The sequence below is a fragment of the Arvicanthis niloticus genome, chromosome 1 (genome assembly GCF_011762505.2).
Source record: "Arvicanthis niloticus isolate mArvNil1 chromosome 1, mArvNil1.pat.X, whole genome shotgun sequence".
NCBI classification, from domain to species: Eukaryota; Metazoa; Chordata; class Mammalia; order Rodentia; family Muridae; genus Arvicanthis; species Arvicanthis niloticus.
The window spans coordinates 86,906,572-87,029,324 of record NC_047658.1 but is presented as its reverse complement, the minus strand read 5'-3'; the positions used below and the strand labels follow the sequence as shown (position 1 = coordinate 87,029,324).

Genomic DNA, 122,753 nt, shown 5'->3' with positions numbered 1-122,753 from the left:
ACAAGAGCCATTCTGGGTTAAAATTTTGAGACGAATGAGTGGCCTCATCCTTCAACTGGGGACTGTGCCTAACCTCTGGACATGGTCTCTACAGGTTCTCTCACCCCCTTTTGGGTATTTCAGCTAATGTCATCCCCATTGGGTCCTGAGAGCCTCTTGCTTTCCTGGCATCTGGCACTTTCTGTTGGCTACCCCCAGTTCCCCATCCCCCATTGCTACACACCTCTTTTCAATTTCCTGACCCACTCACTGTACATCTCCCCATCTCCTCTCACACCTGATCTTGCCACCTTTTTTCCTCTCCCCCCTCCTCTATTTCCCCCAAGTCCCGCCCACCCTCTACCTCTTGTGATTATCTTGTCCCTCCTTCTAAGTAGGACTGAGGCATCCACACTTTGGTCTTCCTTCTTCTTGACCTATTAATTATCTTGACCTATTATTATCTGTAAGTTGTATCATGGGTATCCTGAGCTTTTTTCCTAATATGCAAGTATCAGTGAGTACATACCATGTGTGTTCTTTTGTGATTGTGTTACCTCACTCAGGAGAGAACTTCTGAGGCAACACCATCCCTGACCTCAAGCTCTACTAAAGAGCAGTAGTGATAAAACCACATGGTATTGGTACAGAGACAAGCATGTAGATCAATGGAATAGAATTGAAGACCCAGAAATGAACCCACACACCTATGGTCACTTGATCTTTGACAAAGAAGCTAAAACCATACAGTGGGGAAAAGACAGCATATTCAACAAATGGTGCTGGCTTAAGTGGAGGTCGGCATGTAGAAGAATGCAAATTGACCCATTCTTATTTACTTGGACACATGCTTTTAATCTAGACTGACACTTTTAATCCTTATCTCGAGGCACATCTTTAATCTGGGCCATACCTCCGGTAGTTCTATATGAGGGCATTGCTCTTTCTTCACCTGCTCACACTCACTTAGCCAGCACATCCATTCGAACCAGGATTCCAGTTTATACAGAAGACTGGCTGAGACACCTAGCCTCATAGGACTGAGAAACTACCAGATTCTTAGACTTTCCATTCACAGCTGGCCATTGTTGGATTAGTTGGACTGTATCTTGCAAGTCATTCCCTAATTTCTGTGACTCTCAAGAACCCTGACTAATTCATTGCCTCACAACATGGGGGTGCTACTTAAGGATTACAGCATTAGTAGTATTATGAAGTGACTCTTTGACTCACTTCCCATGAAGAATTAGAATTTCTGTTCCTTCTTCTAGAATCTAGGACAATGTTAGTGCCAAGGTGCTTATGTAGCACTTGAGGGTAGGTTTTAAATGGTGTTTTAGACTTGTGCATGTTTGTGTAGAAGCCAGAGCAGAACCTCTAGTGTTGTCAGGGCTAGCTACCATTTTAAAGGGAGACAAGGAATCTCATGGAAGTTGCCAAGTACAGTAGGCTGACTTCCAATCAAACCTAAGGGTTTGCCTATCTCTGCCTCTTTCAGTGCTAGGCTTATTAACATGTTGAGTTTTTATTTTATGAGGTGTCTGGGAATTAAACTCAGATCTTGTAATGCAGACTCTTTGTCAATTGAACAATAATACAACCATGATTTAATCTTAATTACCTATTGCCTTAGTTAAGGTAATTATTGCTGTGACGAAACACCCTGACCAAAAAATAAGTTGGGGAGAAAAGGGTTTATTCAGCTTATACTTCAATATTGCTGTTCATTATTGAAAGAAGTTAGGATAGGAACTCAAGCAGGACCTCCTGCTGGAGGTAGGAGCAGATGCAGGCCATGGATGGGTGCTGCTTACTGGCTTGCTCCCATGACTTGCTTAGACTGCTTTTTATAGAAACTGAGAACCACTAGCCCAGTGATAGCCCCAACCACAATGGTCTGGGCCCTCCCCAGTTGATCACTAATTGAGAAAATGCCTTACAGTTGGATTTCATGTAGGCATTTCCTCAGCTGAGGCCCCTTCTCTGATGACTCTAGCTTGTGTCAAGTTGACAAAATCAGCCAGTATATACCGATATAGGCATGGAATCCAAAATTAGCATGTTGTGAGGAATTCCAGCCATATAAAAAGGCCTCTCTTTCTTATTCCAGCCCAATCAGGTTCCATGTGAGTGAAGGTCCTCTAGGTGACTCCTGAATGTATCAGTCAGCTCAGACCACTGTACACAATATCAGAGAACTTGAATACCAGACATTCATTCACACTTGTGGAGTCTGGGAAGTCCAAGATCAAGGTGGTGACTAGTTGGTTTCCTGTGATGGGGAGAGAATAATTTGGAAGACAACTTTGATATGACAGGTAAACTGAGTTGGGGTATGGAGTTAGTGATTGATTACCTATTAGACTTTTTTCTGAGGGAACAAAAACTTGATTCTCTTGGGTGGGAAAAAGATTCCCTGGGGACCGTGAAAAGTTCTCTGGGGCCAGCAAAAACTCTCTGGGGCTGGTGAAAAAGGTAGAAACACACACACACACACACACACACACACACACACACACACACACACACACTTGCTGAATGAAGCAAGCTCCAAAAACTTTATTTTTCTCCCCTAGCTTATATATCTACCGAAAATCTTTCAAGCAGTATAAAAACTACAGTGCGTTTACATTCTATTTTTCTTTAAGTGAATAAGTACAACGAGAATACATTTTTAAAAAGAGAGAGAAAAAAAGAAAAACACATGTTCTTCAATATCCTCACATAATCAAATGTTTTACATATTATGGACAAAAACCAAATTATTCCCAAGAATCCACATACATTCATAGCCAAGCAACTTGTTATAAATGAACAAAATGTAAGCAAACAAGGTAATTTCCTCAGCTAGTTTGTCTTACTGGCAAGCTTCAATTTGTGGTTACAAAGACAGGATCAATTATTTTATTATTTATCTTAACAAGTAATCATATAAAATCTTCAAAGAATCACAAATCTAAACTTTTATATAAAAACAATCAGTCATTTCTACATTAAATCCTCAGGGTACACATCTACACATTAACATTTTTTTATTAAATCATATCAGAAAGCTGAGGGCAAAAATGGGTACAAGAAAATAATCACCACTTTGATTACCAGCCCAGCTTTAGCAAGAGAGACACTCCAGCTAGTACTAGTACTAGGCTGATATTATCTTTGATCCCTGACCTCAAAAAGTCTTTCACTTGGTTATCAAACTTTCTAATGCCTTTCTAAACTTGGCATTGTTCACCAAAATTTTCTATGTCAAAACCACTAGCAAAAATAACTTAACTTTACTAACATGTAAACATCTCCAAATTCTTTCTAAGGATGGTAATTGAATTATTAATCTTTCCAGCAGCGATGCTTGAAAAAAGATCAAGAACAATTATTGTAAATGCCAATGACACTGCCCAGTAAGGGTCTGGAAACCCCCTTAGAGTTTTGATACAACTCATAGATTAGGGGGTGACATGATGACCACAAGGGTAACAAGTATCGTATTGCTCTATAACAGCATGAAGTCCTCAGGACACATAGTGCCTCTCCAAGGCACACCCTTTGAGATTGTGCTAACCATTGGGCAACATTCCATGAGTTCTAAAGCCATTTGCTATTCCTCTTGCATAGGCCTCATCAGAATAACATGGCTGCCTGCATCCTTGACTTCCCTGTTGCTGGCTATCCCCCCATAAGTTCTGATTGACAGTCCATGAAATGCCTCAGATTTTGAAACAGAGTATCTTTTCAAGTCTAATATACTTATAAACCTTGAGACCCAATGAGGTTTAATTAAAATATTAGTTCTGGAAGACCCAGACCAGGATTTATTTCCAAATCTCAGTGACTAATTTATGGGTTATTATTCTTGCTAATGCTGTCTTCACGACCACCTTTCAGGATATGCCAACCAGTGTGTAATATGAGCCTGTGCTGTCTAAAATGTGCACAATGTGACATGTTCACACCTTGTAGATGAACTCTCTAAAACTTAACAACTTTTCTTAACACAAACATCTGGAGTTTAATCAAATGGCATAGTATTGGGTTTTCATACTTTAGGGGGAGGGAAGGAGAGAGGGAGGGAGGGAGGGAGGGAGAGAGGGAGAGGTGTCAGGTAGAGACCTTTTTTGCCTGAAAATTCTGACTGATACAGATTGTAGTAGCCAAAGTAAACACACTGTTGAAGCAAGAGAAGCTACTCAAAGCACAGGTGTTATCCAGACAGATATTGTCTCTGGGATTTGTCTATTGTGTAACTGCATTATCGTCTGATCTGATTTCCTCCTCTGTAAAACTGAGGACAATGGTTGGAGAGAGAGAGAGAGAGAGAGAGAGAGAGAGAGAGAGAGAGAGAGAGAGAGACAGACAGACAGACAGACAGACAGACTAGCTCCTGGCAAGTGTTCTGTTAATTTCTGTCTAGTGCTCTGTTATTTTCTCTGGATGTCCTCCAAGAAGACTCACTGGTTCTTAAGAACCTTTGCTTTCACTTCCTGATTGCCCAGTTCTACCAAGAAGATTCATTAACTCTTTGTCTCTAGGTTATAGGTGAGGCTCTGTCCCCTTAGCAGCAATCCTTGACCCATAGATCTGCTGATCAGGTTGCCCTGGTAATTGAGCCCAAGGTTTATCATCAACAGAATCATCCATCAGACCTCTGAGGGTTCCCTAGTTCAAAAGCTGCTGCAGACATCCCTCCTTTGTCTTGCCCAAAGAGTGCCTTCAGAGTTTTGATTTTGAAATCATTTTAATATTGATTCAAGGAAGTAAAGATATGACAAAAATGTGAGCTACAGGAAGTGGTATGCTTTGGGGTGCAGAAGTTGAGCCTGCAGGTGCCACACAGATGAAACAAGATAGCTCATGACAAGTATAGAACAGTGCCTTGGGAATGCTTTGTAAGTGGTATTTTCTCCTCCTTTAAATATGATGTCCCTAAGGATTAAGGCAACTTGGGGAAGACACTAGTGTCCTTCCACACATTGCTCCTTTTCTACTTTTCTCTAATTCCTTCTCTTCTCTCCCTCTCCTCATTCTGCTTCCCCCTTCTTTCTCCCCCATCCTGTCCACTTAAATTGGCAATTTCTTTCCCTTGTTGGTTTAGTCTTTTCTGGCTTTATTCCCCCCTGCAAATCTCTTATTCCCTCTTTCTTTCTTCTTCTAGCATCAAATGTGTCATTGTTCTATGTCAATAACCAAGCAGAGACCAAAATCACATACATGCCTCTGCATGAATAATCTTATGTCTCCATAGGAAGACTAAGAAGTCACAGGAAAGGATTGGAGAAGACAGAACCCCAGCGGGAGCCTTGGAAGTCTTACTGGGCCTGGGCTTGTCCTGATGTTTGCCATTCCTTGGCTCGAAGCTTTGCTCGCTCAATTTTTCCTGTGACAGTCTTGGGCAGGTCTAAGACAAACTCCACCTGTTGTGAAAATCAGATTAACATAGGTCATTGGTGACCACAGTGGCATTAGATTTTTAAGAGGAGCTGATGTGAGCACTTAAGACTGGAGAGACCAGGTGAATGAAGATGGAGGATGGAGATGCTCTAGATTGGCTCAGAAACTGGGGCAGGAAGAAGTTGGCTAGAACATGACAGGGAGGTGAAGAACCCTGGCTTTTATACATAGTCATGAAGAGAAGAGAAGCAGCAAAATGAACATGACATGGCCCAGAGGCAGATACTTGAGCTCCTACATAGAATTGTATGCTCCAGTTCCCACTCTAGCCAACTTAGAAAGGTCCTTTGGCTTTGTTTTGAGACTCAGCTTAATGATTAAGTATGTTAAAGAATAATAATAGTGTCTTTAGGTTGGTGTGGTAAAAGGGCAATACCTTCAAAGTGCCTTGACATTTGAAAGGTGATCTTTGCTAAATAACTGCAGCAAAGATCAACTGCCCAAACATGTTTACCATGTAGCCTCTGAGGACACCTGAGGAATGGAAAGAAGCTACAAGGAAGAGCTCAGTTTGTTGCTAAGAAGAAACCAACTCTGCTTACGGTGAAAAAGAGGCAGAGGAGTTGGGCATGGTTGTAGGGAGGGCACGGCAAGGAAAAAGAACCTGTGGCCTTAGGGATTCTAGAGGGAAGAACAGGGCCAATACTTGAATGATGCACTCAATATGTATATGGTATGCCTGGGCCCTCTCACTTGATCTTAGAAATGTCCAGTTGCAATTAAAAGCCCATCATATCTGGAATGACTGGATGTCTTGCTTCTTTTTTAAAAACTAAAAACTATTATTATTATAGGCACATGGGTGTTTTGCTTCATGTGTGTCTACCATGTGCATGCAGTGCCTGCAGGGATCAGAAAAGTGCATTGCGACTTCCTGGAACTGGAGTTACAGAGGGTTGTAAACTGCCTTGTGGATTTGGGGAACCCAATTAAGATCCCCTGGAAGGGCAGCTAGTGGTTTGTCTGCTGAGGCGTCTCTCCATCCTCATCCGACTTCTTTAAAACATTCATTAAATATTTACTCTGTTTTCAGCCACTCTTCTAAATGTCAGATGCTTTTACTTACCTCACCCCAACCCCCCTCCCTGCTCTCCAGTCTCCAGAGAGGACATCTAGTTCTCTATTAACTCAAACAAGCCTGCAACAGATCAGATTCCCATGCTAGTTTCAGGCTGTCCCAGCTAACTTGCCCTTCTCCTGTTGCAGCATAACCCCCTATAACCAGCAGGACTCTCCCACCAATTTTGCTATCTTCTTTGCTTTCATTGCCCTAGTAATGATCAGTCTGCTCTTCTCTTGGTCTCTTCTTTCTGTCCCTCTCTCTGACCCAGAGAGGTAGCCATGGCAGTCTACCCAACATGCCTCTTGCTATTCTCTCTTTGCTATCTATAATTAAAAAAAAAACCTGCCTGATTAATCATGGAGCTGCCATGGCAGTGGTTTCTTTACTGCAGCCTTTGCACACAGAAGGGAACATCAATATTCTCTATCCCCATTTTACAGATGAGGAAACTCAGGAGCACAGCAAATGCTGGGTAATTAGTAGAAGTGGATTTTGACCCGTGCGGTGACTCCTAAGACTGTGCTGTGCTGCATTTCTTTCAATTTGAGCATAAAAGTCTGGCTGTTCTGATTAAAGTCTGATGTTCAGTTGCATTCCTCTGCAGGGAGGAAGAATGTAACACCCACTCACCTTTCTAGAGTACCTTTGCTAAGGATTGATGTCTTGCCAGGGTCATGTCCCTCCCCACAGCAACCTGATTTCATGCCTGTTCTACAAGGGGCTACAACCGCCCTTTCCCTCTCCTCACTCCAACTCAGGAAATTCTGAACTGTCTTCAGAGCTTCCCATGGCCTGTCTAGGTTCCTGCTGAGATCAAAACACAGTCTATGTTCACTCTGCTCAATGTTCCCTCTCCATTCCTTGCCATTCTTTCTTTTTCCAGAGATGCATGTCAGAACTCTCTTAAAACCCCTGGATGTGAGTGTCAGTCTCTGGGGTCTACTCTCAGGGTGCCTACCAATAACAATTAGGCTGTACTAAGACACTACGAGAAGAACTTTCTTCCATCATTCTTGTACTTTCTGCAACGACAACTGTATGACTCAGAAATGACCAATCAAGGCACCCTACTGTCTTGGTTGCATAAAATGGTTTAATATTGGGTACCTAAATTAGCCCAGCAAGAAGCAATTCTAAGGCCATCATTGGTCTTTGGGGGATATGCATACGGTTCCTTTACTGCAGTTTGCCAAACTGCTAAGAATATGTATTTGGAGTGTATGGGATTCAGAGGGAGAATATTTCGACAAATGAAAGCCAATACAGAAGAAGGAAAGTGGTGAAATGAAACAGCATTCTCTATCAACGTTATACACATGTCTGGAACTAACCATGAAGAAGCTTGTGCCAACTTGTGGACTTGTCAGTTATGCAGGCAGCAGATTTTAAGTTGTATTTCTATCATTGCAACTGAACCCTGTATAGTTCTGAATATTTTTGCAAAACCCTACTGTACAGACTTCAAGTAGAGATTAGAAATTACTAGAGCTTCCATGAAATCATTTGACTTTTAATTCAGAAGAAGTCAAACAGGCACTGAGATAGTTGTTGGATTGTCTTTGGAGATATTTTGGTCACTTCAGGGAGGACATGTAAATTAGAGGCCTTATCCTCATGCCAAAGAAGAGAAGTATAACAAATGTTCTTCTGCAAGCACAGGGGACGTGGGTGGTGACAGCCTCACCTTCCTGGGGTACTTGTAGGGTGCTGTCACTGACTTCACATGCTCCTGAAGCATCTTGGTAAGCTGGTCTCGGTCATGGGACAGAAACTCAGCAGCTAGGACCACAAATGCCTTCACCACCTACAGCAAAAATGGGAACCAAGAGGGATCAGTGTACTTATTCATCTCTCAAGACAAAGCAAAATCATCATCAAAATACTCACCATGGCTATCACAACTGAATGCCTATGTTCATCCAAATGTCAGAACCAAAGGAAAGGAAAACATGGGTAGTGGGTAAGAACAGCCAACATTCTCAAGTGACTGATTTGTTCGAATGAGAGTTGAGGATAAGAGATCCCAGGTTCATCTCAGACACTAGGGGCAGTAAAGATTGCTGGGAGGAAAACCAAGACTGGAGACTCTAACTTTAAAGGGTTTGTTTAATCTCTTCAAAAGTTTTCTCATCTGTAGGATGAGTAAAATTTTCATATTTAATTCACAGGAAGGGAAATAAAACCACCTGTAACTCTAGGTCTAAGGTCTAAGGTCCTCTTTTACTCTCCCAGTGGCTCTCAGTATCTTACTTGCCATATGTCCTGTATCTGCCAGACATATGACATCACCAAGCTTGTGACATGCAGAAGTACACTGGGACACATTGTCTGCTTTAAGCCCTCTCCACAAACATACTAAGCTCTGCACAATCCTGTAACCCTGGTACCTTCCTTATTCACTGCATGGTTCAAGGGCTGCATCTTCTAGACCAAATTCCCCTTCCTTTACTCTTGTTAAGAAACAGATCCTTCCGGTCTGGGCCTGAGCACTAAGCATATCCCGGACAGCAGTTCTGCCCCCAATCGCACAGAACCCAAAGGAAGCAGGCCTCCCAAAAGCTCTAACCCAGGCAGTATCTTAGGTAAGGATACAGCAACACCCACCTCAAACAGGGAGTAACTGGGACCCACTAGGACCCAGGAAGTCACTCCTGGCCTGGAGCACTGGTCTGGGCCTGAGCACTGAGCAGGTCCTGGGTGGCAGCTCTGCCCACTATCTCACAGAACCCAGAGGAAGTGGGCCTACCAGAAGCTCTAACCCAGGCAGTATCTTAGGGAAGGAGACAGCACCACTCACCCTAAACAGGGAGTAACTAGGACCCACTAGGACCAAGGAGGAAGTCACTCCTGGCCTGGAGCACTGGTACCTTTCTGTCTGCGCCTGAACACTGAGCAGATCTTGGGCCCCAGCTCTAACCCCAGTAGTAATACCCACCCCACACAGTTCTGATACAACCAAGATAATAGGAAAGACAGGCTCTAGTCAGAGACAGGGCAGGTAGCACTAAGGAGATCCAGATGGTGAAAGGCAAGCACAAGAACATAAGTACTTGACATCATTAGAACCTAGTTCTCCCACACAAGAAAGTCCTAAATTCCCCATATCAGTAGGAAAGCAAGATGCAGATTTAAAACCATGTCTAATGATAATGATAGAGGACTTAAGAAGGACATAAATAACACTCTCAAAGAATTTGAGGAGAACACAGGTAGAAGCCCTTAAAGAGGAAACACAAAAATCCCTTAAAGAATTACAAGAGAACACAACCAAACAGGTGAAGAAATTGAACAAAACCATCCAGGACATAAAAATGAAAGTAGAAACAATCAAGAAATCACAAAGGGAGACTACCCTGGAGATAGAAAACCTAGGAAAAAAATCAGGAGTCATAGATGCAACAGAATACAAGAGATAGAAGAAAGAATCTCAGGTGCAGAAGATACCATAGAAAATATTGACACAACTGTCAAAGAAAATGCAAAATGCAAAAAGTTCTTAACACAAAATATCCAGAAAATCCAGGACACAATGAGAAGACCAAACCTAAGGATAATAGGTATAAATGAGAGTGAAGATTCCCAACTTAAAGGGCCAATAAATATCTTCAACAAAATTATAGAAGAAAACTTCCCTAATCTAAAGAACGAGATGCCCATAAACGTACAAGAAGCCTATAGAATGCCAAATAGACTAGACCAGAACAGAAATACCTCCTGTCACATAATAATCAAAACACCAAATGCACAAAACAAAGAAAGAATATTAAATGCAGTAAAGGAAAAAGGCCAAGTAACATATAAAGGCAGACCTATCAGAATTACACCAGACTTCTCACCAGATACTATAAAAGCTAGAAGATGCTGGACAGATGTCATACAGACCCTAAGAGAACACAAATGCCAGCCCAGGCTACTATACCCAGCAAAACTCTCAATTACCATAGATGAAGAAACCAAGATATTCCACGACAAAACCAAATTTACACAACACCTTTCCACAAACCCAGCATTACAAAGGATAATAGCAGGAAAGCTCCAATACAAGGAGGGAAATTATACCCTAGAAGAGCAAGAAAGTAATCCTCTCCTAACATATCCATAAGAAGATAGCCAAACAAGGATAATTCCACCTCTAATAACAAAAATAACAGGACGCAACAATCACTGTTCCTTAATATCGCCTAACATCAATGGACTCAGTTCCCCAATTAAAAGACATAGGCTAATTGACTGGATACATAAACAGGACCAAGCATTTTGTTGCATACAGGAAACCCACCTCAGTGACAAAGACAGACTACCTTAGAGTAAAAGGTTGGAAAACATTTTTTTCAAGCAAATGGTCCTAAAAAACAAGCTGGAGTAGCCATTCTAAAATCTTCAGCCCAAGAACGCAAAGGGAGGGACTCATGGCTCCACCTGTATAAGTAGTTGAGGGTGTCCTAGGCAGGCATCAGTGGAAGTGGAGGGCCTTGGTGCCTGAAAGTTTGGATTCCCTAGTGTTGGAGAATTAGAGAGCAGGGAGGCAGGAATGGGAGGATGGTGGTGAGCACACCCTCATAGAAACTCCCAGAATTATATGGATTAGACATGACAGAGGCAGGCCGCCAGAAGACTAGACTCTAGAATTCAAACAAAAAATTATCTTGATACTAAAACCAAGATAATTGTTTTGAGAATTGTGTATTGCAGAATACACTGCATTGGTGTATCTACTCATCAAGCAAGCTGAGCAGACCTGCTTGAACCTCTGAGGTCCTGGAATGCTATGGAGACACAGCATCAGAGATTTATCAATGTACTCTTCCCCCTGCCCGTCTTCTAATATCTCAATGCCCATAATCAACTTGAAGAAGTTAATGAAGAGTTGGTGCCCCTATTCCCTGGGCTTGGGGACTGAGGTGGTTAATATTGAGCTGTCTTTCTAGGGAAAAGTAGTGGTTTTGTTGGAACAGGGAGGTTTAGCTAGGATTTATTTCATATATGTATAATTGTTATTAAGATAAAGTTATAATTTCTTAAATGGTACAAAATTTACTTTGATTTCAAATTTAAGGTTTTCATTGGTATGAGCTTCTTATTGATATAAAAGTGAGATTAATATTGTTACTCTCATAGGCATTATGCCTATATAACACATTTAGGAATAGAAGGCTTAGATCCAGTCCTTCTTTAACTTTTCTAACTTATTTGAGATGGTTAGCCTGTGAGTTAAGAGCCTATAGCAAATTCATGGCTCTGAGTTTATTGTTGGGGTGTTTTCTTTATATTATTTAGAAATAGCTGAGAGGAGTTAACAGACAATAGTCCAGACTGCCTTTTCAAAATGTCAGAAGTCCACAGAATTGACATTACAAACATTTCTGTATTAATGTTTATTTTGATTAGAGACCTGTCTGCTCCTGACAGCTTCCTGTCTTGGATTCTAAGAAGAAATTGAGCATCTTTGGAGTTACTCCAGTTGTGGTGAAACAGCCACTAGGCAAGAATTGCCTCTTTTCATCTACAGACAAATCACTGTCCAGAAAAGGACACACTTGCAGAATAGTTGATTGATTATATCTGCCAAGACAGAGTAATCAGCCCTTAATAATTCTGCATCACTAGGTCTGTCAGATGATCCTGGGCCAGAAGGCTGAAGATCGGATGCTCCAAAGTTTTGTAGTATAGGGACTGTCCAGGTGTTCAGCGGTATCTATAAATTGGCTAAGTTTTAGAAGCTATGCTTTGTGCTTCCCATAATTTCAGTTAACTCAGTCATTCTGGATTTCTGATGGGGTTGAAGACTTATAGTCTCATAGCCAATCCCAGCTATTTGTTGTGAGAAAAAAGATCTGAGTAGATGGTTTTTCAGCTGACATTCATTCTAAAGCCAAGAGAAAAGCCAGGTTCAGAATTAAGTCTTTTAGTTAAGAGAGATGCAGAGGTTCAGGTGAGTCAACAAAGTGATGGACTGGGTCTTGGGTCTATCTTGTACCTCACTGGTACAAATTGGTCTAGTTATGCTCTAATTGTATTTTGAGAGAAAAGTTTTATTTTAACAGGAAGGGTGATATGTAGGAGGAGTTAATGTGGGAGGAGTAAGAAGAGGAAGAGGAGGAGTAAGGAGAGGAGGAGGAGGAGAGGAGAAGCTAGGTGAGAAAAGAGGGGCAGGGGGGGAACGCGGGGGGGGGGGGGGAACATGGAGGCGGATGTTCACGTGTCTCCACCAGTCAAAGATAGTTGATATATTTAGGTTGGGTTACACTTCTGATTGTATGGGCATCTTGTTATTACCAAACTTATAAAACCTTTGATTAACATTTTAAAAATTGTATAAAAGCAAAAAGGAGAAGGAGGAATGGGATAGGGGATTTCTAGGGAGGAGAAATGGGGAAAGGGGATGGCATCTGAAATGTAAATAAAATATCCAATTTAAAAAAAAAAGAAACAGATCCTTACAGATACTGCTAAGCCTTGTCCCTAGCATCTTGAAACTATATAGAACATTTAAAGCTCACAACAGTCCATTGCCTCACAAATGGAAAAATTGAAGAAAATAGTGATTAAGCAGCTTGGTGTTTCCATACAGCTAATTGGCAATATGGCCAATATTTGAACCCAAGCTATCTGGCCTGTGAATCTGTCTTACAACACTGTTCCCATGTTTGACAACTACTCCATCACCTCTCCTCTGGTAGGGTCTGGGCTGCTGATCACAGCTGTTTCAACCACAGCAGGATGCTCCATTAGTGCATTCTCCACTTCTGATGGTCCAATCCGGTACCTGCAAAAGTATGTTCTTCAGGGAAGATGGAACACCCAGCCTCTAGGAATGAGAACCAGCAGAGCAAAAACCTAGAATATCCGTTTTGGTCCAGAAACTGTGCTCACCCACTGGCATTAATGATATCGTCTGTTCGTCCAATGAAGTGGAAATACCCTTCTGGATCCTTGATTCCCCGGTCTCCCAGAAGCCAAAAGTCTCCTCGAATATTAGCCTGTGTCTTCTTGGGATTGTCCTAGTGAGCATAGAAACAGAGAGCTACTGTGTGTGCAAAGTCTAAGTCCCTGGCCTTAGAACTTCTATGATTTTAGAACTTTAGTTTACCACCTGAGCAGCTGTACACTCTATGGTAGAGCTGTCACAAATCTACCAACCTTAGATTCCCTAGCCAACCTGGATTCTCTCCATTTGTTTCAGTCATTCTACTAAGGGTCTCCTACCTACTCCTCTACATTGAAATCTTATAGATGACATTAACATATTCACTGATCCATTTATATTCTAAGGTGATTCCCCCTCCGTATTCCATTATCTCTTCCACAGACAGTTTAACCTCCCTTCATCTACATCACCACCAACAGTTACTGAGTCCAATTGGCATCTCCACACTGTTCTTCCATTGTACTTGAAAGGTCTAGAGACTGGCCAATAGAATTCCAAAGCCTCACCCGATGTTCATACTTGTAACATGGCTGGACCTCTCTATTTAACTGAGCCTCTGGCATATGAGTTTTAAGAAGGCTTGAGGGTTACTGACTGGACATTTTTATGTCTTACTCAGGGTTTAAGTTTATGTTCAGGCATAAGGTTAGAATCTTCCACTTAGTTCCATCATTTGGGATGCCAAAGGAAGTTCAAGGGGCTTCTCTGAAGCCAAACCAATATTGTAGGTTGTAGAACTGAGAGCAGAAATCAAATTTCTTAATCAGTGGCTCAGATTTTGTAGTCACCATGCAGATTCTGCTGGCATTACCATTGTGGCCTTAAATAGATCTGCCAACATCACTGCATCAGTTTCTTGGTGTATTTGATGGGGACACCCATGTCTTCCCTGCTAGCATCTGGGAACACATGGAGAAAGTGTGCAGGCAATGTTTGGAGAAACATGCAATGTAGCTGCATCCTGGTTGCAGAGCTTCAGTTCCCCTGTACAGTGGGAATGTTAATTTGGATCTGTCATAGTTACTTTATTTGGCACACTTATATGTAGTGAAATTAAAAGGGCTTCGTAAATACCATTGTCATGACATTCCATATGTAATATAACCTGATACTAACTTACCAAAGAGGACGTGAGACAGGGATATGAATAACTTGCTCCTGATCATGCAGCAAATACTGAGTAGCATTTGAACTTAAGCAAGCTAGCTCTAAAATTTTTACATGATGTTTAGGAGCATTAAATGTGTTTAAGGTGTATTAGGAGTCTTAGGACAATGCTTGCCTCATAGTCATTCAATAAACCAATGGTTCTCAACCTTCCTGATGCTGCAGCCCTCGTGTTCCTCCTACAGTTCCCCATGTTGTGGTGACCCCCAATTATAAAATTATTTTTGTTGCTACTTCACAACTGTAATTTTGCAACCGAAAGGTTGGACTGTGATAAATGATAAGAAGAACATTATCATTAGACTTGCTCCTTTACTATCTTTGGCATAAGCTTTTGCCACATACCCAGACATTGTGTAGTTGATCTTGTCGCTACCCGTTTCCAACAGCTGTAGATTTGACTGGGCTTATAAGCTCTGGCTTCACCATCAGTTCCTGGTGAAAGAGCTGTCCCTACTCATGTATTATCTGTGAGTGCCTTCCACAGGTCTAGATGCTGGATACTGTCAGACTACTGTGATTCCCTCTGGGAAGTACCCAACATGTCTTCAAAGCTCCACAATAAAACACGGCCCAGGTCCATGCTTTGTGGAGAGAACAGGGAGAATGCTGCTGCGTGTAGCTCAGAGCAATAAGAACATTGGCACGATGTAGGAAGGTTTGCTGTTGCAAAGGCTCATGAGGAAATATGAGCTCTTTAGTGATTTCTTAGAACTTGGCTAAGGATGGCAAGAGTGAATGGGCTGATTTCTTTCTGTACAAAGTACCCATTTTTCTTTGGGTGGTGTTCTAATTTTATATTATTGTTGGCTTACACAGAATTAGGTATCATTATGGAAAAGTGTCCTTTTTGAACCCTGGTAACTCTGTGAATCTCACCAATACCTCCTGAGAGTGTTTATAACATTAGGCATCCCTTGTCCTATGTGGTCCATCTCATCCTTGCAGAGAACAGAGGGAGAACATGGGTCCTTACCACATATCCAGAGAACATGCCTATAGGCCAGATGGGCTTCACCCTGATAGCCATGTCGCCTTCCTTGCCAGGGGGCAGGACATTGCCCTGCTCATCTATGACCTGAAGGAAGAGGAAGATTGGATAGATGACCCATAGAAGAGGAGTTAATGCAAACAGTGGTGCGATATTAGAGTTGGTCTAGTTTAGATCGTTTTGTTCTTGACAGGTACCAGAAGTCAAGGGAAGCCAAGAGGCTTAAGCTTGGATTCCTTGTCCACCTGCCAGGTTTTGTGCCAGTAAAATTCTCAGTATGTAGGACCAGAGGAACCTGGCAGGTTGTTCTGGATCTAAGAGTTCATGAGAAACATGTGCCTCCCTTTATCTTTGTGAGCCTCCTCACTTGTAGACTTAGAGACTAAAAATCAAATGTTGTTCTGCTACCTGGACCACTGGCCTTCAGCTATGAGACATTATGCTTGGACACTGACTTCTGTAAAACAGAAGCACTTATGGTGAACAAAGCTGAATACTAAAAGGCATTTCTGTTCAGTTGTCATAATTAAGACATTACTGTAGTAAATGACAAATCATCACACATGAATTAGACATAAGTTGTCATTTCTCTGATAAACAGAAGTCCACATGTAACCCCAGACATATAAATACCAGTTATTAGAATTCAGCTCAAATCAATAAAAAGAGAAAAAAACTTTTATTACAGTACAGTCACTACAATCTAATAAAAACAGAGCATCACCCATTGACAAACAACACAGAGAGTGGTGAAGCTACTTACTTATCATAAGTCAATGGAATTGTGCTGCAATTGGTACCTGCTGACATGGAAGGAAGGGTGCCTAATTGTTAAATTTTAAGCCTAAGTTACAAAACGTTGTGCCAAGTCACTTCTATTTTTCTTTCAAAATCACATTTAATTTTGTAATTATCCAGGCAATTTGTTAGATAAGCAAAATGGCTCCTATTTTCTCTCTTTCTTCCTCCTTTCCCTCCCTTTCTTTCTATTCTCTACCTTTTCAAAAAATAAAAATATTACATTCATTCATTTATTCATTCATTCATCTTATATGTGTGTGTGTGTGTGTGTGTGTGTGTGTGTGCTTGTAGGTTGGAGTTTGTTCTCTCTGTCTACCATGTGAGTCTCAGGAACTAAACATTTATGCATCAAGCCACCACACTGCCCTCCCAAATTTAAAATATTATTTTAATATATCAGTATTGTTTTTTTAAGTTTAAATTTGTTATTTGGAGAATTTCATACACTAAATTTTATTTATGTTATTTCCATCCCTTTCCCCAACTCCTTATCTGTTCCTCTTTATTCCTCTCAAATCATGACCTTTTCTTCTTTAACTACTGTTACATAATACATACATACATACATATACATATACATACAACACACACACATACATACATACATACAACACACACATACATACATACATACATACAACACACACACATACAACACACACACACATACATACATACATACAACACACACACATACATACATACATACAACACACACACACACACATACATACATATATACAACACACACACACGTACAACACACACACATACATACATACATACATACAACACACACACATACACACACACATACATACATACATACAACACACACACACACACATACAACACACACATACATACATACATACATACATACATACAACACACACACACACACACACACACACATACACACACACCATGCTGAATCCATTTAGTATCGCTCAAATATGCTTGTGCTTAGGGTTGAGTTTGGGGGATTGGATAACCAGTTGAGAGACTTGTCCCTGGAGAAAACTGCTCACTTCTGTAGCCACTGATTGCTTCTACTTCCTCACATAGGAGTGGAGCCTCGTGAGATCTTCCCCATTCATGCCGAATAAGGTCATTATGAAGACTTTCTCTTGGTGACTGTAACTGTTAAGATTTCATGGGTGCAGCTCCTTCTGTCACTTCTAGAAGATACTACCTCAGAGGGGGAACCCTGACCCCCTGGCTTTTATAGTTTTCCTGACTCCTCTTCCATGGTGTTTCCCCAGCCTTAGGTGTGTAGGTTTCACTAAAGATGTATCAACTGTGATTGGTTACCCCATGGCCAGTTGTCCTCTGCATGTCAATAACTTGTGTATCTCTGTAGTCGCCTCTATCTATTGCAGAGGGAGGAGAGAGTTATCTGGGGCTTATCTGTGGATATAATGGTAAGTATTTAGAATACAGATAGAAATTATATTGGTTTAGGAAGATGGCAGAAGTAAGTTCTCTAGGATCCACATCCTCTCATATAAACCAGACATAGGTTTATAGTACCAGGCATGAGTTTTTTCCTATTAAGCAGGCTGTAAGTCCAATTACATATCTATTGGTTACCTCTAAGATAAAACTGCCATTATTGAACCACTGGGGATATCTTGCCGGGACAGTACTTGTTTTTAGGTTTTACAGCTGAGTCTGACTATTGATTGCTTTTCTCCCTGGTCAGCTTGCATAGTATCTTCCAATACCATGAGAGCTAGGGCTCAGAAGGAGATTTTTTCAGGTCAGTTTCAGCTTAATTTTTCGAAGTCTGCCCAAAATATATAGTGGCCAAGAAAGAAATTAGGGAAATAACACTCTTTACAATAGTCACGAATAATATAATATATCTTGGTGTAACTCTAACCAAGCAAGTAAAAGGCATGTATGATAAGAACTTCAAGTCTTTGAAGGAAGAAATCAAAGAAGATATCATAAGATGAAATGATCTTCCATGCTCATGGATAGGTAGGACTAACATTGAAAATGGCCACTAAAAGCAATCTACAGATTCAATGCAATCTCCATCAAAATTTCAGAACAATGTTTTTATAGATTTTGAAAGAACAAGTCTCAACATCACATGGAAAAACATCCATTTGATTCCTTGGGACTGATTTAATTATTCTACCTGTGGGTAGCCAGGTCTCCCAGCACCATTTGTTGATGGTCACTGTCTTCCCTCTAGTAAGTCTTTTTGATATCTTTGTCAAACAGAAAATGGCTACAATTATATGCACTTACATTTGGGTCTTCTGTACCATTAATCTCCATGTCTGCTTTTATGCTGGTACTATGTTCTTTACTGCTGTAGCTCTGTAATATAGCCTGAAATTTGGCATGGTAATCCCTCCGGCATTGTTTTTTTTGGCTTAGGGTGTCTTTGACTATCTCGAGTCTTTTTTGCTTCCATATGAGTTTTAAGATTTTTTTCTATTTCTGTGAAGTATGTCACAGAAATTGGGATTGCATCGCATCTATAAAATGAGTTTCATAGCATGGTCATTTTCACAATATTAATGCTACCAATTCATATATATGGGAAATCTTTTCATCTTCTATTGTCTTCCTCAAGTTTTCTCTTCAGAAATTTAAAGTATTTACTGTGGAAAACTTTTACCTCCTTGGTTAGGTTTACTCCTAGGTATATTAAAGGTGGGAATATATGCATGATCTCTTTTTTAGTATGTTGTTGGTGTACAGAAAAATTATTGATCTTTTTAAGTTGATTTTTGGATTCTGACACTTCGCTGAAATGTAGACTATTTCTAGAAGTTCGTTGTTGAAATTTTGGGTATCTTTTATATATAATTTCATATCATATGCAAATAGGGATAATATAACTTCTTTTCCTATTTAATTTTTTTTCTTGTCTTATTACTGCAGTTTATGCTTCTTGTACTCTATGGAAAAGGAGTGGGAAGTGTAAAAAATCATTTTTAAAACTATTTTTCCTTCAGGCCCTTTAGTTCCCAGCAGTAGCAACTCTGAGACTAATTAGTTATTATTAGGTGCCTAAGCTACAGGCTTTGGCTCATTTCCTGACTGCTTGAGACTTATTTAAGTTATTTGATTATTAACTATTCTGTCTACCATGTGATTAGTTACTTCTCTTTCAGTCCTGGCGGGATTCTTCCTTAGGATCTTCTCAGGATCTCCCTGCTGGTCTGTCTCCCATCTTGTCTCTCTTTATGTCTTACTATTTCCTAGAATCCTCTCTCTTCCTGCCAGTGCCCCACCTCCTATTTCCTGCCTCAGCTCATTGGCCATCAGCTTTTTTATTGACAGGTGATACTTATAAGAGATTCTTTCTACAGAGGAGGGTGAACAGCCTTGTCTCATTCCTGATTTTAATCTAATTTCTTCCAACTTTTCTTCATTTAGGGTATTTTGGCCATGGGTTTTTCATATATAATGTTTATTATATTGAGTTTTGTTCCCCCAGTCTTGTTCTCTACAGAACTTTTACCATGAAGTTGGGTTGGATTTTGTCAAAGACTTTTATGCATTATTGAGATCATCATGTGATCTTTAAGTCAAGTTCTTTGATTTATTATATTTATCATTTTAGATATTTTGAACAATGCCTGAGTGTCTAAAATAAAGACAACTTGATCATTGTGGATAATCTTTCTTAAATGAATTTTTGCCCCTATGTTTATCAGCCATATCAATCTGTAGCTTTATTTATTTTGCTGTAGTGCATTTCCCTGGTTTGGGTGTTACAGTTACTATGGATTCACAGGTGTGTGAAAGTGCTCCTTCTGTTTGTATTTTTAAAAGTTTTGGCTACAGTTTTTGTTTGAAAGACTGGTGGAATCCTATCTAGCCCTGGTTTTGTTTGTTTGCTTGTTTTTGTTTTAAGTTGGAAAGTGGGGATTTGGGGCACTCACTTATCTAGGCTAGAATAACAGATACTAATTCAACTCAATGAAAACATAATAAATAAATACAATTCCACACATTAATGCCCACCCCCATCACCCTTAGCAAACCTGTACATCATAATGGGGGAAGGCTGTTCCCAGGTAGCCTGGTTTGACTTTCATTGTCCTAGAAACTCTGCAGGTAAGTCCCTGTGGAGAGACACAGAACAGCAAGCCTCAGGAAGAACCACAAAGTCAGGGAAGGAAAGGTTCAGAAGCAGGTCTCACCTTTGCCCTCAGTTGCTCACATCCCTGTCTTCTCCATTCCCATACCCTGGCTCCCTCCTTTTTCCTGGAACTCAAACTCTAGTGATACTACCAAATGTTTTGTTCAGAAGACAATCTGGTTATTCACCAGGGGAGAGAAATAATTACTCTCCACAAATCCAATTAGATGGGCAGAATGAGTTAGAGTGACTAAAATCAGCAGTAACAGATCACACATTTTAAAATTGGAGGAGAAGCAATGGTCTTAACACAGAGGAATGGTAAATGCTTGAATAAGTGGATGTGCTAAATACTCTAAGTGATCATGACATGTAGCAAACAGACATAGAAATATTATACTGTAGGGGTAGGGTACAGTCTGGTGGTAGAATAATTGCCTAACATGTACAGGCCCCTGGGCTTGGTTCTCAGTTGCAGAGGCAGAGGGGCAGAGGGGCAGAGGGGCAGAGGGGCAGAGGGGCAGAGGGGCAGAGGGGCAGAGAGAGGCAGAGGGGCAGAGGCAGAGGGGCAGAGAGAGAGGCAGAGAAGCAGAGAAAGAGGCAAAGAGGCAGAGATAGAGAGGCAGAGGTAGAAGAGGAGAAGGAAGAGAAGAAGAAGAAGAAGAAGAAGAAGAAGAAGAAGAAGAAGAAGGAGGAGGAGGAGGAGGAGGAGGAGGAGGAGGAGGAGGAGGAGGAGGAGGAAGAGGAGGAAGAGGAGGAAGAGGAGGAAGAGGAAGATGAGGAGGAGGAGGAAGAAGAGGAAGAGGAGGAGGAGGAGGAGGAAGGAAGAAAGATAGAAGAAGAGGAGAGGAAGAGGAAGGGAAAGGAGAAGGAAGAGGAGGAGGTGTCAAAAGAAGAAGAAAAAAGGAAGTGAGGAGGAGGATGAAGGGGAGGGGAAGGAGGAAAAATTTTATGTTCAGTTCTTATGTGTCACGTAATTATTTAAAAATATGAACTCACCCATCTACAATCTGAGAGGACCACACTCATAGTAGGAACAGTTTGCTTGAATTCTAAAATGAACCCTGCCCTCCGAGTGGCTATAGTACAGAGAAGGCCCCTCTGCACATATCCTTGTCTGGATTGACAGCAGCCCTTGCTGGGTGTGCTCTCCTTTCACTGTTGTCCTCACTTGTGTTTGCAAGGTCTTCCTGACTGCTTCATGTCATAGTGTGACAGTGTTACCTTCAGTCTACTGGGGGAACACTACCAAGGGGGACATTAGCCAGAGAAGGAAAGTAGGTGAGAGAGCAGAGTGGAGGAGAGAAAAATAAGAGATGCCTCAAAAAGGAGCAGGTCGAGTTGGGGAACACAATCTCCAGGCTATTCTGATGAGATGGTGCAGATATATGTTGGGTGCATGCTGCCCATCAACTCCAAGATGTATCAGCAGAGCAGAGATGGTAGGATTTTACTGGCTTGTCCCTCCCCCTTGCCTCTGTCTGAGCAGCCTAACATATATGAGGGTATCAGTTTTCTGCTAATGTGTGGTTCCATCACAGAGGACTTCCATGATCATTTTGTCTGAATGAACAGCTGTTGTGCTTTGGTTGCCATGGTGATGGTGTTGAAGATGGAGCCTCTAAGGAACTGTTAGGTCAGTAAGAAGAATTAAGGCTTTTCTGATGGGACTGAGTGGTGACTCCAATCTTAGACTTTCCAGCCTTCAAAACTATGAACCAAAATATCTACTTTTCTTTATAAATCAGCTAGCCTCAGGTATTAGGTTATAGCAATACAGATCAGACTAAGCTGTGCTGACTTTTTCTACTTTGTGAGTCCTTCTTTTTCCCATCCTTTATTCTCACAGTTTCACCTCCTATCTTTAGATAGATGAGAATGAAGGATAGAGGAGAAAGAGAGAGAGAGAGAGAGACAGAGACAGAGAGAGACAGAGAGAGACAGAGAGAGACAGAGATCTGAATCTAATTTCTTCTTTTCTTATAGCGGGTCTTTGCTACTTTGTGGGTTCTTTTTTCCCACCCTTATCTCTATCCCTCTGGTTTCAATCCTATCACTAAATAGGAGAAAAAAGAGAGGTGGTGGGAAAGATATAGAAATCTCTAATTCAATTTCTTTATTCTTTGAGCATGACTAACAAACCACAAATATGTCCCTGCAACACACACCAAATGACCAACAACCACCAACCTCACCTATTGTGTTTATGTACTCTCTGAAAAATTCTCAGAATTCCAAATATTATACAACTGCAGAAACTATCTGCAACTGGCAAAATCATGCCTCTACTGGAGCATGAGGCAAATCATAGTCAGCTTCTATGAAGCAGCCCTATATCCCCACACCCGGGATGAAAATGAAACTGTATGCCTAGAATATTTCTATGTCTTCTAAAGAACCCAAAATTCCAGAATTCCCACTACACTAAGCCTCTAGCTCTTGACTACTCTTTGCCTTTTTAAATAACCCTTTTCATCACCTATCATGACATCTATTGCTTGATTTTCTGTCTTCCTCCCCTGCTAGAATACAATCCCCATGAAATCAAGAACATGATCATTTTGTTCCCATTGTAGATGTTCAATAAATATTTCTCAACCAAAAGAATGATACACTACTTTACAGTAACCCGGGTATCAAATAGAATCTGAAGTCCAGCAGGTGCACTCAGCCCATGGTTCCCTGGGGAGCAGATACCGTTTCTGTCTGGCCATAGAATTCTCGGATTTCCAGTCCTGTCTTGGCTTTCCAGTTCTCCAGAGTCTCCGGGAGAAGGGTCTCTCCTCCACTGAAGCAGCTATGCAGATGTGGGAACTTGTAACTAAAGAAGAGAGTTTATTTACCTTTAGTTTCATCGGAACCGAAGTCTACCCAGGCTTGGAGCTGAGTTCTGGGTGCTGTGATGGTGTTCCTGGCTTTATATAGGCTAAATATGTCCATCTTAATAGGTAGAGGGTTGGGTCTAGAGGCTTCTACCAATCCCCTACAGGTCCATCACCTGGAAAGATCCTCTTGTAGCAACATCCGGTAAATAAGGGGAGCACACACCAGGCTGTTGATGGGATAGCTGGAAAGTACCTATGAAGAGAAAGCCCTCTGAGACACTGCTCATTAGACAAGATGCCAAATTCACCATGTCAGTCATGACTTTTTGAGTTTTAGTGATCCCGACTGAAATCCTAGCTTGTCTGTTGTATTTTAGAATTAACAGGTCTCATAATTCTCACACATTCCTAAAACACATCAGAGGAATGAACACAGATAAAAAAAAAAAAGGTCCAAGATGCGTTTGCAACAGTTTTGTCAAAGCCTGGCTGGTTCTTGCCACTCAGTTTAAGACTTATCCTCATAATCCCCTACTCTTCCCCACCAAAGTCTTAGCAGGGGGAATAGACCAGATGCTGCAGCAAATGAATTATGTGATCTTCACCTAGTGACTTAACCTTCTGGAACCAGGTTTATTATAAGCTATTTCCATGAAAACCACTGTGAAAGACAATTCTTGAAAGGCATGGAACTGAACGCTTCCTCAAGCAGTTCCTACAGTGACCTCATGCAGTATGTACTGTGATCCTGTTTATGGACCCGAGCCTTGCAGGGCTAAGGAGATTGTGAGCAACTGGAGAAGTCAGTATTTGCCATGCATTATGGAATGCTGTCCCCCTCACCATACTTGTTTTGTGCAGAACTGAACAATGATCTAAGCAAATGTCTAGAAAAAAATAAAGAACATGTAAGTATCATACAATCGTGTCCTGCATGTGTAACTGACAACTCTAGCTGTGCTGTCTTATATTTTTGCAATAAAAATGAAAGTGTGTTTATTGTTTGTTAGTATGTGGTAGTAAGCAGCGACAACATGCAGATTTTTTTAATGACTATCTCAGATTATACAGGAAAAGGAATCAATTCTCTCTCTCTCTCTCTCTCTCTCTCTCTCTCTCTCTCTCTCTCTCTCTCTCTCTCTCTCATTCCTCTCATGTAAATTCCCCCAAACTGGACAAAAGCAAATACCCATCTGTAATATGATGGAAAAGAAATGATGGTTCATTTCTAGATACATTCTTAGAATGGAACGCTACACAGCAATTAAAAATAAAACCAAACTTCATATACATGAAAAAATATAGATTAACCTCACAAAGAAATTGGCTGAGGAAAATAAACCAGACACAGAAGATAGTTGCTCCTACAGCTAAGTGAGAGAAAGAGAGAGAGAGAGAGAGAGAGAGAGAGAGAGAGAGAGAGAGAGAGAGAGAGAAAGAGAAATTTAAGCTAGCAGAAGTCAAAAGAGTGAAGACATGGCCATGGGGGGGCATAGGCACCTTCTGCAGCTATGGAAACACTTGAGGTTTGTATCTGGTGATGGTTATATGTGTGTATGATATAAATCATACATCCTATACACTGGATAGAGCAATAGAAACCATAAGAAAGAATGAGACTCTCTGTTCTTCTCACCTCTCACTTTCCCCTCCTCTGCTCTCTCCTCCCTCCTTCCCCACCTCTCCTCCCAAGGAAACAGCAAGAAACATGCCTACAAGCCAGCATGAAGTGCCTTGTTAAGCAGGCTAACCCCTATTTCACCATGATCATCTTCCATCTCATCCTTCAGAAGTGTGGGAAGCATCTGCTCTGTGGCTGTGTGAGCCTCTTAGTCTGAGGCATTTCTGTGCAGTAGTCTAAGCTGACAGAGGCAGTGTCTGACCCATGTAAATGATCTTCCAACTGTACATTAGAATTGTGGCTTTCCATACATTTTAACTATTGTTTTGTGTTATGCCACAAATAAATAAGGAAATATGAAACACACACACATGAATAGACACACTCATGCATGTACATAGACACATACACACACAGAGACACACATGCATACATACATGTGTGTGAGGAGGATGATATTACTTTTCATCTTGTTTTCTGAGATCTGACATCAAGGGAAGTGCTTCTTTCTTGGGAGAACCACCAACTAGTCCCATCTCCTGAATGCAAGTCATTCATTAATGTATGCATTCATCTCTCCCCCTAGACCATGAGCTTTGTTAGATGGGTGCAAGCTTCTGTCTTGCTTCCTGCTGTCTACTGCTCATCCATGTGGCTGGGATTTAGCAAAAGTTTTATCAACTAAAACTAACTGCAATAACCTGGAGTGTGCAAATCTGGAATTTACTCTGACCAACCAATGCAAATGGTCCTCTCTTACCTTTAGAATGGTTTGTGCATCAAACTTTGGCAAAAGATGGACAAATATACACGCTCCCAATACCCAAGGTTCCAGAAATGTGGCTAAAATGTTCAGTATCCAACCCGTGTCTGAGATGGTCCAGACTATTTCAGAAGTACTCAGGCCTGTCCAGCTGCTGAAAATACAGAACGTAGGCATACAGAGATGAGTGTATATCAACAGTAGAGTGCTTGAGGGGCTGGTGGGGGGAGGGTTAGATGTGGGTATGCAGTGTGTGTGAAAGTGTGGGAGTGCTCTACAAACTGTTACCCTAGAAGATACAATTTAGCAGATAATTGGGTTTTACTCTCACCTTCTTCCCAATACTAGGACACTGGTTGACAATCAGAATCACCCAAAAAAAAAAGCTTACTAACAAAAGACATCAAAGGAAACATTCTTGTGTGTGTGTTGATGTGTGCATGTGTGTACATGTCAGATGTTCTTATCTATCACTCTCCACCTTGTTCTTTGAGACAGGGTTTCTCACCAAGCCTGGAGCTCACTGATTGGCTGGGCTGGCTTGCCAATGAGCTCTGGGGAGCTCTTATTGGCCATGTTCTTCTAGTGCTGGGATTACAGACATGCATCACCACATGTAGCTTTTCTGTGGGTGCTAGAGATCTGAGTCCAGGTTCTCACACTTGTACAAGCACTTTGCTCAGTGAGCCCAGGTCCTCAGCTTCCAGGTCAACATATGACAGTCTTGGCAACTTCAAGTTTGTTGAGTAGGCCTTTGGTTCTCTTTGCTCCAAGTACCTTGAACTGTTTGAAAACAGCTGCAGTACTGGAAAAACCTGTCTCCTTTCTTTCACCAGGGCAGAATAAGAGGCCCCAACCCCTTGTCAAAGCAAAGATGTAGGATAGACAGGAAGAACAATCACACACACACACACACACACACACACACACACACACACATACACACACACACAAACACACTGAAGATGCTTGATCTCTTTAGGAAATTAAGCATATTGGAACCTATACAGGATGGTGGTACTGCAAAGTAGTATCTTAGTTTCAAAAGCAATTTATTACATGCCCTTAAAGTTGTATTTTATTTTAGCTCATTTATTAAATTATTTATTTTATGTGCAATTATGTGCATGTATGTGTTCATGAGGAGGGCACACACTCCTGTGTTTACATATGTGTCTGTTTGTTGAGGTCAGAGATGAATATCAGGTATTGTTCTTATATCCTACCTTAATTTTGAGATACTGTCTCTCAATGCCTGCCCTGGAGTTTACAAATTAGGCTAAGCTCACCAGCCTGGGAGTCTCAGGAGGCCACCAATCACCACCTCCAGGATTTAGCATTACAAATGTGGGCAACCAAACTCTTTTTTAAAATGTGAATTCTGGGGTCCATAGTCCTATTACTTGTGTGACAAGAACTTATGAAGCTAGACTCCTCTCTCCTGACTAATTTAGTTTTCTGATGCAGTTGACTCACAGGTAGGACATTTATGCTTTTAAAAAGGTTTTTTTTTTTAAACCTTAAGATACTTTCTGCTCTAATAATAAGGTTACAATTGCAGTAGGAAACGAACACAAAGATCTGTATCCATTAGCTCATGAAGACCTTGGCACTGTACCTTCTGACTCTACAGGTCAAAGTTATCTAGTAATGAAATCAGTGCTGTCATGAGGCCTATGTTCTAGAAACTCCCATAACACAGTTCATCTCCTTTCTCTAACGATCCTTTTCACATGAATGAATTTGCAAAGTAATTTGTTGCTGGCAAACAGATGTCCTCCTGGAATCCGGGTACCATTAAAGCAAATTGTCAGAGAACCCCAAAGACAAGGTAGAGAGCATCTTGGAAGAAGACTTTTGCACCCCATTGCTATCCATTCATCCTATTAGTGTGGCTTGACACAAGGAAGTGGCATTGAGACCTTGTGTTGTCTAAAATAGAAATGTCACACCAAAGAGTCTCCAGTATGTGAAGCCTGGCCTTTTTAGCCTTCCTTCTTGGTTGTCTTTCTAGAAGTCTCCAGGGAAGATCAGACCTGACTTCAGAACAATTGTTATGAATCTACTGAAGGAAAAGGCTCAGCTTACCTAGCATCCATCTTGGCCTTGATGCCCAGGCTGCAATGGGAGTGTTCTGCCATCTTGGGAGGGCCACTGGTCCCACTAGTGAAGTAGATGGCAGCTGATTCTTGGCTTCCTGTCTCCACACACTGATGAATGGTGGATGCATCCCTACAGGAATCAGAAAGTCAATGTCTCAGATCTAGCCTGGATACTGATGACACTGGATACTGTGACCCATCGTCTCTCAGTAGCCCTCAAGCTGACAAGGGCTAATCAGATGGCCTGTCTCTGAAGGGAAGCATTCATGATAACATGGTGGTAACATTCATGGATTCATGCATGATTCAGACTTAGCACGTTGTCAACTATGTGAGTTTGTACAAGTTACTTAACTTCTGTGAGTCTCACTTTCCATATCTGTGAAATGGGGTCAAGAAAACCTGTCTCAGAGAGTTAAGCTAGAAAGGAAACTCTACAACGAAGAAAGCAAGGGCATAAGAAGCAGGGACTTAATGTTAATTCAATTGTTGTTGGGCCTCAGAATGATACCAGGGACACAGAAAGTGGGCAGTTAGTTTTCCAAGTGTTTAAAAAAAACTTATTTATTTGTATTTTATGTGTATGGGTGTTTTGCCTGCCTTTATGTATATGTACAACATGTCTGTGTTACTGTGGAGGCCAGAAGAGGACATTGGATTGCCTGGAACTGGAGTTACAGACAGTTGTTAATCTGCATATAGATGTTGAGAATTAAACCCAGGTCCTTGGGAAGAGCAGAGCTAGTCTCTCCAATACTCCACACGGTTTCTTGACACTCACTTTTATTCTCTGCTGAACCTACAAGTTATTAAGGCAATCTTTCTAGTGTCTTGAATTTGAATCTTTAAAAGCTGGTGTTTCATTGTTTATTTTATGAAAATTATTTCAAAGATCATGACAGTAGAAAGGGAGGAAAACCTTTATGTTCTCCCTAAATGTATCCTAAGGCATGTGTCTCTAATGGACTGATTTCAGACATGTGGCAAGAATCCCATTTATGCAGCCAGTCTTGGTATGAAGTTATGGAAGGACCACTAATCTGAAAAGTGTCTCCTAGGGATACAGAATGTGAGAAGAGCCTGAAAGTCAGTGTACCAGGCATCTCTGAGGTTGGCTTGTATATTGTTGCACCCACCTCACATTTGATCTATGGTTGTGGTGAATAGTTCTAGATGCTTTTCAACCACATTCAGTATGTAGTATGTGTATGTATATCTGTGTATTTGTATGTGCCTGTGTAGTGTGCTTATGTAATATGCATTTTATGTGTCTCTACCACGTGTCTGTCTGTCTGCATGTATGTATGTATGTATGTATGTATGTATGTATGTATATGTGCCTGTATAGTGTGTTTGTGTGCATATGTGTGTTTGTGTGTGTGTCGTATTTATGTATGTGCTAAGCACACACCTGCATGTGAACACTCAAAGGCCACAGGTATCTCCGCTACTGCACTCTGCATATTGCCTTGAGACAGGGTCTCTCAACGAAGTGGAATCTAAGCTTTAGGCAAGGTGAGGCTGGCCTGTGAACTTTTGGGGTCTGCCTGTCTTTACCTCCCAATGCTAGAGTTACAGGCATGCACAACCATACTGGCTTTTTACATGAATGCTGGGGATTTAAATTTGGTCTCATGATCGTACAACAAGTTCTGTTATCCACTGAGTCACATCCTTAGGCCCTTAGTCTCCCTGGGGGATTTTTTTTTTAAATGCTACTGTGGCATGGGATTCTGGACCTGCAAGTATAAAAGCCCAGAAATGTGAGGTAATAATGTCCCTTAAGACCATCAACAAATGAATGTCAGTCCTTTGTTAGAAAATCTGTGCAGGCATTCTATGTGCTTTCTGGGAGGTGTCTGAATGCCTGGCTCCACCCACCTTTGGATAGAGTCCACACTAAACACTTGCTTTTGCTTTTCTTTTTTCACTACCTCACTCCCCTTAGACTTACACTGTTCACAACTCTTACAGTTTCTTGATTGGATTTCTAGTTTGGGTGAAAACCTGGCTAAGGCAAGAGATACTCACTTTAGCAGTGCCTTGAAGTTTAGCCATCCTTCTCGGTTTTTTTCAGACACCAGCAACTTGATTTTCAGAAAAGAGCAGTCAGGGGCCACAGCATCCACTTCCTGAGCCACTTCGTCCCCAGCCACGATGGCCCTGGCCTTGGATGACCGCAGCCTGTAGAGTATGTCCGAGGACTTCATCTGGACGGTTCCAGGCATGAAAACAAGGCCTAAAGAAGCCAAATAGTTTAAAGACAGCTAGGAATGGAATTGTCTTCTTCCCCAGAGAAGGGCTGTGCACAGCCACGGGGGTGGGGGAACAACAGGAAGGGCAGGTGGGAGGACCAATGGAGAATAAGGACAACCGATTCTATGGGGGTTTCTTTGGGGAGAGCAGGCTACAGTTCTCTGCCCTCCATTTCCTTCACAAGGGAGAGTGCCCAGCCTGTGTGGGCAGTTACTAACCAGTCCGCATGCAGCCCAGCGTCACCAGCCACCACTCTGGGACTCGAGCAAGCACTACTGCCACATGGTCCCCACGCTGCAGGCCACAGGCCCCTGAGAGAACATTGGCTGTCTGTTTACTGATTTCACTCAGTTCTCTGAAGCTCCACTTTATTTCTTCTCCACTGCCATTCATCCACCATAGGGCTGGACCTGGAGATCTCTTGCCAGCCTGAAGAAAAAGAAGGCCTGGTGATCAGAAGACTTATGGGGACACGAGAGGTAGGACACTGGAATGTGTTGGGATAATCTTCTTGTACACTGTGTAAAGCTTGTTTCTGTATTATTCAAATGTTGATTTTTGTACCAGCAGAGTGCTGAGTACTGTCTAGACTTTGGTATTGTTATTTTTATGAAGCATCACCTGTTTCGGTGTTTTGTAAAACATCTTCTCCATCACCTGATTGGTTTAATAAAGAGCTGATGGCCTACAGTAGGGCAGGAAAGGAAAGATGGAACATCCAGGCAGAGATAGGAACTCTGGGAAAGGATCGGGCATGGGCACACATGAGGAGGTGGGGGGGGGGGAGTTCTCCATTTCTCCAGCTGGACACGAAGATGGAAGGAACAGGTGCCCAAGACTGTGTGAGAGAGAGAGCTAACGGGCCATGTGGCAGCTGTTGACAAGTATAGATGGTTAACTAAGTTATATAAGCTAGTGGGAACAAGCCCTATAAGGCCTAATCTTTCATTAATAATAAAAGGTTTCCATGTCATTATTGGGAGCTATCAGGTTAAGGCGGTATTAGGGACACAGCAAACAAAACAAATTGCAAGTCTAGGGGTAGGCTTGTCAATCTGAGGACATCCACACACAATTAAAAAGTGTTGAAAACCCTCAAGTTATTTTTTAAATATGGGTTTGGCCTATTGATACTATATTAAAACAGAGACTTTTAATATGCATGTTTAAAAAATAACAACTAAAACACATAATATTTTACTGTGATAGATAACGTGATTGGCAGCTCGATTGGCTTGAAGATGCCTATGAGATGAGTAGAATGCACCTCTCAGGTGTGCCTGTGGGATTCCATGTGAGCAGAGTGTACCTCTCAGGTATGTATATGGGATTACATGCTTGTCATGTAAACTGTAGGACCTGAGTTCCACTCCCCAGAACACGTTACCAAAAAGCAGGTCGTGGTGACACACTCTTGTAATTCATACACTGAGGAGGTGGAGACAGGCAGATCCCTGTGGCTTGCTGTTCGGTCAGTCTAGAGTACTCAGTGAGCTCCTGGTCAGTGAGAGACCCTATGTCAAAACCCAAAGTGATGGAGCTGAGGAAAGGGATATGAGGCTGACCTCTGGCATCCGGTTGCACTCACACATTATAAACACATATACATGTGCGAATATTAGTGCATGCAGTACATACATGCACACGGAGACAAAGAGACTCAGTCCCTTCCTCTGGATTGAAACAGTCCCTTGTAGGACAGGAGAGGCTCAGGAGCTCATGAGACTAACAGACAATGAAGCCCAAGTCTACAAGACGCACAGGCACATGAATCTTCAAGGAGCCAGTTCAGGCTGTTATAGCTAAGTAGTAAATGGCTAGTTGTATAAGGAACACCACTGATACATGCTGAGAGGGCTTCTCAGTGACACATGTCCCCTTGTGTTGCTCATGCTCCTGTAACTCCTTACCCACACTCTAGTAACTAACCCTAAAGGCTTATTGTTTCACTAATCTTGACTTAGATCGGATCAGTTCTTTGGCCTGTCATCACACTGGATGGGATGATCAGCAAGTCTTCCAGGAAGAGTCAGACCATAACCTTGAACCTGTGTTTCAACTTCAACAGAGAGGATGGTGCAATCACCGCTGTGCTAAGGTTGTGTCCCAGAGCCATGACCTCAGAACAACATCATTGTCACAGCTCCCTTTGGGCATCCCTATGGGATTCTCTTGCTGATTAAGTCCAGCCTTTCTCCTGCCTTAGCCTGGATGAGACAGTTCAGCCCCTTGAATTGTATTTCTGGTGAAGGTAGTGGTGAGCTGGTAGGGACTGGAACTAATAGATGGATATGAAACTTGGAGCTTTCTACAGCCCTTCCCCCACACCTACCCCATCTCTGGGCCTGAAGCCCTTTTCTACTCTGTTGAGTGGGCATCTTACTCACACACCTCAATGGCTGGGACATGTGGCCTAGTTTTCTGAGAAGACTGGTTAAGCCTTGGGTTGTTGGTTTCTTTCTGTGATCATGTTAATCAGAAACACCTTGATGTATCTTGTAGCTTGTGCATTCAGAGGATTCTGTAAGTATCCCTTGGCTGTGTTGACTCTGAGCATGTGTAAGGTAAGGCTGTGTCATGGCAGGGGGAGTGTGTGACAGAGGTTACTCACTCTGTGACAGATAGGAAGCAAAAGAGAGAAACAGAGACTATAGACAAAGAAAAACTTCAGTATGTCTTCAGTAGCCTGTTTCCTCTAGTCCCACTACGTAAAACCTCTACCACCTCCCAAACCATCATCACCAGCTAGAGACCAATTTTTTAAAATTTTATTTTATATTTTATTTACATTTAAGATGCCATCCCCTTTCCCCATTTCCCCTCCCTAGAAAACCCCTGTCCCATACCCCCCTTTTCCTTTTGCTTTTATACAATTTTTTAAAAATGTTAATCAAAGGATTTATAAGTTTGGTAATGCTCAATCAGAAGCATAACCCAATACCCAACCTAGATATATAAACTATCTTTGACTGGTGGAGACTTGTGAACATCTGCCTCCATGCCCCCTCTCTCTTTCTCTCTCTCATCACCTAGCTTCTCCTCTCCTTCATCTTCTCTCCTTACTCCATCTTTTCCTCTCAGTACTCCTTCCCACTTAGCTCCTCCTACATATCACTCTTCCTGTTAAAGTAAAACTTTTCTCTCAAAATACAGTTAGAGCATACTTATTCCTAATTGTACCAGTGAGGTACAAGATAGTCCTAATACCCAGTCCATCATTTTGTTGACTAACCAGAACCTCTGTCATCTCTTCTAACTAAAACACTTACTTTTGATCCTGGCTTTTTTTTTTTTTTTTTTTTTTTTTTTTTTTTTTTTTTTTTTTTTTTTGCTTTAGAATGAATGTCAGCTGAAAACCATCTACTCAGATCTTTTCTCTCAAAGTAAATAGCCAGGATTGGCTATGAGACTATAGGTCTTCAACCCCGTCAGAACAGAGACCAAATTTTTAAACTAAGCTTATGGGGTTACTACTGTAACAGGGCCTCAAACCTTAGCACAACTGACTCCATGATGAAAGTTCCATTCTGGCTGTAAAATTCAGCATGTAGAGAGAAACACTTGCCAAAATTAAAACAAAGACATAATCTGTCAAAGTCTATATCATTCTGGGAAAGTCTCAAAATGTCCTAACCTTGCTTTTTAGCTTCTGTAGTTCTCTGTTTTTGGCTAACTGTTCTTATTAACTGAAGTATGTCAACCTAGAGAATGTTTTTTGTGCTTAAAAGCTCACCCTGAGAATGACTCCGGGATACACTGGGATCCCAAACACCCAGTGTAGCTGTGGCTGGCTAATAAAGACTTTCTATTATCTTAGACCCATGTCTGAGCAGTCTTCTCTGGTGAACACCTCAATGTTTCTGAAAGCCCCAGAGAAATCCCAGAGACCATATCTTGAGACACTGGAGTCTCAGAGCCTCTTAGAAAAGGAAAGAGTGCCATTGTCAGGGGACTCATAGGGGGCGTGCAACTTGAGATGTTCCAGGCTCCCCGGAACTCCCTTTGATCATTTGTTGCCTAGCATTTCAGATGACCCTGACACCTCCACCACAATAAGAAACAAACTGGAAAGTCACTTGGTCAGTCACCTCTAGAGGTAAGTCTGGTTAAGGTGCCTTCTATTTGGCTTCTGATCCAGTGTCCAGGATCAGTGTGAGAGTTTTCTTGTCTGCTCAGGTGTATGAATGTGTGATGGCCCCTGATGTTCTCTCTCTCTCTCTCTCTCTCTCTCTCTCTCTCTCTCTCTCTCTCTCTCTCTCTCTCTCTCTCTCTCTCTCTCTCTCTCTTCCCCCCTCTGTGTTTGTGTCTGTGTATCTGTGTGTCTTTCTATGTGAGTGTCTCTGTGTGGACACACTTCTGTTTGTCTTTCTCTATATGTTTCTGTCAGATATCTGTTTCTCTGCATTGACCAGTAGTTATCTCTGGTGTGAGAATCCACTGGCTTAAGAACTATGCCCTCTTGCAAGAGGACCTGAGTCCTTTTGCTTCTGCAAGAGGTCACCAGAGAAACCCCAAAGGCCCCTCCATCTGTTACACTCCAGGAGCAGTCGCTCTTGCATGTTTTGTTGCTGGACTCCTGCTCTTGGTTAGGGTTAACCTAATTCCTGTGTGAAGGTGGAGAGGAGTTGGGTGTCTCATCCAGGGCCCCCTGCCGTCTAAGAAGAAAGCACACAAGGAGGGGAAAGAGTCCCCTAGGTGAGCATTCCCTCTGCTCTGTGCCTGCTCTAAGCAGCCCCAGGGAAGGGGAAAATTCCCCTGAGCTGAGCTGAAAGGAAAAAAGAAAGTTCTACTCCTTTCCCAGTTATGATTTATGTCTCCTTTTAAAGCAGTGATCTGTAAAACCCTTTATTCTCTGGGGAAAAAAAAAGTAAAAATAATTAAATAAATAAACAAAAGGCCCCTGGGCTGGGCAAGGCCATCACTGCTAAACAGCACAGCCTGGATAAGACAAATTTTTCCTTCTGTGTAACTAACACTGACCAAACAGACTTTAAACAACTTTTGATGGGTCCCTTTTTAAAGGATTAAAGATAGCTACTAAAAGGATTTCCTTTGTCACTAACTTGTCCCCAGATGTTAAAAAAAAGTTTAAATTTTTTTAAAGGTATAACTAGGTCCCAGTTGTTGGAAGTACCCTAAAGGGTGTTTAACAACAGAGAGCTGAATGGGACAAGGTCTTTTACATAACTGAAAGCCACTGTCCCATTCCCTCATGACGAAACACAGTGAAACTTACAGAGACCCAGCAAAGTTTGGGTGTTTCACCCTCACATAGGGGATTAAAGAAATCAATACCTCAGGATTGCTTCAACACCAAGCTCCTATAATTGTTCAACTACCCAGTTCAGCTACGTCTTTCCAAATTAAACAATACTCTATGACCCTGGACACATAAGGGAAAGTTGCAATTTTATTGCCTAGCTTAAAGAGACAGACATCTTGGTGCCCAGTCAGTCACCTTGGACTGTATGTACCTCTCCTGCCTGTGAAGAAACCTGGGACCTTTGATTCTCATGAGTCTGGTTCTTCCAGAGAATCAGGTATACATGTTCTTTGACCTGAGATATATATTCTCCAGCCTCTCATTGGAGAGGTGAGTTGACCCATCTTTGCTTTTACATGGACAGGCCCAGAGGGAGGTTACCATGGGCAACTTACCTGGACCAGTTGCCCCAGGAATTAAAGACACTAAATGCAGATTTCCTGGCATTCTGTCAGAAGTTTCCTGGGAAGATAGATTACAAAAGGGCCACCAAGGGACTGCTGCCAGAGTTGTAGACCTTAAGCTATAGAATGTCAGCTAAGAAAATTCAACTTTGTGTATCAGAGGCTACCCATCTTTGCTACCAGCTGAAGGAAGGCAAAAGGAGCCTGTCTCAGAGTAGTATTGCTGCCATCCTTCAAATCCCAACTCCAAAGACTAAGAGACGGGTTCGAGGTTCCTAGGTAGAGTTGGATATTGCTGCCTCTGGACAGCAGAGTTTGTGGAAATAATACGACCTCTATACACAGCATGGAGTAAGGGACTAGTTCTCTAATCTGGACTGAGTCTAAACAAGAGACATTTGAGGCTTTAAAAACAGCTATGACAATGGCTTCATCCCTAAAGGAGTTTTAACAAAAACTTTGGGGCCATGAAATGCCTTTTGTGGTTGAACCCTGTGGCCACAGAATGGCCCAACTGTTTAAGAGCTGTGGCAGTTACTGCTAGTTTAATAAAATAAAGCAAACAAGTTAACACTGGGTCAGGATCTTATCCTCACAACACCTATGACACAATTATGACCCTCCTGAAGAAGTCCAGAATGCTGGCTGTCTAATGATGGTGTGACCCCCATACCAGGTTTTACTCCTGGAACACACTTGAATCCAGTTTGAGAAACCCAGCACCATCAAGTCAGCTGCTCGATTGCCTGATGACAGTGGTACTCATCCATAACTATCAGGAGGTGAAAGATGAAAGCAGGTATGCAGGAACTACAATAGTTACTTTAACTGAAATAATATGGGTACACACCAAGTACCTCAGCTAAGAGAAGAGAACTGATTGCTGTGACCCAGGCTCTCAGATGGGGAAAGGAAAGTTGACCACAGTATACATGGACTGTCAGTGCTATGCTTTTACTACCAGCCATGTCCACAGTATAATCTAGAGAAAAACAAAAGAGTCTCTTATTACTAGAAAGGGGAACATTAAAAAATCTTGGCCCTCCCAGAGGCTGTTTGTCTTCCTTCACCAATTGCTGTCCTCTAATCGCAGGCTGATGTCTTGGCTGCCTGACAAATGGCCCTAAGACCACTAGGACCTATGGATATTCTAATATCATATCATGCTGCCTGAGACACAGCTGGAGGACCGTGATAACTGACCCAGGCTACTCATCTGGGGTCTACAAAACTTTCTGAGTTGCCCAGACTAAGGTATGTTATACAAAATGGACAACTTAGTGCCCTAACAATTGGTGTGGGGGCTGACTCTGACTCTGTTGCCTGGCATTGGACTCCCTACCCCTAACAGGATTGCCTGGTTGGGCCTCAGTGGGAGAGGAGTTGCTTCGTCCTGCTAGGACTAGATGTCCCAAGGTGTGGTGGTACCCAAGGGAGCTTCCCCTTTTCTGAGGAGAGGGGAAGGGGTCAGTGGGGAGAGGAATTTGTAAGGATGGGGCTGGAAGGAGAGGAAGCAATTGGGATGTAATGTGAATACAAAAATAAATTACGGAAAGGAAAAGAGTTGAAAAATTACTCGGTAATTTTTAAAAATAGCTTTTCAGGGTTGGTAGAAGCATTTCTCCTCTGCTCAAATAGTAGCTAAAAGCCTCTCCAGGAACTGGTCCCATGATTTAGCCGCTCCCTAGCAATGGGGTTCAACAATGGCCTAGTTTTCATAGCCAAAACCTCTCAAATTGTTGGGAGCCGACTTTAGCAGAAAGCGGCTAGATCAACTTTGCAGCCATCTGGAACCATATACCCTGACGAAAGATTTGGTTTTCAATAGCCTACAACAGCTGAAGCACACCCTGATATCCCACATATTTTGTGTTGCTGTTTACTGGCCCCAGCTGCAAGGTGCACTTGGTAGTCATGCCTGCAAGGCATTGCAGTTCACGTGCTGTCCACGTGCTATCTACGCCATACATGCTTATAAGGCGCATGTGCTATCCACGCCTGCAAGGCATTGCGGTGCACGTGCTGTCCACGCTATAGACGCCTGTAAGGCTTACGTCATATCAACACCTGCAAGGCACGTGGTATCCACGCGCCTACAAGGCACGTGGCAAAAGCCTATAAATAGCTCAGAATTCCCTTCAATAAACGAGACTTGATCAGAATCTCTGTCTTGTCTCCATTCTTCGCGTCTCTTCCTCTTTATCCCCACTCTCTCTCTCTCTCGCTAGACCCTGACCCTCGGACCGGAACGGGCAGTACGGGCTGCAACATCAAATAATAGCTAAAGCCTTAGACATAGATTAAAATTTCCATTTTCTATATAGACTTCAGAGTTCTGGACATGTTACTAAAACATGACATTAAAAGAAACCTTAACAAAACTCTCATTAGAGTCTACCAAAGGATGGGTAAACCTTCCTTTGCCTTGCATTGCTTTGCTTTGCTTTGCTTTGGCCTGCTGCATGCCTTATGGGAAGAATTTATTTGCCTCTATGAGATTATGGTTGGAAGGCCTCCACAACTGCTTCCCAGGCTCTAAAGCTAGCAGTTGACAGAATTCTTGTAGCATTCCTTTCTCAAGTCACTACAGGCCCTCTAGTCCATAAAGGCTCTTCATTGGACTATCCAAGAGACCCACCTCCAGGTCTCTCACCAGTTTTCCCTTGTTGTAGTCCAGTGGTACTATTTGGGTCAAATAGATAGCCAAAGGGGCCCTGAAACCAACTTGGAAAGGATGCTACAAGATGATTGTCTCCATCTCATGGCTGTGAAGATAACTGGCATTATACCACAGATCCTTCTCACCCAGATCAAGAAAATGGGAGTCTCTAGACTTCACTGGGCCCTACCAGTCCTCTACCTCCTCCCAAGACTTGCATCTGGTATGAATACAGGGTTATGATCCAACCCCCAAGGCTTTAAGGCCTAGACCTGGGAACTGAGGAAGACAGATATAGGAAAGGTTTTATCTAGTGTGACTAAAGACCAGCAACCCATATTTCATCTTGACCTTTACAGTTCTATACATACCCTGTGTCTGGCCCCCTGGTTGCCAAAAAGCAGGGTGTTTAGAAGATTCTGCCCCTTGGAACATAGGAAAAACCTGGGGAATCAGACTCTATGCCACAGGAAAGGACCCTGGGGATAGAGATAATTATTCCTAAACAAAAATCAGCCAGTATTGCTGCTTCTGCTTAGACACCTGGCCCCTGTACTACATAGCAATAGGAACCAACCAGACTGTCAACCCATTGAGTGACAAAATTTCCATGACTATAGGCAGTCCAAATTAATGTTAGAGGACTTATAAGGGGCTAAAACTTGTCTAACATCCCAAACCTATTACCTTGCCACTTTCTCTTATTCTGATGCCTGCTATTATGCCTTATAGGTTAATTCATATGGATAACAACATTTCTGGGCCTTTGAGACTACTTAGTGGGCATGTACTAATGGTTTGACTAAATCTGCCTCTTTTGATACTTCTAAATTAAGTAGATAGTTTGATCAGGACCTAGAGGTATTAAAGAGTTCAGTTTCTGAATTAAAACAACAATTAGATTCCCTTGCAGAAATGGTCCTACAAGATTGGAGAGGCTTAGATGTCTCATGAGATGAAGAAAGTATGTATGGCTTTGGGAGAAACGTTTCTATGATAATTGATCAGGGGTAATTTGAGGAAGTCTTGCTGTGGTTGGAAAAATAACATATCTGTCTCTGTTCCCTTAGTCCCTCTGGCTAACTGCTCTGCTATCAGCACTGGCTGATAATTAATTCTCATTCTGAATGGATTTACAGTGATGCTCTGTGTCTTAAACTAAAACAGGATGAGTCCATGATTTGACTCATTCACTAAAACCAGTGGGGAATGTAACAGGGCCCCAGACCTTAGCACAACTGACTCCATGGTGGCTGTAAAACTATGCAGTCAGAATCATCTGCTGAAACTGAAACAGAGGCCTAATTCATTAGAATCCATATATTTCTGGGAAAGTCTCAAAATGCACTTGGCCTTTACAATTCTATACGTGCCTGATGAGTGGCTCAGCCCTCCTAGTTGCCAAAAAACAAGAGGGTTTTTTAAAAATTTTGGCTTTTAGGAAATAGGAAAAGCCCGGGGAGTCAGACTATGTCACAAGAAGGCTCTTATTTTTAGCTTTTTAGCATTTAGCTTCTGTACTTCTGCTTCTGGCTTACTGTCCTTGTTAATTGAAGAATGTCAACCCAGATCATTGTTTTGTGCTTACAAGCTTACCCAAGAAAGGCGCAGTGTTACACGAGGATCCTGAACACCCAGTGTAGTCATCAGCTGGCTAATAAAGACTTTCTCTTGGCTTAAACTCATGTCTGAGCTGATGAATATCCCATAACACTACACAGTCAGCCCGATACAAGTTCTCCCACCTCGTTTATGCTCCAATATACCTCTCTTTATTTCATGCTAGAGGTCACAATAGAGAGTGTGTTTGGTGTTACTAGGTTACTAGGTCATACCTTGTGCTATGTGCCTCTGACCTTCATTTTAAAAATTTTGTAGTAGCATGTATTAATTCTATGCAATCATATCTTTAATAACAATTGTCTTACATGTACACAATTCATTCCAATCATAGTTACCCTCTCATCATCTTCTTGTGTCTCCTGTGTGTGTGTGTGTGTGTGTGTGTGTGTGTGTTTCCTAGTAAGTTTTATTAAGAGCATAGGGAAAGGTTTGTTTACAGGAGCACAGGCACATTACTAGTGGCTATACTACTGAACAAAATGTCTCTCTATCCTTCTTTAGCCTTTAACTGTGTAAAAATCCTCTGGGAGAGATGGGACCTGTGACCTCCTTCCTATTCCATGAAATCTAGTGCAGGAATTCAAGAGTACAACAGCCATCTCAAGCCCAGAAATCACATTCCACATACCTAATTCTTACATTGTTTTTGTCCCTTCTTCCAAAATATCCCCTGAATCTCCAAGGGTGTGTGAAGTGTCTTATTAATGGATGGATATTCAACAATCACTTATTCTCAGCATAGTGACCAGTTGTGTCTGTAGTTACTGTAAGAAGAAGTTTCTCTGACAGAACCCCATAGTTCTTCTGCCTTTCTTTCTTCCAAGTCACTCTATGATATATCAAGGAAGATGACTGTCCTGTTCACAGTTTCTTATGATGTCTGAGACATAATAAAGTAATACAGTGTTCCATAAGGTTTTATGAATGACTTGATAAATACGTGAAATTATTCAAGCTGTACCAACCTGTCTCCCCTTACCTTCTCCATGCTGGCCCAGTGATCTATCACATCACTAGCAAAGTTGAACTTGGCAGGTGCTTCCTGGTGGCCCCACTGTATGGGCATTAGTTTCTTCATATTAATATGGAAAGTTCGGCAGGACATCTTAGTACCCCAGAGAGTGTAAAGTCTTGGAATTTTCAACTGCCAACACATGGTCAGAGCTGTGAAGAAAGGAATTATAGGTGAGGTCTTTCCTACTGGATTTTGACACTCGCCATAAACTAGTGGAGACAGCTATCTCTTCTCTGTCCTTCAGGGTTGATTGGTTGTATTTGTGAGTGTATTGAATTGAAACTCAGTGCCTGCTTCAGTCTCTCTCTGTGTATTATTCTCCTAAAGAATCATCTCACCAGTTCCCATTCCTCACTAGGCTTGATGACCAGAGAATCCCAGTGATCCTTTTTGTCTCTGATCCCCTAGCACTGGGCTCACACAAACACAGTTTTTTACATGGGTGCTCAGCTTCTGAATGAGCATTCTCATGCTATTTTAGTAAGTGCCCTTACCCAAGGTGCCATCTCCCTATCACTATTTTTGGGGCTTTCTGTGAGAACTACATAGCCTAGATGAGCACAAACCTTTCCTGGGTCCCCGAATAATGGCACTAAGCTAGGCCAAACCTGGTCCCTTCCAACCTACAGTTAGTTTTAAGTAAGTTTTCTAGGCACATTCTAGATCTGTGTTAAGAGGAAACAACTATGAAATGTGGGATGCTTGTTAATTCACGAACTGTGGCTAATACACTAATTCTTTGGAGTCAGTTTTGATTGACATATCTGAAAAACTATCCATGTACAGTGCAGTATCTAACATAAGCAATCACTTACAGAATTATAGCTGTTGTAATTTTGTTCAGATTCATTGGTTCCAGGAAAAGATGTTCCAAGGCTATAAACATTGGTCTTTGATTTCTGTCACATGCTCTTGGATGAGACTGCAGAATTTTAGCCTAATGACCTTTGAGTCAGGGAATCCAGCCAGCCATCTATCCCATTGGCTGGATTCCCAGCCCCCTTGGTTTAGGCAGAAACTGTTGCTTGACTATGGCAATTACAAGTTTTCTCTTGATTTCTCAAAGAAGAAGAGGCAAGAATTTCCTTCCCAGACCCTGGGCAGCAACAGCTAGTGTTTACATGGTTGATGGTCTCTCTCCCTTTCAGAGGCTATTTCTTATCTTCCATCCTCTCCTCTTCAAATAAGCATCACATCTTCACCACCAGCTAACTCTCTGCTTCTTCTGTGTACACTCTTATCCATCTCTCCCATCTTCCACTTTCCGTTGGATGAAGGCTCTCTCCTCTATGCAATGTTGTCCCCTTATTAAGACTTTGTGACACTCCCTTTGTGGCTCCTAGGGTTTTTTTGTTTGTTTGTTTGTTTGTTTTTCGAGACAGGGTTTCTCTGTATAGCCTTGGCTGTCCTGGAACTCACTCTGTAGACCAGCCTGGCCTCGAACTCAGAAATTCGCCTGCTTCTGCCTCCCAAGTGCTGGGATTAAAGGCGTGCACCACCACTGCCCGGCATCCTCCTAGGAGTTTTGAACTATTTTTCTTTTGGGAATTTTCCCTGTTCTTGCTATCCATTACTCCTCATGACTGGTAAGTGTCATCATGATGCATAGCCCCACTTTTTTGCCTCTTGCATAAACACTCACCTGCCGGTCCTCTTCTGGAACTCTTTCTGGCAGTAGCTTGGTCTACTTCTCTCTCAGAAGTAGTTTTAGAGTTTCTGAAGCACCAGTGGAGAGAACATTAATGAAGCTGAGAGTTCCCTGATCAAATCCAAGCAGCCTTCAAGGGCTCAGTTAATCATTAATGCTGCATAACTTTAGGCTGATGTTACTCCTCCTAGTCAAGTTTGTGTGCAACACAGTCTTTGAATCTGTGGTGGGATGTCAACTGAACTAACTGCTCCTTAGCCCAAGGGATCAACGTGTGGGTTATTCCCATGATTGAGAGCAAGCTTTTGCACTGACCAGAGGAAGAGAATGGAGCTTCAGAGTCTCTATGCACTGTCTCACCACCGTTAATCTTTTTATTCATTTTACTTCTACCAAGGGTCTCTTTTCTTGCTCTGTTTGTGACAATCATCCAGAGTCACTGCTTGGATGCAGGCTTCTTGCCAATGGCCCCACAAGTGTATCTCTTGGCTGGATCTCTTTCCTAGGTGTCCATCTCTTTGATGTCTCCCCTTAGATATTTTTTTAAAAGTAGATTCAGATAATGCTAGGCATTCTAGCTCTAAAACAACCCACTGTATCTTAGGCCTTTACCAGCAGATGGACACCCTATTGTTCCAGATTTCCCTGCATGAGATCTCAGGTTTCTACCTGCTTGATGCCTAGATCTGGTCAGTCTGTTGGTTTTACCTTCCAGCTGTGACTGCAATCTGTCCCACTCTCTTCAGTGTTTCACACCATCATTTTCTATCTGTGTTGTTGTTACTGTCACTGTGATGAAGCACCATGACTAAACACAAGTTGATGAGGAACAGGTTGATTTGGCTCACACTTCCACATTGTAGTGCATCATCAAAGAAAGCCAGGAAAGGACCTCAAACAGGACAGGAACCTGGAAGTATGAGCTGATGCAGAGGCCATGAAGGCGTACTGCTTACTGGCTTGTTCTTGTAGAACCCAGGACTGCCAGCTCAGGTATGGCACCAGCTACAATGAGCTGGGTCCTCCCTCACCAGTCACTAATTAGGAAAATGCCCTACAGCTGGATCTTATGGAGATCTCATCTTAATTGAGGCTCCCTCCTTTCAGTTAACTCTAGTGTGTATTAAGATGACATAAAACGAGCCAGCAAACTATCCAGAGGAGCGTTTTGTGCTTTCTTTTCTATTCTTCTCGTCTCTGCCCTTGAACTATGTTCTCAGAATGAGTCTGACTTAACTCAGTCAGACCCTGGAGTCTTCCAAATGAAATACATTGCTGTTGTCTTGTAGGTCACGATCTCAAGGTCTTCCCAGAACTCTTCCTCCCGATTTCCTAGTCCAATCAGTGGGCCTTCTTTGTCAACTTGTCTCCATGCTGGATATATGCTGGCCTCAGAAACTTTGTGCATATTATTCCCTCTGCCTGAAGTCCCTCCCCCGACAGTTGGATGACCAGTTCACCTGCTAGCATCCCATCCTGTCTAAAACTTATCTGTCCTAGTTAGGTTGTTAGTTTGCTTGTTTTTCCTTTTTTTTTTTTTTTTAATTTTGTTTTCTTTGACAGAAGCTAAAACAATCTGGAAAGAGGGAACTTCAGTTGAAAAAATACATTCACTAGATTGGCCTGTGGGCAAGTCTGTGGAAGATTTTCTTAATTAATGATTAATATGGGAGGGTCCAATCCACTATATGTGGTGCTGCCACAGGGTGGGTGGTCCTGGGTTGTATATATTACTTATAATATATTACATATATAAACATATATTATGCATAAATACATAAATAATGTATATAACATGTAACCATACAAATATAAACATATATGTATATAACATTTCCTGAACAAGCCTTGGGGACTGAGCTAGCCAGGGGCATTCTTCTATGGCTTCTGCTTCAGTTTCTGCCTCTGGGTTCTTCCTGTGAGTTCGTGCCCTGATTTCCCTGCAAGGTGGATTGTAAGCTGTAAGATGAAATGAATACTCTATTCCTTGGGTCTTTTGTGGTCATGGTGCTTATCATAGCAATGGAATGCAAATTAGAGTACCATAATTGTTTTTGTTTTTCAGCCAAAGCATTTTTCCCAACCAAATATTTTCTTTAGTGTATGTGATGTGTTTATGTGCAGGTTCCCATGAAGCCCAGAAGGGAATGTCAGATGCATGGAGCTAGAGTTACCTTGTGAATAGGCTGATATGGGTGCTGGGAAGTGAACTCTGGTCCTCTGGAAGAGAACAGTACATGCTCTTAACCACTGAACCATTCCTTCAGCTCCTTAGAGCATTACTGTTGTGAGTCCTTTTGGCACATCTGATCTAACATCACAGCCTCCATTTTCCCTGCTGTGTTTCTTCTCTCTGGTCATATGTACCTCACCACACATGCTTTCTCTTTGTTTGTCTTCCTTTGTATTTTTCACACATGCTTTTGAGGGGAGGGATTTCCATGTTTCATGATTCTTGTTTCCCAAAGTCCTAAAGTAGCTCCAGGTACCCATCCAGTAAATACAGTAAATGTAAGCTGAATAAATCGTCCTTCATCCTTAAAATAACCTTATGAATCAGGGGTTACTTATGTGTATATGCACACACACACACACACACACACACACACACACACACCTATGTTAACATCCTTTTGGCAGTTTATATATACATATACCACATTGTGATCACACTCACCCACTTTCCCTCTCCTCATCTCCCTCCCACTGCTGACTGCCTTTTTTCTTTTGAATTTTTGTTTTTGTTTTTGGTGTGTGTGTGCATGTGTGTGTGTGAAGACTTGGTTTTGACCTACTCGGTTTAATTAGGGTTTCTTACATGTGCATGAACATAGATAGGGCATTAAATTCTGGAGCAGGAACAACTGACCAATACCTACACTAGTAAAGAAAATGTCACCTACCTGGGATTGGTGCCAAGCAACCCTTATCTCAAGTCAAGTGGCCACATTGCCTATGAGCCAGACAGAGGTAAATAGGATGTCAGAAGAAGCTGAGAAAGATCAAATAGGGAGACAGAGGTTCATACACATAGATGGTCACATAGATTCTAGCTCTGTCTTTCATATGCTTTGGGGGGTGAAGGTTACTGTCTTCAAACTCATGTTGATTGCTTATCTATAGGGAATAAAAGTGGCCCCTTTCTACCCTTCCTTTCTTCTCCACAGCTCTCTGGCAATTTTTCAGTAGTCTAAAGTTCATTCTCGTACCATCCTGTTTCCAGTGACCATGAGGAGTTCAGAGTGGCAAAACGTCCCCAGGCATGCTTTCCAGCCTTTGAGGACTACTGATAATTCAAGCTTTAGTTTCTCTTTCTGTTGGATAGGTTAACAGTGACATCTCCAAGTTTTCACGAAAGAATATGTGTTACAAGACATTTGGTCACACTGTCAATCCCAAGATTGTGTTATTTACTAGAAAAACCTGCTTTTAGTTGTGGCGTGGCTCAGCCTTAGCACACACCTTTAATCCAAGAGCTTTCTCCTTGAATAGTATGAACAGGATTAAATAAAGTCAACCATAGGTCAAGAGGCAGAGCAAGCAGCCAGTTGACATAGGATTATTAAGAAAAAACCATGGAGAGTAAGAGGGAATCAGGAGACAGATAGAGAGACACATAGGAAGTAGACAGGCGGGATATTGAGGTTGTTTGAGACAGCACAAGAGAGGGGCAAGCCTGGAAGGATTTAGGCTGAGGAGGAAGGGTGAGCTGGGTACTTTCCCTCTCTGAGATGGAAACTTTCACCCCAGCATCTGGCTCCTGAGTCTTCATTAGTAAAAATCTAACAATTGAGATTTTGTTAAAATACAACAAAGACATGATAAAATGATTCTTACAGAGGTAAGGAAAAAATCTGGCAGCTCTGTTGCTGCTCTGTTTGACTCATTCCTAAGGTCAGAAACACACAGGTGGGGCTGGGGAACTGGATCAGTAGATGAAAGTACTTGTGACACACACCTGAGATACAGGAGTATGCATGTGTAACCCTAGCACTCCTAGGACAAGATGTGAAGCAGAGAAAAGAGAATCATCTGGAAGCTTGCAAGACCAGCCAGCCCTGGAGAATGCTGCACAGCAGCAGAATTGAGAGAGGTCCTGCTCAACGAGGTACAAGCACTGGTGCCTGCAAGCTGTCCTGTGACCTCCATGCCCATTCTGTGGCACATGGGTGCCAATCCTGAAAGTGTCTATCTTCTTTCTTCTACACTTCCATAACAGAAATTCCTGATTGCTTTTGAATCATGCAGCCACAAGCTCTTCTGTACTCTTCTGGAAAGTTCTTTATATTGACTTGGAGCCCCTTTTGTCATTGCTTCTCAGGGCCATTCATATCTGCCCATAGTAAGTGTTCAGAACATCAAGAATACGGAGCCAGCTGGACTGTCCTCTGTTTATTTTGTCCAGTGCTGTGAGCCTATATGTAGAGTGGAAATCAAAGCCTGAGCTGCTGTTCTCCCATGTGGCTCGATGTTGGGACTTTAGCAGGATTTGCTTGGAAAGGGGGAAGCTGCTTTCTAAAAAAATTAGGAAAGATTTACTTCCCAGTCAGTGCTTAGATTTACTGTGCTCCTTGGGAGTCCAGTGGGAGAATGACGGGCTATTCTTCCCACTGCTTTTTTCTCCTTTTATAGGTGCAGTTGCCCTGTCTTAAGTGCTTATCCTGAGCATTAAAGCTACCAACCTCTGCTGGACTTAAGTCTTTTCCTGGATATGAGGCAGGAGTAGATTTCACCCCACCTTTTCTGCTCACTGATGCTTTTAAAGCCTCGTGTGCCCACTCCTCAGTCTGGATTCACGTGGTTTTATTTTTTAAGTTAATATATTTATTTTTGAAATTTGTGTGTATGTGTAACATATAAAATGTACTTTGACTGTGCTCCCATTATCCTCTTACCACAAAACTCTTTCCCCCTAATCCATCCCCCTTCTACTTTCATATTTATTTTTATGATATGGTGGGGAGTTATTTACTTGAGCAAAAGTGACTTAACAGGTGGCTACATTACTGGGGATTATGACTCTGCCTGCTTCAGTAACTGCCAACAGTTCCTCAGGGAGGAAGGCCTTGTGAACCTCTCCAGCACCCACAAGGAAGTGTTGATGCATCCAGTGTGATGAAGAGGACCACCATCACTACGAGTTCATAGTGTGGCTAGAAGACAGTGTTTCAGACTCAACATGCTCCACGCTCAAGCTTCCCCCCTTTTCTTTTCTGCCCTCTTTTCAATGCTCACTGAGCCATGGAAGGATTAAAAAAACCTATGGGCATAAAAGTAAATGTTTACAAGACAACATGATACCACTTCCATTTAGCAAAACAACTATATACATTTCCCCTCTAGAGACTATGACCTCTCCAGCCATGGGATTTGGGCCAGGATTACACTACAAGGCATGAATCCCCTTGGGTGGAATGAGCCTCAAATCCAAATCAAAGGTGGTTGGTTATCCTCATAATGGTCATGCCATTATTTTACAGTGGACATGTCTTGCCGGGATGATTAATGTTGTATGCAGGGTAACTTTTTTCCACTATATGTGGACTAGCACCTCCCTGCACTTTGAAAACTAGCCTAGCAAGGATGAAGCTCCCAGCACAGTGCTTAATTTCTCTATAACTTGTAATCACAATATATCATGTCTTCAGTAAGAGGGCCATATCTTCTCTTTTGGAGGGTAACTAAGAACAATAGCAACAGTGTGCACTGTTTGACGGACTCTAAGCCCTACCTGACCAACCAGTATGACTTAGTAAGTCATACTTGGTGCTGGGATTTTCATTTAATAATTCATGACTTCTGAAGCCACCAATGTAGGATTGCCTTCTGCACCAGCTCATACCTCCTTGCTTCTGGACAAACCACTCTCACCATTCCCAGGCCCACGCCCATAATAGTCCTAGTTGTCAGACTTCTTATAACACTACAGTAGAAACTGACCATGAAGCTCTGACAATCTAAAATTATATTGTCTAGGTTTGAATCCAAATCCCCTGCTCCTGCGCTGGATACACACAGAGAAGTGATTTTATTCCTTTTGGACTCCAGCATTCTTGTCAAGAAAGAAGGGTAATCCCAGCACACCTCTAGAAATGAGTGCATTGAACTCTGTGGCACCTATCAAACACCTAGCCATAAAGATGTTGAGAATAACACTTGTGTGCTGCATTTCAGGACTGCTGGGCACACACACAGGGATGAAACATGTGTCTAGCATTTGTGAGACCCTGGGTTCGATCCTTGGTATAACAAAATAAAACAAACAACAAACAAACAAACAAACAAAAAAAACGAGAACAGTCAAACCCAGTAGCTTCTGGAGATGTGAGATATTTAAAATTTGATTGAAATTAAAGTATTTCTTCTTTTGAATTTAATTACTTAAGTTCATGTTATTTACTTCTCTAAATCATAAATAAACAAATGATACAAAATGCATTAATCACTGTAAACATCTAATGATGAATTGAAGCCAGTGCAGTTTGAGATAGATTTGGAAGGGACATTTTGAATCAAATCTAAACCTCTGTACAGATGCAGGGTCTGGGGATCATTCCTGATGATCCCAGGCCTGGGGAAGATCGGAGGGGGCACAGTCCTGGAAATAGCAGTCACAGTCATACACAGTCAGGCAAGGACACACAATTATTTGTCTTCTTAGAAAGGGGACAAGAGGCCCTGCAAAGGCATTTTCTGTAATGCTTCTACAGTCAGCTTCCAAAGGTAAGCCATGGAACCCATCCTCACATCTAATCTTTCAATCTTTGGCAGGCATTTCCTTGTCACAGTCTCTACCTAAAATTGCAAGCCACCTACAGACTGGTTCTCCCTCCCTCCCTCCCTTCCTCTCTATTACCAGACTTTTTAACATTATAGAAACAAATTTCAAACATTTTCTTGCTTCTGTCTCTTTTCCCTAGGACTTAAGGGTTTCTTTTTTAAAGACAGAGATTTTTTCTGTCTTGTTTATTGAAATAGCTAAAGAAATTAGGATAGAATCTATCCCAGGGTATTCACTGACTACCTGTGTATATAAATTAGCACCATAAGGAAAATAAAACATTTTGATATAATAGTGAGTGTGGCTGTCTGAAGTATGTAGCTGCATACATGATTGCTACTGCATGTGTGAGTGTGCCTGTGTATGTTTGTGTGCACAAGTGTTAAGGAATGTTTGAATGTCTGGGTACAAGTGTACATATCTGTTCATGTGTGATTGCTTGTGTGAATTTGTTTGTGTGTATGTGTGTGTGTATGTGTGAAAGGAGAGAGAGAGAGAGAGAGAGAGAGAGAGAGAGAGAGAGAGAGAGAAGGGAGGGAGAGAGAATATCTTTATTCCCAACTTGAGAAGAGTTAGAATTGCTAGTAAACACACCTATGGCTATGCCTGTTAGGCCATTCCAGAGAGGTTTATTAAGGAGGGAAAATTCTCTTCCACATGGATAATACCAAGTTATGATCCAGAGTATCAATAAAAAGAAGAAGACAGCATAAACACTAGCATTCATGTGTCTCTGCTCCCTGACTGTGCACAGTGTGACCAGTTGTCTCATGTTCCCTGATTGTGAACACAGTGTGACCAGCTGCTTCATACTCCCTGACTGTGCACACAGTGTGACTAGCTGCTCCATCCTCTGCCACACACTTTCTCCATCAGGATGAGCTGTGCTCCTCAAACTCTCAGCAGAAACAAATCCTTCCTTCCTTAAGTTGCTTTTCTCTTTGTTCTTCTTCTCCTTTCCTTTCCTAAGTTGTTTTGCCCTCAGTTGGAGTGCTAGGATTGTGTTATTTTGACATGTGTTAAAAGAAGGACAGGCTTGTCCTTCCAGGGGTATTATATCAACTAACATACAATTATTTTTTTAAAGAGAGTTGGTGAATTGCACAGATGGTATAAATTTAGACCTGCAATCATAACAAATAATGCTGAGGATGTAGAGAAAGGGGAACATGTATGTAATGCTGATGAGAGTACAGACTGGTGGAACCACTACTGACATCAGTGTGGGGCTTCCTCAAAGAGCTAGAAATATGTTTAGCACATGATCCAGCTATACCCACTAGTAATTAATCTCTCCTCTCTCTCTCTCTCTCTCTCTCTCTCTCTCTCTCTCTCTCTCTCTCTCTCTCTCACACACACACACACACACACACACACATACACACAGAGGTACACACACATGCATGCAAACGTGTGTGTGTGTGTGTGTGTGCGCGTGCGCACGCGCGCGATTCATTAGAATGACTTACATTAGATGTTGTCCAGCTAATCCAATGATGGCTGCCTACAAATGGAAGGTCCAAGAATCCAGTAGTCATAAAGAACCATTTCGCAAAGCTGAATGTTGCAGGTGGTCTTCAATGTATGCTGGAATTCCAAAGAAGTAGGCCCTAATACCAGTGGAGAGATGGACTTGCTAACAAGGGCAAGAACAAGCATGCAAAGAGAAAGGGTTTCTTTTTTCCTTCCATGTCCTTTATATACACCACAAGATGTAGTCCAGATGAAAGGTTTATCTTCCCACTTCAAAGATCCGGATTAGAGTTTAGTCTTTCCACTTCAAATGATTAAGAAAAAAAATCTTTCACAGGTGTGCTCAGTCATTTGAGCTTCTGTTAATTACATATGTAGTCAAGTTGTCAACCAAGAATAATCATCACATGTCCACCCCTTGTCAACTTGACATACACTCATATCTCCTTATGTCATGATGTCTATGTTAGAATTACTATTGCTGTGATGAAATGCCATGAACAAAGAAAGTTGAGGAGGAAAGGGTTTATTTGGCTTAAACTTCCATTTCACAGTTTATCATCAAAGAAAGTCAACATAGGACTCAAAAAGGACAGGAACCTGAAGGTAGGAGCTGATGCAGAGGTCACAGAGGGATCCTGTCTACTGACTGGCTTCACATGGCTTACTCAGCCTGCTATCTTACAGAACCCAGGACCACCAGCCCAAGGGTGGCCCCACTTCAAATAGCTTGAGCCTTCTCCCCATTGAGCACTAATTAAGAAAATGCCCCATTGACCTATCTTATAGAGGCATTTTCTCAACTGAGATTCCCTCATTTCAGATAACTTTAGCTTGTGTCAAGTTGACATAAAACTAGATAGCACACATGTTTAATTTCCAAATGAAAACAATAATCAGCTTATAATTACACCCAAACATGATAGCACTACCTCAGGTACAATCACAAAATTCATTATATGTTTATCCAGGTCATAATTATTCCTAATATGATATAACTGTCTCCCTCATAAAGCCACAAACACATAAATTTCAAATACGTGGCAATGTCCCTTGAGGGAAATTCTTTTACCATTTCAAGCTTAAATATGATGCCAACTGATATTCTCTCAATTTATGTTACATCACATGATAAAGAAATCAAAGAAAGAAAACACTGATATCTGTACAAACACATTCTTAACAAAATATGACAGAAATTTGCATGTCAATTATAATCCTCTTTTCTGCAACTGGTCATGTGGCCTTAGCTGGTATTTATACTACCATCCTCTACTAACCATTTTGTATTTCCTCTGCTTTCAACAAATACCTCAGCAGGTCTTGGATCTTTTTCTAAAGGAGTGATCTATACTTTCATCCCGGAAGGGTCTGTGCCCTTTGCCATCCTGCATGGACTAAGTCATTATAGTTTCCCATTGACTTTAATCACAGAACATGGTAGCACCAAGGGATACTATACCCTAAAGGTTCTTCTTCACTCTAGACATAGTCTTTCTTACCTTTATTGTGCAGAAGCAATACAATTTTCCCCTGGTAATCTGGATTGATCACCCCTCCTAGTACTGTTAACCCTTTCTTAGCCTGTTGGCTTAAGGGCATCAGAAGCCAGAAGTAACCAGGCCAGGGAGAAGATGGAGCTTACAGTTCAATGGAATGTTTATTGTGGTTCATGGCAGGAGTGCTCCACCTCTGGAGCCTCTGCTAGAGGCCAACAGAATTTAAGGTTGTGACAACAGGAAGCAACAATCCTTGTAGTAGGTTACTAGGAATGATACCCTTTTCTACTCCTTGGTTCTTGGACCTGTGGATCCTTGTTATGGGAGAGAGTGTACTATATATCAGAAGCTGAATCAAAGCATATACTGTCTTCTGGGGAACCCTGCTCTTACCTTCCAGGCTGCTGCCACTTAATTGGGGCTGTGCCTATGTTTTCAAAAGGTCATTCCATCTTCTTGTCAGGCATCTGCTTCGTGAAGGTGGGAAACATGATAAGAGCAGTGGATTCCATAACCATGGACCTACTGTCACACTTCTCTAGATGTCAAATGAGTTTCTTGGTTAGAAGACATACCATAGTGGTTGATAAAGCAATCTGTAAATCCATGTGTGGTAGTTCTGGCATTATGTTCAGGAAAAGGTAAATTTATAACTAGAATAAGTATCTACTCCAGTAAAGACAAAGTGTTGTCCTTTCCACAGAGGAAGTGGTCCAGGGTAGTAAATCTGCCACCAGGTTCCTGGTTAGTTATCCCAGGGAATGGTGCTATATCTGGTGCTAGGTATGGGTCTCTTCTGTTAGCAGATCTGGCATTCAATAGCAGCTTTAGCCAGGTAAGCCTGGGTGAGTGGAAGTCCATGTTGTCAAAGCCATGCATAATCTACCGTGGCCACTTTGTTCATGGGCTCATTGGGCAATGGCAGGAATGGCTGGGGAGATGGGTCCACAGAACGGACCATCCTATCTACTTGATTATTGAACTCTTTAGCTGAAGTCACTTTTGATGGGCATTTACATGGGATACCAGCGTCTTCACATCCTTTATCCATTTGGAGAGATTCTTCTTCCCCAGATGTCTTTCTCACCAAATTTCTAATCATGCTCTTTCTATGTCCCTGACCAACAAGCCAATCTGTTGGCTACAACCTATAAATCAGGGAGAAATCATATATCTGGCTATTTCTCCTTCCAAATAAAATATATGACCATGTATACTGCCCGAAGTTCTGTCTACTGTGAAGATTTCCCTTCACTGGTGACTTTTATGGTTGTCCCAGAAAGGGGCTATAATGCTGCATCTGCCTACTTCTAGGTGGTACCTGCATAATAAAATACAGAACCATTAGTAAACTGACTCTTGTCTTCTCTTCCTCAGTCAACCAATGATAGGGCACATTCCACGAGGCTCTAGGTGCATTCTTGGCAGCATAGCAGAGGTCTGTTTCCACCAAAGGCCAGGTGGACATCCCTGGTGTGGGCTGCCACATGGGGACATATTGATGTCTGAGGACTGTGCAGAACTGCCTCCCTCAAACCTGAGCATCATGGGAAAGCCCTGGCCCTGGGGGTGTGAGAGCAGGGGAGATGACCCTACCCCTAGCCAGCTGCAGTACTTGGGAGAGTGAGACCATACTTTGAAGGAGTTGCTGGTGAGCTGGCCCTGAGGCTGTGAGTGTGGGAGAGCTGGTTCTGCCACTCATCTCTTGTGTGGTGGCATTGATGTGTGAGAGAGAAATCCTCCTCCCCCCTTGCCCCTTGCCACCTGCAGCAGGTGGGAGACATGGCCCTGGGGTCATGAGAGCAGGAGATCTGTCCCTACCCCTCTACATAGAGCTGTAGCCCTATGTAGAGCTGGCCCTGCACCTGGCCTAGGCAGCACACTGGAGCTGAGCCTGGTGGTGAAGGCATGGGTGAGCTGACCCTAAGGAGTGGGCATGAGACAGCTGGCCCTGAAACTTGTCTGCCATGCAGCAACATGGGTGAGGGAGAAATGCCCCTTCTTGCCCCTTACCACAGTGGGCAGGAGAGCTGACCTCAAGGTCATCAGAGTGGGAGAGCTGGCCCTGCACTTCACCTGGGTAGAATAGTAGAACTGACCCTGGATGTGGGGGATTGCAGGCGAACTGGCTCCTGAGGGCATGAGCATGGGAGAGTCAGCCTTGCCTCTTGACTGCTGTGTGGTGACATTGGAGGCAAGGGAGAGATCCCTTCTCCTCCTTTTTGCCCTCATCACTTGCCAGAGGTAGGAGAGCTGGCCCTGCAACTTGTCTATTGTGTGGGCAATGGATAGATGTCTACCCGAACAGTTGCCCTTTGCCAACTAAAGCAGGTGGGGAAACGGAACCTGGAGTCATGAAAGCAAGAGAGGTGTCCCTGCCCATCACCTGCTGAAGCATTTGTAGGAGAGGGGCCTTAGGCCTGGGCAGCCCAAGAGGTTGCCCTGGATGTAGGGGTTGCAGGTGAGCCAGCCTGAGGGTGTGAGTGCAGAAGAGCAGGCCCTGCCCCTTGACTACTGTGTGGTGGTGCAAATAAGGGAGACATGCTGTCCTCTCCCTCCTCCCACTCAAGAAAACAGGCCCTTCACCTCACTGGGTCAGCTGGATATAGCTTGCCCTGGTGACAGGGGTTGCTGGTGAGCTAGCCCCGAAGGTGTGAAAGCAGGAGAGCTGGCAGGCTGATGATCTCAGATATCTATCAGGCCCAGATCCAGAGCTTTGAATGGGCCTACCTCAACATCTACCTCATGAATGAACTCTTGGAGTACATGAAGGAGCCGCTCCTTGGTCCTACAGATCCAAAACTACAGGATCTCCATGACACGGGGAAACAATAAAGTATCCAAGAGGAGTTTCCCAGTGAGATTCCAGTATTGGTAGACTAGCAGAAGCCTAAGGCCTCCTACCAGACTAAGAAGTCATTGCAATGAACTGTTGCAAGCAAAGAAATATGGACAAAAGGGTATATACTGTGGGACACACTGTGACACACTACAACTTCCACAATGAGATTTTTTTTTCTGTTGGGGGGAGGTTGCAAGGGCAGAGTATGGGTACAAGGAGAGAAGGAAATGAGTGGGGTTGAGGTGCTTGATGTAAAATTCACAAAGAACCAACAAAAAGTTTTTAAAAAGGGAAAACGAAATTACAAAATTTGCATGCAAATGAATCATTTTACAATGAACAAGAAACAGTCATTCTGGGTGAGGTAATCCAGACCCAAAAAGACAAATTTAACATTTTCTCTCATCTCTGCATCAGTTTTGAATCTCCAGATATATGTGTTTTATTGGTTAAAAACTGTATAGGTCAGGAAACTAGTAAGGGTTCATGGTGGGGGATTTTCACAGTAACAGAGATGGATGCAGTGATATAAAGGGCAGAAGAGAATAAGGGAACAGGAAGGGGGTTAAATTGGATAGGGAATGTGTGGGTGGGGTAGAGAAAGGAACACAGGGCAGGATAACCAACACTGAAAATCTTAGTACTGTAGATACTTCCTAAAATATATACATATAAAAAAGAGCTTAAATAAAGTTACCCTATAACAGGTTGGCAGTGGCCCTATGAGAAACCACTGGCTACCAAACAAAAAGCCCATTGCCAGGAATAGGCTCCTCTTTTGGAGTTGACAGCCATGACAGTTTCACAGATGCCCCAATATTACAGACTATTGTCATTATTTTGTGTTACCTTCCAGAACTTGATTGTTAAGTACCTACCTTGAAGCCACAGGTTCTTGTGGCTATGACTCAATACCACATGTCATAGAGCACGGAGAAATCAAGCTGGAACTAGCCTTGAAGCTTCATCCCTACTGGGAAAAGTAACCATTATCTTTGTCATCTGTTAACCCTATGAACTACAATAATGATTGGCCTTGCAAAACCTCCCCATGGGTGTAATACAGCATAAATGTCATGGGAGTAACCTACCACTTACCGATTGGATTTAAGACCTGCTATACACGATAGAATCTATGCCTGGCACTCCTGTGGGGCCAAGAACCCATGGCTAGACATGTCATAGGGCCTAGGGAGAATTCACTACTATTATTCTGCTAATGAAATATAGTATTGAATGTACTTCTAATGATTTTTCTCTGTACATATTGATTAGTGCATCTGTTAACCCTCATCAGAGAAGCCTCTTTTGCAGTAGATGGTTTGGTGGGCATTGCCACCCAATGTTCAAGGTGAAGAGAAAAAAAGACAGTGGAATGAGTATTTAGCCCCAAATGGGGCACCTATAACACACTCCCCCCTTTGGAGGTTCAGGGATCATCACGAAAGACAGGGTAAAGAGATGGTAAGAGCCAGAGCTATGGATAGCAAGGAAACGGTTTTCCAGACTCAACAGGGCAGCTGGACATATGAACACGTAATAGTTGGGACATCATAATGAAGATCTAGGTAAGCTCAAGCCAGGCTGAACGTGGAATGGAGGTGGAGGTGGGAGTCGGGGGAAGTGGGCATAAAGTTCTGCCCTTAGCTGAGGAGCTACTGGAAACTGAAAAGTTGCTGGGAGAAGAGGGTCAGTTTTCTTTATGGGCTTGGTCACCCTTGGGGTTGATATAGCACTCCAGTGGATAGCATGCCCATGAGTATATGGAGTGCAAAACTCAGACCTCATAGGCTTAAAATAGAGAACACAACACTGGGTGGGTAGAAAGAGGGGTGGATCCAGGAAGAATCTGGAGAGAGAGGTGAATGTGACCAAAATGCATTGCATTCTTAGATACTTAACACAATAAAAATAAACTAATTAAACCAATGGTGGCACATTCCTGTAATTCCAGTACTCATAAAGCTTATATAGGAGCTTTAGAATACAAAACCAGGCCAGGCTACATAGCAAGATAAAAGAAAAATACATTTCTTTAATAAATATGATATTTTACATTGCTTTAAGATTTTATTTTCTAAAGGTGTATTTGTATACACTTCCAATGTATGCAAAAACCCAACACCTAAATTAAATTAATTTTAGTTTAGTTGTTAAATTAATTTAAAAATTAAATTATTATTTAATTGCTATCAAATTATTGAAGTATTCATGCATGAATGTGAAGCAATGGCTGGACTCTAGCTCTGGGAGATAACAGCGGTGTGGATTTTAATACCCCGCTAGGTCTATCAGTCCATATGTAAAGTAGGATGTTACCTTCTGAAGGGAAGAGGTAGAAGCCCTGGGAATTGTGTGGATGTGGCTGGCTCTACTGGAGTGTGAAGAGTTCCCAGCAGTAATCTGCTCTCTTCTGCTTCCCCATGAGGCCTTTCCACAGCCTGTCTCATTTGTCCAGAGGCCTCACTCTTTGTCTCTTTACCTTTGTCCATGCTTTTGTCAATTTCAGCTCATTAGAGACATCTCTCCCTGCCCCCTCTCTCATGGGTGTGTGTATTATCTGCATGTATGTATTCATGCTTTGTGCATTTGTGAATACATATGAATGACTAGGGGTGCACGTATGTATTTGTGTGAGGTTGTGCATGCGCACAGTGGGGATCAGGGGTTGCATACACACGGGGAGACCTGGATTTCATCTCAGGAACCATCCCCCATTGTTCTTTCACCTTATTCATTGAGACAGGATCACCCCAGAGCTTGCTGTTATGTCTAGTCTCTCAAGTCAGCGTGCTCTGGTGATCTCCAATCTCTGCCTTCCAGGGCTGTACTACCATACTCAAAGAGTATTTGCATGAGTTTCTGGGGACCTGAGCTGTGCTCCTCATGCTTTTACAGCAAACCCTTTAACTGCTAGAACATCTCCTAAGCTCCAATGGAAACTTCTCATGCAAACCGCTATATACCTAAGTTCCCTAGGCCTGTCAGTCACTGTGGCATTTGTCACAGTTATATTCTTATTGCTTTTGATCCACAATAAATAATATTAGCCTTTCCATTAGACTAAACTTTTGTAAGCAGTATCATGGATTAAATTTATTCATTGAAGTACTAGTTCCTAGAACCTTAGAGTGTGACTAGTGGAATTGGAAATGGGGTCTTGGTTGCTTTCTTACTCCCTTACTTTCATGTTATTGAGGTTGAATCCAGAGCCTTACATATGCTGAGCAAATGCTCTACACTGGCTGCATCTCCAACTCCTTCTTTATACTGACTTAGTTTGAGACAGGGTTTCATTAAGTCACCCAGACTGGCATTGTTTTTACTCTGTGGTCTAGGAAGTCCCTGGAGCTTGCAATCCCCAACCCCTAGGGTACTTAAAGTCAAAATCTTTGAAGAAGTAATAAAATTAACGTACAAATGCCCTCATGTAGCAGGAAATGACAGATGTCCTTAAACGAGGAAGGGGTTGAGAAGCAAGTATATGTGCATCCTTTGCGGGTATGAGAGAAGAGCATAGAGGCATGGGACAAACACAACACTTGCAGTGTGAAGAGAAACCTCAGGATTGAGCTGACTTACCAGTAGTTTGATGTTAGAGTTGCCCTGGGAACAGAGGAACAGATCGTGGCTGTTGGAGCCACCCCATCCTAGGGCTTGCCTGTAGCAGCCTTAGAAAAATCATGCAGGTTGACTTTGCATGCTATCATTGCTCAGGCCCCATCACTGAGAAGGTGCTCAATAAATACATATTAACCAGTGTGGAGAAATGTTGGGATTTGGGTAGAGGTCACTGGCATTGCTTTGAGTTTCTACCAGCTTCTCCCTTTTTGAGGTTAGTATCAGCCATCCAGATGTAGGAAAAAAAGATAAGGCTGGGGATCCCAGGGTTCGTCCCCGCCATGCTGTGGGTAGTCGGCTGGGAAGTTGGGCCCGGCTGCTCATTAACTAAAAGCCTCTCCCCGGCTCCTCACGGTTCCTCATGGCGGCTCGGCCCCAATACACGAGGAAGTCCTTGGGTTTCCAAAACTGGTTTATTCACATGGCGGACAGTGGATGGATCTGATGCATGCCCCCTCAAACCCAGGATCGACCTGAGTTAAAAGGGGGAGGGGAGAAGGGGGAGGGGCTGGGGAGGAATGTTTAATCGGCTCCACCTCTGGCCTTCAGGTACCTCATTAGTATGTAAATCTCTCTAGAGCCTGTTCACACCCTCCACCTGTGACTGAAGGGTGAAGGCGGAATGGAGATTAGACCTCCTGTTAGGCCCAACATCCAGAGTCACACCTTCTAGATTCAGGGCCTAGAAGAACATGGCTTCTTGACACTGTGCTGGCAGATATGTGTGTGTGTGTGTGTGTGTGTGTGTGTGTGTGTGTGTGTGTGTGTCCATAGATGTGCATGTGCATGATGTGCATGTCAGGGCCATAGGTCAATGTTACTGTTTTCCATATTGTTTGCCATCTTAACTTTTGGGGCTTCTCAACACCTGACTTAAGACAGATGCAGACACTCACAGCCATTGGACTGAGCCCAGGGAACCCAGTAGAAGAGATAGGGAAGGAAGGAAGGAACTGAAGAGGATTGCAACCACATAGGAAGAACAACAATATCAAATAACCAGACCCTTCAGAGCAGAGCTCCCAGGGACTAAACCACCAACCAAAGAGTACACATGAGCGAGTCCGTGGCTCCTGCTGAATCTGTAGCAGAGCACTGCCTTGTCTGGCATTAATGGGAGGGTGGCACTTGGTCCTGTGGGCACTTGCTGCCCCAGCGAAGGGGGATGCCAGAGTAGCGAGGCAGGACTGGATGGATGGGTGGGGGAGCACCCTCTTAGAGGCAAAGGGGAGGGAAGATGGGAGGGGAATTTGCAGAGGGCAGACCAGGAAGGGGGACAACATTTGAAATGTAAATAAATAAAATGATCAATTTTAAAAAACCTTTCGGGGGAGCTTCTCACTGAGTGCATAGCTTACTGATTGGCTAGGCTGGCTAGCTAGCAGTCTCTAGGGATCTTCGAGTCTTCCTCTCTCGCTAAGGTTGAGGTCATAGATGCACATAACTACAGCTGGCTGTTACACAGCTATCAGGGATCTGAAACTTGGGTGCTCATGCTTACCCAGGAGGTGCTTTAAGATCAGCACTTCTCCCAGGCCCAGAAGAAAAGATAGCCCTCACTTAAGGAAAGCTGAGAGATGGCAAGTGTCTAAGGACAGGGACCAGCCATGCATGTCTCCAGTGTTTCCTCACAGCAGCTCCCAGTGACAGTTTTCCCTTTAAACTTTAATTAGCCCTTCCCCACCCAGGACTCCTAAATACTTAAATAGTTACATTAATCAATGGAGCTAGTGTTAATTGATTTAATTATTTTGCTATTGTTTTGGCAGTTATGTGTGTTTTCAGTCTTAAACAGCGCTTCACCAAATATCTTTGTATATGAAACGTTTTCTGCATTTTGAGTATTTTCTTTTCTAGTGAGTCCCAAAAGTGTGATTTCTAAGTGGCAGGGTATAGTCAATGTTCTGACCCAGATGCTGTTACCAAATGACTTCATCCAAAGGGTCACATTACATTCCCATTGCATAATGAAACCACAGATGCCCTAGGCTACACTGATTTGTCTGTCCCAGGAACAACAGAATTCTCTTAGTAAAACCAATGCTGGGGAAGTCTTCAGAGAGGGAAGTTAAGTTGTGGGGAATTTGCTGGACTGGGCAGTGTCTCCAAGCTCTGGACCAGCGATGCTCTTGCATTTTCCAGCATCATCCCAAATTGCTCATTTGGAAGCTGACCATCTTTGATGCCTATTCTTTGAAGGGATAGTACTCCAAGGAGGAGCTGGCCAGCCCCACTTCCTTCTCCTTCAGAACCTTCAGATTATCACAGCATCTTTCTTGGGTTGCACCTCATCTCCCCCACTCTTGGTTTCTCAATTTACTTCTCAGGATCTTTCCAGAAACTGTCTTTGGCAGTTCTGAAATAAAAGCCACCTGGAGACCAAACAAACAGATACAATCACACTTAGAAACCATCATTTCCCAGAAGGACTGTTTTCTTGACTCATTACTTTCACTACTTCTTTGGGAAGCTCCCACAATTTAGGGTTTTCCCCATGTGAAGCAGTTAAAACTGCTAATGCTTGTAGCACATGTGCCTTCACCTCTCACTAGGTCCTTTGCTTCATATTCACAGGTCAATAGAGAAAGAACATGTGCTTCTGGGGGAATCCAATAATGAAAGGCATATGCATCTCTAGAGCAGAGCCCGGCCCAGGAGGCCAGGGAGCAGGGACCCATCTGGTTCCCCAGCTTATGCCTTAGGACCCTGAGTGTTTACCTTCCTGGGATACTTGTATGGAGCAGTCACTGTCTTCACATGCTCCTGGAGTTCCCTGGTCAGGGCTTCTGGGTCATGAGAAGCATAGGCTGGAGAAAGGACTATAAACGCCTTTACCACCTGCAGGGAGAAAACCCCAGGAGGGGTCAAGCCTTCAGGAATGATGCTTTTCTCCTCAGTCTGGTCCTGTGCCTATGTGCCTACTTAGACTTAAACATGAGGGTTCGACTAGATCCTTCAGCACAGACAGTGGCGTGAACAACACTGTTTTCCCTGTTTCCTGCCTGCCTGTTTGTTTGTTTGTTTATTTTAGGTTTTTCAAGACATGGTTTCTCTGTGTATCTCTGGCTCTCCTGGAACTCACTCTGTAGACCAGGCTGGCCTTGAACTCAGAAATCCGCCTGCCTCTGCCTCCCAAGTGCTGGGATACTGAAGTACTGAAGTACTTCACAATTCCTACTGAAGTACACAATTCCTAGGCTGTTGAGATAGCTCAGAGGGAAAACATGTTTGATGCTGAGCCTGATGACCTGAGCACATTACATGGTTTTACTCTTGCAGGTTGTCCTCTGACTTCCACACATGTGCTGTGATAGTGTGCACATTTATTCTTTCTCTGTCTCTCTGTCTCTGTCTCTGTCTCTGTCTCTGTCTCTCTCTCTCTCTCTCTCTCTCTCTCTCTCTCTCTCTCACACACACACACACACACAAATACATAAATACAGTTGTAAAATACCTGCTCTCCTAGAAATATCAGAGGCTACACCAATAAAATCTCACCAACATGGTTGCCTCAACATGAGCCAAACAAGGACAATACCAACAGACATGCCAGAGTAGATGCAGGAAGCCCACAGGCGTCAACACTACACAAAGAATTACAGGCAACTGGGGAGTGTGGTGAATGGGAGAAATAGTCTTCCCCAGGGAAGAGCACACCAATAGGTTATCCAATACCCAACAGTCAGTCCTGAAAACATATATACAAGTAATAGTGTTATACAGACTGAGCAGGTTATATTTAGGAATATATATGTATATACATATATACATGTAATAACAATTAATGATAAAAGAGGCCGCGAATTTTAAAGGGGGCAAGAAGGGGTATATGGGAGGGGTTAGAAGCAGGGAGAAGAAGGAAGAATGTTGTTATTATATTACTTTCTGATAGCAATGGAAGAGCTTAATAGGCCTCTTGGTTGCAGATCTACACCAACGTTAAACCCTGCACACTTCCCAAACTTTTGCTAAGGTGTAGTTCTCCTTGCACACTTTCCAAAGGTGTGAGCTCACTATCATTTTGTGTTCAGACAAACCTGGCGTTTAAGAAGCGCCATCTTGTACCATGATTGTTATTAAACATTTATTGAGCGTCTATTATGTGCCAGGCTGTTCAGTCTCATTTGGATTGCTTGGATTGCCTGCTGTCCAAATACAAAACTAAATTTTGTATTTTCCCATTTTGTCTTTGCAGAGTATATTTATGAGTCTAAAGGAGGTTAGTCAGGAATGTGTGACTGCAGGTAGGGTTTCAGCTTCGTGGTTCTAGGGGTGGGGCTGAGACCAAAGGAGGGATCTGCCATTCCATAGTCCCCTCGTTCCTTTGGGTGCTGATAAGTAGAAAACAATGAAGTTCTGTTCTTGCCTGAAGGCTTACCTCTCCCCGAATGGGGTCTGGGCTGCTGACCACAGCAGACTCCAGGACGGCCGGATGCTCAGCAAGTGCACTCTCTACTTCAACGGGACCAATCCGGTAGCTGGAAGAGAGAAGTCAACTTTCTCACATGGCTTCCCTTCCCCCGTGGATGCTTAAGGAGAGGAGAGCTAACCTGACCTTGAAGAGTTGATTACATCATCATTTCTCCCCAAGAACCAAAAGTAGCCATCCTCGTCCATATGTGCTCGGTCTCCAGTGATGTAAAAGTCTCCTTGCTCTGATGCAGCCGTCTTCTCAGGATTGTCCTAGAAGACAAGGGAAGTCCATGAAGGATCATTTGGAAACAACCATGTAGGCCAGCCCCTGACTGGGGAGCACACCAGAGGTCAGCCACTCCTCAACGGGTACTCTATTGGTTCTCAAGGCTTAAGCTGTCCAGAATTTCCTACAGGACAGAAGGCTGGAGTCCTGCAGATTTATGACTTCCCTTCTTTCTTTTAATTAAATGAGAGCTGTCAGGTGGGATCCAGAGCAACCACTCATGAGCATCCTTACAGGAGGTGAAGCCAGGAGGGAACACACAGGGCAACTGCTGCTGGATAAGCAAGAACACTGAGACTAAGAGAAAGTAAAGGGCTTGAAACCCCAGTGATAGAGTAAAGAAAACGTCGTTTTGATTCTAAAATTACTTGTATGTGTGTGCATGCCTCTGTGTGTGTGTGTGTGTGTGTGTGTGTGTGTGTGTGTGTGTGTGTGTGTGTGTGTGTGAATGTGGACAAATGCCATTAGAGGAGGCCAGAAACAGTTTCAGGTGTCAGTCCTTCCTGACTTTGGTCTAGATGGGTCTTTCATTGTTTATTTGCACTGCATGCACCAGGCCAGCTGACTCATGAGCTTCTGGGGATTCTCCTGTCTCTATCTCCTCTCAGGATCTGGGATTTCAGACACTCGTGCTACTGTGTGGGGCTTTAGTTAGGTTCTGAGGATTCAAACTCAGGTCCTCACACTTGCAAGGCAGATGCTTTCCTCACAAAGCTAACTCTGCAGCCCAATTCCAAAAATTCTAAGTAAAAAGTTACTATTTACTAGAAAGGAAAACTTACTAATGCATGCAAAAATATGGATGACTGGAAAATAAATTATCCTGAGTCTAAGATAAAAAAAATGGGCTTTTTGTGATTCTATGTATAGATTTTAACAAGAAAACAAAATTACTATATAGTAACAATTTACCAGTTGCTTGGTGCCTGAGATAAAGAAGGTTGATTGTAAAGGATCTCATGGAAAGCTGAAAGGTTAAGGCAGTGTTCATATCTTAACGGCTGCAGTGACCACACAGGTATACACATTTTCAGAAGTCACTGGACTGGACACTTGCTATGGGGACCTTTTGTTAAAAACAAGTAATTCTTGTCTACATTCAAAAATACATTTTGAGAAAAAGCTAAAATGTATCTAAAATGCGTATCTTAAGAACATTCTATAAGGCAGAGGCCTGGAGCTCTTACTAGTCTACAGTGCATTAAAGCAGATATAAACAAATGGAAAGACAGAAAGAACGAACAGGAGCTGGTGAGATGGATCAGTGGGTAAGCGTACTTGCTACCAAGCCTGATTATCTGAGTTCAATCCACAAACGCATATGGTGAAAGAGGAGAACTGACTTCCCCAAGCTGTTCTCTGTCCTCCACACACATGCTCTGGCACATGCATGCACCCAAACACACACACACACACACACACACACACACACACACACACACACACACAATTAATTAGTGTAAGAAAATTAGAAAGAATGGGTGTCTGAGATACCATCTCATACCAGTCAGAATGGCTAAGATCAAAATCTCAGGTGATAGTAGATGCTGGTGAGGATTCAGAGAAAGGAACACTCCTCCATTGTTGGTGGGATTGCAAGCTGGTACAACCACTCTGGAAATCAGTCTGGCGGTTCCTCAGAAAATTGGACATAGCATTACCTTAGGACCCAGCTATACCACTCCTGGGCATATACCCAGAAGATGCTCCAACATATAATAAGGACATATGCTCCACTATGTTCATAGCAGCCTTATTTATAATAGCCAGAAGATGGAAAGAACCCAGATGTCCTTCAACAGAGGAATGGATACAAATAATGTGGTACATTTACACAATGGAGTATCACTCAGCTATTAAAAATAATGAATTTGAGAAATTCTTAGGTAAATGGATGGAACTAGAAATTATCATCCTGAGTGAATTAACCCAATAACAAGAGAACACACATGGTATTTACTCACTGATAAGCGGATGTTAGCCCAAAAGCTTGGAATAGCCAAGACTTAACTCACAGACCACATGAAGCTCATGAAGAAGGAAGACCAAGTGTGGATGCCTCCATCCAACTTAGAAGGAGTAACAAAAATACTCAAGGGAGCAAATATGGAAACAAAGTGTGGGACAGAAACTGAAAGAGGGGCCGTCTGGAGACCATTCCACCTGGGTATCCATCCCAGGTGCAGTCACCAAAGGTAGACACTGATGTGGATGACAGGAAGTGCATGCTAACAAGAGGCTGATATAGCTGTCTCCTTAGAGGTCTGCCAAAGGCTGACACATTCAGAGGCCGATGCTCACAGCTAACCACTGATCTGATCAAAGGTTTCACAATGGAGAAGCTAGAGAGAAGACTGAAGGAACTGAAAGGGTTTGTGGCCCCATGAGGAGAGCAACAATATCAACCAACCATAGCTCCCCAAGGTCTAAACCACCAGCCTGGGAGCACATAGGCAGGAACCCATGACTCCATCTGTACATGAAGGGGAGAATGGCCTTGTCCGGCATACATGGGAGAGGAGATTCTTGGTCCCATGAAGGATGAACACCAAGTGGGAGGGGAGAATTCGAGGGTGGGGAGGTGGGAGTGGGGGGGTAGGTGGGGGCACATCCTCATAGAAGCATGAGGAGGGGGGATGGGATAGGAGGTTCCTGGGTGGTAGGGGGAAGGGAGGTTAGGGGATAAAATCTGAAATGTAAATATAATATCCAATAAAAATAAATAAATAATAAAGAAAGAATGGGTGTGAAGTCAGCTTCCCCTGGGTTAATTTATAGACTTAATGCAAAATCCAATTAAATTGCTAACAAATGTGTTCATACATCTTGACAAGTTGATTCTAAAATGCACATTCAGTCAGCTAAGTATGAACTACATGGTATCTCTGTGACAAGTGGTTCTCAATCTTTGGCTGCACTTTTGAATTACCCAGGGGCCTGGCTCTCATCATTCCAAAATTTAGTTGATTTGGTTTAAGTGGTGCGTAGGCATCAGTAATAATTGAGGCTTCATGGGTGTTTCTGATGCACATTCAGGTTTGAAAGTGTTACAAAAGAGAATATGAAAAGATTCTAGCCAAAGTATGTCTAAAGGATAGATAATTACTCTTATTTTGGAACCTTAGGCTGAAATCCAAGGATACAAGTTCAACCCACAAACCAAAAGAAACATCTTGAAAACTTGGTCTGACACCACCTTGCAGTTGGCTCGTTGGTAAGAACCTTTGCTTCCTTGAACTTAACTTTTCCTATCTGCTTTAATTATGATGAAGTGCCACTTTCAACACACTCTGTGCTCTCGACAGACTCTTGTTTAAGCACAGTACCTTGCATATAAGTTATGTGATAAGGCAGTCCACTTTTGTATCTTCCTTATCAACAGCAGTGTCCCTGATAATAACAACAGCAACCAACTTCATGCGGTTACTACAAGGGTTACACGACAGATATTTACAAAATGTGCTTCTCAAGGTTTGGCATGCAGTGATTGTGGTGACTCCTCACAGCTGTTCCCCACAGCTTACCAGATAGCAGTTGAAGAAACAGAAAGGTCTAGTAGGTTTGATGCGGACAGCAATATTTCCCTCTTTTCCTGGAGGCAAGACATTGCCCTTCTCATCTACAATCTGAAAGAGAGGTCATAGCATGGCATCTGAGCATCCTTTATGCAGCCAGGGTACCCAAAAGCCCACCCTATATCCTCAGAACATAGATTTCTCTGTGCACTGTCAGCAGAGGCTGCCTACCTGCACATCGTAAGGTGGGCTTGCTTTCCCCATAGATCCAGACTTGATTGTAGAGTCTCTTGAGTTGCCACAGATGACAACCTGGAGAGAAACCAGTGTCAAACAGGGGAAGCCTCATCCTCTTGTGTCCTGGTCCACGGTTACTGTCACCTGGCATCTGGTTCTCCTTCCTCCTCTTTCTTCTGCCATCTTTTTTCCCCTTACTTCCACCCTTACTTTCATACTCTTCCTTTCCTTTCCCTTATTTTTATTATCTTCTTTTTCCATGGTCAGTGACCCTTCATGAGGCACTCATGGTGTTCATGGGTGGAGAACTAAATTGTGTCATTTAGCTCAAAGATTCACTCACTTTCTCATCTTGCCAAGATGGTTGTAGTGTTCACTGCTTAAGATTTTACTAAAAAAGGCATCGTGGGCTATTCTGGGGTGACAACTTCCTTGAACGATTATGTGTATTAATCTTTATTGTCAACTGGATTGAATTTAGAATCCACTAGAGGGCACTGTGTCTCTGAGAAGGGGAAACAATTCTGAATATGAGAGTGATGATGGACCAGATAGTTTGTCATAGCTACAAAAACAGCAATCATGGATGGCATCCGAAAAGCTGCCTTGCAGGGCCATGAGAGATTACCCATAAGTCCCTTAAACCAAAAGGAAGCATGGCTAATGGCCTTCCGTTGCCAGTTTCAGTGCCCTAGAACCAAGGCAGTTTCTGGCAGGTCAGGGAGAGGTGAGGAACTGCTGCCGGTCAGAGATCCTCTATGATGGCTGAGGGCTCTGATGAGGTGGCCTGAGACACCAACTCACTGTTTCTGATTGTCCGTAGCCTTCGTGGAGCTCCAGGCCTGTCTGGCTCTTCCACTTGTCCCTCACATCAGGGTTGAGAGCCTCTCCACCAGTCAAACAGTGCCTCAGGCATTGGAACTTGTACCTTTCTCAAGCAGGGAGACAAGGCCATCAATGTCATAAACATTCCTACCTACCCTCTAGCATTGCTAGAGGTCCAGAGGTCCAGAAGTCACTAGAGGTTAAGCTCCCTTCAAGTGATCCAACCTCTCTCTGCAGCTGTGGTCCACAGAGGCAAATTGATCCTATTTGAATTTGGGCTACAATCAGATTCATATGATAGGTCTGGGCACAACAGTGGATTGTCCAAATTAATCTACTTAAAAATAAATTGATTGACAATAAATCCACAGAGGCAATGATCTGATTGAAAATAATAAATCAATAAAAATTTTAGTAGATTAAAAATGGCCTTCTAAGAATTCCCCGATTGTGAAGACTGGGTATAAAATTTCCAGAGATATTAAATAAATAGCAATCTGTCTGTCAGTTCAAACATTACACTAAATATAAGTACATTTTGGATTATTTTCTTCTCCCAGTTGTATTGTAATGATTCAATTCAATTACTTAGTATTGCTAAGCAGAATCTAATTGGTCTTGAAGAATTACCCAGGGACTGCTTCCAGCCAAAATAACAGTGTGGAAATACTCATAAGAAAGGAAAAGGTGGGGTAGATTATTATATTTAGAGGAATATAGTTAACATCATGCAAGTGTTCCCTTCTTTGTAGTATTTAATGGCCAGGGAGTATGATTAAGGAAGACATTGCCTTGGGAGAGGATTGATGAGGGAGACATGATTGGGATTGGTAAGTTACCGAATGAGCAATGAGGGAACTCACTCAATACCCCTGCAAATAGCCCAGCCCAACTAGTGAATGCTGTTTGTATTTGTCTAGAATAAGAGCCATCCACAGTGTTGTCAACTTTGTTTGGATAACCCAAGGCAGATACCTAGGAATGGCTGGCTTGGGTTAATTTGGTTGGGAGATGAAGTGAGGGAGCTTGTTAGTCTAAGCAAATGAATCTTTGACTACCAATCCTATTCTATAAATGGTCAGTGGAAATCCAACGATCTCTGTGACAGAAGTCACAGAAAATGCTAAGGAACTAGCCTGTTCCTTTATACCTGTGTGGTATATGGCGGCGATACAGTTTTCCTCAAGTGTTAAAATTTTGGGTTGCCTTAAATCCTTTCAGTTTTCTTTGGGTATGAATTCTGAGGATTTACAAAATCATCTTTTAAAGCTTAATGTAAGATATGTAGGAGTGTGTGTGTGTGTGTGTGTGTGTGTGTGTGTGTGTGTGTGTGTGAAACACAGCAGATAGTGACGAGAGATACATGAAGATATAAAAAGAGACAGAGGTGAAGTAAGAAACTTCCAGGAAGACAAAGATAGAGAAACAGGGAAAAGAGTTGGATTGAAAGGTGGATGTCTATGTGGGTCCTCATATGAGGACCCTGTAAGTGCCAAGTAGAGGCTGTACCTTGTCAGATCCTCTTGTACAAGTAGCCGGAAGAGGGTTGGAACACAGCACATGGTGGTTATTGGGAACCTGCAGAGAGTCTGAACAAAATAAGAGGCGGACAGTTTTCTCAGAGACTCAGGTGAGATGGGATGGGTGAAATGGATCTTCACAGTCTCAGTGACAAAGCAGAGTAGAAAACTGTCCATGGCATCTACTAGTCAAAGTGACCTCCATGATTCACCTTCTAGCATTTGTACCTTTATGGGGTCTCCTCTTACACTGCTCCAAGGTTGGTCCATGGGACCAATAGCATCCTGTTGACATGGTGGGAGTCACTTGAGTCATTAGATTATAGAAAGCAGGCAGCTTCTGTCTTATATGCTCTTACCTCTTTCCCCCTCTTGAGTGACTCACTCTGGAGAAGACAAGGTACTAGGTTATGATTACATTCTAGCTGTCCTCAACAGACAGTGAGGAAATGATGCCTCTGGCCAGTATTCAATGGACAATCAATAAAAACTACAATTCAGAATTTAAACATATTACCCAGGGTTAACCATGCTCTGAGATGAATGCATTCCTAGGTATCATTGTAAAAATTATTATTAGAGATTGTGGGAGATGCCCCAATCAGTGGAAGCATAAGAACCCCAGTTTAGTCCCTAGAAGCCAACCCATGAGAAAAAGAGTCAGGTGTGGCAATGTATGCAGAGACAGGTAGATCCCTGAGACTCACTGGCCAGCAGTGACAGCCCAAAAGACAAAGTCCAGGTCAAAAACAAGGTGGGTACCACCTGAAGAATAACATTTGAAGAGAACCACTGAACTACACACACACACACACACACACACACACACACACACACACACACACACACACACACACATTCACCTGCATTTATGTGAACACACAGAAATATAAGTTATTCTTGGATATATATGTCATACATTTACCCACCTCACTTATTTTTCAGGTGCTTGTACTCTGAAACCATCCATCTTTAGAATTATTTCAGCTTTCCAAACTGGGTCTGTGTACCCATTATGCAATAAATTCTCATTACCTTCTTCCCAGACTCATGGTAACCACTACTTCATGACTATTCTAGGCACCTTATATAAATGGAGTCATGTAGTGTATGGCCTTTGATGCCTGGCTTCTTTCATTTAGCATGAGGTACTCCAGATTCATATTGTAGACTATCAGAATTTGCTTCTTTTTAAAGGCTGACTAATGCTCCCATGTGTGTGTGTGTGTGCGCGCACACACACACATACATGCACACACATGCTATATTTGATTTACACTGTCAGTTTCCAATGAGTACTTGGGCTTCCTGCCTTTTAGTTACTGTGAATCGCAACAATGCTGCTGTTAGTATGGGTGTACGTTGGTGAGATCTTGACAGCAACTTTACAGAGCTTCTTTTCTCCAAAAATCACCTGGTGTTGCTCCCAGATTCCTTACCATAGAAAATTGTGAGATAATAAATGCTAATAATAACAATAAACAGCTGCTAATTTTAATAGAGCATGAATATAGTGTCATGGCCAGGGATAGTGAAAAGTCTGACACATCCTCCATGAACAATAATGGGAAGTGAATAGCAGCTAGTGTATTAGGAGCATGGTATCTTTTTGTTCTCATGACAACTTAGAGAGTGAGACTCGAAGAAGTCAGGAGACAGGCTGAGAGTCCAAGTTTGACCAATGGAGAAGCCCATACTCCTTGTCACATCTGACCCAGCTTGTCACAATGATGGGTGTGGGGAAATAGGCTCATTGATATCTCATAAAATGCCATTTGGAGGAGAGAGCAAAGGTATGCAGTGTCTTCACTTGGGATGTCAATCTTCCTCCTTCATGATAAGACCCCAGGAAAACAACGGGAGGGACCAGGTCTACCGTTGGCTGAACAACTCATAATAAGGCACAAGGACAGCAGCACACACTCTGAGGACTAGACTTTGGATTTTACCTAAAGTTTTGACAAATAGCTTGTGTTTTGACAAGAGCATAGGGGAGAAGGTGATGGAAAGAGAGGTGCGAGATGCAGTAAAAGGCTTTGATAAAGTTTGGAGAGAGGACATTTTATGCTTAGGGATCTATTTTGAGGTAATGATTGGAGGTTGCTAAATGGACTGGAAAGGATTACAAAGGCTGAGTGAATTTGTCATTAGATTCTTAATTTTCTCATGCTACCGTAAAACATGCATTCCATTCATCCCATTGACACTTAGGACACAAGAGGTGATTCAGAGCTTGGCATGATGGCATACACTCATAACCTCCACTCTTAGGACTCATACAGAAGACCTCTGGTTCAAGGTTATCCTGGGTTACATAATGACTCCGTTTCAAACCAAGAGCTGGAGAAGTTACGTAATGATTGGACACTTTCCCAACATGTACAAAGCTCAGAAACCCAGCACTAGAATTTTCTTCTTACATTTAGAATAGTTTTGGCATCAACTCGGGGCAGCTCATGCACAAAAATGCAAGCTCCATTGGACCAGGCAGAGAAGAGAGTCCAGGCTGCCTTTACCCATCCAGTGTCAGTTGTGTTCCAGAATATGTCAGACTCAGTCAAGGCCATCCACCTCCTGTCAAAAATGAGAGGAAGTCAGAGCATGCTCATCAAAGCCTCCACCTTTAGAATGGATTAGTATATTATTTACTTCTGATTTGGAACTCAGACCACAGAAGGTACCATTTAAGCTTGTCAAATCTAGACAAGATCCATCAACTCAACTGTGAGCTCAACAAATGCTTCCTCAGCACTTTCTTTGTACTTTGTGTCATAGGCTAAGAAGACAAGTTAAAGGAACAGATCCTGTGTTCTGTGAACAGATCCTTCCTCAAAATAAAGCCTTCAAGGCCCTACCTGACTAACCCTCTGGTTCCTCTTTGACCTCTATTTCCATATTTTTTCCTCCTCCAGTCTCTTCCCTCTGCTCATTCACCCACCTTGTGTTTGAACCTTCTAGACAAGCTGTTCCAATACCTTCCACTAGCCACAAAACCCAGTCCATAGCTGCACTGGGAATGTTCCACCATCTTGGGGGCTCCCGTGGTTCCACTGGTGAAGTAGATGGCCACAGAATCTCCACTTCTTGTTCTCATGCAGCTGTGCTCTGGAGATGCCTCTCTGGAGAACGAAAGGACAGGAAGAGGCACTAATAACAATACTCCAAGCAGTCTCAAAGATATGGGAGGATTGTTCCAACACATCATGTATGGGGTGCTGTGTGGAGTGTTGTGCTATCTGCAGATGTGTTCATAGATAAATACTATCTCTACAATCATTTTATAGCCAAGGCTATAAGATTGAGACTCAAAATGCCCAAATGATTTATTTGAGAGATCCACAAAGGTTGGGTAGATAGTTCAGTCAGAACAGTGCAAAAAAGAGGACCTGTGTTTAGATCCTTAGCACCTACAAAAATGCTGCTTGCATCTGTAATTTCAGGCTTGGAGATGCAGAGACAGGAAGATCCTTGGAGCTCACTGGGCAGCCATTCTACCTAGATGGTGAGCTCCGGGTTCAGTGAGAGACTCTGTCTCAAGAAAATAAGGTGATGGAGAGTAATACAGCAAAATATCTAACGTTAACCTCTGGCTTGCACATACGTGCACACATCTACATGAACAAGTACACACACACACACACACACACACACACACACACACACACACACACAAACAGATCCCTACCTACTTATTTCAGGACTTTGTGGTAGGACACATGCATTCTCACGCATGTAATCTATGAACAGTCCCCTTCCTAACTCAATTCTCAGTGTAAAGACATTTTCTCCTAAATGTTTTCTCAAAAATTAGGGGTTTGAGATTAGGTAATTACCCAAGTTCTGGGATTTGAAGACTCAGCTAGCTCCTGGTTCTCAAGCTTGGCTGTGTCTTGTGATCTCTGAGTTAATTTTTGAAAGCAATTCTGTTACTTGTGCTCCACCTTGTTTTATTTATTTTTTAAAGTTCAGATAATTTTAATGACAACTGAAATTAAAAAGGATATATTTAGGTTAACTTGACAACTCACCAAAATGTCATGGGCTGAGCATCAGAAATGAGGAATCCTCTGGCTTTGATTCAGATATGTCTGGCTAAGTAGGTCAGATGCCGAATTACACAAATTTGTATTTATTTAGGTGCATCTGCTCACAGAGGTGGACACTCCAGGCTCAGGAGTCCAGCTCTCAGTGGCCTTTTTTTTTTTTTTTTAAATTTCTGTCTTTGTTTTGTTTTTAATTTTGTTTGTGACAGGCTTTGTAGTTCAGGCTGGCCTCAAACTCACACTCCCAAATGCTAGGGTAACAGGCGTGAGCCACCAGGACAGGCATTCTGGTCCCTGTTCAGGACAACAACCTCAACGTCACAGATCAATGCCTGCCACATCCTTGTTACAAGGCAAAGTAGAATTGACTGTGCCCTAATTCTGACTTTATTCCTCTTTGGCATTTTAGGTGAGTCACTTCCCATTTCAAGACTGTTTTATCGCCTGTAAAAATAAAATTACACCTTGTGGGGCTCCTTTCAAGGATTAAGCAAGATGATTTCTTCTTTAGTCCAGTGTTCTGAGCACCAAAGGCAATGTCAGCCACAGAACAGGCAATATTGAATCCTTCCTGCACAAATAAATGCAGCTGAATGCGTATTTAGCACAGAGCCTGGCATACAGCAAACACCAATATATGGCAGCCTTTTCATTATTGACAGCTTTCTGTGAACCAAATGTTTCATAAAGTTTAACTTCTATACTCTGGCTAAGAATTCCAACAATCTTTGCCACCGTGTTAGAGGACACAGGGATAAAGCGACACACACAGTAACTGAGTGACCTTGCACATTGAGAGGTTCACAGGATGATGGCTCTGGCCAGCATCTATTTGGTTCAGTCTCCTTGTATTCAACCCTGCTGCTGATAATTGAAAATGCTCAAAGCCCATCTCATTGTTACTGTCCTGGAGGGTCCCAATTTACCTCAGGAGTTCTCGGAAATTGAACCAGCCTGGACGGCTGGTGTCAGACACCAGAATCTTGGTTTGGAGGGAGGGGCAGTCAGCACTGATGGCATCCACTTGTGGAGCTAGGGCATCACTGGTGATGATGGACTTGGCTCTGGCAGCCTGCAGCCTGTACTTGAGATCCTTTGCTGTCAGCTGGGAGACACCTGGGATCATGACCACGCCTTGGGTCGCCCAGAGAAGGGAGATTGTTAGGAGAGAAGGAAGATCCTAATGTAAGGGACAGAGAAACAAGTAGCTGAGGAGGGTTGGAACACCCGAGGGAACAAAAATAGTAACAAGGAAATCCCAAAGACATGGAGTGCTCGCCTGTGGTAAGAACTGCCTAGGCTTTGTATCTCTCTGATCTCACAATGCTCAGAAATGGATGCTATTGTGAGAAACACACCATACATTTGAAAAGAGACTAGGTCTTTATATTTTCCTGACTCAACTAAATCAAATTTCTTGCCCAAGAATACATAGCAAATGTGTAATACGGCTGGACTTGCAGAGCTAAAGCAGTGTTAAACCTGTTTGTCCTGGCTAGTTTTATGTCACCTTGACACACACTAGAGTTACCCGAAAGGGGGAAATCTCAATTAAGAAAATGCCTCCATAAAATCAGTGTGCGTGCAAGTCTGTAGGGTATTTTCTTAAATAGTGGTTGATGGGGAAAGGGGTCCAGCCCATTATGATGGTACCATCCCCAGGACTTCCTTCAGTGATGGACTATAATGTGGAAGTGTCAGCCAAATAAAACCTTTCCTCTCCAAGTTGCTTTTGTGTGTTCCACCACAGCAATAGAAGCCATGGCTAAGACACTGCGAGTCCATGGTCTTGAGTAGATTTTATTGTATTGCTGAAACAACTCCTTAGTTCCTTGGGGTTTCATGCCCTTCACATGAAATGTTGCAACACACTCCGTGTTGGATGTGGACCACTTGCTGATAAAGGAAGGTATAATAGGTAGGGACTCCAGAACACCCACACTGTTCCAAACAAAGCTATGCTAAGGGTGGCAGAGTCCATGCACCTCCAAGGAGGAGGAGTAAGGATGAGGGGCAGACTTGCCATTTGAAAACCCTCAATATCTCAGAGTGCAGCTTATTAGGATTTTCCATAGAGTTCAACATACTCATTCATGGAGAAAAACAACTAGTGAGACCAAGAAGCAGAAGGAAAGGTCACTTCAGCACAGCATGAGAGCAAAGTCCATGGTCTCACTACCCTTTGCCCCGTCTACCAAACATACAATCTAGTGCCCAGTATGAACACTCTGGGTTGAGTTGTGTTTTTCTTTTATGCATGTATATGTTTGGGTGCTATGTATGCATGCCTGTGTTTGGGTGCTATGTATATATGTGTGTGTTTGGGTGCTATGTATGTGTGCATGTGTGGGGGTGCTATGCATGTGTGTGGGTGTGTGTGGGGGGTGTTACATGTGCATGTATATGTGTGGAGGGGTCAGGAGACACCTCAAGTGTCACTCTTTAAGTGCTATCTACCTTGTTTTTGAGATAGGATCTTTCATTGCCTTGGAACTTGCCTAGTGGCCGAAGCTGGCTAGCTGTTGAGGCCCAGGGATCCACCTGTCTCTGCCTCCCCAAGGCTGAGATTATAAATATGGACCATCACACTTGGCTTTCTCTTCTTTTTAGTATGGATTCTGGGGATCAAACCCAGGTCTTTGTGAGTTAGCCCCCAGCCCTGCTGTGCTTCCTTATTGCACCTCTCTGTTATCACACCCCACAGAAGTCATTTGTTTGCTATGTATTAGGAACAGAGGCCCAGGAAGATGATTGACAGCCAGAGCTGTCAGTAAGAGAAAGTCAATCAGTATAACAGGACAAGAGCATATGAGGAAAATGTAGGGATGCAGAACTGTACTGACATCTGCTTTGATCTCTTCTGCTGTGCTGGAAGGGAGGCTCTACCTCACATAAGATGAAATGTGGCTATTGATAAAAGCTGTAGGTAGGCAAAAGTGAGATATTTGGTAGCAAAAATAAACACTCCGACCAAAAATTTTATCAGGAACAGATCTCTTAGCACAGTTCCCAGCACATAGTGAGTGCTTTAAAAACTGCAAGGCTCCTTATGCTTCAACCCTTACTAAGCAGTTGACTTTTAATTCTCATGTCATTGTCTGACCACTGCATGCAATATGGTCTGTAACTGCTGGGCGAAGGAAGAGTGAACCCCATATGGGATTCTCTTTGATCTGTCTTCCAAATCTTGTGGGAACTGCAAAGCTCTGGTGGGCAGTGTCAGTCCTATGAAGCGAGCGCCGACCTTGCTCACTGACCTGTTCGCATACAAGCCACGCTGATCAGCCACCAATCTGGGAGTCTCGGAAGCACCAGCATCATTCTGTCTCCAGGTTGCAGGCCACACACACCCTCTAAGACGTTGGCTGCCTTTCTGGATTGCTTCCCCAGCTCCTCAAACGTCCACTTGACTTCTGTTCCTGAGCCATTCACCCACCAGAATGCAGGATTTGGGGGCCGGTGCCCTGTCTGGACAGTGGGTGCACCCAGGAAAAAATAGAAGCCATTATTGAGTGGTTTTGCTCATTTGTTTTTTAAGAAAAACATATTTTTATTGTAGTTATCTTTACTAGTTCCTCCTATATATTGTTTGTTACCATAGGAGAAGGAGCCTTTTTAACTGGACAAAAGGGGAGGGGGGAATGTTGTGGGTTGTCCTGATGCTGTTTGTATTCTAATGTTAATTCTGCTTCCTCAAGAGGGGTTGCCCCTGACAAGCAGCCCATCACATACTCAAGTGATCTCATGTGAATGTTCTCCCCATTTTAACTGGTCAGTAAAGGTTAGAGTCTGTGATTGGGCAGTGAAGGGGAAAGGTGGGTGAAGGGTGAGGTTTGAAAGTGGGGGCAGGTGGAGAAGGAGAAGAGGGTGAGAGGGGAAGAAGGGAGGACACAGAAAGAGGAGGAGAAAGCCATGATGGAGCAGAACCATGTGGCCAGGAGAAACCACAAGTAGCAAGGGGTCTTAATATAGTTTTAGATCTGTACAATCTAGGCTTATAGCTTATAATTAAAATAATTGGATTGTGTTTTGTGTATGGGCTGATTGGGGTTGGAAATTCCAACAGCATAGTTATTTAATCATTAAGTTCAAAAATCAAAATAATGGGACAAGGGTATGAGTCAGTTAATGGAGTGCTTGCTTGACGCACATCAATTCCTGAGCTCAGACCCCAGCATTGAATAAACAAACCAGGTGCTGTGTAGCTTGCCTGTAAACCTAGGATGTAGGAGACAGAAGAAAGAGGATCAGGAATTCAAGATCATCCCTGACTACATAGCAAGTTTAGGACTAGCCTTGTCTACATGAGACCCTCCTTCATAAAACTAAAAGGTAACCAATCAAGCACAAACCGAAAGCTTGCCCCATCCATGTAGGTCAAAGATTGGTTAGTTTTATTTGTTACTTATACATCAGTGTTGAGTTATGCAAACATAAGCAAATTTCCCATACCAACTTTTTAATGTAAAAGGTAAGATGATTTACACTGTTCCATGTTCCTTCCTGTTTTAATGAAACCATTACTCACTTCACCTATAGATCACCACATAAAAATACACAACTCCTTGGTTTTTAGAATAGTTCTGCAAGGTTGTATAACTGTATTAGTTTTTTGTTGCTTTGATAAAATGTGGTGACTAAAGGCAACTTAAGGAAGAGTTTATGTTGGCTTAAAGCTCTAGAGAGTTAGATGTCCATGGCAGAGGGAGAAGGAGAGGGAAATGCTGGGAGATGTCTGACAGCACAGAGAAAACAAAGTGGAAGAGGATAAGGCCATAAACTCTGAGACCCTGCCCAGGGCTTGTCAGTTGTTTTTCAGGCACATGCAAGACCCTATGATGCTCTAATCATACACTTGTTCTGAGATGCACAGGAATGAACTGGAGATCCAAAGCCCACACACATTTCTCAGTCCCTAGCCTTTCTTTTCTTTAGCTTCCCACTTACTCCACTAGCTTCTGGTTTCTCTTCCACTGGCCATATGGACATCTAACACCGCATCTGCTTCATGTAATCACGTTAAACTACTTGCCTACAGTTGTTTCTGACAAATGGCTTCCTCAGAATAGACTTTCCTTACAGGTTGAGTTGGGTCAAATCTAGACCCAACATTGTAAATAACATTACAGTAACATTGTAAATCTAGCTTTACAATGGTAACACCTAGTCGATTGGTTGTTTCAGTATCAAATGGTCCGCCCTGAAGACATGCATAAAAGTAACCTACAGACACAGCAGGTTATATTTAGGAATAGATGTGTCTGTACATAGACATATATACATGTAACAATAATGAAAATGAGAACAAGGAGGGATGTATCGGAGGGTTTGGAGGGAGGAAAAAGAAGGCAGTGAATGTGTAACTATATTATAATTATATTATAATCTCAAAAGAAAAAGAAAAACATGGAGGAAGTAACGCCAAAGAATGATTATTCTTTTGAACAAACTTCGCTGTCAGGCACCACTGGGGTAAAGGACTGCTGTTTTCCAGGGCCTCTGGCTGACTGGAAAATTGGGTCAGGATCAGGGAAACTTGAAATGCTCCTGGCTTGCTGTTCAGACTGAGGCTCAAGGGACTGCGGTAATAAACCCTTCAGTTGCCAAGATCTCCGCTTAGTTCTGAGAATGCGAGTTCTCGGTCCTTTTCAGTGTTACATTGGTCACTGAGGCTTTTGTGAAGTTGAGAACTTTTGAAAGTTCTCGTTTTCACCATTTATATGGCCTACTCCTGAATTTTTGTTTTTATCCTTAGAAGACCTGTAAGAAATGCCCCACAGGCCAGGTGTTGTAGCAAATACCTCTAACCTCAGCAACTGGGAAGCAGAAGAATCATGAGCTCAAGACGAGGCTGGGCTATGTAGCCAAACACAGCTCAAAGAGATCAAAAACAAACACCAAAACAAAACACTCCAAATTCAAAAGCTAGATAAAACATTGGCCTAAGATGTGCAAGACTCTAAACTTTATCCTCAGCACTGGAAAAGAAAAGCAAAGAAGGAAAAGAAGAAGAGAAATTTCCCCTAGAATGGCAGAAGGGAACTTCCTCTTTGCAGGTAGCTAAGGATGGAGCGTTCTGGTTTCCGGACACATCTGCGTCTCATTTAATGCTCACTACAGCTCGGGGTAGCCAATGCCAGATGAAGAAGCCAAGGCCTAGAGATCTCAGGGAACTTGCCCAGCTTCACACTTAAGCATGTAGATGATACAAGCCTAGTGACCGCAGAGGCTGCTTCTGAGTCTCACGCCTCCTTACTCTGTCTCTACCAATTTACCACAGTCAGTAGTATTGTTGTATCTAGTGCTGTTAACAGTAACACAGATAAGATAGGCATCCTGGATCACTTCTGAAAGATAGGAATGTCGCTACAGGCCTGTGGCACCTGGGGGTCTGAGGCAGGAGGTATGCCATGAGTTCAAGGCTAACTTGGGCTGAAAGTTGGCCATACTTCCAGGTCAGCCTGAGTTTCAGATTGAGACTGTCTCAAAAACAAAGACACACACTCAGGAGGCAGGCAGGCAGGCAGGCAGGCAGATCTCTGTGAGTTCAAGGCCAACTTGGTCTATATAATTAGAGGCCAATCAGGGATACATAACCCATTTTTGTTGTTTGTTTGTTCATTTGCTTTTTTAAATTTTTGAGCAAATAAACAAATTTAACACTAAAATTGCCTTGGGATCAAAATTTATATTCTCTTATTACCAATAAATTATTCCTGTCAAATATAATACAAAGAGATAGCCATAACACACATACAGAAAGGGATATAAAGAAGGAAGCATGTGCAGATAAGACACACAATAAAACGAGGAGTTTGCTTTTGCTCACTTTTAGGTAAAAAGCTTTGACCCTGAGCCCCTATTTCTCCTGTTCAGAAGGGAAGAGTGTGAGAGACAGAATATCATCATAACTTAACACCCTTATGTTTATAGGATCCACCAGAAGAGGATGAGGAACAGACACAGATGTCCTCTGTGATCTGGGCTCAGACTGAGTGACACTTTAAGCACACTGTTCAAGGTGTGTCTGGCTCATACCACCTAGGTCTAATTCATCCCCCTCAGGCCTCAGATTTAAGTGCTAACAGTTTCAATTTTAGGACTTGCCAAGTTCCCTGGTAACAATGTTGAAATGTGCTTGTCTTACAGTCTTGAGTCTCACTGCAGTATCTGGGGGGACTTCAGATGCTCACGTGGGACACCAGGGCAGGGTGAGCCTTACCTTTTCCAGCCGACTCCACACATCCAGCACATCGTGGGCAAAGTTGAAGTACTCGGGCACTGGCTGCTTCCCCAGGTTGATGGCCTCCCAGGTGGCTACAACCTCAGGGATAGGGGGAGGTGGTGGTTGTGTGTGAATCCTGCAGACTCCCCAGGAATTCCTCAGAGCCTGGCAGACCAGGCCTCTCAGCCATAATCTCATGTCTTCTTTCACCTTCTGCCTGTCACCAAAGAGGAGAGACTAATGTTGAATTCTGGGATTTGGGTTGAGGAGGAGTCTATGACCAGCCCTGAAAGTGGCAGCGTAGCTCTACTGTCATTCTGCTGTGACACTGGAAGTCTTTTCTCTGAAACTGGAAGTTCTCTCCTACCTCTCCCTGTATCAGAGTCTGCATGTATCTGAGGCCATTCATTCATAACTCACTTCTTAAAACTCAGGCTTTCAAAGGGATCCACCAATGACAGCAATTTTGCTGTATTAAAAAAAAAAAAAAAAAAAAAAAAAGGTCACCGGGCAGTGGTGGCACACGCCTTTAATCCCAGCACTTGGGAGGCAGAGGCAGGCAGATTTCTGAGTTTGAGGCCAGCCTGGTCTACAGAATGACTTCCAGGACAGCCAGGGCTACACAGAAAAACCCTGTCTCAAGAAAAACAACAAACAAACAACAACAAAAAACAAAAAACAAAAAACAAAAACAAAAACAAAAAAAGGTCAGCATGCATTTTGTGTGTTTATATGTATGGATTGTTGATGTGTGTTCAGGTGCACATGTGTGTTCAGATGTGTGTGTTCATGTGCATGTGGGAACTTTGGTTGTTGTTCTTGGGGCACTGCCCTCTCTTTTGAGAGAAGGTCTCTCATTGTCTTAGAACTCACCAGCTAGGCTCTGCTGGCTGGCCAGTGCATCCCAGGAATCCACCTGTCTCCAGCTCCTCCATGTAGGTTCTGAGATAGACTTAGGCCCTCATACTTGGAGGACAAAGATTTTATTGATTGAGTTATCTCCCAGGCCCCTTAACTCGCATCTTACCTGTTTTAACTGATGAACAACTTTAGAGGGCACACTCTGACATGTCAGCTAATTTGTGCAATGTTTGATGGTCTGATCAGTGTAGTTAACATGGCTGGCACCTCAAATGGCCCAACTCTGCCCAGTTGAGACAAAATGCTAGCCACATATGCCAGTCACAGCTTTATAGCACTGAGATGCAGGAAAGTAAGAAAGAAACAAATTAGAAGAATACACCCTACTTAACCAGGCATGTGAACAGCAGATCACTTGTATTTTGTACCAAGACTGCAAGCACAGTGTGCACTTCAGGTAACACAACAGCTAGGGGGCGTAAGTGCCCAGAGCTGCCAGTGCACATCAGTGTTTTAAGGCCTTGCTGCTCAGGGTATGGGGCCTTGGAGCATGAGTGGTCCCAAGTGCTGTGCCTCAGCTCCCACCTGTGTGTGTGTGTGTGTGTGTGTGTGTGTGTGTGTGTGTGTGTGTGTGAGAGAGAGAGAGAGAGAGAGAGAGAGAGAGAGAGAGAGACAGACAGACAGACAGACAGACAGACAGACAGACAGACTCTGCATGTTCACAGGATCCCAGAAGTATCTGTAGCCTGGGGACACTCCCAGTTTCAGTTCCTTGGGCCAAGTTCCTTGAGCGATAACAGAACAGGGTAACAGTAAGACAATGATAATGTGTTGCAACGGCAGGAAAGGCCAATACCCACAACCACTGAAGTCTGGTTGTGCACAGAGCATATTGGAAAACAAAAACCCAACAACAACAATAACAACAACAACATTATTTCACACCAATAAATTACCCATGCTCCTGAAACTAACCATTCATGCTCTCGTAAGCAACCCTAATTAAACTCACTGGGTTCAAGAAATAATAACTTAGAAAACCAAAGATGTCAAAGAGGGAGTAGTTGAGGAGGTGGGTGGGAGGGGGGAGAGGGAAAGGGAGAGGAAGAGGAGGGGGAGGAGGGGAGGAAGAAGAGGAGTTGGAGGAGGTCAGTGGGAATGAAAAGGGACAAAAGGTGGCCATGAGGTGACGAGGATGAAAAAGCATCTTATCCAAGTCCAAAGAGCCACACTGAAACATCATTGTGTATAATAACATATGCTTAATCAACGATAAGAATTATTTTAAAAAGCTTTTCATTAAGCCCCATGACAATGCTATCCCAAAGGCTACTTTCCTCATTAGAGGAGGTGGCTTAGAAGGGAAAAAGTTACTTCTGACTCTTACTTTCCAGAAAAGTCTGTGTTCCGCCTTTGTCTCTTAGCCACCAGGTTTAGAGCCTCACATATCCCAGACATCACTCCTGTATTCTGCCCCAAGCCTGTTTCTTTGACTCTTCACTTCTTGATGGCTGACTGCCACAGCCTTCAGGCCTTTCCCCACACTTTCCTAAGGTTACACCATGCCATTCCTATCCTCGATTTAACCCCCAAAGGTCTCTGGGTAGGTGACACTTGTCAGTGAAGGGTTTCTTTCTCAGTTACCTTGTTTTAAAATCTGAGGTACACAAAAGGCATCTGTGTTCCCCTTCAGTAGCAAGGCTGACGATTTCTCCAGAAGCTGAGGAAGGCAGAATTCTGACAAGGAGCTGTAGCCCCAAGCACAGCCTGGAGAGAGCAGGGTTAGGTGTCAGCAGCTTCAACTTTCAGAGGGTCAGGACACTGTGAGCTGGTGGCTCCCTGCCAGGGTTTCCCAGGCACCCAGAGCCTGCAAGATTAAACCCTGGCCTGGAGTCAGCCTGCTCGGACTGGTACGTGTGCTCCCTGGATGGAATTCAAGTCAACAACCAGAAACTTAAAGGAGAGCTTACTCCACTTTAACAGACATTAAAACCAGATCCTGTCTGTTTTTCTAGCGAGTGCCCCTCCCCCACCCCAATGTCCTTTGCCCAGGGCTTAAAGATAAAAAGTGACCCTGAAGGAGCAGCTGGGCAAAGGATATGAGAAGAATTCTTCAAGCTAATGGAATGGCTCTTGGATGGGGGCCAAGGCAGCACAATTACATACATTTACTGGGGAAAAAAGAACTGGATCCTACCTAAATAAAGCTGTTGAAGTGAAATAGAAAGCTTTCTAATGTTCCCTACTTCCTCAAGGGTCGAAGCCAAAGCTGTGACAAGGGCGCAGGCAGGCTGGCTGGCAGGCAGGCAGGCAGGCAGGCAGGCAGGCAGGCAGGCAGGCAGGCTGGCAGGCAGGCAGGCAGGCAGGCTGGCAGGCCGGCAGGCAGGCAGGCAGGCAGGTGCTGCTTCTTTGAGAACAGCAGCAAAAAAACTGTCCTGATCCACAGCCATTGGGATGCCACTAGTGTGGCTATCACTAGAACCAGCTTGTGAAGCTCCCACAGGTTAATTTGTGCCCCGCCCACCCCGTAATTGGTTCCAGCACAGCGCTGCTCCTTGCCTGGGTCCAGTCCAGCTGTTTCTTCTCTAGGGTTTCCTACCTTCAAGGTCTCACTTGGAAAAGCCTCAGGGCCCTCTCTCAGACCAGAACTGTCTCCCAGTCTTTTGCCACACCTCCTCTGACCACCATTCCCCCTCTCCAGGACAGACCACTTTCTAATGCTGTGTAGTTTTAGTTCGAGTTGTGCCTCCCCTTCACACAGGCACATTAGGACATGTGATGTAGATTTGGGATCTTCTGCACTCCCATATCCATCCCTGCACTCAGAACACTCCTGCATTTGGGAGAGTTCGTGATTCTTTGTTGAGTCCTCAAGTAGCAAAAGCAAAGATTCCTTTAGTATTTTCTCACTGTCAGATATTGTGTTGGGGTTTTCCATGGGTAATAGGTTCAAAGAGATTTCTGTGTTTTGCTTCTTTAAAATATTTATTTATTTAATGTATTAATTTTGAATAAAATCTAACCTGGTAAAATTCCCAACCTGCAGCACAGGACCTCAGAGCATCTTAACACAAGAGGTGGATGAGGGGTTGTCACACAGGCTGTGCAACATTCGTGCGCCACGCTCCTCCGCTGATCTCCTAGTCAGGTCAACCTGGCCCATGTCCACGTGAGCCACTTTTCTTTCTCCCTGAATATCTTGACCACAGGGTCTTTATTGGGCCCTAGGCAATAAAACTCAGGCCTGAATTTGCAACAGTTTCTAGAGATATGTTCTACACATGCAGCTATATGGACAAATGAGCTATCTTCAAGCAATAATTTCAATCTTCCTATGTCTGTCAGTATTTGATAAGAGCCGGGGCAACAGAGAGCTGAAGGCTGGAAACTCTGGCCATAACATTGACACACTAATAATACAAAGTCTTTATTTTAAAAATATTTCCTGGATGCCCAGTATATACTAGGCAAAGGAAATGACATGTAATTTAGGAGGCAATTAAGGCCTAAGACAGGGTGAGACTGTTAGCATTTGATACAAAGTGATTGGGAAAGGGGTAGCCCGGAAAATGACATGTCCCTTGGCTTAAAGAAGCCAAGAGAAGTCTTGAGTATTGCTGGGTAAAGAGCTTCCTGACCAAAGAGATCGAAACTCAAAGGCCCTGAGGTAAGAAAGTGGGTATCATTTGAGGAAGAAGGAAGAGGTTGATGTGGCTGGAAGACAGTCAAGGAAAGTTGCTAAGAAGTCCTGGAGTGTGGCTCCATGGGAGAGAACTGATGGGGTGTAGTGCCACTAAGCATGTGCAAAGGCCCGGGGTTTGATCCCCAGCATTTCCGAAGGGAAGGGAAGCAGAGGGAAGGGGAGGAGAGGAAGCGGAAAGAAGAGAAGGAGAGGGAAGGAAAGGGGAGGAGGAGAGGAGGGGAGGAAAAAGAAGGGAAAAGGAGCGGGGAGAGAGGATGGTACAGGACACCAAGTGCAAAGGAGGGCAGGGAAGGGGAGGGGAGGAAAAGGAAGAGAAGAGGAGGGATGGAAAAGAAAGGAAAGAGAGGGAGGGGAGGGAAGTGGAGGGAAGGGGAAGAAAGGGGATCTAAGAGATGGAGCTGGGAGAAAGTGCTTACTGCCTTCCACAGCTGCTCACTTTGCACTTATGCACTTATCAGTTTGTTTAACCCTTTGTTTTTTTTGGGGGGGGGTTGGTTTTTTGGAGACAGGGTTTCTCTGTATAGTCCTGGCTGTCCTGGAACTCACTCTGTAGACCAGGCTGGCCTTGAACTCGGAAATCTGCCTGCCTCTGCCTCTTGAGTGCTGGGATTAAAGGTGTGTGCCACTACCCCGCCGGGCCTGTTTAACCCTTTCTATACCCAGTGAATGCCACCTCATTGAACAGTAGAGGAAGCCAAGCCTCAGAAAGAGGAAACAACATGGCTAAGGTCACATGGGTTAAGACAGTGCTAAGATTCGAACACCAATCCACAGCCAGCCAGCTCCCCACAGTTAGTTAGGTTTCTGGCCCCACAGAAACTCTGGCCCCTGGTGTCCATGGGTACATGCTGTGAGCAGGGCTGCTAGGCCGGGCCCCTCTTACTCAACAATGGGTCATTCTTCTCAAGCTGGACCTCTAGAACCCCAGAACTCAGAACATAGTTTCAGAGGTGGCTGTGGCCTCCATGTGCTCAGGCAGGTGCTTCATTTCTGCTCCTGGATTTCTTGGGATCACTCATTAGTAGACAGGACCTGCTCTTATCACAAGGGGAAACTTAAAGCCTGCTCCTCAGACTTCTGCATCCTCTCTGATTGCCACAGGGCTGACTGCCCCAAAAGTAATCCAGCTCCTTGCAGGTATGACCACTCTGATTGACAGACCCTGCCCTGATGGCCTTCCTTTTATCGGGTGTATTATGTATTAAAGGTGGCAACACATTAGGGTCAGTACAACGGCTTTATCAAATCAGCGTAACCCTACTCCAGACTGTTTGGGTTTAGACTCAAGCATATTAGTATCCGTAAACAAACAGAACAAAACTCTCGTAAAAACTTTATTGTGCAGTTGTAATTGACCCACTCAATAGGCCATGGGGCTTGTAGCAAGAATTAAACGAGGCCATCCATTCACCCACTATTCACCGAGCATTCTGGGAGGTGGGGAAGCAGCTATGAGCAATGCTATTCATCTGTATTTAACAACTTTAAGGATCCAGATGCTGTGGTGCATTATCTGAAATCTGAGTGCTTAGGAGGTTGAGGTGGGAAGACCATGACTATCTAATCAGCTTGGCAAACACAAACTGGAATATGAAATACATACTGGTGTTTGGGAGGCCAGGGTGCTACAGATAGAGGTGAATGAGAAGCCACCACCCCCCCACCTGATGGCTAGTATCTAAGCTGGGGTGGCCTCTGGTGTCCCAGCAGGGGCTTCAAAACTCAGCTCTGGATGACCAGAAGGTGAGATAAACAAGTTGTAGGCAGAGGCAAAGTCCTCAAGTGGAGTTGGGGAGGAGCCAAGGTCACAGGGCACTAAGGACAAGAGACATTGGACCTGAGAGACTAACACAAGTTTTTGGATGATTCATGCTGGCAGATCATGGGAGCCTTTCCAGAAAGAGAAGAAACTTGATCTAGTTCATGTTAAAAATGGTAGTCTTTGACTGCTCTGTGAGTCTCTCTCTCTCTCTCTCTCTCTCTCTCTCTCTCTCTCTCTTTCTCTCTCTCCCCCCCCCTCTCTCTCTGTGTGTGTGTGTGTGTGTGTGTGTGTGTGTGTGTGTGTGTGTAGTAAGGAATACAAGGAATAGAAGATCTTCAAGCATCACATGGTCTGGATAAGAGCCAATGGTGGTTGGGATATGGAGGTATTGGTGGAATCCTGGTGGACAAAATCCCACAAAAGGGCTTGGGAACACCCCTTCAGCATCAGCTATTCCTACCAAGGAAGGAGCCCATTCCAGTCACTGTCCCCTGAATTGGACAGTTGGATTTGAGCTTGGAATATTTAGGACTGAGCACTGTCCAGATGAGAAGGGGCCCCAAGAGGGAAACACAAAGGATACTGGCCACAGGAGCAGCCAGGCACATAAAGAATGAGGTCCACACCCAGGTAACAAGGTACCAATGGGCAAGGCACAGGCAGAGAACAGCTGAGGGCATAGTGCCAGCAGGGCTGCAGAGCTTGAGGGTCTCCCAGAGATGATGCGGAGGCAAGCCTCGGCTTCAGGAACTCTCAATAGAAAGAGCAAGAAGGGCAGTGGGTGGTGGTTGGGAGGAGGGATTACATTCTCTCCACTCCTGGAGAGTGCAAACAGTTCATTTATCTGTCTGCTTTAGACACATGCTTTCTGCCATCACCCTGCTTTAACTGCTATGCTGTCCCCTTCTTCCATCATTTTCCAGTCTTTCCTCCTTGCTCTTGTCCCCTGCTCTTATCAGCATCTTTCTTTTTTGTCTCATCTACTTGTTTCCCAGCAGAACACAGAGACTCTAGTCTGTTTTTGTCACTTCTCTGTCTTCTGTGCCTAGAAGGGAGAGCAGCAAGGGTCATGACCTCAAAAATACTTAGTGAGCAAACCCATGAATGAGTGAATGTGCTGGTTTGAATAAAAATGGCCCCCTAGGATCATAAGGAGTAGCACTATTCAGGGGGTGTGGCCTCGTTGAAGTAGTTGTAGACTTGTTGGAGAAAGTGTGTCACTCGCTCTTCCTGCCCTGGATATGGATGTAGACCTCTCAGATACCTCTCCAGTACCGTGTCTGCCTCCATGGTATCATGCTTCTATGATGGTAATGGACGAAACCTCTAAAACTGTAAGGCAGCCCCAATTCAATGTTGTCCTTTATGAAAACTGCCATGGCCATTGTGTCTCTTCACAGTAATGGAAACCCTAAGACAGTGAATGAATGAATGAATGAATGAATGAGAAAGCAAAGTTGGCATATGCTGGCTCCAGTCTGCTTCTGCCCTCAGGGTATCTAGGAACCATTGCGCACAGGGCAGGGTTGGAAGGAACGAAGCTTATTTGGGCCGGGTGAGTTCATAAGAACTTGGCCAACTTGAGTGCTGGGGGAGAAACAGCCTTCTCTGAGAGGCTTTCAGTGAAACAGCTCTCCTATACTGAGGGTAACAAGGCCTACATCATGAGCTGGCACACACAGGCTCAGACAAGAAGGGACCAGTCCTACTTCTGCAGAAAATCTCAGTATGAGATTTTTAGGGTTTGGAGCTGTCTTGACATTGCTTTTGCTCTGAACTAGCCTCCCCCCCCCCCCATCACAAGGCTTTCTGGCCCCATGGGTATGGTGAAGGCTGATGGTGAGGGTGGTAGTTTAAATAAGATGAGCCCCATAGGCTCATAGTTTTGAATTCTTGGTCACGAGGGATTAGCACTATTTAAAAGGTTCAGGGGGTGTGGCCTTGTTGGAAGAAGTGTGTCACTTCTTTGAGATTTCAGAAGCCCAAACCAGCCCAGAGGCAGTCTTTTCCTGCTGTTTCTGAATCTGGACGTAGAACTCTCAATTTCTCCAGCACCATGTCTGCCTGCATGCTGCCATGCTCCCCACCATGATGATAATTGACTAAACCTCTGACACTGTAAGGCAGCCCCGATTAAATGCTTTTCTTTATAAGAGTTGCTAGTGGTCATGGTATCTCTTCAAGCAATAGAACACCGACTAAGACAGAGAGCTGGCAGATTCTGTTTTCTATGATACAGACCTGGAGCTCTGGAATCAGACACTTAGCATACATGCCTTAAGCTAGGGAGAAAGTGAGGTATGACACCCAAAGTTGTCTCCCTGACCCCTGACCTTCACACAGGCATGGCAGCTTGTAAACACCCACACAGACACACAAATATGTACACACACCATACACACACAAACAAAAAATGCATGAGATTGCCAGGAAAATTTGTATACTGCCTAGACAGTTAATAATACAAAGATGTTATTTCTATTTCACTGAATGTGATCATTGTACTATGGTCTCTATACTCTTAAAAATTCCTTGTCACTTAGAAGTTTATATTGAAATATTTATAGGTGACGTGTAGAATGCCTGAAGGATAAACTTCACAATAGCTCAGCAAAGAGTTTATGAGACTATAAATGGAATAATTGGTAGGGTTGTAGACCTTAGGAATGGGTGTCTTAAGGACACATAGGGCTATTTTCACTAGTTTGAACCTGTTCAAAATTTCCCAAGTAAAGAGTTAAAACAAGTTCAAGAATCCTCTGGGAACTTTTGAAGCACATAGATATTTGTGTCTTGTACTGGCTAGTTTTATGTCAGCTTGACACAAGCTAGAGTCACTGGGAAGAGGGAGCCTCAGTTGAGAAAATGCCTTAGTATTGGGCTGTAGGCAAGCTTGTAGAGCATTTTCTTAATTAGTGGCTGATGGGGGAAGGTCCAGACCATTGTGGGTAGTGCCATCCTGGATTCTATCAGAAAGACTGAGTAAGACATAAATATCAAGTCAGTAAGCAGAACCCTTCAATGGCCTCTACATCAGCTCCTGCCTCCAGGTTCTTGTCTGTTTTAGTTCCTGTCCTGACGGCCTTCAGTGAAGGATAGTGAAGCGTAAGCTCAGTAAACTCTTTCCTTCACAACTTGCTTTTAGTAATGGTGTCTCATCATAACAGTAATTAAGGCAGGTCTGTGGTGGCTTGAATAGATTTGGCCCCCATAGATTCATATGTTTCGATGCTTGCTCCATAGGGAGTGGCACTGTTAGGTGGTGTGGCTTTACTGGAGGAGGTGTGGTCTTGTTGGAGGAACTGTGTCACTGTGGGGGTGGGCTTTGAGGTCTCTTATGCTCAAGCTCCAACCAGTGTAGAATCCAGTCTCCTCCTGGTTGCCTTTGGATCAGGACGTAGAACTCCCAGCTTCCCCAGCATCATCTGCCTGCATGATGCCATGCTTCATACCATAAAGATAATGGACTAAACTTTTGAAACTGTAAGCCAGCCCCAATTAAATGTTTTCCTTTATAAGAGTTGCCTTGGTCATGGTGTCTCTTCACAGCAATAAAACCCTAAGACAGAAGTTGGTATTGGTATTGCTGTGATAGGCCTGACCACGCTTTGGTCCAGAGGAATGTGGATTTTAGGACTTTAGATTAGGAAAGCAGTGGAATGAGTTAAGTGCCTTCCTAGTGGGAACATGGAAGACAATAGTGTGGAGGGAGATTTATACTGTGGGACCTGGCTCAAGAGGTTTCATAGGATAAGAATGTTAGTGTGTAGCCTAGAGACTTATTGTGATATTGGTGAAGAATCTGGCTGCTTTTTGCCCTGGTCTAAGATAGTCCGAGGCTAAAATGAAGAAATTTAGATTAATTGCATTGACAAAGGAAATCTTGAAACATGCTAGCATAAACACTGACCGGTGGTTCACTCTTATGAAGAGTGTTTTGATCAAACGTACCAAACTGAGAAAGGCAAAATACAAAATGTATGGCTCAAGGGTTAAAGGAAGTGGTCTGGGTGGAGTTGGAGGGGCAGGAGGCAGCGTTAGTATTGGTAACAGGATGGTGGGAGGAGACCAGTCAGAGGCGCACTTTGGGATTCTGCAGTGGCACTCATTCTACAAACTTCTCTCCAAGTAGCTAGGAAACCAGTGGGCTCCAAAGGTCTGTGTTTGATTCCAGGCCTCGATGAATGGGAGTTGGTCTAGCTTTCATTATATAATCAGTGCCCAGGGGTTGAGGTTGCTCAGACAACCTTGTCTTTTGCTGTAGGGCTGCTGCCAAGAGCCCTGCATGCACCATGCTCAGGGCAGGTTTGAGAAGAGATATGTCCTCTGTTGCCCCCTGCAGGCCATCCATGGAACTGCTCTGGACACCATTGCTGCTAGTGGCTGCTTGCCTCTCAGAGGTTCTTGGCTCACCAGAGATAGACACCGGCATCAACATTTCCCAGCCTTTGCACATCCTGGAGGATCATAACTTAATGGTGTTGACTCCTGCAGGCTTGACCCAGACACTAAATGAGACCCGCTTCCTAATGGTGATTTTCCGTGAGTATCTGGCTCTGTCTCATTGATTTTGGGGACCACAGGGCTTCCATATACTATCAAGAGCATATAAAACACAAACATCCTGCAAGCACTCAGCTGGGCATTGGTCGGTCCCTGTAAGAAAGCAAAATTCTGCTCACTAATAGCTGTTTTGTCACAGGGGAAGGCTAACGTCTTTTTTCTTGAACCCTCTACTACTGAAATACATACAGCCTTGGCTCCTGCTTTTATGTTTTTAAATCACTCCAGTAGCAACCAACACGAACACTTCAAAGTATGTGAATGAACACTTCCCTTCACACAAGCAGAGATTATCGTCATCTAAAAGTGACACTCAATTAAAGTTATTAGGTTCCCATCACTGATTCTGTCAATACACAATTGAATTCAAAATGAGTTTTTGAAAACTGCCAGGCCTTCTAAAGTGACCATTGGGAAGACCATTTTAGGGAAGGCTTATAAATATTTTCCTCAAAAGTAATTGGACTTTTTATACAGGAGAATTTGGGGAAGATCTCAGTGGCTCTCAAATCCTTGGCCAGTCTGTCATCTTTCTGAAGACTCCAGAATTCAAGGTCAATGCTTGGAAGAACGTTTTCTTCTCAGGTCTCAAGCTGCCTGTGTCTAAAACAAACTCCAGTATTTTGGATTTGGTTCTGGCCAAACCTAACCTCCTGTTTGTTTCTCCTAACCTCCTGTGTGCACTGATGACATCACCATGCATTCAATGTCAAAGTCAGAAACCTCAGGATTATCCCCAAATTTGCTATAGCCTCATATAGAATGCAACTCCATACTCTATTGTTTCTGCATCCAAAACTCTGTGGTCCCCAGCTCTCTCCACACCGTCTGTCACTGCAGGCCTCATTCTTACTGTTCTCTGCCTGAGACCTGAAGTAGAGTCCCCTATGGATCCCATATGCCTTGCACATGCTCTCTGTAAGGCGCCCAGAGAAATGGGCTCCTAGAACACAGCTCTCTAGTTGTCGGAGTGGAATATTCTGGCTCCCATCTCTGGGCCGTTTGTCCTGCACTTGGTTCTGTAGCATCCTTCCTTCAGTTTTGCACTTGGACTGTGAGATCTAAATCTCTTGTGAGGATCCCCATTCTCTCATTCCCATTTAGCCTGGGGAGGACTCTTTCCCAGTCTTCTTCTTAGCCTTCCTTCTGGTACCATTTGCCAATCATATCAAAAGCACTTCTAAACTCGAATGTACTCTGGGGTAGGGAAACAAATCTTACCCATGTCTATCTCTAGATCTGGCACTATTGGAACATGGTAGGTCCTCACACATGTTGAATGAAGAGTGAATGAATGAATAACATTTTCTTGAGATCTCATTTTCTCTGTGACAATTCACTTGAATGAGTCAAAAAAGAGGGAAAGTCCACTTTTTGGTGGAAAGTGAACAAGCAAAGACTTAGAAGTCATTGTATTAGAACCATTTATTACTTGTCCCTAAGGCAAAGGTGGCATGGCAAGAATATGTTGTAGGGTTACAGGAGATACTGATGGTGATGATGATGAAGATGGTGATTGAGATAGGGATAATGGTGATACTTGGTGATGGAGGAGGTAATATTATAGAGGATAAATACAATAATGGCACTGGTGACAACTGTCTAGCTTAGCCTTGATTGCCTACTTGACATAGCATAGAGTTATCTGAAAGGAGAAGCCTCAGTTGAGAATCTGATTAGCTCATCTTGGTCTGTGGACATGCCTATGAGGTATTGTATTAATTATTAATTGATATAGTATGGTGAAAATTGTTGTGGAATATATCACCATTCCTAGGGCAGGTGGTCCCTGGCAAGCTTGTAAGCAGTGTATAGTTTACAATTTGATTCCTGTTTGAGTTCTTGCTCTGGCTTCCCTCAGTGATGGATTATGACCCAGAACTATAAGACAAATATATCTTTTTCTCCCCAAGTTGCTTTTGATTAGAGTGTTTTAGTATAGCAAAAAAGGAGTAACTAATACAGAATAGAGATTATTATAAAGGTAGTAATGTGTTGGGTTGGTCTGGCCCTGCTGTGTACTCAAATGCTAAACACTGGCCCCCAAGATCTGGTTACCACCAATGAGCAGATCCTCACTTTCACCAAGTAATGCTATGTAACCTTGCTCCCCAAGTTAAATGGTCAGTAAAAGGCTAAAGCCTGTGATTTGGCAGTAGATAGAAGGAGGAGAGTTTTCAGTTACCTGGCTGTGAGTTGCAGGTAGAGAAAGAAAAAGAAGAAAGGAGACCAAAGAGGAGGAAGCTGCCATGAGAGGAGATGGACCATGAGCACATGGCCAGGAAAAACAACCAGTAACAAGGGACATCTGGCTGGGATGTAAGTGGAACAGCTCCAAAAACCTCTCCAATATGGGCTTACATCTTATAAATAAAATACCTGGATTGTGTGTCTTTTATAAAAGCTAGCTACAATTTCTAATTCCCTTTACAGTAATGTTGATGGAGATGATGGTAATGATGATAGAGATTAAGATGTAGGAGATGATGCTGATGATGGAGAATGATGACGGAAATGATGATGTAGATGGTGATGTGGATGATGGTGGTGGTAGTGGTAGTGATGGAGATGCTGATGGTGATGATGATTGTGGTGATGAAAAGGCATTAGTGATGAGAGCTGTCATGGCTTTAACTATGGAGGTGATAATTTTTAATGGACATTTATCAAACACCTGCCTTACAGTGATGCACTCAGTACCATGGTCCCCATCTTGCCCATGAAGCAAGTCTAAAAAAGTTTAGAGTCACACAACTAACTGGTCTCAATTTAAAACCCAGTCTTGCACCCCAACAGCTGCTCAATCTGTCATGTACCACTACACCATCTTGAGAAAATGTACTTATCTACTCATAAGTATTTGCTGAATGCTTGCAGTGCCCCAGATGTATTCTCAGCCCATCTTGAGGCTAAAAGTACTATGGAGAAAAGAAGGGGTGGGTGGGACGAAGTCTGAGAGGCCTATGTCCGTGGCAGCAAGGTCTTTCTTACCTCCATTTCAGACACCCCACTGGGCTGTGTGTGGAATCTCTAAATGCCCCAACATTTGGCAGTCACCTGAGGCTTCTCCTAACTGATCACATGCACCCATAAACTCAGCAAGCATGAGCCCAGCATGATGAGGTCCACAGGGAAGCTGGGAGAGTCCACCGAGCAGAGCAACCAGCTTGCTGCTGGCGATAGATGGGTGTGATGAAGGTGTCAATGTGATGAAGCAGACAGGAGGCACAGAGTCTCTGCTTCCCATCCATGCTCTGGAGTTTAATGAGGATGATCATTCATTCACTCAGGATCCAGTTCTGAGCCAATGACTGGCAACAGGGACAACACCAGCTGTCATAAGGCCCAGCTTCCCAAGCTCTGCTTTATGACACATATATCTGTCAGATGTGGACTTGGTCACAGCTGGGAAGTGACCTGCACTCTCCAGTGTGCCAGATGGAAAAGATAGAATGTTCTGGCTCGAAAGGGAAGCTGTCTCCCCCAGTCCCGACTCAGCACAGGTCTCTGCCATGTGACATTAGGGACCTGCAGTCTGATGATGCCATCAGGAAGTTTACCACCTCATCTCCTTACATTCCAGAGAGCATAGCCCATGCCATGACCAAGGTCAGTTCTCTGAGGCTGATTTTATTAAAGAACCCCCACTCACCTCGCTGCCCAGCTGTGGGGACAACCAAGGATTCCAGAATATCAGATACTCTAACAGAGTACCAGGTCCCTTTGGCTACCCCTTGGCAAGGTGGTGGGATCAGCGAGGGGAGTGAGTATCCAGTGTACCCTGCCCATCACACACTCCTCTCCTGACTTTGCTGTGGCGTTCTCAGTCACTGCAGGAGAGGCACAATGACTGTTTAGTTCCAATACAATCCACCAGATGGCGCAAATGAGCTATATCGCTAGCCTTTAATTTCCGACACCCCCCCAAATTACATCATTTTAATAACAGTAGTAATTAGAATGTATTGTGTCTTTATTATGTGATAGACATTAATCTAAGTGTTTTTACATGCCTAGTGAAAGTTTAAAAGACAGGAGTTCTGCAGCCAGCTTGAGTATGTCCTGGTATGAGGGCTTTGGACAAGTATGTGGTTTTGTTGTAGCTCAGTTTTCTCACCTATAAAATGGAATAATAATAATAATAATAATAATAATAATAATAATAATAATAATATCATCTACCTCAAAAGATTATTGAGAAGGGCCTTGGTACCTATAAAACCCTTAGAAAATACTAAGTACCATGTAACTGACTGTTAAATTAATTTCACTTGATTCTGATAATCTCCCAAATCATTCCATCTCATAATGTATTTGTCTCTCTGCCTGTCACATTTCTGAAACCTACTCCTTAGCTGTGAACACAGGAAAAGCCAGGGGATCCCAGGACAAACAGGATCAGAAAGGGAAGGGGAGAGAGAAACCTAGTTTATCTTTATATTGCTTCTTTCAGACAATCCATCTTTAAAACAGTCCAGGAAGCTGGCTAAGGAGCTGGGCAAAGCCGCAGAGATCTTCGGGAAGGGCAAGAATGGCTTGGGCTTTGGCAAAGTGGACATCACCGTGGAGATGGAGCTTAAGCAGGAGTTTGACATCACCCATGTCCCGGAGTTGAAGCTGTTTTTTGAGGGCAACAGGTTAGAACCCATCAGCTGCAAAGGTAATGGTGGTGGGGTCAGGTGATTCCTGCTCACAGTCCAAGGTCAGATGTGGGACTCTGGTCCACATGCCTCTCGTGATGGTGGTAGGGTCAAGTGATTCCTGCTCACAGTCCAAGGTCGGATGTGGGACACTCTGGTCCACATGCCTCTCGTGACCCAGGCTCTTTCTATTTGTTGCTCCAACTTGATTTGAGCCCTGGAACCATCTTCTTTTTCTTCGGTATCCAGATGCAGGATCTGACCATAGGTGGTGGGCATGGCTGGAGAGTGGCAAAACTACTCCTGTTTGCAATCTGTTGACTGGAATTCTGATCCATGATCCCAGTCAAGTGTAAGAGGGCCTAGAATACGGCTCAGCTCTATGTCTAGAAGGAAAATGGGACTTGGTGATCATTCAGCTGCTTCTGCCACAGCTCTCAGCCAGGGAGGGGAGCACACGCTTTAGACTACAGACCAGAGCTGCTTTCCAGCTACACTTTTCTACTGTAGAGGATTGTTAACAGGGAAACACTGTTGGCCCAAAGAGGAGGTTGCCAGGGACTGGGGACATAGCTTTGATAGCAAAGTGTTTGCCAAGGACCCAGGTTTGATCCCCCAAACCCCTGTGAAAAATGCAGGATTGGTGATGCTTTCTTGTAATCCCAGAGCTGGGGAAGTGGAAATGGATAGGTGGATGGGACTAGCAAGCCATGGAGGCTAGCCCATTTGGTAACTTTTAGGCCAGTGGGAGGCCCCGTTTTAAAAAAAAAAAAAAAAGTGACTGAAGAACATGTATGGTTGATTTCTGGACCTCTAAATGCACACACACACACACACACACACACACACACACACACACACAACCATGTATATACATACACATAAACAAACAAGAGGGACTGCAGGCACTAGAGCAAAGGTGGAAGTGGGGTGTCTACCCAGTACTTTCTTTCACACCGTCATTCATTGCTTTATTTGCTGGCAAATCTATTCACAAACTCAGCAACTGACACTTTACCATGATGATGAATATATCTGGAGAATTATGTGTCTTAGCACGTGTCATAGCTGATCCTAAATTTTAAGTATAAGTAGATATGGGATGTGTAAACAGATATGGGATAGACAGGGGCAGCAGGTGGATGGGTGGACTCACTGCTGGGTGGAAGAATGGATGGATGTGACAAAACTGGAGGAGAGGAGTTCAGCAGGAGGACACTGAGATAGCACAGTGCTGCCAAGACCAAGCCTGAGTTCAATTCTTGCAACCCACAGGGTGGAAGAGGGCAGTCTATGCCTGCGAGTTGTTCTCTGACCTCCGAAAGCAAGCTGTGGCACACATCCTTGAATACTGAATTTATAAATAAGTGTAACAAAAGAACCAAGCCCACCCTCTACCAAGCCTATAGAATGGTACCACGGTATATGCGTTGAGTGGCAGAATCAGAAAACAGGCACTGGCTATTACAGGGTTTGACACTTCTGAAGTCGCCTTCTAAGCAGGGAGCACAGGAAAAGCCCAGGAGCTAAATGAGCCAAACAAAGGAGCCAGCCCACCTCAGAAGATGGAGAGCAAGTAGACGGGTTAGCTTTGAACAAACCTGATGGAATGGTTCTGCAGGAGCTACAGAATTAGACTTTAGGAGCAAGGGATGCAAGCTCATTGCAGTTCTCAGGATGCTCACAAGAGGGCGTAGGAGAGACTCTGGGCAGGGTGGCTGGGAAAGAGCTTCACAGGGAACTTTATGTAACAGACCATGCAAACTTCGGTGCCCAACAGTCCAAATGGGGGTTGGTGGTGGGAGTAGTGTGTGGAACCAGAGGAGGGATGTGGCAAGAGGGATGGGATCTGATCGTTAGGGATGCTGAGGAAGGATCCTCAACAACAGGGGTCCACCTAACCCAAGCAAGGGCTCTGGATGATGTCTTGGCTTCAGGGAGCACCATGAAGAATGAAGCAGGCCTGGTGTACTTTGTGCAAACACACACCTACGCATGGCATAGCTCAGGTGCTGGCTTGCCCTTCCCTGTTGAAGGACAACTGAGGCCTGATTCCATCGAGAGATGACAAGATGATTGTGTTGTAATTTCTACACTCCACGTGAGGTTGGCTGAGAAGGTACTCGAGGACTCCTATGTCTGGGGTGGGGGGTGACAGTGAGTTGTTGAGACTACCTCTGCCTTGGAGGAGGTTTTCATCTCCTCTTCCAGTAAGTCCTCCCTGACTGCTTAGGACATGCAGCCTGTTCTTCAGCTGTGTTCCCACGGTATCTGTGCATTCCGATCAAGAGATTGTCTCACAAAGCACTATCTGCTTTGAAAAGCAGCACCAAGACAAGGGTGAGCTAACCTCCCTCCTTGGGTTCCAGCCTCTGCAACCAAGTCCTCACCTTTTGCCTTAGGAGGAGCCAATCCCTCTTGTCCAGCCTCAGTTTCCTGATCTTGAAATGGGGCATGTGAAATCTCTACCATCCCAGGCTGCTAGGAAGACAAGGCTATGTTTGCAGGGCACACAGCCTGACAGATCCTTGCAGACAGCACTGACTTCCAGGTGCCTTTATGCTTCACAGCCCAGCCTGGCAATGACTTTTGCAGCTGGCACACAGCAAAATGGAGCAACTTCTACACAGTATCCTAGCTGGGGCTGGCAAAATGGCTCAGCAGGTAAAGGTGCTTGTTGCCAAGCTTGGCAACCTGAGTTTGATCCCTGAAACCCACACGGTTGAAACCAACAAGCTGTCTTCTGACCTTCACACAAGCTCTATGGTACCTACACACTGGCACCCATAAATAAATACATTGAAATATTGATTTTTTTTTTGTTTTTACAAAAACAATACTCCAGCTAGTAAGCAATAAAATCATAGATTTTTCTGGAAGGGGATGTGTAGTAGGTATTTTAGCCTTATGAGGCAGAAAACCTGTCACAGCTGCCCACTTTGCTATGCACTATGTGAACAGACATGACTGTATTCCAATAAAGTTTTATTTATAAAATCAAACAGTGGGCCATATTTGGTTCATGGGCTAAGTTTGTTGAGTGCTGATCTACATTGTGCTGTGTATTAAATAAATAGAAATGTTTATTATTAAATATTAATTTTAGAACAATTATTTCTTAATAGCTGTTAAGTCTAAACAAAATGAAATTACAAGAGCCCAGTTCAGGGAGGCACACAGAAGAAGACAACACATATTTCTGGGCTTACTCATCTCCCTCTTAATGTTACTTACCAAGCACAGAAAGGAGAAATGGGATGCCAGGGGAGCCCACTCTGAGTAGGACGTACTTTGGCTGTGTACTTGAGCTAAGCTGTAGACCTCAGCTTACATTTGCTCATTCTAGACAGAATGAACAATGCCTACTTGACAGGACTCTTTGGAGCTCCAAGAGGAGACATGACTCTGTGCACCACCTGCAGTGTGATTATTATGAAGCCTCCCTCAGGACGCAAGTGGGATGTAGTCCTTGCTGGGTCAAAGCTCAGTCCTGTCCTATAATATGCAAAGACTGATGGTGAGAGACTTGGCTCTGTCTGCCTCCCCAGAGGAAGGAGACACAAACAGCCTCTGGGGCCTCGATTAGTGATGCATTCGCAGCTTGTGCTTGGAAATATGCAGCCAAGTTCTGGTGCAGTCAATCATTGACACAGCGTTCACACCTGAGTTGCTATCACCGTGTCCTCTGGCATGCAGTCAAGAGCCAGGGGAGGCACAGTGTCTGGCAAGGGCAGTGCCCAAGCTGCAGGTACTTGGGAATAAGATGCTCCAAAGGATCTGAGCTCCCCAGGCTCCAGAGCACCCAGCAGAGGTTGAATATCTCAGAAGAGGAGGCCTGGGAGAGACTCCTCTCAAGCTGGCTTTCCTGGTGGTCCGCTCCTGCATTTTCTTTCGTTTTGTTTTTCTTTCTTGTTGTTTAGTTTGAGCACCAAATATGTGCCTGGCAACTCAAAATGAAAAAAAGTTTACTCCAAATTGTGACAAGAGTTTCAGAAAGTGATACATTTATAGAAGTCAAATGTCCAGGGCAGGGGAGAGGGGTAGTAAGACAGAGTGACTGGGGACAGGGAGCACATGAACAAGGAAACTACCACTGCAGGGAAGAGTTGAGGCTGCAGCCATGGGTCCGCTGTCCTGAAGGTTAAGCTCATTTGGAGGCTTTCTTGATGATCTCGTGTGTGTGTGTGTGTGTGTGTGTGTGTGTGTGTGTGTGTGTGTGTGATTGGTCTGGGATGGAGGCTGCTCTTCCTTCAGTCCTGGGGGTTAGGGTTATAGGCATGAGGCATTATCTCTTACATCAATCCTCATTGTATCTACCAAAGCCGAGCATTCCTTTTTCTGTGCCCAGAAATACTGATGGAAGCTAGTTACTGTGCTCTGGGTAAACTACCCTAGGATTCCAGCTGTAGAAAGTAAGGGACAGGTAAACAAATGCATGTTGTTGTTAGAGGTTAGGAACACGGGTACTCCTAGGTAAGGGGTGGAAGGCTTCCATAGAGCTTGTCTTCCTCAAGACTCTGATGGGCTGGCCAGGACCACGCCGACACCCCATTTCTTTATCTGAGTAGCAGCTATATGCACATGTTTATTTTGTGAAAAGTCAGCCCATGTACATTACCGTTTACTTCTGCACGGGACAGGGCTAATTATGATTTTTCCTACAGGTCTAATGCTCTTAGAATGGTGGTTCTCAACCTTTGGAGATTGAATGGCTCTTTCACAGGGGTTATATGTCATATATCCTGCATATCAGATATTTGCATAATAATTCAAAATATTAGCAACATTACCGTCATGAAGTAGAAATGAAAATAATTGTATGGTTGTGGGGGGGGTCACCAAAACATGAGGAACTGTATTAGAAGGTCACAGCAGGATCAGTAAGGCTTGAGAACCCACTGTTAGGAATTGTGGTGGTTCCTGTTGTCATACTTACTGGATCTAGAATCACCTGACAGACGACGTTCTGGGGACACGTGTGGAGGATTATCGTTATTGGGCTAACTGATGTGGGAAGACCCATGTTAACTGAGGGGCGGGCCCTTCACCAGACAGGGACTAGAGGATGAGAAGTGGAGCAAGGCGGCCGAGCACTGACCTTCAGTGATCTCTGCGGCTTCCAGCTCCTGCTCATCACCTTGACTTCCCTGCCATGATGGGCTTTGCTTCGAACTGTGAGCCAGAACAAGCACTGTTCCCTTTCATTGCTTTTGCCAGAGGCTTTTTGTTTTGTTTTTGTTTTTATCATAGCAGCTAGCCCATAACTAAGATACTAAAAGTCTCTTTCAGTGGCCTCTGCAATTCTGGCTGGACGGCTCAATCTTTGGAAGGCAACTTGTCCTTCTTCAGGGCCTTTGCATGGGTGCTCTGCTCTATCTCAGGACCTTTGCACTGGCTTTCTTCCTAACTTGGAGGCTTTCCTTTCCTTGATGCCTCCTGCTTTCGTGCTGGACATTTTTCGGATTTCAGCTCCATGTCATTGTCCCTAAGAAACCTTTCCCAATCTCGTTTTCAGTTCAGGTATTTTTGCTACAGGTTCATATAACTTTGCTCCAAACACTTCCTTTGGGTGTGATTATACACTTGTTTGTGCAATTAGTTGACTATTGTCTTCCTCAACATATAGGAGCTTCAAAAGCCCTGGTAATTTGTTTCTGTTTTACTCATGACAACATCCACAAGACTAAGTATGGCACCTTAATACAGTGAAGGAAAGTCAATGCATATATGTCCAGTAAATGAATAGTTAAAGGAATTAATGAGTTACAAATGATGGTTTGGCTGCATACCAAAGTTATTCAAAAGAGATCCTGTTTTATTAAAAAAAATATTTAAAATTTTCTCTTCCACCCTATACCAGACACAGACATAAACAAGAACTTACCTCATTTTTTTTTTGTCTTGTGAAATTGATGTTCCTAGAAAAGGCACGTCTCTCTGTACACAGCCATGTGTCTGTTCTGGTACTATATGTCTTTCCAGACAAATATATGTCCTTCATGTGGCAGCTAAGTGATGGAAGCTGGGATTCTGGACCCTTAGTGGATGTCTGGGTCTAAGTGAAAGCATTAGAATCATAGATGCAGAAATTGCATGTTCCCAAAATTTACAGAAATATGTGTTCTTTTGACTTCTATTTTAAGAAAACCAATTCATTTTTCTATCACCTTAGAGAGGGTTGAGGGTACTTCTTCTCAGGTTAGATTCCTGGGTGGGCTGGTGAACAAGCTGAACCTTGCTTTCCTCATCTGCAAAATGGGAATTAAGCATTGCTGTGAAGGCTTAATATAAACACAATATTCAGTACAGGGTCTTTGCTGTGGAGAGAAGTTAGGGAAGTTAGCTGATGTTAATACATTCATATTTTGGAATTCTGGAGAAAAAAGAAAGCGGAGATACCGCCTTTAACTTGCAAAGGATGGGATTCAAGACAAGACACTTCTGTTCACTGAATTCAGGGACATTTCGATGTATTCATTTGTCTCTCTTCAGATGTGGTTGAATCAACAGCTTTGGTTGTTTGGTTGAGAAGACAAATTAGCAAGAAAGCACTTTTGTTCAACAACAGTGACGAAGTGGCTGCTTTTGTGAAATCTAGGCCCTTGGTCATCGTTGGCTTCTTCCAGGTACTGGGGTGAAGAGGTGGGAGGTTATTTCCAAGTGGTGAACACTGTATGTGGGGAGGGTTTGGGGGAAGGATGGTTTTAACTTGGATGGGGTCCTTGCTCAATCCTCCTATCCACTGAGCTGGTGTTTCCAGGGAGCTCCCAGTCCAAATGAAGAAAGAGAACATGAAAGTTGAAATGTCAGGAGTTAGAGGATGGAAAACATGGAGAGGGTAGGAGGAAATTGACATCCCTGTTTAGTTTATTTTAACACTGGAACTCTGGGGGATCTATTTAGACTATCAGAGACTAGGTAGGTGGATGTCTTTGTTTTCTGGCTTGAGGATGGTTTTAACTATAATTCTAACAGGTGCCTAAGAATAGCAAATGCTTAGGCTAAGCCAGTCTCTAGAGATCAGTCCTCATCCAGACCCATTGGGGAAGATGCTTGGGAAAGCACATACATAATTTAAACATGACTATGAAACGTCTTATGGTCACTGTTTATTGATTTTATTCTTTACAGTTATAAATGTTACCAAGTATGTTTGCTTGTAGAGAATGAGTTTTTCATGTGCCCTAACTGATTTACTTTAGATTGACAATTCTTCATCTCTCAATAGACATTAGTCTTTGCTATCATATTTACATGAGGAGAGTGCATGGCTCTTTTCTTTCTGCTTCCCCATGAGGATTCTTGTCCCAAATAGTCTTTCATGCTGAATGTTGAACTTCAAAGGCCAAAAGTGCAGCTGCATCTCAGTAACCGTTCACATTTGCTGTTGTGTGCAGTCAAATCAAATCACTTCTTCTGAAAGTGATTCAGGAGTAAATTTTAAAAATATTCTTAATTCATGGGTTGGAACAACTTTTAATAATAGGAAAAGTGAAGATACCCAGTTTTTGCCATTGGTCTCTGAGAATTTGCCATGTGTGGTCCAGTCATAGCTAGAGGAACATTCTAGGTGGGAAACATACATAAAAGGAGACTTAAATCACCTAGCAGAACTTAGAAAAACAAAGGCATAGATGGAGTATTCTTTCTACATTCCCCTCAAATAAGCTAGGTACTGTTGCCTCCTCCAGAGAATCATGAGATGGTCTTTTCCAAACAGGATTTAGAGGAAGAAGTGGCAGAATTGTTTTATGAGACCATCAAGGACTTCCCAGAACTAACGTTTGGAGCAATACAAATAAAAAATTCCTTTGGACGATTCCACGTGATCCTTGACAGTGTCCTGGTGTTTAAAATGGTAGGTCTTGGCCCTAATGATCATGAGGGAACTTCACTTCACACTAAGAGACAGCATTTGGGAACAGGCTGTGGTTCCATTAGCTATGACCTAAGTGTCACTGTATTAGTTGACTTGTGAGAAATCTGTTTTCTGGGTCCCCTGACTTCCCAGCTTCTCTGCCTTTGCCAGTATGTGTCATACATGGAATTTGGGAAGTCCCTTCACAAACCCTATTAAACTTCTTTTAACTGTATTCTATCTACATGTCTAAAGTTCTTCAGAATAAACCAATTATAAAATCAAAAGCTAAATACTAATTATGGAAAATACATTCCAAGTATTTTTGTATTTATTAATGATAAATACATTTATTAAATACTTGGATTCTGCATTATACCTATGAGCAGAGGTATATTTTATTTAAGTACTAATTGTATTATTATAATTTTTATTTTGAAAGTATAACTGCATATATACTCTAGTCCTTTTTCAAATTCATGATCTCTTTTTTTAGCTGTTATGTATATGCACACACACATATAATTAAATGCATAGATAAAACCTTCTCAGTTCATATAATGTTATAGGAAGGTATATGTTAAACAGTTAAGCATTGAACACTATGGTTAGACTAGTTTTAAATCCTGGCTCCAGGGTTGGGATTGATCTTCTGGTTCTGGGTTTGCTTTTGTATCCCTGATGCCTTCAGCCACTGTTTGGTGGCAGTGTGGCATGGTATCCAGCCTTAGTGCAAGTATTTTGGTGAATTTCAGAGCATGGCAGCTGCCAACAGTCAGTCACATTCCCTATCACACACATAGACTGATTTGCTCAGTGTTCATATCTATTAAATGCTTGAGTTATGTACTACACCTGACAATATCCTCAGTGCTTTATTTTCATGCCAGGGTGGGGATGGGGGTGGGGTGGGGTTGTGCCATTTACATCTATTAGGTGTATATATGATGAAAGCTACTACCATCTAACATGCCTTTCCTCTGGCTCAAGGGAAAAGTCATGAAACGTCAAGAGCTTATCAATGACAGTACAAACAAGGACCAGCTCAATCAAGTCATAAAGCAGCAGCTCACAGGCTTTGTGATTGAGTTAAACCCTGAGGTCAGTGGCAAAGGGGTCCAGGAGGACAGTGGGGACCCTTGTGTGTACTCTGAATGACACGCTTCTCTTACCATTTCAGAATAAGGACCTGATTTATGAACTGAATGTCTTGAATCACATGTTGCTGTTTATCTCCAAAAGCTCAGAGCCGTACAGCACCATAATCCGGTATTACAGACAAATTTCAAAGGAATTCCAGAACAAGGTTTGTAACTGAGTTCATTGCTGAAAGCTCTTTAATGGTGCCCAAGAGCAGCAGCACTCTGAGGGTAGTTGTTTTTTCTACTCATTATAAATTAATTCAGGAATTAGGTGCTCATAATTTGCATATACAGTTCACAATTTACATATCAATGCTACATAATGTTTACTGTTTTATTTTAGATGAGTCTATCCCATTCTTCCTTTGTGGGGAACCAAATCTATGGTCTTTCATTCATCTTAGTAAATATACTAAAGGTGTTCGTTTCAAGTCTATGTTCTACAGAGACTCCGACTTCAATGTAGAAAATATGCACTCAAATCAATGAGCTAATGGACATTTCTCAGTGCTCGTAACTACCATCAGCAGCATCAGTGGAAAGAAATCACCTCTTATCCCTATACCTGTGTGTAACACACTTACTACATCTGGACTATGAAAGTTCATCTCTTATCCCTAAGCCTGTGTGTAACACACTTACTACATCTGGACTATGAAAGGTCATCTCTTATAGCCTATGCTTATGTATAATGGCTTACTACATCTGGGCTATGACAGGTCACCTCTTATCCCTATGCCTATGTGTAGTGACTTAATGCATCTGGACTGTGAAAGTTTTTTTGTTTTGTTTTTTTATTTAAAGTTATTCTGAAATTCAATGATAATGTTGAAGCATAAACACAAAGTAAAGACATTGAGGTATAAACACACTAGTTTTCCATAAGATGCTTCCAATAACAGATACCTCTTGCCACTATTAATCTATTTTTCATTTCTCAATGTTATACTTTCATATATTTAATGTGACTGACTGTTATCTGGTGGTTCTTTTGACTTCTCATGAGCTATAATAGTCAATACTTAATCATGTTTAATTTTTTAAGAAAAATTATTGTTAGTGTGTGGGTATGTGTGCACATGGGGACATGTATCCCACAGTATGTGTGTGGGCATCAGGGGACCACTATCAGGAGTCTGTTCTCTCCTTCTACCATGTAGGTCCTGAAAATTGAACTCCAGTTGCCAGGTTTGGCAGCAGACTTCTTTACCTGCTGAGCTATCTTGCTGGCCCTCAATAGTATTTCCTCATTTTTTGACCTTAATCCTTTAACGTAGCTGGAATTTATTTTGGAATAGATCAGGAGATGGAGTTCTAAATTCTCGTTGCTACAATCAGAGAGCATCCCAAAATGTCATTTCTGAGCTACAGATAAAGGGTTTGAGTAATATTGTCCCGCTAAACCTTACCACCTTATGCCCACCATAGTATCCGGGGCATAAAAATAACTGGTACTCATTGGATGTGTTCAAAAATAATTTAACAGTCTGTTCTGTTTTGTTGGTTTTTTTTGTTTTGGTTTGTTTTTTGTTTGTTTGTTTGTTTTATAGCTTTCATAGAATACACAAGACCTGTGCATTGTCTCTTGTGGGCAACCTTTGGATGAATGAATGACAGATGTCTAGAGAAGCTTCTAATTTGTCTTCTTAGATCCATTCTTGCTTATTCTTTGCAACTAATTATTTGCGAATTTCCACCTCAACACTCTCTGACATGATACCATCTTTATTCTCATCAAATCAGACCCAAGCTTCTTTCTGGAATTCCGATCTCCACTTTCACTTTCACAGTGTCTGATTTCATCCCCTGCGATGCTCTCCATCATAGTGCTGGTGTCTTACTTGCCTTTCCTTTCCAGAACATTCTAATTTCTATGTTCTTTTTGATACTAGAGCTTTCTTTCCTTTGCATTGCATTTCTACTTGATGGACTGCCGTTCCCTGTTCTGTTTGCTGAAATGGATTTTTCTCCTGGCGCACTCACTTCTCTGAGCCTGTGTCTCACCTCATCTGCATGGCTTCTCTGCCCCACCACTCTGTGTGCTTTCTAACCCTCACTTGTCATTAACTGAATGTGTTTCTTATCTGTGTCCTTCACTAGGATGTAAGATCCAGGGAGCAGAGATTCTGTCTTCCCCATGTAGCACAAGTGTCCGTGAACTGTTTAATATGTACTTGGTACTCTATGAACATTTATTGTGTGAATGAATGAATGAATAAATGGGTTATGGGTTTTCTTCATAGAGTAATTTTGAATTTTGAATGTGAGAAACATTCTTCTACTTGCCATTCACTAAACCAGGCCTTTGCACATTCTTAAAATAACCCTCTAAAGCAAGTACGATTAAGATCAGCATTTTACAGATGAGAAAACAAGACATGGAATGAGTATGAATGCTCAGGACTTGCTTGTTCTCTGAAGTTGTGGATTAGGCGCTGCATAAAAGCTAGGCTGAGGAGGCTGCCTGTCTGCTCCTGGTATATGGGTGGGCCTGCCTAGAGGTGCTCCTTAATACCTATTATTTGAGTTTCATTGGTTCCTAGCTTCTCAGTGGTTCTCTTCCTTTGATCTGAGGGGTTCAGAACCTCAAGAAGTTTTGCTTGATTTGGCAGATTCTTTTCGTCCTTGTGAATGCGGATGAACCTAAAAACAAACGCGTCTTTGAGTACTTCCAGATCTCAAAAGTCAATGTCCCATCTGTTCAAATCCTGAACTTAAGCTCTGATGTCAGGTATAAAATGCCCACAGATGACATAACCTTTGAAAGCCTCAAGAAATTCTGCAACAGCTTCCTCAGCAAAACTGCCAAGGTAAGGCCTGCTCTCAGGTAAGGCATGACTAGACCCTGAGTGCCTCCTTACAGTTCTACTGGGTTTGTACATCTATAGGAAGAGACAGAACAGAGACCATCCCAAGGTTCAACATGACACAGACTCTTCGTTTTCCCCCATGAATCACTGCAGCTTGCGGCTTCTTCTGAAGCTGGAGATATGCTGCCAATTCTTCAGTCATAAAAAAAATTCCCAGGAGAAGGTCAGCTGTTCTAGAGCTGACTTGTCATCTAAAAGAGAACATCCTTACAACCTCTTCTCAGAAGATCCCTTTGACCTAGGGTTAGGAGCGAAGGAGACAGAACAACTAGCAGCCAAGAGTTAGCCCCAGAGCTTCAGAGACCTTTAATGTGTGTGGGCTGGAGAGGCATAGTCCACGTTGCTGGAAGAGGTAGGTTCAGAAACTTAACTATAAGCACTCTTGCTGATGTCATAGTGTTTATTTTACAGACTGAAACATCTTTGTGAGTAAACAGAGAATCCTCCAAACATGTTTTGGATGACAGGAGTATGTGGAGAGTCTTCAGATAATTCAACATCTATGGGGAGCTTACCTCTGGCTGCTCTATTCCCTTCTGTTTATTTCCATGGGGACCCTGCTTCCTCTGCAGCCTTCTCAGGGGGAAGCTCTTCTCTGACTTACATAATCATGAGGTCAGATGGAAAAGCTGGTGTCCTTCCTGATGCTTCCAAACCATTTCTCCTTCTATTATCTAAAACCCAATAATCTTTGCCTTCTGTGCCTTTGGCGTCAATCACACCACTTCCATTCTGCTTTGCTATCCTCTGACCATCTCCCTTTCTCTGATGATGCAGGCTTCTCAGGGAAGGCTACCTGCCTTACCATCTTTCCTAGACACAAACATCTGACTTATCTATGTTCTCTATGAATGGGCAAGTTCACACCATCTCATCCACCTACTCTTAGGCTCATAATCCTGAGCTCGAAGTTCCTCCAAAGGCCTCATTTAAAGCTGCTTCTCCTCTTAATTCACTTCACCACTGACCACACTGCTAAAGAGCCTTGCCCCTCCCATGACCTTTCATCTTTAGATCCTATTTAAGTCTCTAGGATATCATTCTCCATGAACTTGAATTCTATATCTTTTCCCTTAACTCTGATAACTTCTTCATCCTCTCTATGTTCCATTTTTTCTATATCTTGAAGGTATAGAAGGTATATATACCTCTAGACAAAAGTCCAACTCCTGCTGAGCCCACTTAAGTTTAATTCTACTTCTGTAATAATTTTGGGGAAAAGGCAACTTCACCATGATACTGACAGATCTTGTGGACACACCAACAAAACCTCTCTCTACTAAGAAATGTCAGCATCTCTGTATAAATCTCTCTAAAGTTTTTACCTCTTTAATTTTAGGTCAATTTCTCTTTCAGTCCCATTCCTACCTTCTGTCTCAGCTCAGCCTTCTAGCCATGTACCAACAAGGGAAGAGAAGTCTTAATTGTAGATGCAGCCCTACATCCCATTATCACATCTACAATATGCCTGATTCACCCTCCCTAGACTCTATCTTCCCTCCAGTTACATGCAAAAGCCAACATGTTCTCTTGTGCTCCTGGAACACAGATCCCCCACCTGACCAGTGATTTCTGTTTGATCTGCCTATTTCTAATTCTTTATTGTTTTCATCATAGCTCATCTTCTATGTCCAATTTCTCATCACCTTTATGCTTCCAGTGAAAGCACCTTCAAGTCATTTCCAGATGCTATGAGGCAGGGGAGGGACGACAGCACTACTAAGGAGAAGGCTAAAGAGTTTGACAGAAGCCAGACAACAAGGACTTCATAAGCATATTAAAGATTTGGCATTCCATATACCAGGAGAAACCAGATCTCCATGATAAAAATAGAGTCTTATAGGAAAGAAAGGCATAGTGAGGTTTTGAAGGAGATTCAGAGGGAATCTATGTGAGAAACACGGGCTAGCTAGACTAGGGTAGTCACAGGGAAATGGAAAAAAAGAAGGTATAGACTCAAGAGATACCCAAGAGTCAGTGATAGTATAGAAAAACAAATTCTAAGATTTCTAAAACTTTCTTTAAGCCAAAACAGCTGCTGAATTTATTATTTTCATCATCCATTTGCAAATTCTTTACCGAGGTCTTTCTATATGCAGGCACTTGATGAGAGAAGAAGAGAAGTCCTTTATGGCATTCTACCGAGTATGGCAGAAAATTAGAGAAAAGGAAGCAAATATTAATTCTGAAAGTAGCACAAGGGAACATTTCTAAGAACTTATAGTAACAGGACCTCATATAATTTGGGAAATCCAAAGCATGTCTCTGAAGAACATCTTGAAGGATAAATTTGAGTTAACTGGATAGGAGGGTAGAACTTGGAGAAGGCTTTCAGGCAGTGGGTAGAGGGTACCAGTCAAAAGTGGCTCAGGCTCTGGGGCAACTGATGATCAGTGTAGCTGAAGAAAGCCAAGAAGGAAAGTAGTGATGAACTTGGGGAACACCAGCACAGAAACGCCTCGGTCTTGACTCTCATAGTAATGAGGACGATCATTGTTTTTGAGCATTCTAGTTGAGAAGCTAATGACATGAGTCCCACTGTCATCTGAAAAATCCCAAGAACTGTGTGTGGATAAATTACAGCCCAGAGCTCTGACTTGCCCTCAGCACCCTGACCCTGACCTCAGGCGGCTCTGGACAGTGCAGAACTATCATTGGGTTTGTGACTATCTCTGCATTACAAATCCTTTCAAGAGTTTGTCTTTCCAAGCCTTTCATTGTTTATGGTGGAGGTGGGGATCCCCATTTGCTTGTTCTTTTCTGTAGTGGGGAGTGTTAGACTTCTTGAATTTGCTTCCTAGAAACACAAATCCAGTGAAGAGATTCCAAAATATTGGGACCAAGGGCCAGTTAAGAAGCTCGTGGGGAAAAACTTCAATGTGGTTGTCTTTGATAAGGAAAAGGACGTGTTTGTGATGTTCTGTAAGTATCTCCATAGAGACAATGAAAGCCTAAAGGCTCCAATACTTTTCAAGTATTGTTTCTGAATTCTTGGGCAGTGCAGTCTCTAAGCCCATAATCTCTAAAACCATGCTGAAGGTTATCTCCTGACTCTCAAAAAGATTAGATCAGGATGCCAGCATCCATGGGCAATTTGATGCCCCAAATTAATTTTTCCCATGTATGAATGCTTTCCACCTAATCCAGACCCGTGACAGTGTGTGACAGTAGTAATATGGCTGGCTAACATGGCTCTATTGGATGCAACAGTATGTTAGGACTCAGGCTTGAGTCACTGTATTATCTATGTCAATTAATTACCTACCAAATCCTCTTGAAAGTAGCTACTGCTGTGCTTCCCTGTATGGATCACTCAACAGAAACTCAGCCAAAAAAGATTCTCAGTATCACTCTGTAAGTGCTAGAAACTGGATTTGACCATTTTCAGTCTGGCTCCAGCACTTACATGCATACTATCACCCATAATTCCCCTTATCCGATTCATCCACTGTTCCTGTGAGGTAGGGGCACAAATGTTTCATGTTAAGGATTTTGTATAGTATATGACATGTTGCAAGCGCTCCAAATAATGACTGCTGTTACTCCATCATTATCTCCACTGCCGACTAAGGACTATGGTCATTACCCATCATCTTTGGTTTATATATCAGCCTCCCCAAACTAGAGCCTTCTTATCATAAGACACTTCAGAAGGTGACTCCAAAGCTACTTCACACAGGCAAAGGTTACATTTGGTGAGCTTCTGCACCAGGCTAGGCTTGGGTGTAGCAAGGCAGTGAGGGAGGCACATTGACTTTCTCCATGATACAGGTCAAGGTCACACAGTAAGTACTAAGAGCTAAAGTAAAGGCATCCCTGTGCTGAGTCCATCATACACCCTTTCACAACCTCAATGAAGCAGACACTTGCCAGCTGACAGAGCGTCTGAGAGCTGTACAGCTGAGTCATAGTCTCTGCTCCCTGTTATCACTGAGCTGGGGACGCCATTGGCTACTTCTGTGACACACAGAGTTCTGAGAACACTCATTTCCTTCTGATGAAAGGCAGCTTCATTTTCTTAGAAGCAGGGCCGTTGGATTGCACCCTGGGGTTTCAGCCATTATAGTCCTCCATGTTCCTAGCCAGGACCTATCAGGGCTCCAGGGGGTGTCTGGGTGCTGCAGGCAGGAGGTTTGGTCACCAGGGGTGCTTGGTTGATAAATGGATAGATGAGCTTGCAAAAGTACAATGTCAGGGCCTCTGAGGCCATTCCTCCCACAGAGTGAAACTTCTGAGTTCTGAACTTCAGATAAGGGCAAACCAGTGAGGTCTGGCTTTCCCTGTTTTGGATCTCCGTTCTGGTTTCTTTCCAAAGGGCCAGCTGTCTGGGCCACTCAAAGCTCAAGGAACTTTCCACAAGAAAGGCCAGTGTCCCCTGCCAAGGGTAGTTGTCACAATTTTAAGACATACCTGTTTAGCTTCCTGGGCATATTCTCTTCCAAGGGACTGAAAGGCATGTTCGATTGTTACATAATAATATATGTTATGTAACTTTATACTATGCCATGTTTGCAGTACAATCAATCCCAAGTGACCTGTCTTCATATCCTATTCCCTTTGCTTAGTTTTCTGGATGACCTTGGGCAGGTAGCTTAGCCTCTGTGTTATAAACACACCATTTTCCCTTGAACATAACAATGGCATAGATATTTTCCTTGGTTTTCTCTTCAGCTGCAGTGGAACACTATTCTAAAAGGAAAGTTTTTGTTTTCTTTTAAAGACCATATTAGTGCATGGAAAATGTTAGTGTCTAGGAGAAAGGGGACTAGGCTTAATTTTTATTCTGATTTAATTAATAGTGATCATATCTTGAGATATAAAAATAATCTATGGTGTAGCCTGCTGAGCAGACACATGGTAGGAAGACAATACTGCTGCTGTACAACACCAGCTTTCAGAATCCTGGACAGCAGGAGCTGAGCAACACCCTTCTTTTCCAGATGCACCGTGGTCTGAGAAGTGCAGGGTGCTATTACCACTGCTGGAAGAGCTGGGCATAAAATATCAAAACCACTCCACCGTCACCATCGCCAAGATCGACATCACAGCAAATGACATTCAGCTGGCAAACCCAGAACAGTACCCATTCTTCAGGCTTTTCCCTACTGACTCGCAAGAGGTGAGAAGCCTTGAGACCACATAGTTGAAAATGCTAGATCATTACCAGGAACACAACTTCTCTGCAGCTCAGCCTAGTAGTCCCTAGTATGTTCTCATATTCGGGTGTGGAATATTTTCCAGCATATTCCACACAAGTTCTAAGACTTGTAATTGTGTACAACTTGAGTCCATTGCTTATTGTTGACCAATCACCATGTCAACTGGATATGGATGTTTTGATTGGACAGAGTCACTTCTAATATTGAGGCTGAGCTCTCTGTAGTTCAGACTACAGAGAATAAAGGACATCTGTACAGGAATATTGGGGTGGAATGCTACTGGATAAAAGAGTGTATGCCGGACATCAACAATCCTCTTTACACTTGGAAATCCTAGGTCTTGTTCAACTATCACCAGGGCTGGTGGAACACACTCTCTGTGGGACCTTGGTAGCTGGAAAAGGATATCAATCAAAGAGGCATGAGTCAAGGTCCTTGTTCCAGAGATGAGAGACTGAGGGGAGAAAAGTCATAATGACCTAGGTCCATCTATGTATGCAAAGGGGAGAAAAATCTGGAGGATAGATATGGCTAAAGTCTTCATGCAGACTTGGGACTCTGGAGAATAGTGGAGATTTAAATTTGGTTCAAGGAGGGGTTGTGAATTCTATAGGTAGGATATATAACATAAGTGATAAGATGGGCAGGATGACCAGAGCATCGTGAGTGCATGTGATAGCATCCCAGTGCAGAAGGCGCTTGTAAAGAAGCTGGAGAAAATGAGGTTAGATTGACAGGATGGGGCTAAGAGCCACCAATCTTAAGTTATATGATTAAAAATCCCCCTTTAAAGACCCACAAAGGAAAAGGAGCTATTATGAATGCTTGCTGAATGCTACTAATACCAGCTACTCATAAGAGCAAATGCATGTGGGACTTACATAAGCCAAGCACTGCTTTAAGCACATTTCCTATATTAGCTCATGTAATCCAACAACATTGTGGGGAAGCTCTTGGAGTTAATGCCATATGAGAAAACTGAGCCACAGAAGTTCAGTAAAGAGGTCACATGAGTAAGTAATCCAGCCAGGGGTTAGACCTGTAAAGTATGGCTTTGTAGTTCATAGATGCCCCATTCCTCATGTCCTCTGATGAGAGAGGTTTCATCCTTATTTCAGAGCCATGGAAAAGAAAGCTCACAGAGGTTAAGGCATCCTTTGGTAGGTCCAGGTTGCTAGGAATTTGTTCCTGGGTTTAGTTTTGTAATCCTCTATGAGCAATTTACAAGAAGAAGCTCCCATCTTAATCCTGCTCTACTGTCTTCTTAGGCTGTCATGTATAAAGGAGAGCACACCATGAAGGGCTTTTGTGACTTCCTGGAAAGCCATGTCAAGGTTAGAATTGAGGAAGAAGAGGAGGTAAGGCACACATCTACAGGCTGGGTTTTCTCTCGCCCACACAACTACCAGGAAGCCCATCTAAAAACTATGCCATGGCTCCATCTATTACCTCATTCTCTCTGGAGATGGCTTTGAGGCTGCCCTGGACAACCACCCACTCTGAGTGGTTATTTTATGGGAACTTGTGACAAGGAAGTAGAAATGGCAGTCATCTGATAACAGACTCTCAAGTGACATACAGACTTCAAAACAGCTGGCCCGCTTGTCACTTTCCTGAGACGGTGATCAAATGTCTTGGTAGGAAGGAGTCTTCCCTCTGGAGTCGCTGTCCTGATGGATGTGACCACAGTCTCCCCTTCCTCCTAACCACACCACCTTCTAGAAAGTGCCATTTAAATCAGTTAGAATGCTTTCTGTTGCTAATATCAAAGACTCCCCCTTGTCTGCTTCAACAGCAATGGGTGTTTATCCCCTTTACCTAGTAGGACATTGGCACGTCTTGACCCAGATGGCCATATCTGCTTTCTGTCTTCCTTGTTTCTTCTGTCTTGGGAGTTTTCTCAAGCAGTCACTTCTCCATAGATAGGAAATGTTACCCCCATGGCTCCAAACTTACCTCCTCCCAGTTTAGAAAGAAAAGATCCATTTCTCAGTAGTTGTAATATACATGCTAGAGAGGGCTCTCATTAACTAAGCCAAAGTCACCTGATCTGTCCTAGAGTTAGGGACTGGGCAGCCACACCTGTCATATAAGAAGTGTGCATTCTGTCAAAAGGGTCAAAACCATAGTTGGGCACGTTATCATCTTTATCCTTGAGGAAACATAAGCCACAAATGATTCTTTCCGGGCTGACCCAGGACAGAATTACTGGTTTTCACTACAATGTTCACACATACTTCCTTATATTCCGCCTTCCCTTCCCTCTCTTGTTCCCACATTTTTTTTACCAGCTATCATACATTGAGCAAAATGAAGTAGAAGAGGAGGAGGTGTTAGCTGAACCAGAGATACAGCTCATAGAGAAGTTGCCTGAGAAGCCTCTGCTCAAGATAGAGGACACAACCAAACAAGACAAGCCAGCCAAAGAGTCTCCTGCGCCGGGCAGTATAAGCAAGCAGGAAGAGCCAGAGAGAAGGAAGGAAACTACTGAGAAGGAGGAGGAGAAGGCTCTGCCAAAGGAACAGCCAAAACCAGAGAGAAAACTGGAAGTCAAAGAAGAACTTTAGCTTCTCTCAATCCAGGTCCTGACATCAATTTCTGAGGGAATCTACTCTGACAATGCCATATACTGAGTGGTTGGATGGGTGGGTTGGGGGACTAGACAATAAAGCCTTATGAGTGTCTTTGATCTTCTTTGCTCATCTCCTCTTTTTTCCTGACTGGTTCCAACTGGAAAAGCCACTTGGTCTGGAATTCAGCCAGGGTTGCAGGGGGAGCCATGGCTGTCCTGGAACTCACTCTGTAGACCAGGCTGGTCTTGAACTCAGAAATTCACCTGCCTCTGCCTCCCAAGTGCTGAGATTAAAGGTGTGCGCCACCACCGCCTGGGCAAAGTCTTGAGAAGCCTAGCATTATAGATCTCTATCTCCCCAGGTCTCCCAGTTTCCACATACCAGTCACACTTCTTGAATATTCTTTGAACATAACACTTTCTCTTCATGGGTTTGTTACCTCTACCCAAATGCATGCCTTCAGGATACTTACCCCGCCCCCATCTTCACTCATCTCTGCTTTCTTCATTTAAGTCTCAAATGTAGCCATTTCTTTTTTTTTAATATTATTTATTTTTTTTTATTTATACAAGTACATTGTAGCTAGCTGTCTTCAGACACCTCATAAGAGGGCATCAGGTCTCAATACAGATGGTTGTGAGCCACCATTTGGTTGCTGGGAATTGAACTCAGGACCTTTGGAAGAGCAGTCAGTGCTCTTAACTGCTGAGCCATCTCTCCAGCCCAATGTAGCCATTTCTAAGAGGCTCTCCAAGAGGATAATATTTGAAAGCATTTTGCTATTTCACCAAGTGATCACACAATGCCTGCTCCTGCCACCACTGTGGCCAGCCCCGTGAATACAGATACTGTCTTCTTAGTGACTGTTGTGTGTCCTGCATGGTACATTGTAGATGCTCAATAAACATCCTTGGATCAAATGGAATAATCAGGCAGCACCCTTTCTCTCTAAGAGACATGATCTCATGGGTCATCCCCAAAGGAAGAGGTAAAGACATTGTTCCAGGTCCATGCTGGTCTCTGCATTGATTGTTTCTAACACAGACTTAATGGCTTAAAACAACATGGATTTATTCTCACATACTTTGAGAGGCCAGAAATCTGACATTAATTTTATGGGTTAGATTTGGTACACACCTGTAATTCTGGTGTTTAGGAGACAGATGCAGAGGGACTATGATTTAAAGCCCATTTTGAGCTGCCTGGTTAAAACCTGTCTTGATTTTTTTTTATGTTGGGTTAAAAGTCAAGGATCATCAGGGTTGCTGCATTCTAGAAGAAACCTTTGCCTCGCAGCCTCCCAGGGGGCTGCCAGCATTCCTTGGCTTGGGTTTGGTCCTGGGATCACTATGACCTTATGCTCCATCCTCACATTCCCTCTGCATTCATCCTATAAGCACTGTTATGCTTGTATCCAACCTTTAGGACCCTTCCACTTTGTCCATCTCTCCTCGACTCAATCACACCTGTATAGTACTTTTCACTCTGCAAAGCAATAGCTGTGGGTCCAAGGGATTAGGAAGTGGGTATATTTGGGAGGTGTTATTATTCAATGCTTCATATTCACACTTTTTCTGATTCACTCTATTGGATTACTCTAAGTTCTAAGAAGCAAGGGGTATTTTTGTAGGAACTGTGCTCCTCCAATTCCCCATGGACCTACCTCTGTGCTTTCCACAAGGCACAGGCTATTTGTATTTTTAGACCCCAGAAGTAATTTCTACTCTCAATCCCCCATACATGACTTGCTCACATCTAGATGAAGCAGGGAACAGCCTGAGGCCCTGGAACTCACTGGAGCCAGATGCCTCTATGGGGTTGGGTTTTAGTATTCAGGACACGATGCAAGACTCACCTGCCTTCACCTCATAACCATGTGGCTTCCTGTCAGAGGAGGGTTCCATGGGGCTGCTGAAACTAACTCATGTGGAACAGAGCCCATACAAGCAGTGACATGGAGAACAAGGCTTCAGTGTACATGTTCCACAGGTGCACCTGGAGCCTCAGAAATGGGAAGAAGGGAAGTAACAGAAAGATGGGGTAGAGATACCACTCTGTTGGGAAGGGCTTCTCTCAGCTAAGTTTCTGATCCTCCCAAATGTATCCACTTATCATTTGAACTTCTTCTGATCAGCTTCTCAAAAAAACCCATTCTCTTAACTCTTCCTTACTAAAAAAGATGGAACCACTTGTCAATAGAAGACTCTTCAATGGCTAAGCATGGAATACGCTTTACCCTTCAAGAAATACAATTGACTAAGGGATATGTCTGAATAAAATTGGGCTTCAGTTTGCAGTTAGCTAGTACTAGCTAGGTATGTAACCTTGAAGGTGTTACTCGATTTCTCTGAACTTCAGTCAGCTCTCCTATTTTACTGAGATAATGTAAGTGTACATACCAGGCATCGCTCATCACCAAAATGAAGGTTTCAGTATGAGAAATGAGTTACATCTAATCAGGTTGTTGGCCAAAAGAGTTCCATGGAAACTCCCAAACAATCCAGGCTATTGGCAAGACGTTTGATGTCTCTCCACAAACTGACAGCAAGGCCCCACTGCTGAAGACAACACCTACACAACTCACTGAACACAGAGAAGTTCGAGTTGGTGCCCACATAAAGTCTCTACCTCTATGGAGGTCCATAATGGTATTCGTGGTCCTAGAAGATACTCTGCACTCCACCAAAGGAGAAACGTAAACACTAAGCCAGCCATAAGCCCTTTGATCTATAAGAGTGCCCTGCCTACAAGATATGCTGGTGTAATAATGGCACAGAGCTTATAGGGTAACCAACCACTACTGATGAGTTAAGGCCCACTCCATGAGATCAAACCCATACCTAACAGTGCTTAGGTGGGTGAGAACCTGAGACCAGATAGGTCAGGGACATAGGGGAAAACTACATGTAACTGTTCTGCTAAAAGAATATAGCAACAAAAGAGCTCCTAGCAACATTCCGCCACATTTATAGATCAGTGCCTTGTTCATCCATCATCAGAGAAGCATCCTCTTCAGTAGATAGAAACAAATACGAAGTCCCACAGCCAGACAGTATCCAGAGAGTGAGATACCTTGGAACACTCAGCTCTAAAAAGGATGTCTCCATTAAATCCCTTTCTTCAGGACTCATGAAACCCTACAGAAGAGGAGTCAGAGTGTAAGAGCCAGAAGGGATGGAGGACATCCAAAAATTAAGGCCTTCAAGTCAAACAGGGAGGGAACACATATGAACTCACAGAGATGGTGGTAGCATGCACAGAGCCTGCATGGGCTTGCACCAGATGGGGCTCTAGAGTTGAAAGAAGTGGATGAATACTCTGATTCCTAACCCAGAAGTGACCCCTAACTGATAGCCACTTGCAAATAAGAAATTAGTTTTCTCAAATGGAGTCTTACTGGGAAAATAAACCACTCTTAATGGTAGGTTCCATGCACAGCAGTAGGTGGCCAACATACAATGAACTCAGTGTCATCTTTGGAAGTTCTTTGTCAGGGAGGTTTGTTTTGTTTTTCCTACCTTACAGGTCCTTTACATATTTATTATGGTTTCTTGTTTCAGATTTTTACAAAATTCCTGAATGTGTGAATGTGTGTGTCTCTGCATAGACATGTGTTTCTTAAGCTTTTTTCTTTTCTTCTCTTATTTGTCTGTTTTTTCATATTCTGTTTTGTTTGTTTTTATTTTATTATTATTCCATATTTCAGACAGAAACTGTGGATTCAGATGGGAGAGGAGGTTGGAGGAATTAGGAGGAGTAAGGGAGGGGGAACCATAATCAAGGGGAACCATAATCAGAATATACTGTATGAAAAATTTATTTTTAGTAAAAGTAAAAAATAAAAGCAAAAACAGTCTGACTAAAGAAAAACACTTGGTAAGCAACAGTTGTCAAAACAGTTCACATAAAATGCCATGCCTGTGTTGGCAAGTTAAAAGATTATTTCAAGAGATCCAAGTCTCTTTCAAAACCAAGAATGGACAGAACACTGTCCAAGGAGTAAGATGAAATTGGCAGCATGCATGTCTTTGATGCTGTGAAGAAATTTCAGTAGAGTTGGTGTGCTTTCAGAAAGCACACTGGTGAGAAATTGAAAGAGTAGATACATCCCTTGAGAAATTTGGTCACAAAAAGTAGAGTATAAAATAACTTGGTGTGTGTGAGATCAATGGAGCGCCTCTGTAGGTTAGGCTATATAGGAGACAGGAATAAGTGAGGGAGAAAAGGAGGAAGAAGACATTGGAGCACCTGAGAAGAGGGGGACCTTCCTCCCAAAAGTAAATGATGTGGCCTTCATCCAAAGGAGAAGAGAGGCAGGTCACCCAGGAAGCTGAGAGATCAGTATTCATGAAGGATGGCAGGAAGTCATCTGTGTGCATCAATGGAGAGGGGGTAAGGATTGGGCAAAGAAGGATGAGCAAGAAAATGGCAGATGCAGATACACTGAGGATGACCCAGCTGTGGTGAGTAAAATGTGGGGTTTAGTATTATGATGTTACAGCAAGGCTAATGGCAAGGTGGCACTACCATGAACAAGATAGCTTGCTCTGTTCACAGATCCTTAAATAAGGTGGCATGCCATGCTATGGAGGCCATGGGAACAAAGGAGGAAGGTAGGTAGATGCAGAATTACCAGAGGAGCCAGGAAGGAAAGGAGTAGGATGGACAGGTTTGTACAAGTTTATCCCCCCCCTCTCTTCTCTGTATGTATATGTACACGTACACAGTGAGCTAGTGAGCATACATGTGCACATGTGCATGTAAAGGACAATCTTGGGTATCAGTCTTCAGAGCCTATCTATCTTGCTTTTGAGACAGAATCTCTTACTGGCCAGGAATTCATCAAGCAGGTAATGCTGGCTGGCCAGCAAGCCCCAGGAATTGGCATGGTTATGCCTCCCTGTGCTGGTACAAGAGCACACCATCACACCCAGATCTTTATCTGTGTGCTGGGGGTTGAACACAAGTCTTTAAGCTTCTGTGGCAGACACTTTAGTGAGTAAGTTACTTGCCTAGTATTCTACTGAGGTTTCTTCAAGTTGGGAGGGAGGGATGGGATAAGCAAGTTTAGGACTGGTTGGTTTTGTGAATTTCAGTGGACTTGGGAAATAGCTATATATTCAGTTTTCTGGTTCTCAGCTGGCTTCCTGGGGTAATCACAGCAGGAAATAGTAGCCCTGTGTGACAGACACACCAAGCAAACAGAAGATGTGGCATGGCTCTAGAGTGGTTGGTAGACATAGGAAAGACTCCCTGTAACAAGATGTTTGCAATCTCCAGAGAGTAGACAGCCCGGTAAAGTTTGTCCTCCCATGACCAGCCAGGCTGGAATGCATCAAATCTAGGGACCAGAAAGCATGGTGCTATCTAGCACTTAGGAATAGACACTAGCCCAGTCTCCTTGCTCCTACATAAACCTTTGTCAATTCTGAAAACCTCAAAAATTACCATCTTTAAATCCAGGGGTGGGGGGATGCAAGAGTAGAGCTTACATGGGGCCTTGTTAGAAAGGCACAGGGCATCAGTAACTAAAGTTACAAAGAGAAGAATCAGTGGTGACTGGTGATTGAACAAATGATGTGGCCGCGTTCTTTGTCATGAAACACACACACATGCACACATATATACATATACACATATACACATACACATGCCCCACATACACACACGTTCACTCAAGTACACACACGCACACACACACACGCACACACACACATGCACACACACACACACACACACACACACCATGCACAAACTGAAAAAGTGAACAAAAAGATATTCTCACTTTGGCAAAGAGAATGGAAAGTTGGCCAAAATGGAAGCTAATACTCAGAACTATTTTGTGCTAGAGGGAAGTTATTTTATTTTACTGTTTGTGGCAGGGTTTCATGCAGCATATGCTGTCCTCAAATGCACTATGAATCTGACAATGGCCGTGAGCTTCTGATCCTATGTTTGTACTCTCAAGTGCCTGGATTACAGGTGTGCAGGACTACACTAGGTTTATGCTGTGCTAAGGACTGAGCCCAGGGTTTTGTGTATGTTAGACAAATACTCTAGCAACTGGGCTACACGCTCAGTCCCTATACATTTATTTTTAAAATACCTCTGGGATGCTTGATATATTGATATTCTTAAAACTACATGTTACTTCGGTCCAAAACTTTCACTTCTAGGAATTTAAGAAGGAAAAGACAGAGTAAGAGATGTCCCAAGAAAGTCAATGTGGCTGTCATGGTTACGCTTCCTGCTCAGTCAACGTATTGGGTCTTTCTACACAATGATATCTATTGAGTTTTGGATTGCCTCCTCCTATGGGCTGGGTGTGGCTTGTAGCTCAGCCTCTAGCTGACTCCATATCAGAAAAGCATCTGCTGCAGAAATTTGATTGAATCAAATGTAAGCAAGTATTTCCCCTTGCATCATCTCTGTCCACCAACATCATTGTTCACAGGGTGGAGCATCTCAGCTCACAGGCAAAGGGAATGGTCTCATGAAAGAGAAGAGTTAAATTCCCTGGGATATGAGTCATGGTGGACTCAGGCAAACAGCCTCTTCAGTTATAAGATTATTCCCCAGCCCAAGGACCCTCAACAGTTTGGACTCCAGCCTTGTCTGACCAGAGGTCCAGTTGGGGGCTGTCCAGATGGTCTTGCAATGAGATGCCATTCTCAG

The 122,753-nt window shown here is 43.1% G+C and overlaps 3 protein-coding genes across 5 annotated transcripts; 1 reads left to right on the top strand and 2 right to left on the bottom strand.

Annotated features, from left to right (window-relative positions):
- Positions 1-2,514: 2,514 nt before the first annotated feature.
- Positions 2,515-42,818, bottom strand: Acsm2b (acyl-CoA synthetase medium chain family member 2B). Its single transcript, XM_034513735.2, has 14 exons — positions 42,662-42,818; positions 40,984-41,168; positions 30,274-30,484; positions 29,831-30,038; positions 27,786-27,929; positions 25,695-25,851; positions 23,487-23,566; positions 23,186-23,309; positions 20,391-20,471; positions 15,562-15,663; positions 13,364-13,491; positions 13,157-13,256; positions 8,175-8,294; positions 2,515-5,390 (listed from the first exon to the last, which is right to left on the bottom strand). The coding sequence occupies exons 2-14, from the start codon at positions 41,158-41,160 to the stop codon at positions 5,286-5,288; spliced, it is 1,737 nt and encodes a 578-aa protein (XP_034369626.1). The 5' UTR covers positions 41,161-41,168; positions 42,662-42,818; the 3' UTR covers positions 2,515-5,285.
- A 17,793-nt stretch (positions 42,819-60,611) lies between these two features.
- Positions 60,612-83,613, bottom strand: Acsm5 (acyl-CoA synthetase medium chain family member 5). The gene is made up of 14 exons (XM_034507152.2): positions 83,453-83,613; positions 80,945-81,164; positions 76,980-77,190; positions 74,649-74,856; positions 72,655-72,798; positions 72,100-72,253; positions 69,669-69,748; positions 68,139-68,262; positions 67,329-67,409; positions 67,107-67,208; positions 63,439-63,566; positions 63,262-63,361; positions 61,602-61,721; positions 60,612-61,255 (listed from the first exon to the last, which is right to left on the bottom strand). Exons 2-14 carry the CDS (start codon positions 81,143-81,145, stop codon positions 61,172-61,174), a joined length of 1,737 nt encoding a protein of 578 aa, XP_034363043.1. The 5' UTR covers positions 81,146-81,164; positions 83,453-83,613; the 3' UTR covers positions 60,612-61,171.
- A 2,844-nt stretch (positions 83,614-86,457) lies between these two features.
- Positions 86,458-116,199, top strand: Pdilt (protein disulfide isomerase like, testis expressed). 3 transcript variants are annotated; one of them, XM_034484091.2, is made up of 12 exons: positions 86,458-86,648; positions 91,616-91,815; positions 96,290-96,496; positions 102,969-103,102; positions 104,197-104,334; positions 105,325-105,435; positions 105,515-105,640; positions 108,089-108,286; positions 111,148-111,268; positions 113,287-113,465; positions 114,774-114,863; positions 115,797-116,199. In XM_034484091.2, the coding sequence occupies exons 2-12, from the start codon at positions 91,623-91,625 to the stop codon at positions 116,070-116,072; spliced, it is 1,773 nt and encodes a 590-aa protein (XP_034339982.1). In that variant the 5' UTR covers positions 86,458-86,648; positions 91,616-91,622; the 3' UTR covers positions 116,073-116,199. The 3 variants fall into 3 exon arrangements, with proteins under 3 accessions (XP_034339982.1, XP_076797857.1, XP_076797854.1); XM_076941742.1 differs by lacking the exon at positions 86,458-86,648 and adding an exon at positions 87,364-87,464; XM_076941739.1 differs by lacking the exon at positions 86,458-86,648 and having other exon boundaries at positions 91,452-91,815.
- Positions 116,200-122,753: the final 6,554 nt, after the last annotated feature.

Excerpts from the sequence above, each read along its gene's own strand:
- Acsm2b (XM_034513735.2), bottom strand. The coding sequence starts at position 41,160 with ATGTGTTGGCAGTTGAAAATTCCAAGACTTTACACTCTCTGGGGTACT. Across the intron at positions 20,472-23,185 it reads TCTATGGCCAGACAGAAACG|GGACTTACCTGCAGAGTTTC; the intron begins GTATCTGCTCCC and ends GTCTCTCCACAG. Across the intron at positions 8,295-13,156 it reads CAGACCCTACCAGAGGAGAG|GTGGTGAAGGCATTTGTGGT; the intron begins GTGATGGAGTAG and ends TTTTTGCTGTAG.
- Pdilt (XM_076941739.1), top strand. The coding sequence starts at position 91,566 with ATGCTCAGGGCAGGTTTGAGAAGAGATATGTCCTCTGTTGCCCCCTGC. Across the intron at positions 96,497-102,968 it reads AGAACCCATCAGCTGCAAAG|ATGTGGTTGAATCAACAGCT; the intron begins GTAATGGTGGTG and ends GTCTCTCTTCAG. Across the intron at positions 108,287-111,147 it reads TCCTCAGCAAAACTGCCAAG|AAACACAAATCCAGTGAAGA; the intron begins GTAAGGCCTGCT and ends TTTGCTTCCTAG.
- Acsm5 (XM_034507152.2), bottom strand. The coding sequence starts at position 81,145 with ATGAGATTATGGCTGAGAGGCCTGGTCTGCCAGGCTCTGAGGAATTCC. Across the intron at positions 63,567-67,106 it reads GTTTCTTCAACTGCTATCTG|GACAATCCTGAGAAGACGGC; the intron begins GTAAGCTGTGGG and ends CTTGTCTTCTAG. Across the intron at positions 61,722-63,261 it reads CAGACCCCATTCGGGGAGAG|GTGGTAAAGGCGTTTATAGT; the intron begins GTAAGCCTTCAG and ends TTCTCCCTGCAG.